We start from the raw sequence: 144179 nt of genomic DNA on the forward strand, positions 1-144179 counted from the left end.
ATAGGAGAAAAAGAAAACCTCTCCATGCCCCATGGGGACAGGAAAGACACTGGCTATGGGAGGTGGGAGGGTCCTTTTAAACCTCTTGTGCTTCCTGTCCCAATTAGGGCGTGGAGAGACAACCTCCTATGCTGTCGTGGAAGGGACTAGAGAAAAGCATTTTAAATATCATATGGGAAGACCTGTGTGGACTACCATAAACAATAAGAATGCAAAACCACTCAAATTGAACGCATAAAAACAGGAGAGCACAAAGTGGTTGAGATGCAAAGGTATGTATCAAAATTTAATAATACATGCGAATATAATGAAGCACATAAATGAAGTAGGGATAAAGAAGACAGAGGTTGCAAAGGGCACTATAAGAACAGGGGATATCACATGTCAACGAATAATCAGAAAGTCAGCTTATAAAGATAGAAACATATAGACCATGTGATTACCAGAGTAGTCGCTGGTGACACAGGGGTTAACATACAGCAAATGCCCAAATAGAGCAGTATACTATACAGAAAACATACCAATGCTGTATCAAAGTCAGCAGCGTAACATTAAAGTGCCAAGTGCAGGACTACAGGACCAGAAGTCCCCCCTATTTTACCATCTAGGGGGGACTTCTGGTCCTGCAGTCCTGCACTTGGCACTTTAATGTTACGCTGCTGACTTTGATACAGCATTGGTATGTTTTCTGTATTGTATACTGCTCTATTTGGGCATTTGCTGTATGTTAACCCCTGTGTCACCAGCGACTACTCTGGATAATCACATGGTCTATATGTTTCTATCTTTATAAGCTGACTTTCTGATTATTCGTTGACATGTGATATCCCCTGTTCTTATAGTGCCCTTTGCAACCTCTGTCTTCTTTATCCCTACTTCATTTATGTGCTTCATTATATTTGCATGTATTATTAAATTTTGATACATACCTTTGCATCTCAACCACTTTGTGCTCTCCTGTTTTTATGCTGAGGGAAAGATGTATATCAGAACATGGGAAAGCTGTATGCTGATGGAAAGATGTATAGCAGAGCTGGGGAAGGTGCGTGCTGAGAACAAGATGGATATCAGAATATAGGAAAGCTGAGTGCTGATAGAAAGAGGGATTTTAGATCATGGGAAACATGAGTTCAAAGGGAAAGAGCTGTCAGTTACACTATCTTCGTTGTCGGTGCCATTATCCTGTACCCCGAGTGTCTGTGTATGTTTGGGGGAGGGGGGCTCAGGTCCAAACTTTGCACCGGGGCTCATCAAACTCTAGTTATGTCACTGTTCATTGCATGTATTTCCTGTATCCATGTTTATCATGTGCATATAATCTGAATACGCTGTAATCCCCTTTCATTTAGATTGATTTCCTGCACTTCCAACATCCCAGTTTATGTAAGGGTACCGTCACACTTTAGCGACGCAGCAGCGATCCCACCAGCGATCTGACCTGGTCAGGATCGCTGCTGCGTCGCTACATGGTCGCTGGTGAGCTGTTAAACAGGCAGATCTCACCAGCGACCAGCCCCCAGCCAGCAGCAACGTGCAAGCGACGCTGCGCTTGCACGGAGCCGGCGTCTGGAAGCTGCGGACACTGGTAACTAAGGTAAACATCGGGTATGGCTACTCGATGTTTACCTTAGTTACCAGCGCACACCGCTTAGCTTGGCGTGGGCAGGGAGCAGGAGACGGCACTGGCAGCGTGAGAGCTGCGGAGGCTGGTAACGAAGGTAAATATCGGGTAACCACCTTGGTTACCCGATGTTTACCTTGGTTACAGCTTACCGCAGGCTGTCAGACGCCGGCTCCTGCTCCCTTCACATTCAGGATTGTTGCTCTCTCGCTGTCACACACAGCGATGTGTGCTTATCAGCGGGAGAGCAACAATAAAAAAACGAACCAGCACTGTGTGTAACGAGCAGCGATCTCACAGCAGGGGCCAGATCGCTGCTCAGTGTCACACACAGCGAGATCGCTAATGAGGTCACAAAAAACGTGACTCAGCAGCGATCTCGCTGTGTGTGAAGTACCCCTAATACTAGCTGTAGTACCCGGGCGTTGCCCGGGATAGTAACTGTCTCTCTGTCTCTCTCCCAGTCTCTGTCTGTGTGTCGCTGTCTGTCTCTCTGTCTCTTTCTTTGTCTATCTGTGTGTATGTCTCTGTCTGTTTCTATCTCTCTGTATTTGTATCAGTCTGTCTTCATCTCTGTATCTGTCTCTCTCTCTATCTCTGTGTCTGTCATTCTGTCTCTCTCTTTGCCCGGCTGTCTCTTTGCCCGGCTGTCTCTTTGCCCGGCTGTCTCTTTGCCCGGCTGTCTCTGTCTGTCTGTCTTTTTCTGTCGCTCTCTATCCGTCTCACCACTGACATCATATTACCTCACACATAAGCTTCTTATACTAACAGTTTATTTTGTTCCTATAGCAACCACTGACAATTGCTATTAATAGCCTGCTGCTCCCACCTCTATTTAGTTTAATGGAGGCAGGATTTTTGAAGAGTAACTGTAAAGTGCAGGGTTAAATTTTCCCGCCCAAACATAGTCTATGACGTTCCCTGAGTCACATGGCGTGTCTGTGCAAAATTTCGTTATTGTAAATGCGACGGTGCGGATTCCTGTAGCGGACATACATACATACACACATACATACACACATACACTCAGCTTTATATATTAGATATCAAGCTGAATGTGTGTTTGTGTGGTGTGTGTGCGTGCGTGCGTGCGTGTGTCCGGAATTGGCATCTGCACCGTTGCAGCTACAGCCACAAAATTTTGCACACTCACACTTCTGGACCCCGAGAGTGTCATAGGCTATGTTGTGACGCGAAATTTTAACCCCGTGCGTTCGAATTTACCAATCAATTTTGCCCCTATCTACATAATGGGGAAAAAGTGAAACGAAAAGTGTTGGAGGCAAATTGACAGCTGTCAGATGTGAACAAGTGGGGGCCTGGAAACAGACAGCCCTGGAAAGAGACAACCCTGGAAAGAGACAGACCTGGAAAGAGACAGACGGGCAAAGAGACAGATGGGCAAAGAGACAGCCCTGGAAAAAGACAGCCCTGGAAAGAGACAGACGGGCAAAGAGACAGCCCTGGAAAGAGACAGACCTGGAAAGAGACAGACCTGGAAAGAGACAGACCTGGAAAGAGACAGCCCTGGAAAGAAACAGCCCTGGAAAGACACAGACGGGCAAAGACACAGACGGGCAAAGAGACAGACGGGCAAAGAGACAGACGGGCAAAGAGACAGACGGGCAAAGAGACAGATGGGCAAAGAGACAGCCCTGGAAAGAGACAGCCCTGGAAAGAGACAGCCCTGGAAAGAGACAGACGGGCAAAGAGACAGCCCTGGAAAGAGACAGACCTGGAAAGAGACAGACCTGGAAAGAGACAGACCTGGAAAGAGACAGACCTGGAAAGAGATAGCCCTGGAAAGAGACAGCCCTGGAAAGAGACAGCCCTGGAAAGAGACAGACGGGCAAAGAGACAGACGGGTAAAGAGACAGACGGGCAAAGAGACAGATGGGCAGAGACAGATGGGCAAAGAGACAGATGGGCAAAGAGACACACCTGGAAAGAGACAGACCGGGAGAGAGACAGACCGGGAAAGAGACAGACCGGGAAAGAGACAGACCGGGAAAGAGACAGACCGGGAAAGAGATAGCCCTGGAAAGAGATAGCCCTGGAAAGAGATAGCCCTGGAAAGAGATAGCCCTGGAAAGAAACAGCCCTGGAAAGAGACAGACGGGCAAAGAGACAGACGGGCAAAGAGACAGACGGGCAAAGAGACAGATGGGCAAAGAGAGAGATGGGCAAAGAGACAGCCCTGGAAAAAGACAGCCCTGGAAAGAGACAGACGGGCAAAGAGACAGCCCTGGAAAGAGACAGACATGGAAAGAGACAGACCTGGAAAGAGACAGACCTGGAAAGAGACAGACCTGGAAAGAGACAGCCCTGGAAAGAAACAGCCCTGGAAAGACACAGACGGGCAAAGACACAGACGGGCAAAGAGACAGACGGGCAAAGAGACAGACGGGCAAAGAGACAGATGGGCAAAGAGACAGATGGGCAAAGAGACAGATGGGCAAAGAGACAGCCCTGGAAAGAGACAGACGGGCAAAGAGACAGCCCTGGAAAGAGACAGACCTGGAAAGAGACAGACCTGGAAAGAGACAGCCCTGGAAAGAGACAGACGGGCAAAGAGACAGACGGGTAAAGAGACAGACGGGCAAAGAGACAGACGGGCAAAGAGACAGATGGGCAAAGAGACAGATGGGCAAAGAGACAGATGGGCAAAGAGACACACCTGGAAAGAGACAGAGCGGGAGAGAGACAGACCGGGAAAGAGACAGACCGGGAAAGAGACAGACCGGGAAAGAGATAGCCCTGGAAAGAGATAGCCCTGGAAAGAGACAGCCCTGGAAAGAAACAGCCCTGGAAAGAGACAGACGGGCAAAGAGACAGACGGGCAAAGAGACAGACGGGCAAAGAGAGAGATGGGCAAAGAGACAGATGGGCAAAGAGACAGACGGGAAAAGAGACAGACGGGAAAAGAGACAGACCTGGAAAGAGACAGATGGGCAAAGAGACAGACCGGGAGAGAGACAGACCGGGAAAGAGACAGACCGGGAAAGAGACAGCCCTAGAAAGAGATGTGACGCCCTGGCCTATCAGGTCGTCACAAGGATGCCGTGCAATCTGCCCTTCTGCATGGTACCCGCTCCTCCTTGGTTTATGGGTCCTGTCAATTTGGTGTTGCTACCAACAGGTGTATCAAAATCCTGAGGAACACTCTGCACCAAACCCACCAACCACCCATTGGGCAGCCTGAGGAGAATAGGGCCACCCAGATGGAGGGATGGAAGAGGGAGGGCAGAGAGTCAGTTGTACAGTTGTAGAGTGGAAGTGGAGCAGTGAGCAGCGGTGACAGGACAGGTCATGCTGTGGAGCTGGGCTCCTGTACCCGTACCAGGTGCCAGACGTTGGTCTGGCCAGAAGGAGCTGGAACCCCGGTCGCAGGGGGTAGTGACAGGGGGCACGGTGTTGCTACAGTGCTACAGAGAGCAGGCCGGCTGCCTTGTGCTACAACCGGGCAGGGGCCAGGGCACGACAGGGTACGCGGACCCTAGGCTGGGAAGTAGCCTCACGTAGCCCAGTAATTTACCCAATGAAAACGAATCTTCAGAAACCATTCCCCACCCGCTCCAGAATCGGGGTACTAGCGCAACGAGGGGGATAGGACTTCCCATAACCGTCCAGAAAATCCCAAGCGTGAACCCTGAGAGCAGGCTCACCCTGCTAGCCACGCAGGTGAGCGGGACCCGAATCACTTCATGTGAGAGGCATCGACAAGTAGGACACAGTGCCAAGGGACAAGGCTTCAGACCAACCTGCAACACCAAAGGGCCACGGACCCAGCATACTCACCCAAGAGAGCAGGATACTCAAGAGTTTGGTTTACCTGGTGTCAGCGTCAGTGACTTTGAACTGTGTGAGTACCCGATATCCCTGTTCACCCGACGGGTCCCCGACTCCATCCATCACCAGGTCCCGGGACATCACTCACCCTGCCCACAGAGGAGTTAACATCTCGAGCTGCCACACACCATCGTCCCCGGGCTCCCCCCCAAACGGCAGCGGTGGTCCCTCACGTTACCACACACCGTGGGTGGCGTCACAAACATTATCCCATCCACCACCCAAAACAACAACATCCCCCTTTTTATTTCCGAGGTAGTAGCGCGACCCCGCCTTAGATCCAGAGACCCCTCGAGCCACTGCGGATCCGGGTCCGAGCAGCCCGTCGGCTGTCGCAGGGGCGGCACACTTACAGGAAAAACTTGGCGTCACGAACAGGATGCGAGCAGGACCCACTAACCTGGGTGACGTGCGCCTTGAGAAGTTAAAATCGCAGTCCAAAATTCCGTTTTCTGCGACGCCCGCCATTTTTCCGCACCAAAAATACCATCTTTTTGGAAAAGTGCGCAAAGCCGAAGCCCCGCCCTTCCTCTTTAGCCTGAGGCCGGAACCGGAAGTTCGCAGAGGGCCACAGCGCGCGAAAGAGTGCTGAGAGAAAACCGAGGGGGCGTGCCTGAATGTAGCGAAAGCGGAAAAAAGCAGGGACGCCAGGACTCTGCCATACTGTTCCTGGACAACGCAGAGGCAAGATGGCAGAGCGGAGCTGGTCACAGGAACGTGCTGTTCCCGGGACCGCGACCTGCATTGAAGAGACCGAGCAGCTGTGCAGGAGAATGCGGACGCAGTTCCTGTTCATACTGAATCACTGGAGGGAAGAGATGTGGAGTCTGGCGGTAGCGGTGCGAGACCGTGAGATCGAAATCCCACGTGAAGAAAGGGTAAGCGGTTACCCAGTCCCTGATGATTACCTTAATCCGACCATGGCGGCTGAGGGATCCGGTCCGCCCCCACTTGTGGCAACCACTCCACCATCACCTACCCCGTCCTCGGCGGACGCAGAGCTGCCATCACCCATCCCGGCAGCGGAACCTGCAGCCTTTTCATATGAACCTCCAGCAGCAGCCCTAAAGTCTCCTGTCGTCCCGGTCATGTCAACGGTCCCCTGGAGCCCGGCCAGATCAGACCTGGCAGCATCACCGGGCACGTCCTTAGAGGCGGAGCACCCGGGCCCTGCCACCCAGGCTGCGGAGCAGTCGGGCCCACTACTTCCAGCAGCGGGAGTGGAGCCTTTCAAGTTTCCGGTTCCACCACCGCGCGGCATCCCGACTGCTGTTGGGGCCGCCCGAGTCCATCTAAAGCCAAAGCCAGTTAGGGAGCTGAGGCCGGACGCCGACGCCCCCTACTGGGAGCAACACAGTCAGGAATTGCAGCAGGAGATGCCTACCAGAGAAAGGCGACGGCAGGAGCTAGCCGCTCGCAACAGAGTGGAGAAGGAGCAGGTGAGGAGCGCTGCTTCACATGTAAGAGGGCCGCGGTGCCGCGGTCTGGAGGATCGCTTTGACCCCGAACAGGGATGGGGTTTCATCCGTGAAGCAGGCCTCACAGCGGGGGTATTTGTGTCCCGGCGGGACATATCCCCACACCTTCCCTGGAAGCACCCTGCACGTAATCTGGAGCGTGAAGAAATGGTCACCTATATCCGACACTGCGGGGAACGGGGCTGGTACGCCCTAGAAGTGGCCAAGCACGTCATGTTTGAGCATCGTCCTCGAGCTCCCCCCCCAAACGGCAGCGGTGGTCCCTCATGTTACCACACACCGTGGGTGGCGTCATGAACATTATCCCATCCACCACCCAAAACAACAACATCCCCCTTTTTATTTCCGAGGTAGTCACACGACCCCGCCTCAGATCCAGAGACCCCTCAAGCCACTGCGGATCCGGGTCCGAGCAGCCCGTCGGCTGTCGCGGGGGCGGCACAGAGACAGCCCTGGAAAGAGACAGACCGGGAAGGAGACAGCTGGGCAAAAAGACAGCCGGGCAAAAAGACAGCCGGGCAAAGAGACAGCTGGGCAAAGAGACAGCCGGGCAAAGAGACAGCCGGACAAAGAGACAGCTGGGCAAAGAGACAGCCGGGCAAAGAGACAGCCGGGCAAAGAGACAGACGGGCAAAGAGACAGACGGGCAGACAGCCGGGGAAAGAGACAGAAAGACACACACATAGAGATAGAGACAGATACAGAGATGGAGACAGAGACTGATACAAATACAGACAGAGATAGACACAGACAGACAAGGAAAGAGACAGACAGCTACACACAGACAGTTACTATCCCGGGCAACGCCGGGTACTACAGCTAGTATAAAGCAATAAATGTAGCGTAAAGTCACCCCTGTGTCACCGCTGTGTTGCACTTCTGGCCTTCAGTTACAGGAACATGCACTTATATTGTACAAACGTTTGCTATTTATGTCCGCAGTGGAGAAGCCTCTGTCACCGTGATACTTCAGCTACGGACTGCTCAGGAAAATAATGACGCGGCGCCTTTAAGGAGATGTCAAGGCTGTCAACTTTTCCCTAGTTACTGGCCTGCAGGGCACACCCTCCTCATGGACACGCCCTCCTCATGGACACGCCCTCTCCTTGACAACATCTTCCTGATAGACGAGCTGCACACGCCCATGTTACGCCCTTTTCGCGCAGCTGTCCGCCCCTTTCAATTGGCGTCATGTTTCGTGTGGAGCTCTGATTGGCCACCTGTCTTTACTGTCGTGACTACTATTGGTTGGAGGTGGATCAGCTGGTGAAAAGGCGTGGTCACGGGCGAAATCTGGAAAGCAGGTTGTCTTGTTCTGCGGTTAGTGCTTTTACAGCTTTGCACTAGTGACCGGAGTCTCAGTCTGACGCCATTGTCAACACTCAACTGTCAGGTAATTAATTAGCTGTGTGTGTGGACAATGACTGCACCGTGTATAGCGCCATCACCAGACCGGGGCTGCACACACAATGCAGAATATAGAGCACGTACATTACACTCAGCCATTCCTAGCAGTGAAGGGTGATCAGGTGATGGATCAATCTCAGCGCAGCAGGGATCGGGGTGATCTGTCATCGGCACAGGCGATGCTCTCTCCTGCAGCTGTAGAAGGTGTGCGGCCGCCTCTGCCAGTCCTGGGAGTGGTGAATGATACAGATAGGACAATGACCTCGTACAGCGCTCCCAGGAGCAGAACCTGCTGAGTCATGGTGGTGTCAGGGCACCTTACAGAGAGAAGGCTTCTTCCAGGGAGAGAGGGCACGGGACCACCCTATAGGGTGGGGGCACCCTGCAGGGAGAAGGGGGCTCAGGGCACCCTGCAGGGAGAAGGGGGCTCAGGGCACCCTGCAGGGAGAAGGGGGCTCAGGGCACCCTGCAGGGAGAAGGGGGCTCAGGGCACCCTGCAGGGAGAAGGGGGCTCAGGGCACCCTGCAGGGAGAAGGGGGCTCAGGGCACCCTGCAGGGAGAGGATACCATTCAGAGAGAAGGGGGCTCAGGGCACCCTGCAGGGAGAGGATACCATTCAGGGAGAAGGGGGCTCAGGGCACCCTGCAGGGAGAGGATACCATTCAGGGAGAAGGGGGCTCAGGGCACCCTGCAGGGAGAGGATACCATTCAGGGAGAAGGGGGCTCAGGGCACCCTGCAGGGAGAGGATACCATTCAGGGAGAAGGGGGCTCAGGGCACCCTGCAGGGAGAGGATACCATTCAGGGAGAAGGGGGCTCAGGGCACCCTGCAGGGAGAGGATACCATTCAGGGAGAAGGGGGCTCAGAGCACCCTGCAGGGAGAGGATACCATTCAGGGAGAAGGGGGCTCAGGGCACCCTGCAGGGAGAGGATACCATTCAGGGAGAAGGGGGCTCAGGGCACCCTGCAGGGAGAGGATACCATTCAGGGAGAAGGGGGCTCAGGGCACCCTGCAGGGAGAGGATACCATTCAGGGAGAAGGGGGCTCAGAGCACCCTGCAGGGAGAGGATACCATTCAGGGAGAAGGGGGCTCAGGGCACCCTGCAGGGAGAGGATACCATTCAGGGAGAAGGGGGCTCAGGGCACCCTGCAGGGAGAGGATACCATTCAGGGAGAAGGGGGCTCAGGGCACCCTGCAGGGAGAGGATACCATTCAGGGAGAAGGGGGCTCAGGGCACCCTGCAGGGAGAGGATACCATTCAGGGAGAAGGGGGTACAGGGCACCCTGCAGGGAGAGGATACCATTCAGGGAGAAGGGGGTACAGGGCACCCTGCAGGGAGAGGATACCATTCAGGGAGAAGGGGGTACAGGGCACCCTGCAGGGAGAGGATACCATTCAGGGAGAAGGGGGCTCAGGGCACCCTGCAGGGAGAGGATACCATTCAGGGAGAAGGGGGCTCAGGGCACCCTGCAGGGAGAGGATACCATTCAGGGAGAAGGGGGTACAGGGCACCCTACAGGGAGAGGTCAGTGGCACAGTGAAGTGTTTTCTGTCCATTTCCTTCTTTCATGGCTGAAGCCCGGGCTAAGCTGTGACTGTTGCCGTGTTCTGTAGCTGGAAACCTTTGAACTCCTCTGGAAATCTGCGTAGGTTTTTGATGCTGTGTAAATAAACTTCCTTATGACAGTGCCATGTGATGTGTGGGGGCTCGGCCTAATAATAGAAGACCCTGATGTTGAATGCAGACAAATAATTGTGACATTATGGATTTCAGATAACCGCCCCTGTCAGCAGCCGTTCCTGTACTGTGTGTGATGGACCCTTTGGGACATGTTCACACCGTAGCCTGTATAAGGTCACATTCATAACCTTCCTCTGTTCCAATTGCGGCAGATCCATATTTGCCTAATACGTGCTGAGCAAAAATCTGTCTTTTTAATGCCCGAAAACTGGTGCGGACGCTGTGAATTCCCCCATCGTGATGGGACGCAAACAAGAATGCGGGAATCCAATCCACATTGTGAATGGGCTCTGAGTGCGTCACACCGGATATTGCCCAGTCACCCTACTGAGAGCCCGGCTACCAAGAGACAAGGAACTGTCTGCCGGCTTTGTCATTCAGGAGTGCATGGAGTGGCTATGGTGGCAGCTCACAGTTTGCTGACTTCTGGCTGTAAGCACGCCCCAGAACTTTCACTCACCGCTCTGCATATATACAAAGTTTGGACACGCCTGTAAAAATTACTGTTATTGTGAACAGTTAAGCAAGTTGAACATTAAATGAGCTCTAGAAGGTATAAAGTTGAAGATGACACATTTCCTTTGCATTTTAGGCAAAAAAAAGCATTTTCATCTTTTACATTTTTTTTTTTTTTAATTTAAAAAAGGATAATGGTCCAATGTAAAACTTTGGGCACCATGCATGGCTAATAGCTAGTAGAACCTCCTTTGGCAGGTATCACACCTTGTAAATGATTTTTGTAGCAGCCAAGAGCCTTTTGAAAAGTCTTCCAGTTCTGTGAGATTCCTGACTCGTCTTGCATTTACTGCTCTTTTGAGGTCTAGACACAGATTTTCAATGATGTTCAGATCAGGGGACTGTGAGGGCCATTGTAAAACTTTCAGCTTGCTCCTTTTTGAGGTAGTCTGTTGTAGATTTTGTTGTGTGATTAGGATCATTATCCATTTGTAGAAGCCATCTTCTTGTCAACTTCAGCTTTAATTCAGATGGTCTTATGTTTTCATCAAGAAATTATTGAAATTTCATTGATTCCATTCTTCCCTTCACCTGTGAAATATTGTCCGTGCCATTGTCTGCAACACAGCCTTAAAGCATGATTGTGTGGCGCCCTGGACTAGCCAGGTCGTCACAGGTACTGCAACACACACACCCCCACCCCTGGACAGGCACATCAGCCGCAAACAAAATCCTTGTTGCCTCCCTCCAGGGGCTGATGTCCACACCAGGTGGGGTGGAGCCAGGTGGTTGGCCCCACCCACTGAGGAGTTCACAGTCCTGGAGGTGGGAAAAGGAGCAGTCAGTGAAGATCAGTTTTAGGAAGTGGTAGTGGAGGAGCAAACTGACAGTGTCCGGGTGCATGGCCCGGGCACATACAGCAAGGTTGGCAGACGGTGGTGGCCGTCTGCAGGAGAGGCCGATCAACGCGGAACCATAGGACCGTGGTCGGGCGGTGGCCCGCCGGTACCGAATCGGGGAGCGAAGTGAAGCCAGCACACACAGGCAAGGCCTGCGGACCCCAACCAGGCTTGGAGCCGCCGTTAAAGGTCAAATCCGTCAGTGACCGGAACCCCAGGGGTTTCCTAGCAGCCAAGACCCGATTGAAGGGAACCGTCCAAACAGAAAAGGGAAATACAGCTACCGCCACAGCTAGAGTTCCCAGGGCCAGAGTCTGCGGGCAAAAGGGCTCCTCCGGCACCTATACGCTGGGGAGCGGGCTACCGGTGGGAAGCCATCGGAGCCGAACATACCGACAGGTGCAGGGAAAGACAGCCATCACCAACTGTCCGGGGAAAGCAACAGCAGCCGGCTGTGGGACCCGTCCATCCAGCCGTTTGGTTTACCAGAGACTGTGTATGCATCCGTTACTGAGTGAGTACACCAGTGCCATCCGGCACCGCGCCGCGCTGTCCCTGCGACCCTGCACCTCGCCAGCCCCGCCTTCCCGTCTCCTCACCGGGCCCCGGGACCACCAACCCCTACTCACGAAGGGGGAAAACATCCCAGCTGCTCCTTAACAACGCTCCCGGGATCCCCGTCACCAGCAGCGGTGGTGCCCACCTTCACCACAAACCGTGGGTGGCGTCACGAACCAAATCCCCAAACCAAACTACCCCCTTTCACTCACGGGCGAGGAGCGCCGCTCGAGTCCCCGGATCCGGCCCACCGCTTGAGCCACTGAGCAGCAGCAGCAGCCGGACCCGAGCGCCAGCGCACCCCCCGCTCGCGACAATTGCTTAATTGGTTGGCAATATTTTCTTTCCTGAAATTCTGTGCCCTTTTTTCTTTACAAAAGAGAGAGGGAGATGCGCTGAGTAGCACCCGGTGGTGAAGGGGATTATGGTAATGCCCGGAGGCTGCTCACCTCAAAAGGTTGTGTACCCGTGCACAACCCTGATTGTTGCAATAAAGGATCCACGGGGTCCCGCTGAAGCCTGGAGCTGTCTGAAATCCTGGGGAATAGAGTGGAGCAAAGCCTTCCGGGTTGGTCATGTGACCGCGAGCACCCGGAAGTACGTCACCGCAGGTCCTGTGCAGTCAGAGCAACCTGGTGTCACAGCAACCGTGGGTCCTGGTAAATGTTGTGGAGGCTCGCCGCTCCCAGAGCTGCTCCTGCCGTTAATCCCTCAAGGGGATGATGTATGTGAAGATATCAGATAGGAGTGCTAGGGAACAGGAAGACAGGGAGGATTTTAAAATTACAAACCTTTTATTTCTTAGAGGGTTTTTAAATGAAATAAAAGGTTTGTAATTTTAAAATCCTCCCTGTCCTCCTGCTCCCTAGCGCTCCTATCTGACCACAACTTGCACCCTCCCACACATTCCCCCGCACCCCGTACTCTGCCCACAACCTCCCCCTGCACTTCTCTGGGGTCTGTGACCTGGGGGAGGGGCCTTGCGGCGGCTGGCGTGGTGTCAGCGCCAGCACCGGGCCCCCTGCACAGGATCGTACATTCAAATGTACCGGCATCACAGATGCCGATATATTTGAAAGCCCTGATGAGAGGGAGCGCAGCGCTGCTTCACATCACTGCCCGTGCAGTCTGGGTCTGACATTTCAGGACAGCGGTGACGTCACTACTGTGCTGATATGTCCAGAGCACAGACAGCGTGGAGGAGCGGCGGGGACCGAGGACGGGTGAGTATACCCTACATGTGTTCCCTATGGGGTTAGGGGGGGTCGGTACAGAGCGCCGTGCGTGTGCGTGCGTGCGGTGCAGAGCCTGATGTGGGGTGCAGAGCCCTATGTGGGGCTGTTATTTGCAATGCTGTAGTGATAACAGGTGCTGGGGCAGAATACTGACAGGGAATGTATGTGCAGAGGGCGGGCAGGGTGCGAGGCTGGACACTGGGGTGGGGCTGGACACTGGGGCCGGGCGGTGCCAGCTGTGACTGAGAGGTGCGGCACAGGAAGTTATCATGTTTGCTTGAGCTGAATGTAAACAATGAGCTGCAGAGAATAAATGAATATTTCAAGAGGAACAAAAGTTAGAAAACAAAAAATAACAATGTAGGGGTGTTTTATATGACAATACAGCATAGATTAGCTTAACAAAAAATTTTGAGTTTGTCGGACAACTCCTTTAATGGTGAAAACGCAAGAGAGGTTTTCTTCTGATGACTCTTCCATGAAGGCCATGTCTGTGCAGGTGTCTCTGTTCTACTGTTCAATGTACCACAATTCCAGAGTCTTATAAATATTACCAAATGTCTTTTGCAGTTTAACAGGGGTTTTGATTTGCCTCTCCAGGAATACTATGAGCAGCTGTTGCAGAAATTTTGCTTGACCTCCACTGTTCCTGGTAACTGCCATTTCTTACATTTCGAACTGAAGAAAGAGCAAAGCATGTTCAAGTTGCCATCTTATAGCATTCTCCTGCCTTGTGGGCCTCCACCATTTTCAGAGTGCCAGGCAGCTGCTTAGAAAAACCCATGGCTGCTGTTTTTTGGCACAAGGTTAGATTAGGCTGGGTTTTTTTAAACATAAATTTTTATTGCAGTTTTCAGAATTATTACAATATGTCTAACATTTGAACAAGAATAAATTCACCTTACCAATTTACCCACCCTTGTCTTAACCCACCCTCTTTTATTCCCACTTTATCCCCCCCAACATTTTTAATACACTGAACACCAGGTATAAGTCGCAAAAGAACACACAGCTCCTCTATATTCTGATTCCCGTTTGAAGCCCTATTTCTCTGAAACCCTCGTCTCGCCCTACTGTCGTGTCTCTACTGCGTGTGTATTTTCAGCTTTCCCAATGTGCTTTGCAAGTCTCCCAGTAGATACCATTCCGTATTAGTGAAAGGAGATACCACTTTCCGTATTTCTGCAACTCCATACTGTTGTACTATAAATCTCTTCCATTTTTTAAAAAAGTTTCCCGTTAGTTCGTCCTTATTTTTTTCGGCTTCCAACTGTTCAATATTGAGCAGCTTTTTAATCTGATTGACCACCTCTTCCTCTGATGGAACAGATTCCTCGAGCCATCTGCGTAGTAGGGCCTTTTTCCCTATCATAGCAATTTTATGAAAGAGTCTTGGAATCGTGGTCCCCCGTGTATCTCCTCCTCCTTCCTTTTCTTTAGTCCTGTGGTGGAAAATCCATAACAATGGGTCTAGTTCCATTTTCACTTCCCATACTTTTTCTATAAGTGTCTTCATTTTTCCCCAAAATTTCTGACTTTCTGGGCACAGCCAAATCCCGTGGTATAAGTCCGTTTTCGGCTGTTTACATTTGGGGCAATGTTCTATTTTATTCATAGTCTGCTTGGTGGGGATGTTAAAACCATAAATTGCTCTGTGCATTAATCTAAACTGTGTGTCCCTCCAGCCCTCATTAATCACCTCCTTCCTCATCCTCATCCATCCCTGCCGTATCTTTTCCCCTGCCTCTGTATCTTTTAGTTGTTGTGCCCACGCTCCCCAGACCTGGTCCGAGTGCAGTGGTACCAGTGCTGTTCTCAGATCTTTGTACAGGGAGGAGATAGTAATCTCCTGTTTATCCTTCATTATAAATTGGTCCATTTCATTCATTACCTGTTCTTTTCTAACATCCCTCAATAGTCCCATTATTCCCTTTTCCACCTGTTTGTATTGTATGATTTGGAATGGGGAAAGCCCGTACCTGTTCACCATCTCCTAAAGGGTCAACCACCTATGTTCCGTTTCATGGAGCAGATCCTTCACCACACTGATCCCCTTATTTCTCCATTCTAGAAATAGTTTGTTTTCCTTCCCTGCTGGGAATTCCGGAAAATTCCAGATATTTAGGTATTTGGAGATTCGCCAGGACAGATTAAACTTTTTCCTCACTGCTTTCCACGCCATTATCGTATCCCTACATACCAGGGAGTGCTTAATTTTCCTCGGAATATTGGCCAATGACGTGTGTAATATTGCCCCCAAGTCCCATGGTCTACAGTACTCACTTTCCAATTTTATGTTAGAATAGCTATTTGTCTTCCTCAGCCAGTCTATTACGTGCCTCATCAAGCATGCAAGGTTGTAGCCTCTCACATTTGTCATCTTGATTCCTCCCTTTTCCAGTGGTAGCATTAGTTTTTCCGCCCTAATTCTTGGTCTTTTTCTCTTCCATAGGAAGCTTGTAAATGCTTTATTCAGTCTATTTACATCCGCATGCTTTAATAATATAGGGATAGCCTGCATCGGGTATAACAGCTTCGAGAAACTCATCATTTTTAAGAGGTGGTTTCTACCTAGCAGGGATATCGGCAGCCCCTCCCACATCTTTAGCTCTCGTTCTATTTTCTGTATCAGCGGTTTGAAGTTTAATTCATAAATGGAGGCAGGCTGGCGTCTCATCTGGATCCCCAGGTATTTAAGGTGAGTTTTTGCTATCGGTATCCCACATATGTTATTCTCTATTCCATAGGTTTTCAGGGATGACATGGTTCGCTCATTCAGAAACAGTATTTCACATTTTGTCTTGTTCAATTTAAAACCTGCCATAGACCCAAATCTCTCTATCTGTTGTATTATTTTTAAAAGGTCATCCTGTGGTCTATTCATGAATAATATGATATCGTCCGCGAATAGAGCTGAATGTACTTTTTCCGTTCCAATGTTAATGCCCTCAAAGCAGTCTCCTCCATTGATCAGTTTTGATAATGGCTCAATGGCTAGATTGAACAAGAGAGGAGACAGCGGGCACCCCTGTCTCGTCCCTTTGGTCAAAGAGAAGGGTCGTGACAAAAATCCGGGTGTCGCCACTCTTGCCTGAGGGTTTGCATATAGTATACCTATAAATGTTCTGAATGCTCCCCTGAAGCCCATATTATCTAGGACTGTTTCCAGCCATGGCCACTGCACATTATGAAACGCTTTTTCAGCATCCAACGTGATCATGGCTGGAAATTCCCCTCCTTGTAGATCCCTGTGTCTGATGGCGTCCATTACTATTATGGCCTTTCTTACGTTTGTCACGGCTGCTCTCCCCTTTACAAACCCCGATTGGGCGGGAGAAATTAGCCTTGGTAATACCTCTGCCAATCGATTGGCCATCAATTTGGCCACTAGTTTAAGGTCTTGGTTGATTAGTGAGATTGGTCTATAATTCGTTGGATTGTCCAAATTTTGGTCTCCTTTGGGTAAAAGTTTTATATATGCAGTGTTAAGGTGGCTAGACGTTCCCGTACCCCCTAACATTTTATTAAACATACGTGTCAGCGTTGGTGATATTTCCTCCTTTAGTACTTTATAGAATTCCCCATTGAACCCGTCAGGCCCCGGTGCTTTATGTATACTCAGTTCTCCTATTGTTGTTTGCACTTCCTCTATTGTGATGTCCGCGTTCAGTCTAGTCAGTTCGTCCTCGGTTATTTGTGTAAGTCCTAATGTCTTTAGCCACTCCCTCCCTCCTTCTCTATTTTCATCCCCTTTACTATATAGTTTGGCATAGTATTCCCCCAAGATCTGGTTGATCTCCTGCGGATTCGTCGATTTGGTCCCATCCTGTCTTGTCATACTAGCTATTAACGTCAACGGTCGTTTTCCCTTTGCCAGGTTAGCCAGCAGTTTACCTGCCTTATTGCCAAATTGGTGCAAGTCAACCTCCTGCTGGGACCTTACTAGTTCGTCTCTTTTTCGTACCCACATGTCAAACTCTTGTTTTGCTTCCTTCTACTCTTCTTTTGCTTTTTGGGATTTGTTTTCTAGGTACCTTGTGTATTTTTCTCTCAAACTAGTGCTTGCCTCCTGGTAATGTTTTTGCGTCTGTTTCCTGATTTTGGCTACATGCCCCATCAGTCTCCCCCTTTAATACTACTTTTGCTGTTTCCCAGAGTAGCATTGCCTCTTCCTCGTGCCCGCTGTTAGTGCCGCAATATTCCTCCCACCACTCCTTTTAATGTTTTAATAAAATCTTTATCTTTGAGTAAGAATGATGGAAATCTCCATATATAATCCGAGCCCCTCTGTATTCTGTCATTTAAGTCTAAGTGGTCGGATATAACCATGTTCTCTGTCTACATCCTTGACCCTGTGCCAGAGTCTTTGGTCTACTAACATAAAGTCAATCCTTGACCATGCTTCGTGTGGGTGTGAGTAGTGTGTAAATTCACGTTCATATGGGTGTTGCGTTCTCCAACTGTCCTGCAGATTTGTGTCTTCCAGTAATTTGGCCATCAAACCCTTTGTATTCCTACGCTGCCTACATTGTTCCTTGCCATACCTCCTATCCTCCTCTTTCGAAACTACTGCATTAAAATCTACCCCCACTATCTTATTTGGGTCTACATCCACTCCCAATTTGTTGGTAATAAAGTCAAAGAAGGCTTTTTGTTCGTTATTAGGGGCGTATATATTGTGTATGCTAAACTCTCCCTGCGGGCTAGTTAATTTGATATGTATGTACCTCCCACCATCATTACTGTCTTGGGACACTATTTCGTGAGTAAAGTGTTTGTTTATTAAGATCATTACCCCTGCCTTCCTTCCCTGGGATCCTGACCTGACTACCGCCCCACCCATAATTTTTGCATACGAAAAAAATCCCCTTTTTGCAGGTGGGTCTCCTGCAGTAGTGCGATATCTACCTTCAGTCTTTCAAGGTATCGTAATATCATCATGCGCTTATGTGGAGACTTCAAACCTTTTACGTTCCAAGTGACTAATTTAACCATTATCCCAACATCTCGGGACATTTATGTCGCTATATGTTCTAACTTGTGTGTGTCTTGGCGCCTTTCCCTGGTCTTTTCCCTGCCTTAACTCCGCTGCGTACTGATAACTATGTATTGCCTGGGCGCAACCTTGTGTCCCCTTCTTCGCATTAACTATAAACCTGTTGGCTACCCCCCCAACTGCCCTCAGTTTTCTTTCGGTGTTCTTATAGCGTTGCTTTCCCTGAACCCAACTATTCAACCTAAATCTATGGTCAACTGTCCCCCCCTTTACAATCAATCGTCTCGTCACTTCCATTTTTTCTGTGATGCTCCTGGCTCCGCAATCCCCTCTCAGCCTACTGATTCACATTTACATATAGCCTGTCCCCATTGTTCTGTTATCTAACACACCAGAGCAAGGCCTTCCTGGTCAATAGCCGTGCCAGCATACAATACCCCCTCCCTCATTGCCCATACCTATTATTTGTTACCTCTGGTCTCAATTTCACTTCACCTCCCATCAGCATAAGTGGCCTGGCTACCAGAAGAGCGATTTATCAGTAGAATACTAAAAAGAGAGAAACCTGGTCCCCCATAGATGTTAGGATCCCCTACACCCCCGATGGGGCAGGGCACCTTGAGGGTACATATAGATTGAAGAGGCGAGGGGAACTGAAGAGAAAAGAAAGGAAAAGCCTACAAGAAGGGGAGAAAAAAAGGAAGAGAAAGTAGGAAGTGGAAGAGGAAGTAGGAAGTGGAAAAGGAAGTGGAAGAGGAAGTGGAAAAGGAAGTGGAAAAGGAAGTGGAAGAGGAAGTTGAAAAGGAAGTGGAAGAGGAAGTAGGAAGTGGAAAAGGAAGTAGGAAAAGGAAGTGGAAGAGAAAAAGGAAGTGCAAGAGGAAATAGGAAGTGGAAGAGGAAATGAAAGAGGAAGTAGGAAGTGGAAGAGGAAATAGAAGAGGAAGTAGAAGTGGAAAAGGAAGTAAGAAGTGAAAGAGGAAGTGGAAGAGGAAGTGGAAGTAGGAGGTGGAAGAGGAAGTAGGAATTAGAATAGGAAGTGGAAAAAGAAGTAGGAAGAGGTAGATGGGATGGTAAAGGAAGTGTAAGAGAAGTGGAAGAGGCAGTATGAGGTGGAAGAGGAAGTAGGAAGCGAAAGAGGTAGTGAAAGGGGAAGCAGGAAGCGGAAGGGGAGGCGGAAGAGGAAGTAGGAAGCGGAAGCAGAAAGTAAAAATGCAATAATAAACAGTAGATGTTACTCATCCCCTGCATTCCGTCAGTCCCCTCTCTCTTGGGCCCCTCAGTTCAGTTCAAAAATATTGATTCTTCTCCCTGCAGCCTCACTCATGGCGCTCCCCTCTTCTGGCCTCCAGGCCAACGCGACGGCGACCTCCTTGCTTTTGGACCTCCTGCATGTATCTCCTTCCCCTCCATTCAGTCGTTCCGGCCTGATGTCCGGCTCTCCTCCTCTCTTCCTTGCCAAGTATGTTGCCTCTCCAGGAAGTCCTCCGTCTGGTTTCTGTTCTCCATCTTCTCCATCCATCTCTCCGCCTCACTCAAGTCTTTCGTCGCAAAAAGGGATCCATCACGTCTTGTTACTCTCAGTATTGCAGGATACAGCAGTTGGAATTTTATGCCTTTACGATACAGCGCGGTACAAATCTTACTAAAGGCTTTCCTTTTGCGTGTAACCTCTGCCGAGTAGTCACCGAAGATCAGCACCTTATGCCCTTGTAGAGACAGTGGGGTCCTCCTTCCTCTAAACGCTCGCAGTATCTCTTCTTTGTCTTTGTATTCCAAGTATTTTATTATCACTTGGCGCAGCCTGGCTGGTCCCGTCACTCCCGTGCTGTCTTCCTTCCCATTTGTTCCTCCTGTGCCTGGACGCTCTCTTACAGGGCCCACTCTGTGCGCTCTTTCCACCCTGCATTTGTGCGTTAGACCTAGTGCCTTGGGGAGCTCTGCTTCACATATGTTGTCCAATTGCCGCATGCTTATAGATTCCGGCAATCCCACCAGCCTTAAATTGCTTCTTCTGGAGCGGTTTTCCAGATCCTCTAGTTTGTCTCTCATGGCCTGGGATCCCTCCACCATCTCCTGCAGCTGCCCCTTTAATGCTGCCACCTCGTCCTCTGTGTCAGAGATTCTTTTCTCCATCTCTGACATCCTGGCTCCCTGCTGTGCGATCTGTTCCTTTTAAGGGTGCTAGCACTGCCCCCACCATAGCCTCTAGAGAGTCTTTGATCTTGTCTGTCAGGTGCACTGCCACTGCTCCAGCCAGACGGTCATAATCAATTTGCAGGCCTGGGAACTGCTCGTGCTGCTGGGCTGTCTGCTGCTGGGCTGTCTGCTGCTGGGCTGTCTGCTGCTGGGCTGTCTGCTGCTGGGCTGTCTGCTGCTGGGCTGTCTGCTGCTGGGCTGTCTGCTGCTGGGCTGTCTGCTGCTGGTGCTGCTGGACTGTCTGCTGCTGGTGCTGCTGGACTGTCTGCTGCTGGTGCTGCTGGACTGTCTGCTGCTGGTGCTGCTGAGCTGTCTGCTGCTGGTGCTGCTGAGCTGTCTGCTGCTGGTGCTGCTGAGCTGTCTGCTGCTGGTGTTGCTGGGCTGCCTGCTGTTCGGCTGCCTGCTGTTCGTGCTGCTCGGCTGCCTGCTGCTCGTGCTGCTGGGCTGTCAGCTGTACGTGTTGCCGAGCTCTTTGCTGCTCTCTCAGCTGCTCCCCCTCCTCCTCCATTCGTCCCCGCTCACCTCCCTGCACACCGCCGTGCCGCCATTTTGCGCTCCATGTGCACTGCTTTCTCTGCAGCACCCTGCTCCAGCTGTCTGCCACCGCTCTGGAGGAGGTACCGCTCCATGCACGGTCACCTCCCGCTCCTCGCCTCCCCTTCTCCGCCTCCTCCCCCGGCCGTGGGGCTCCTATAGTCGGTGTGTGGGGCTGAGGAACGTGCGGAGCTCTGTCTCCCGCGTCCTCACATCACAGCGCCGGAACCGGAAGTTTAGGCTGGGTTTTATAAAGCTGTGGTATTTGCACCACCTGACCTTTCCTTTTTTTTTTTTTTTTTTTTTTTTTTTTTAGTTTTAAATAGTAAAAGATGAATACATATATGTATTACAGTCATATGAAAAAGTTTGGACACCCCTATTAATGTTAATCTTTTTTCTTTATAACAATTTGGGTTTTTGCAAAAGCTATTTCAGTTTCATATATCTAATAACTGATGGACTGAGTAATATTTCTGGATTGAAATGAGGTTTATTGTACTAACAGAAAATGTGCAATCCGCATTTAAACAAAATTTGACCGGTGCAAAAGTATGGACACCTCAACAAAAAAGTGACATTAATATTTTGTAGATCCTCCTTTTGCAAAAATAACAGCTTCTAGTCGCTTCCTGTAGCTTTTAATGAGTTTTTGGATCCTGGATGAAGGTATATTTGACCATTCCTGTTTACAAAACAATTCCAGTTCAGTTAAGTTTGATGGTCGCCGAGCATGAACAGCCCGCTTCAAATCATCCCACACATTTTCAATGATATTCAGGTCTGGGGACTGGGATGGCCATTCCAGAACATTGTAATTGTTCCTCTGCATGAATGCCTGAGTAGATTTGGAGCGGTGTTTTGGATCATTGTCTTGCTGAAATATCCATCCCCTGCGTAACTTCAACTTCATCACTGATTCTTGCACATTATTGTTAAGAATCTGCTGATACTGAGTTGAATCCATGCGACCCTAAACTTTAACAAGATTCCCGTTGCCGGCATTGGCCAAACGGCCCCAAAGCATGAAGGAACCTCCACCAAATATTACTGTGGGTAGCAAGTGCCTTTTTGTATGACCAAACAACTCAATCTTTGTTTCATCAGTCCACAGGACCTTCTTCAAAATGTAACTGGCTTGTCCAAATGTGCTTTTTCATACCTCAGGCGACTCTGTTTGTGGCGTGCTTGCAGAAACGGCTTCTTTCGCATCACTCTCCCATACAGCTTCTTCTTCTTGTGCAACGTGCGCTGTATTGTTGACCGATGCACATTGACACCATCTGCAGCAAGATGAATCTGCAGGTCTTTGGAGGTGGTCTGTGGATTGTCCTTGATTGTTCTCACCATTCTTCTTCTCTGCCTTTCTGATATTTTTTTGGGCCTGCCACTTCTGGGCTTAACAAGAACTGTTAGAAAAACCACAAAGAACTATATCAAAAAAACACCAAAAAGGAGCCAAGACAAATGATATGTGCACACACAATGTGGTGAGCCTTCCTCATAAAGATGGCTGCAGCCGAGGTGCAAGATCCTGATGTCACAGCCACTCAACCTCCACACTAGGGGGGAGGGGCGGCTGCTTAGCATAAGACATGCACACTAATAAGGCTTGCACTGGGAGCCCATCATATAATGAGTGAAATGCACAGTGTCTGAACTGTGACCTATAAATGACGCCAGAAACCCAGGTCAGGCGGGCAAAACAGCACTATATAGGTGCATCTCGCACGGATACACGAGACGCACAGTGTCTGAATAATGGCCTATAAATGACGCACAACACCAGGTCCAGGTGGGTCAGTTAGCACTATGAGTACATAACACATGACAGGCTCACCATTTAACCACCTGAATTCTTAACAAGAACTGTACCTGTGTTTTTCCTTACTATGTTCCTCACAGTGGAAACTGACAGTTTAAATCTCTGAGACAACTTTTTGCATCCTTCCCCTGAACAACTATGTTGAATAATCTTTGTTTTCAGATCATTTGAGAGTTGTTTTAAGGAGCCCATGATTCCACTCTTCATAGGAGATTCAAATAGGAGATCAACTTGCAAGTGGCCACCTTAAAAACCTTTTTGTCATGATTGGATACTCCTGCCTATGAAGATCAAAGCTCAATGAGGTTACAAAACCAATTTAGTGCTTTAGTAAGTCAGTAAAAAGTAGTTAGGAGTGTTCAAATCAAGAAATTGATAAGGGTGCACATACTTTTGCATCTGTCAAATTTTGTTTAAATGCGGATTGCACATTTTCTGTTAGTACAATAAACCTCATTTCAATCCAGAAATATTACTGAGTCCATCAGTTATTAGATATATGAAAAAGAAATAGCTGCAAAAACCCAATTTGTTATCAAGAAAAAAGGTTAACATTAATAGGGGTGCCCAAACTTTTTCATATGACTGTATATATGTATGAATGTATGTGTATATATATATTATTTATATATATATATATATATATATATATAAGCAAGGATGGTTGACCTTAGGGAGATCAACATCCACCACCGCGGAGACACCATCACGTGTTTCTCAACGCAGTGATTCTGGAGCAGTTGAGAAACATGTGATGGTGTCTCCGCAGGCCTTCTTGCTTTGAATATTTCCCAGGGGGGCATTGCTCTAGAATCACTGCGTTGAGAAACACGTGATGGTGTCTCCGCGGTGGTGGATGTTGATCTCCCTAAGGTCAACCATCCTTGCTCACATAGTCTTTTACTAGGCAATGCTCCCACTAGCCAGATTCCTACTCCACACTGATGAGGGGCAAATACCCTGAAACAGCTGTCTGTGGATGGATACCATGTTTGGCATAGGTGGTCTCCTTGACTGGAGACTGCCCTTCCTGTGGTTGTTCCTTCCCGGTGAAAGACCTGGCTAGTTTCCTGCCAGCGTTGAGAAACATGTGATGGTGTTTCCGCAGGCCTTCTTGCTTTATATATATATATATATATATATATATATATATATATATATATATATATATATATATATATATATATATATATATATACACACATACATATATACTAGTATATACTAGAAGGTGGCCCAATTCTAACGCATCGGGTATTCTAGAATTTACGTATTGTGTAGGTAATGTATGATTTATGTTTTTATATATATAGATATAGATATAGATGTGTGTGGTTGCCAAGGGTTTGTGTAGGGCGCCGTAAATGTTATGAGTGTTGTCTGGGTGTGGGGGGTGTGTGAGAGCGCTGTTGTTTGTGTGTTGCGGTGTTAGTGGAGCGCTGTGTGTCTGCAGTGTTGTGTGTTGTACTGTGTGTGTGTGTGGGGTGCGTGTGTGTGTGTGTGTGTGGTGCGTGTGTGTGTGTGGGGTGCGTGTGTGTTTTTGGGGGGAGGTACCCGCCCCCGGCGAACATAACCTTGCGATGCTGGGATCGTGACGGAGCCGGTGTATGCTGGTAACCATGATACACATTGCGTAACTATAGGAAGCGCTTCCCTTAGTTACCCGATGTGTATCATGGTTACCATCGTACACCGGCTCCCGGTACACATGTGCAGGGAGCCGGCATACGCTGACGCCTCACCTGCTCAGTCCCCGGCACACGATGCCACGCTCGGACACGCCCCCGGCGGCCCCAGCATGGGGGATGGAGCACGATGGGGGGTGTGCAGCATGGAGATGGAGCATGGTGGGGGGGTGCGCAGCATGGGAGATGTAGCACGATGGGGGTGCGCAGCATGGGGGATGGAGCACGATGGGGGGTGCGCAGCATGGGGAATGGAGCACGATGGGGGGTGCGCATGTCGGATGGAGCACGATGGGGGGTGTGCAGCATGGGGGATGGAGCATGATGGGGGGTGCGCAGCATGGGGATGGAGCACGATGGGGGGTGCGCAGCATGTCGGATGGAGCACGATGCGGGGTGCGCAGCATGGGGGATGGAACACGATGGGAGGTGCGCAGCATGGGGTATGGAGCATGATGAGGGGTGCACACCTCCCCCCAAAAAACACACACACACACACACACACAACGCCGCACACACACAACACCCAACACACAAACACCGCGGCATATATAAATATACGCACATACCGCGCAACACACACACACTGCACAAAACATACCTCCCCCCAAAACACACACACGCACTCCACACCCACACAAACCGCGCAACACACACAGCACCACACACACAGAACGCTGCAGACACACAGCGCTCCACAAACAACGCAACACACACACAACGCAACACACATACAACACCGCTCTCACACCCCCACACCCAGAACATTTACAGCGCCCTACACAAACACTGGCAACTACACACAACAATATTATATATATATATATATATATATATATATATATATATATATATATATATATATATATATATATATATATATATATATATATATATATATATATATATATATATATATATATATATATATATATATATATATATAAAAACAAAAATCATACATTAACTACACAGTACGTAAAGTCTAGAATACCCGATGCGTTAGAATTGGGCCACCTTCTAGTGTATATGTGTGTATATATATATATATATATATATATATATATATATATATATATATATATATATATATATATTTTTTTTTTTTTTTTCCCCAAAATAGATAGGAAATGTGTCATCTTTAACTTTATCGCTTTTAGAGATCATTTAATCTTAAACTTGCTTAAGCAAGGGGGGCCCATGCCACTGTACGTATAGATAGACATAGGATACGCCAGCAAATTTTGTCCAGAACTTTAAACGCTTAAGAGATGACATAGTCTGACTTTACACGATTTTTATTCTCTTATTTGGACTTTTTAATGTAGTTTCAAATAAAGATGATTTTTTTTTTTTGCCATGCTGGATACACTTTTCATCACCTGAATAATGGTCAGGTGACTTCTAAAATCGGCGGCTTTGGAAAAACTTAGAGAACCTGTCACCCGCGGGGTGGTCCAATACGTTCTGGTCCGATGGGCATTGCTGACTAGGTCCGGCACCTTCTCTATCCTTGCGATCGTCGTCCTCCTTCTTGCTTTGTGTGTCCTCCATCATGTTCCTGCACACGCGCACTTCTCTGTGCCATGGCGAGAGCAGAGCAAGCAAACTATTGTAGTGCGCATGCGCTGCCGTTCTTTGACCTTTTCCCTTGCACTACAGTACTTTGTTCTGCCCTTAGCACGGCAGAGAGAAGTGCCAGAGCGCAATGGAGGACACTGTGAGGCTGACGTAGGACGCGTCATCCACATGAGACAGGAAGGAGGCCAGTGATCGTAAGGATAGAGGAAACGCCGGGTCAACATCAGCGACACCCATCGGACTGGACCGGATCGGACTGCCCCACAAGTGAGTAGGTGACTGGTTCCCTTTAAGGCTGTGTGTCCACAATGAGTTTTTGGCCCTGAGTGTTTTCGTTTTATCAAAAACAAAATGTCTTCCAGTTCCAGCAAAGTGGATGAGATTAATAGAAATCTCCTGCACACTTTTTTTTACTCAATGTTATCTGCGGTGTGGGTTTCAAATCCACAGCATGTCCATTTCTCCTGAGGGTACACTGAGTTTTCTGCAGATTTTCCCCATAGACTTGAGTTCAATGGGGAAAATCCACATGTAATAAACACACATTCATTTCCGTGGCGGAAACACATAAATGCATGTAATCCGCACATGACTATATAAATAGTTTTGTCACAGCCAAATACCAGGAAATATCAAAAAGAAAGCAGCTTTATTTAAAGCATGACACACCAACGAGACAAAACACAGCGTCAAAAACGTGCTATAAATGCACATAAAAACGCAAGTAACATAGTTTACATCCGATAGGAAATATACTGCAGATAATCTGCAACATCAAAAGCTCATTGTGGGGACAAAAAACGTGCAAAAGCCAGAACACGTGAACAGCGAGGGGTTTACACATTGCAAGTCACGTTTCGTCTTTTTAGCGGGTATTTGGGTTTGTTGTTTTTTTTTTAAGGCCTGTTACGGAGCAAATCCACATGGAAAGACGATGTGTGCAGATACCAGAAGGCCTAGAATGTGATCTTTGCTCTGTCGTTCTTGGATAGCTTACATGGATGAATAGACTAAAGTACAAGCCTGTTTCCAGATAACACAGTGACAAAGTGCGGCTTCATGAAGAATTACTTTGTCAAAGATATACAATGATTATGGTAATAGAGGCTTTACCTGATGATAGAGGAGAATTACTGCCGGATATTTCATTTCATAGCCAAACGTTTGGCCTGCTTAGGCTGGTTTCACATCAATGTTTTTTTGACACATGTTAAAAAAACGCAAATCGCACCTGAACGGATCCTGTTGATATAGCGTTGAACGCTTGCAAACGCAAGTGTTATTTACAGGATCCTTTTACTTGCAGTTTATGGGCGGGCATTGGAGTCATGTGATTGGGAGTCAGTGGAAGACGAATGATGAGAGAGAAAGAGAAAACGCTACAAGTAGTGCTTTTCAAGAAAGGTAAAAAAACGCAGAATAACGGATCCAGTATATGACGCATGCAAACACATCTTACCGTGATTCAATTGAAAATGCATTGGAATGACAACGCATTTGTCAAGGATCCAGTCACATGCGTTTTGCGTTTTTTTTTGCAGTCGGTCAAAAAACGCTGACGTGAAAGCAGCCTTATCAGTGTATGATGTTTGGAAAGCAAGAGCAACAAAATGATCTGCCATTACAGGCCATGTGTATGGTGGCACGAGGCATACCCAGGATCCTGAATGGCCATCTACCAAATTATGTAGCAATAAGAGGATGTACCCTGTTTCCCCAAAAATAAGACCTACCCCAAAAATAAGTAATTACCGTATTTTTCGCTTTATAAGACGCACCTGATTATAAGATGCACTCCCAAATTTCGTGAAGGAAAAGAGATTTTTTTTTTTTAATGTTAAATGGGGGTCCATTTTATAATGCCAGTGCCCCTCTAACAAATCATATAGGGTATATGTCCCTCATAGCCCCCCATCCTAAAATTAGCCCCCTTAATCTGGATATGGCCCGCTTATATTGAATATAGCCCCCTTGTGATGGCACACGTTCCCCTGTGCTTCCTATGGTCCCCTATGGATTGCATACATTCCCCTGTGCTGCCTATGGCCCCCTATGGATTACATACTTTCCCCTGTGCTGCCTATGGATTGCACACGTTCCCCTGTGCTGCCTATGGTCCCCTATGGATTGCACACGTTCCCCTGTGCTGCCTATGGTCCCCTATGGATTGCACACGTTCCCGTGTTGCCTATGGTCCCCTATGGATTGCATACGTTCCCCTGTGTTAGATAGCGCCCCCATGCTGCTGCTCATGGCCCCTATAGATCGCACAAGTCACCCTGTGTTAGATATCGCCCCCAGGCTGCTGCCCATAGTAAAATAAAAGACTCTTTCCTTACCTCCTCCAGCGCTGATCTCCCTCCTGTCTCCCTCCGTGCTTCTGTTCCTCCACTTCCTGGTTCTCGGCCGGTCATGTGATCGGCACAGCAGACTGAGATCTCTGCGTGCCTGATCACAGTGGAAGCAGGGACACGGGGAGAAACACTGGAGGAGGTAAGTTTAGGCTGGTTTCACACTACGTCTTTTTAACATCCGTTGAAAACGTTATTTTAGCGGAAGTACGGATCCAGTGCAAATGCGTTTTCATTTCAATGCATTTGCAATGGACTCGCGTTAACATCCGTTCACCTGCGTTTGCGTGCGTTATAGTGCGGATCCGGTGACTTGCAGTTTTTTAACATGTTTCAAAAACGCTACTTGTAGCGTTTTTGAGCTGCGTCAAAAATACTGCAAGTCACCGGATCCTGACTAAACAGCACGCGAACGCAGGTGAACGCTGGCGTGCTGATAGACAGGATCCTGCTTTTGTACTGAGCATGCCCAGAAAGTACTGAGCATGCCCAGAACCAGTCTCGCGTGATCTGTCTATCTCTCTACTCCCTCCCTCACCCTCTCTCTCTCTCTATCTATGTCTTTCCCCCTTCCTCCCCTTCCTCTCTCTCCCACCTGAGAGCTGCGGACACTCGTAACCAAGGTAAATATCGCGTAACCACTTCTTAGTTACCCGATGTTTACGTTGGTTACGTGTGCAGGCAGCCCTGCTCCTAGCAGCTGCAGACACTCGTAACCAAGATAAATATCGGGTATCCAAGGCCGATGTTTACCTTGGTTACCAGTGTCTGCAGCTGTCAGAAGCCGGCTCCCAGTCTAGTTCCCCTCACTCCCGATCACATGACTCCAATGCCCGCCCCTAAACATCCAGTGCAGGATCCTGCAAAATAACAGATGCGTTTGCATACGTTATTTGCTGTAAAAGCAGGATCCGTATTTCCGCTAAAATAACGTTTTCAACGGATGTTAAAAAGACGTAGTGTGAAACCAGCCTTAAAGCTTTTTTATTTTAGAATGAGCAGCAGCATGGGGGCCAAAGCTAATACAGGGGGGGGCATGTGCGATCACAGGGGGGCGCAGAGACATATAATATGCACCGCTCCCCCAGCCCGTCGCTGCGGTGCAGTTTCAGCACCACGGAGATGGACAGTGGCTGTGCATATTATATGAGCGGGAGCAGGAGATCTAACACTGCCGCCCACAGCGTTCACCTGCCCCCAGCAGCGCCCCCACCTCCCCTGGAACCTGCAGTGTATATATATGAATATATATATATATACCCCCCCCCCCCCCCGTATATTCGGCTTATAAGACGCACCCACTACTTTCCCCCAAAATTTGGGGGAACAAAAGTGCGTCTTATAAAGCAAAAAATACGGTAAATAATATTTATTTATATAGCACCAACATATTCTGCAGCACTTTACAATTCAGGGGGGCATGTACATACAATATGAGACATTACAGAATAACAAAATTCAGATACCAAGAGGAGTGAGAGCCCTGCTCATAAGCCAACTACGTACGGGTGTCCGCCTGCAGAAAACGCATATACCCGAAAATGGTGAAAATGGTGCAAGACACAGCACACGCTGACTCCGTCTGCTCGATTATAGTCAATGGCCCCGTCTATGGACGCGTCCGAAACACGTTTTATGGGGGGGGGGGGGTTTGGACAGATGCCCCGACGGGACTAGTGAACGTAGGTGAAAACGCAATGTGAAAGCTGCTAAGACTGTCTCCTTTTTGGAGAAACACGGTATATTGCTGCATAAAATAAGCAGGATTTTTTGAGGGGCTCGATGATCAATATTAGCCCGAGATTAGCAACTAACTACATAATGTCCCACCAAGGAATGACAGAAAAATTGAGACAGGACATGTATGGTACCTAGTTCCACAATATAATCTGAAATCCAGCGTACCGAATTCCTTCCATCAGGGGATAGGAGCCCTGTGCTCATTCCACCATGTAGTGATCCTAACCGTATCTGGTTGACCAGCTTTATTCCAATGTACGATGCCCAGTATAAATGAGTACACACCTTGGAGAAGTAAGATTTTATTCAATATCTCACTAAATGCAAGCACAATTTTCAATATTTTGGACAAGACTGACTTTTTTGTAGAACATTTTTTTTTCTTACACATAACATGAAAGCAAGGTTACTAATATAACTTTCATTCCCAAATCCTCAGTTTTATGCCTGTTTCAGACGTCACTGATTCTGGTACGAATATGCTAGTTTTTATATGTACCAGAATCACGGACATACGCAGTCCCATTAAAACCAATGCGCACACATCAGTGATTTTTCACAGACTGTATCTCCGTGCAGTGTACACGCATGTCCGTGTGCTCCGCACGGACACATGTCCGCTTTTTTTCTGGCATCATTGATGTCCCACGGACTACACTATGGTGTGATCCGTGAAACACGTACCAGAAAAACACGTACATTGAAAATAAAAAGCATTTTATACTCCCCTTCTCCATCGCTGCTTGTCTCCGGCCTCTGCTTCAGAGCCGGCTCATTACTGCATGCATATTCATTTATGCAGGAACAGCCAACCCTGAAGTAGCTGCAGCAGGGGCGGAAACCTAGCAGAGCAGAAGAGTTCAGCAAAACGGACAGTAGGAGCAGGGACAGGTGAGTTTATCTTTATGTGCAATAATGGAGTATGGATCATGGATAGAACTTGGACAACCCACGTGTGCCGTGAATCACGGCACACGGAGGGACATACAGTATGCGTTTTTAACACATCAGTGAAAAAGTCTGTTTTTCACTGACATGTGAAACAGGCCTTACTCCAAATTAGTTGTCAGGATTGGTAGGGGCCATGGCGGTCAGACCACCAGTTATCCCTATACTTAAGATGTGACAACTTTTGAAAATTGAGAACCAGACTTTAAGTCCTGGGATATTTCTTGCTCAGCTAAATGCCATAAATTAAGAAATACGCCACCCCCCCCCCCATTCATAATTTATGAAAGTGTGATAAAATAAGATTGTATGACTATTGATTATAAAACCAGTGATTGCCTGTTAATTCTCATGACTATGTGAAGAAAGGTAGTCCTCCATGGACAGCGGCCGGAGGCTCTTCTTTACTTCTTATTTATCCATATGCGAAAATTACTGTTGGCAAAAACTGCCGGTGACCAAACACTGAGGACCTTCGGACACTATTTTGCATAATTGACCAAATATCATGTTCACCTCTGAACCTGGCTTCTGTTCACACCAGTGCTGTATCTCGTGTCCAGACCCCACCGGTGCTTGTTTGATGTCATTAACTTGCATTGGGGTCCCACTGTGCTATGCAATGTTTCATTGGCAAAATTAAGGCTCAATGCAGTGGTACTATTTCCCTCAGATCGCTTCCAATCGACAATAAAAGCTGTGAATACAGGTGTAAACATTGCCCTATCTGCATCAATTATCTGATTTGAACAGGTGCACCAAATGCATTCATAATGACAAAGGACTTATAAACGCTATATCAGTGCTCCCAGTAGCCAAACGGCACCACGTGTTTTTAGTGGGATAACAAACCTGTAGCTATACCATGCTACCTTTAAGCTATGTGCGCACTAGAAAGTGCCTTTTTGTTAAGGAAAAACCGGACCCTCTTAAAGAATCCCACACCCGCGGTAAAAAAAAAAACCGTACCAAAACCGCAACGAAATCCGCATGCAGTTTTGCTGCGGATTTACAGCGGATTTTCTGCAAGTTGGTCCCCGCGGATTTTAACCATTATCTATGGCAAAAATCACAGGTACCTGCAGAAAAGAAGTGACATGCTCATTAATTCGGCAGTGGAAAATCTGCCGGTAAATCCGCGGGTATAAAAAAAAAACGCAGTGTGCGCACAGCATTTTTTTAAAACGCATAGGTTTTGCTGGGGAATTGACTGCAGCAATGTTAGACACATTTTCTGCATCAAATCCGCGGCAAATCTGCAGCGTGCACACATAGCCTTAAGGGTGCTTTACATGCTGCGACATCGCTACCGATATATCGTCAGGGTCACGTCGTTAGTGACGCATATCCAGCGCCAGTAGCGATATCGCAGCGTGTGACACCAAGGAGCGATGATCAACAATCGCAAAATCGTTCAAAAACGGTGATCGTTGACACGTCGCTCCTTTCATTAATATCGCTGCTGCCACAGGTACGATGAATAAGATCAAGGACAAAGGGAAAAATTGCAATATCATAGTAGTAATTTCATCTACTTCCCTTATGTATGGAAAAATAAGTGGAATAACTCCATCAACAGACTGCAAATAATGTATGAGTCCCAAAAGAACCACATACACATAGGAGTGTAAATTTCCAAAAATACATCAATTTTTATTAAAGATTTACATATACAAAAATCTAAAAACACATGATTCATTAATCGGAAGGTATAAGGAGGACCTCTACCAAACATCCACCCCCCACAAAAGTGGAGCAGTGTGTCTAGCTAGCATAGAAATATAGAACAAATAGTAGATTAAGCCCCATATCTTAGTTACAGCTCCCAGAGGTGTAAGCTGTCACTAGACATAATGTAGCTCCCAGCTACTGCAGGGAAAATGCTGTCTAAGGCTATGTGCACACGGTGCGTTTTTGCGCGTTTTTCGGGTGCGTTTTTGGCCTCAAAACTGCATGACTTTGCTTCCCCAGCAAAGTCTATGAGTTTTCATTTTTGCTGTCCCCACACAGCGTTTTTTTTCAGCTGCGTTTTTGTGGTGACCACAAAAACGCAGCATGTCAATTATTCCCGCGTTTTTCACTGCGCTTTTCGTCCATTGAGTTCAATGGGATGTTGAAAGACGCAATGAGAAACGCAAATAGCTGCGTTTTGGTGCGTTTCTAAGACCAAAAACGCAGCTATAAGCGCAGGAGGTGGGTAGTAAAGTGACGTGTACAGGAAGAGGATTCCTTCTGTCAGTATAGACAGAAGCATGAATCCTCCCGGTACCGTCACCGCTGCGTCCACCTCCCGTCCTGTGCATGTATGCTGCCGTGCGGCGCCATGTACAGGCAGGAGGTGGAAGCGGCTGCGAAAACAAAAGTTAACAGTAGAATAAAAAAAAAAAAGTTATACTCACCTGTCTGCAGACTCCCGGTGCCATGCCCGCTCCCATCTCCTCTCACGGTATCGCCGCTCCCGCTCAGGCTGTGTGCAGTCTCCCCGGGGCAGGACCTTGCTTGCAGGACCTGGCGATGGATCACCTGATGCAGTCACCTGACGCATCAGCTGATCGAGTCTCGGGCTGACGCGGGCGCCCGGCCGGTATCAGCGGATGCGTCAGGAGACTTCATCCCTGATTACCGGCAGCTGCTGCAGCGATCGGACGGGATCAGTCTCCCGCCCCATCGCTCCGGGAGCTGCCGGTAATTCAGCACATAAGTGAGTATTATTTTTTTTTTTTTTCTACTGATGCATCTGCTGATTGTATAATCGGCTTTTATACAATCAGCTGATGTGTGATGGGATTCACATCCTTTAACCTGACACATCATCTGATCCGATCAGATGATATTGGATCCTGATTGGACGGCGCGGGACCCTGACCCAGGATTACTGCGGAGGGGGGTTTATTTCAATAAAGATGGAGTCACTAATTGTGTTGTGTTTTATTTCTAATAAAAATATTTTTCTGTGTTGTGTTTTTTTTTTATCTTTACTAGAAATTCATGGTGGCCATGTCTAATATTGGCGTGACACCATGAATTTCGGGCTTAGGGCTAGCTGATAATATACAGCTAGCCCTAACTCCATTATTACCTGGCTAGCCACCCGGCATCAGGGCAGCCGGAAGAGTTGGATACAGCGCCAGAAGATGGCGCTTCTATGAAAGCGCCATTTTCTGGGGTGGCTGCGGGACTGCAATTCACAGCGGGGGTGCCCAGAAAGCATGGGCACCCTGCACTGTGGATTCCAATCCCCAGCTGCCTAGTTGTACCCGGCTGGACTCAAAAATGGGGCGAAGCTCACGTCATATTTTTTTTTTAAATTATTTCATGAAATTCATGAAATAATTTAAAAAAAAAAGGGCTTCCCTATATTTTTGGTTCCCAGCCGGGTACAAATAGGCAGGTTGGGGGCAGCCCGTACCTGCCTCCTGTACCCGGCTAGCATACAAAAATATGGCGAAGCCCACGTCATTTTTTTTTTTTTTTGGGGGGGCAGAGAAATCCTGCATACAGTCCTGGAAGGAGGATGCTGAGCCTTGTAGTTCGACAGCTGCTGTCTGCTCTCCTGCATACACTATTGGATGGAGGATGCTGAGCCTTGTAGTTCGACAGCTGCTGTCTGCTGTCCTGCATACACTATTGGATCAAGGATGCTGAGCCTTGTAGTTCTGCAGCTGTCTGCTCTTCTGCATACACTAGTGGAGAATGAAGAACACATTGAAGAAGGAAATGACATCAGACCTTTTTTTTTTTTTGTTCACTGATAAAAAACGCATAAGGACGCAGTGAGCAAAAACGCAGCAAAACGCAGCAAAAAAACGCACCAAATCGCGGCAAAACGCGTGCGTTTTTTGCCGCGTTTTTTCGACGCAGGTGCGTTTTTATGCGTTTTTAGCGGCCAAAAACGCACAAAAACGCAGCGTCAAAAAAACGCAGCGTGTGCACATAGCCTAACAGGATCAAACAATTAGCATAAGATAAGATTCACGGCTTACCCATAGAGTAAACAATAGTAGGAGCTCCTGACACAAAGCAGAGGGGGGAAGGAATGCAGCTCTCAACCCGGACGCGTGTCGCTTAATGCTTCTTCAGCAGGATGAAGGCAGGGGCGGAAGTGTGCTCATTCCCCAGATGTCCGTACTAAATACCCATGTGTCATCTAATTAAAGTGAGTCACAAAATCTGAGGGTACGCTTCCAACAAAGGGGTTATAGTAACCGCAATATAAAGAGGGGTTACCTGCGAGCCAGACACACTCCGGGAGAACAACTTTTGTATAGTGCAAGCAGTACAAAGAAAGATAAAAATAAAGGGAATGAGATTAGATACATTTCAACATTCAATTGCCAGTGGGACAAAATGAGAGAGTGCCTGAAAAGACACTGGGCGATCCTTAAGACAGATAGGACCCTGTCCCAAAGTGTCTCTGAGAATCCCTTGATGACACCTCGGCGAGGGAGAAATCTCAGGGACATTCTGGTTGACAGCCATTATGTGGCACCGGTGTCGAATCCATTCCTATTAAATGAACCAGTTAAGAGAAAGGGTTGCTTTGTATGCGGGGAGTGTCTGGCTTGTAGAGAACACAATCTTATTCCAGGATCTGATTTTCGATCGGCGAACGGCAGCATTTCAAAATCCAGAAATATATTACGTGTAAGGCTAGGTTCGCACACTGCGTCTTTTTGACGCTGCGTTTTTGTGCGTTTTTGGCCGCTAAAAACGCACAAAAACGCACCTGCGTCGAAAAAACGCATAAAAAACGCATGCGTTTTTGCCGCGATTTGGTGCGTTTTTGGCTGCGTTTTGCTGCGTTTTTGATCTCTGCGTTTTGCTGCGTTTTTCCAATGCATTGCAGGGGAGAAAAACGCAGAAAAACGCAGGAAAGAACTGACATGTCCATTTTTTTTTTTTAACTCAAAAACGCAGGTAAAAAAAACAATGTGTGCGGACAGCAAAAATGAAAACTCATAGACTTTGCTGGGGAAGCAAAGTCCTGCAGTTTTAAGGCCAAAAACGCACCCGAAAAACGCGCAAAAACGCCGCGAAAAATGCACTGTGCGCACATAGCCTAAGAGCTCTTTTGTCATATATCTGGCAACCTGTCCTTGTCCGAAGCTGTATGTTGGATTAACATCTAGGCAGCTTCGGACTAGGACGAGGGAACATGTTCGTGACATTCGTAATTCAAAACAGGTGGTTGATGATACGACCCTTAGGACAATCCCGAGGCATTTTAAGACCTTCTATGGTTGTGATGCCTCGGGGTTGAAACTTATGGGTATTGATGTGTTGCACTGTGGTATCAGAGGGGGTGACTGGAAGAAGCTATTGGCACAGGTTGAGTGCCGGTGGATAGTCACTTTGGGCACAATGGTGCCTAAGGGGCTAAATGAAAAACTTAGCTTTGCCCCCTTTTTATAGATGATCAGTGCAACACATTTTTAGGGTGTTTTTTATGGTGTTCTTTGATTCTTTTTTTAATTGTGTTTGTTTGTTCTCCTTATTTTAATAGTGATTTATTCATCTGATGAATTGGTACCCATGTGGCTTGTCATGATCGGTGGTTTTCTGCGGCGCATCGTGAAACTTGATCTCAATACACACCATCTGACCATTACTTTAACCCCTTCACGACCGCGGGCAGTAAAATTACGTCCTATTTTAACGTGACTTAACGACCAGGGACGTAATTTTACTGCCTAAACTTCATTTGATTGCCGTGGCCATAGCAACGGCTTTCAAATGATGTCCCCTGCTGTTTCTTACAGCAGGGGACCTTTGCTTGACCCCAGGGGGGGCGGCATCGCCACCCCCTATCGACGATCGATGTGATTGGCTGTTCAAATCTGAACCGCCAACCACATCGATCGCACTAATTTCGGCAAAAATAATGCCGGAATTAGTGCGATCCTGTGAGATCCAGCTATGAGATGCCGCAGCTGCAGCAGCATATCATAGGTGGACCTCAAACATGTCGCCCCCAGCCCCTGCAGCACTGATTGGAGCGATCGTGCTATGACGCGGAATCGCTCCAATCAGTGTGCAGTGGGGCGGTCTGATCTGCCGGTGGCCGCCCTCCCCAGGCCTGTGCTGGCCTGTGAGCCCTCCCCCAACATGTCTGCAGCGTGGAGTGGCTGGTACTTTTGGTACCACGCCACCGCTGCTGCTGCCGCCGCCTCTGATGTCTCCGCCGCTCCTGCTCCAATGGTAAGTATTCCGCTCCCTGCGCGCTCCCGTGAAGGCCCCTGCGCGCTCCCGTGAAGGCCCCTGCCCGTGCCCCCCCCCCCCCGATCTGCCCCCCTACGCCCCGATCTGCCCCCCTACGCCCCGATCTGCCCTCCGGCATCCCGATCTGCGACCACCGCTGCTGCTGAGGTCACCGCTGCTGCTGCAAAGTGAGTACTGTGCTCACTTTGCAGCCCGTGCGCGCTCCCGTGGTGCCCCTGCGCGCTGCCGTGAAGGCCCCTGCCCGTGCCCCCCCCCCGATCTGCCCCCCTACGCCCCGATCTGCCCCCCTCCCCCTCTGCTCTCAACCCCCCCTCTGCTCTCACCCCCCCCTCTGCTCTCACCCCCCCCCCTGCCCTCAACCCCCCCCCCCCTCTGCCCCTCTGCTCTCCCCCGACGTCCTCTTACCTGTCTTCACCGGCCTGATCACATCTGCGTCCATCGCTGGGTCCTTCCTGGGCATTCTGCTGATCTGCCTGCTGCTCCTGTAAAGCTGTCCATCTCTCTGCCATCTGTTCCTCTGCAGCTCTTCTGGTCAGTGATCCTCCTGCTAGTCCTCTGGGTACTGTGAGTATAACTTTTTTTTTTTTTTCCGTATCCCCTGTCCATTTTTACACCTCATCCGTCCGTGCGTCCCGCCAAGCGCTGATCAGGAATGCAGATAACGGATTGGCATCCCTGCTCAATTTTTGGCGTGACTTTTTTTTCCGTATCCCCGACGCTTTTTGTATCGCATCGGTCCGTGCGTCCCGCCAAGCGCTGATCAGGGATGCAGATAACGGATCGGCATCCCTGCTCAATTTTTGGCGTGACTTTTTTTTCCGTATTCACGACGCTTTTTGTATCGCATCCGTCCGTGCGTCCCGCCAAGCGCTGATCAGGGATGCACATAACGTATCTGCATCCATGGTCAATTTTTGGCGTGACTTTTTTTTTTTACGTATCCCCGACGCTTTTTTTTATCGCATCCGACCGTGCGTCCTGCAGCGGCCGATCAGTGCACCGCGTCTGTGCGTTTGAAAAGTCAAATGGCGCTCCTTCTCTTCTGAGCCCCGCCATGCGCTCAAACAATTACTTTCCACCACATGTGAGGTATCTGCGTACTCAGGAGAAATTGCACAATACGTTTTATGGTGCATTTTTTCCTGTTACCCTTGTGAAAAAAAAAGCTACCTAGTTGAAGCAACCGTTTTGTGGTAAAAAAAAAAATTTTTCTTTTCACGGCTCAACGCTATAAACTTCTGTGAAGCCCCCAGGTGTTCAAAGTGCTCACCAAACATCTAGAAAAATTATTTGAGGGCTCTAGTTTCCAAAATGGTGTCACTTGTGGGGGAGCTCCACTGTTTAGGCACCATAGGGGGCCTCCAAACGTGACATGGCGTCCGCTAATGATTCCAACCAATTTTGCTGTCAAATGGCGCTCCTTCTCTTCTGAGCCCCGCCATGCGCCCAAACAATTACTTTCCACCACATATGAGGTATCTGCGTACTCAGGAGAAAATGCACAATACATTTTATGGTGCATTTTTTCCTGATAGCCTTGTGAAAAAAAAGCTACCTAGTTGAAGCAACCGTTTTGTGGTAAAAAAAGTTTTTTTTTTTCTTTTCACGGCTCAACGCTATAAACTTTTGTGAAGCCCCCAGGGGTTCAAAGTGCTCACCAAACATCTAGAACAATTATTTGAGGGCTCTAGTTTCCAAAATGGGGTCACTTGTGGGGGAGCTCCATTGTTTAGGCACCTCAGGGGGTCTTCAAACCCGACATGGCGTCCGCTAACAGGTGCAGCTAATTTTGCACTCAAAAATTCAAATGGCGCTCCTTGCCTTCCGAGCACTGCTGTGTGTCCAAACATTTGATTTCCACCACATATGAGGTATCTGCGTACTCAGGAGAAAATGCACAATACATTTTATGGTGCATTTTTTCCTGTTACCCTTGTGAAAAAAAAGCTACCTAGTTGAAGCAACCGTTTTGTGGTAAAAAAATTTTTTTTTCTTTTCACGGCTCAACGCTATAAACTTTTGTGAAGCCCCCAGGGGTTCAAAGTGCTCACCAAACATCTAGAAAAATTATTTGAGGCCTCTAGTTTCCAAAATGGGGTCACTTGTGGGGGAGCTCCATTGTTTAGGCACCTCAGGGGGTCTTCAAACCCGACATGGCGTCCGCTAATGAGTGCAGCTAATTTTGCGTTCAAAAATTCAAATGGCGCTCCTTCCCTTTCGACCTCTGGCGTGCGCCCAAACAATTGATTTTTACCACATATGGGGTATCAGCGTACTCAGGAGAACATGCACAATAAATTGTAGGGTGCACTTTCTCTTTTCTCCCTTGTAAAAATGAAAATGTTATGGCTAAAGTAACATTTTTGTGTTTAAAAAGTAAAATTTTCATTTTTTCCTTCCACATTGCTTTGGTTCCTGTGAAGCACCTAAAGGGTTAATAAACTTATTGGATGTGGTTTTGAGCAGTGTGAGGGGTGTAGTTTTTAGAATGGGGTCACTTTTGGGTATTTTCTGTCACCTCGGCCTCTCAAAGTCACCTCAAATGTAATGTGGTCCCTAAAAAAATTATTTTGTAAATTTTGTTGGAAAAATGAGAATTTGCTGATGACCTTTGACCCCTTCTAACTTCCTAACGGAAAAAAAAATTGTTTCGAAAATTGCGCTGATGTAAAGTAGACAAGTGGGAAATGTTATTTAGTAACTATTTTGTGTGACATATCTCTCAGATTTATGGGCATAAATTTTCAAAGTTTGAAATTTGCGAAATTTTCAAAATTTTCGCCAAATTTCCTAAATTTTCACAAATAAACGCAAAACATATCGGCCTAAATTTACCACTGACATGAAGTACAATATGTCACGAAAAAACAATCTCAGAATCGCCAGGATCCGTTGAAGCGTTCCAGAGTTATAACCTGTCAAAGTGACACTGGTCAGAATTGCAAAAAATGGCCCGGTCATTAGGGTGTTTTAGTGGCCGGGGGTGAAGGGGTTAAAGTCTATCATGTGGAAAACGGCCCCTGGATTTGGAAGAGTCTGGGAACTGACCCTTATGGACTTACTGCTATAACCATGTACTGGTGGTTAATATGTGTACAATTGCCTGGGGGTGGTTGGGGGGGAGTGGGGTTTTCTATAGATTCATACATATAGACGAAGAAAAATGAATGCAGAGTCATTCTGTAATCCCTTTGTATTCCTAAACCCTGGTGAGAGACTAAAATAAAACCTAGGGCTGTTAATTGAGATGTATGTAACCTCCAGGCAATTGTAACAATGAAACATTGTATATATTATGTTGGGCTGTCTCTGGATGATAGCTATATCTGGGACTATTGAAGGATTAAACTGTATCATAAGGATTTAATTATGTCTTAAGTGATATTTCTATCTGATTGATGCGGTTCCATTAAGGTCCAGTCACACTAAGCAACTTACCAGCGATCCCAACAACGATAGGGATCGCTGGTAAGTTGCTAGGAGGTTGCTGGTGAGATGTCACACTGCGACGCTCCAGCGATCCCACCAGCAACCTGACCTGGCAGGGATCGCTGGAGCGTGGCTACACGAGTTGCTGGTGAGCTCACCAGCAACCAGTGACCAGCCCCCAGTCTCCTAGTTACAGCACACATCAGGTTAATTAACCCGATGTGTGCTGCAGCTAAATGTGCACAGAGCAGGGAGCAGCGCACACTGAGCGCTGGCTCCTTGCTCTCCTAGTTACAGCACACATCGGGTTAATTGCCTGATGTGTGCTGCAGCTAAATGTGCACAGAGCAGGGAGCAGCGCACACTGCTTAGTGCTGGCTCCTTGCTCTCCTAGTTACAGCACACATCGGGTTAATTACCTGATGTGTGCTGCAGCTACATGTGCACAGAGCAGGAGCCGGCACTGACAGTGAGAGTGGAGGAGGCTGGTATCAAAGGTAAATATCGGGTAACCAAGGACAGGGCCTCTTGGTTACCCGATGTTTACATTAGTTACCAGCCTCAGCAGAAGCCGGCTCCTGCTGCCTGCACATTTAGTTGTTGCTGTCTCGCTGTCACACACAGCGATCTGTGCTTCACAGCAGGACAGCAACAACTAAAAAATGGCCCAGGACATTCAGCAACAACCAACGACCTCACAGCAGGGGCCAGGTTGTTGCTGGATGTCACACACAGCAACATCGCTAGCAACGTCACAAAAGTTGTTCGTTACCAGCGATGTTGCTAGCGATGTTGCTTAGTGTGACGGGGCCTTTACAGTGTGTATGTGGTAGGACTGTAAATTTGCATTCTTGATACTATCTCTATGCTATGTACATGGTTTATAATCTGTTGATTAATGTAGATTGGGCGTTCTGAATATAGGTGTGATGTGATCTTGTTTTTCATGAGCCCCTGTTTACCTCCTGGTGATGTGTGCGTCTCTGGGCGCGCGCTCTCTGATAGTCCCTAGGTGATGAGACACTTCACGGCCTCCGTTGATCCAGTGCACATGCTCGGTGACGTCAGTGGGAGATTTCTCCCTGAGTCTGCGTGCTGGAGTAGGAATGCTGTGGCTTGTTCCACACAAACACCTGGGGCCGTTCACTGTGTGCGCCCCATGCTGACACGCACATATCACCTGATGTTTAATTAGATGACACATGGGTATTTAGTACGGACATCTGGGGAATGAGCACACTTCCGCCCCTGCCTTCATCCTGCTGAAGAAGCATTAAGCGACACGCGTCCGGGTTGAGAGCTGCATTCCTTCCCCCCTCTGCTTTGTGTCAGGAGCTCCTACTATTGTTTACTCTATGGGTAAGCCGTGAATCTTATCTTATACTAATTGTTTGATCCTGTTAGACAGCATTTTCCCTGCAGTAGCTGGGAGCTACATTATGTCTAGTGACAGCTTACACCTCTGGGAGCTGTAACATAAGGTCCAGTCACACATAACGAGATCGTGAACGAGATCGCTACTACGTCACACTTTCTGGATCGTTTATGAGTCGTTGTTGAAATCGCATGTTGGGTGTCACACATAACGAGTTTATGAACGAGCATGCGTCCCGTATAACGATCTTTCAAATCGCTGGGACCCTGTCACACAGCTACTATGTTAACGATTCCAATCCCATTAGGGGCGTAGTAAAATGCAGTGAGTCACGTAGGCGTGCATTTGTGTCGCCTTTTCTGCTTTCATTGGCGGCCAATACTGCGTTCTGATTGGGCGGCCGGGCGGGCGTCGCTTTTTCCACCCCCTCCGCTCTGATTGATAAGGACCCTGTCATGTTAACGATTCCAATCCCATTATGCAGTGAGTCACGTAGGCGTGCATTTGCGTCGCCTTTTCCATACCCCCCTCCGCTTTCTTTGGCGGCCAATACTGTGTTCTGATTGGGCGGACGGGCGGGCGTCGCCTTTTCCACCCCCTCCGCTCTGATTGATAAGGACCCTGTCACACAGCTACTATGTTAACGATTCCAATCCCATTATGCAGTGAGTCACATTTGCGTCGCCTTTTCCATATCCCCCTCCGCTTTCATTGGCGACCAATACTGCGTTCTGATTGGGCATACAGGGGTCGTATCTAGCGGTTAAATTTTGGATCGCGTCCACCCTTTGTCACTTCTTTTGCGCTTTGCTTTGAGATAGAACCTGCGTCTCCACCCTGATTCCTTCGTCCATTGTACCCGGTCGCTTTGTTGGTGTGTTTTTCGGATCGAAGCCGCAGTTGCACCTGGAGTATCCTTGCAGTGCTCTCGAGTGTCGGTGAGATCGTATTTGCGATTCCGCTTGGATTCTACATTGATATACACTTCTTTGAAAAGGTAGGTCTTTTTTCTTGTTGGGGGGGGTGGGCTTTTTTTTGAATAATGTTCTTCCTGTTAAGATATATGTTAATATTTATTATGTGAGTTGATTGCTGTAAGATATATGTTAATATTTATTATGTGAGTTAATTAAAGTTGCTGGCTTTTATCTGTGTGTGTATAATGCCTTTTAAAGAGGGGTCTCTCCATAGTGCTGTTTGTAATGTGTCCTATCCTAGCATTGCTGGCTCTTTTGTCTCTCATTAAATAAAATATAGAAATGTGGCACTCCTTCTGTAGTCGCTGGTGCTTGGATAGGGTCCCACCCCAGATCAAAAAATGAAAAAAATCCAGCACTCAAAGCATTTAACTGAAATTGTTTTATATTTTATTCATGGATCTCTGTAATTATTAAAGACGTTTCGGTCATCCGACCTTCATCAGTTTACACAGAAAAGGTTCTGTAGAAATATATGAAAAAGCTGGACCAGAGGAAAAAGCTGCCCGTCCCGGTCTGCAGTCAATGTCACATACTGTCTACAGAACCTTTTCTGTGTAAACTGATGAAGGTCGGATGACCGAAATGTCTTTAATAATTACACAGATCCATGAATAAAATATAAAACAATTTCAGTTGAATGTTTTGAGTGCTGGATTTTTTTCATCTTTTGTCTCTCAGCTACAGCCGCCATTTTGTGTTTCTGCCACACAAAGGGGGCGGCCATTTTAGTCTCTGCCACACCATAACCAAAAATTGTGATCGGTTTATTGCAACTTCTTTTATGTTTACATATAAATTTTTCATTCTTTATTTCAGATGGCTTATTATAACAAAGAAGACTTTGTGCGTGAGCTGCTGGATTTGTATAAATCACTGCCCTGCTTGTGGAGAATCAAATCCACAGAATATTCAGACAGACTAAAAAAACAAGCCGCCTATGCCCAACTGGTGGAGCTTTTTAAAAAACACAGTGGAGGCGAGGCGGTGGATGTCAAAGTAGTAAAAAAGAAGATACAAGGCTTGAGGACTGTATATAAGAAAGAAGCAAATAAGGTGGACAAATCAAAAAAGTCAGGGTCCGGCACTGACCAGGTATATGTTTCTCCCTTGTGGTATTTCAATCTCCTGGAATTCACAAGGGACCAGGAGCTACCACGAATGATGGAAAGCTCCTACCAAAGAAACGTAGACCTGGAAGCAGACATTGAAAACGATGACATCCCGATCGATGACAACACCTCCGCTGTTGTAGATGTAAGTACCTTATTTGCTTCACGTTACATAGTATTCAAACTTTTTATGTACATGCCATTGAGGAACACAAAATAGTAACTTATTGTTACCATGATTTATTGTGCAGTTTGGAAATGTTATCCCTTCCAGTTCAGATAAGTACACTCCAATACAATTTTGTCACACTTTAATTAAATTTACTAACTATTAATGTATGACTTTTAATTAACATTTATTTTTCTGTTCCCGCAGAACCCTCAGACAGATATGGTGAGGCCCCAATTGAATGAGAACCCCACCACATCGAGCGAGCCTATTGTGGAGGATAATGAGGCACCTGCACCCTCAGGTGAAATGCGGCGAAGACAGTTACGCAAAAAGAAGGCCAACACCCCTGTGACATCGGCTGAATTTTATTCTTTGGCAACCCAACTGCTATCACAGCCAAAAAGCACCCCAGTGGATAGCTTTGCCGCATTTGCATCGGACAGACTCTGCAAATGGGATTCCACACAGAGGGAGCAAGCCGAAAGACTGATGTTGGAAGTCCTAAGAAAGGCAGGCCGAGGAGAACTTGATGACAATGACACGATATGCAAGTTAAACCAGCCCCATCATTCTTCGACATGGATTCCTCGCCAGCCCCTGCAAAGTACACCAAACAGGATGCATCCACCACGCTTGCAGCTTGACCACCCCCCACATAACCCCCCCCACAGTTTCCCCCCCAACATTATCCCAGGTATTCAAATGATTCATTTTTAAGCCAACTGTCATCTCCCACCCGGCCTGAATATGTCAACCAATATGAAGACGGCCACTAAATTTTGTTATTGTTGTTGTTTTGTTATTTGAGATTAATTTTAATTGATTGTTATATTTTCATTGTAATAATAAATTTATGTTGGTTCAATCTTGCTGCCTGCGTTACTTAATTCAGCATATGGTTGTGATGCCCTGGCAAAACACGGTAGTTACAGAGATTGTACCATACTCCACCCTCATTGGCATACCACCACACAACCCACACACTCATGTACAGCAAACAACCAGTAAAGCCTAGTCACCCCCTCGTGGATAATGGGATTGGTGCATCTATACAGATGCCTACATGTAATATGATGTTTGTGAGTGGTGATAGCTGTTAACTTGCTTTATGCAATGAGACATACCAAACAGCAGATATCAATTTCAAATTTTTTATAACACATGTATACAATAACAAACAAAAAAAAAAAAAAACGTTAGTTGCTGCTGCCCTCCCCTTGACCAGCCACATAACGGGCCAGCAGCGCCGCATGCCGCTCCACTCTGGCCATCAGCCTCCTGTGGGCCGACATAATCCTTCTTTGTGAGGACATGATTTCGGCCAAAGTGGGTATGCCTATGGAGGGAATGGTAAAATTAATAAATCATAATTTTTATTTCTGCTTATTATTACAAAGTAGGAGATTCATGACTTACGGTTATCCCCCTCGTCCGATACAGACTCGCTTATGGAGCCTGGACTAGCATCTATGATAACAAAAAACACTTTATAGTACTCAACAGCTTTTTGTTTTGTACTTTATATGGCGTTAATGTTATATTAAAAAATTACCGGGGGGCGATCCGGCCGGTGGCCCCTGTGGGTGGTACTCCTCCTCCTCTGGTGGCTGTAGATCCACCGGAGGCTCGGGCACATGCTCTCCCTCCTCTGCGGCCCCTGGCTCCTCTGGGGGTTCTTAAGAAAATATAAAGTTTAATATGGTTGCGTTATGATACATATAGGACTGTGGGGGGTACATTGAAATATATGGCGGACTACGTAGCCTACCTTATACAAGGACTATGGGGGTGAATTTGAACACATTGTGGACTATGTGGTGCAGTATAATATATGGAGAACTCTGGGGTGAATGAAACTTCATGGAGAACTCTAGGAAATTCATTACAGTTCATGGAGGACTATGGGATGCATTCTAATATCTGAAGGGTTATGTGGAACCCTTTATACTATATGGAAGGCTATGTGGGGGCCAATATTGTATTTGGAGAACTAGATATGAGGGGGGACAAAAATACAAGCAGGAGATGGAATTTTTTTGTGCTGAGGGAAAAAGACCCACTACCCACAGCACCCGGCTTTGCCATGCTCTCTCTGATATGGGAAAAGCTGGGTGGTGAGGGAATGATGTTTTGCCAAGCATGGCGAAGCTGGGTGCCAAGGACAAGAGGTATATCATAACATATGAAAACTGTGTGCTGATAGAGGGTTGTCAGTTCATGGGAAATCTTGGTGTAGAGAGCCTACTGTCTGCGTAATTTCCCTGTGTCCCGAGTGTCAGTGTAATTAGCCCGTACCACAAGTGTCGGTGTATCTATCGATCTATGCAATAGATCTCTATATATATATCTATTACATATTATATATATATATATAATCTATCTATCGATCTATTACATAGATCGATATATTATATAAATACTTTTAATGATTTAAAAGAAAACAAAAAAAATATATATATATATATATATATATATATATATATATATATATATAATAAATATATATACATTAAAATATATATATTTATTATTTAAATATTATCTGAATATATTTATTTTTATAATTATATATATATATATATAATTAATATATTATATATTTTTATAATTATATATAGATATATATTATTTATATATATATATTATATGTATATATTTATTTTTATTATTATATATATCTAAATATATTTTTAGAATTTTATCTATATATCTATATATATAATATATATATATATATATATATTTTATATGTATTATATATATATAATCTATCGATCTATAAAATAGATTATATATATATAATTTTAATTAAGTAAAAGGATATATATATATCATAAATATATACATTTAAATCTATATATTTATTATTTATTATATATGTATATTTTCTTAGATTTATATTTATATATAATTAATATGAATTATATATATATTTAATTTAAAAATATATATATAGATATATATATTATTTATATATGTATTATATATTTATATATTTATTTTTATAATATATATATATATATATATATATATATAGATATATATATATAGAGAGAGAGATAGATAGATAGATAGATATATATATATATATATATATATATATATATATATATATATATATATATATATATATATATATATATATATATATAATATATATATATAAATAGATATATATTTAAGAACACCATTATACGTTGCCAAGGCACACTCATCTGCGCCTACCTTGGTTTTGTAACTCTGCTTGTATGGCAGAGATCCGGGCACTGGAGCGGTACCGCAGATCCGCTAATTTTTTGCGGATCTGGGCGCAGGTGCGCTCCAAATGAAATCTCCTCCTCAACCCACGTTGGATCCTGCGCAATACCGCTTTCTTATGGAGAAGTGGATGCTCTTGCGCCTCACGGCAATCATAATCGCGAGCATCCACTTCTCTAATTAGGTACCGGACCTCCGCCTCTCCCCAAGCTGTTGCCCTCCTGCGTGCCGCCATTGTTCGCTGGTGTGTCTACGTAGCAAACGCAGTTGCGTCACCCGCGGTAACGCCTCTTCACATCTGATTCGACGGATAGCGTCACGTGAACGCTAGCTCCAATCAGATTGGGGTGGACGTTGTTGATCCTGCTCCAGCCAATGGCCGCCGATATTACATCTTCGGCCATGGCTGGATTGTTGATTTGTGAAATATTACAAATGCTATGTTTGAAGGTGAAAGTGCGACGCACTTTTAACAAATCAGAATGATCTTTGCTGCAGAAATGAGATCGCGCCATGACGCAAATGCTGTGTCAAGGGGTCGTGGTATCACACACTGCGAGCGCACATACAATTATAAAAAATCGTCGTTTGAAGGTTTCGGGGACGCACAAACGTCCCCGTTTAAAAACCCCAAATGAAAATATATAAGGCTTCATATTCATAATTTGTGTGTTTTTTTTTATTGCATTGGTACATGGAAATCAAAATTGTACAAGAGCCCTAAATGATGTATTCATCATACAGCTGGACGCCAAATTGAGGAAGTAAATAAACCTTTGCAGGGTTTTACCTAAAGAAAAGCAATGTTGAAGTTAAAAGTGAACATTTTACTTTTAAACCCAAAAAACAAATTTTAGTCGTACCATTGAGCATTTCTACTATGGTATCAAGATAAAATTCACCATAAAATATATTGTGCAATTTCTTCTTAGTGCACCCATATGTAATATGTGGTTGAAATCAACTGGTTTGGCACATATTTTGGCACGCTGTTGTTCGCTACGCTCACTCTCAATGTGCGATCCGGAGCAGGAGGCCCAATGATAGCGGTGATGACACCCGGTGCCGGGCCGGACTAGTCTGGGGGTCGTAAGTGGTTGCCGGAGTCATGGCTTCAGTGGGGGTGATTGTAGTTTATAATCCGCCGCTGCTGTATGGGGCCTCCGGGGGTGATGTAACGGCAGCAATGGTGGTACTGCTCCCCACAGTAGCCCTTAATTGTGAATGAATGACAAACAAATCTTGTGGAAAGTTAAAACAACTGTTTATTAAAGTAATCATTTTGCAAAAATGACATTTTAGTATAAATGTGATGAACATAACAATACAAGTAACCATATATTTTAAAATTAGTATAAATGTGATGAACATAATACAAGTAACCATATATTTTAAAATTAAGAAGGGAAGTTTCTAAAACAAATCAATACAATAAAATAAAACTCAACATAATAAATGTGCTCAATACAAGTCTATCTAATGCTGCCACGTAATTGCACCAGGACCATTAAAATATTGGCAGTACTTTTCTCGACAGGCCTTCGCATCATCGGTATTTCTGCCGGGCGCCAATGGTTGAAGTCCTGCGATTGCGGGATCTTCAGAATGCCATTCGCCAAGCACCACTTCGCCATTTAAGTCATCAGAGTCTACAAAGCCTGTTGGACAGTACGTAATAGCATCTCGCCGTCGAAGAAAGTTGTGAAGGGCGCAACAGGCCAAAACAACTGCGTCTATTGATGGTAGACTCAGGTTAATTGGTGTGTGGAAAACGCGGAAGCGATTTGCCATTATCCCAAAGGCATTTTCCACAACCCTGCGTGCCCTTGATAATCTGTAATTGAACCTTTGTCTTTCCGCCGTTAGACTTTTCTGTGGGAATGGTTTCATGAGATTGGGATGAAGTGGGAAGGCTTCATCGCCCACAAATACAAAGTTAAGGTTTGCGGTAGTGTCAGAGTTGGGGGGCAAATGCAGTTCACCATTTTGCAAACGTTCACCAAAGCCTGTGTGTTCTAAAACCCCACCGTCAGAAACCCGGCCATTCATGCCAACATCAACAGCAATAAATTCGTAATTGGCATTCACAAGGGCCATTAGGATGATGCTGAAATAGCCCTTATAGTTATAAAAATAGGAGCCGCTGTTCAGTGGTTGAGTGATCCGCACATGTTTCCCGTCCAAAGCACCACCACAGTTTGGGAACTGCCAAAGGTGTTCAAAATCGGTGGCAATCTTCTGCCATTCCTCCACAGTTTTGGGGAACTCAATGTAGTTACGCAGACTGTGGAAAATTGCTCTACATGTCTCCGGAATAAGAACGCTGAGCAGGGACCTTGAAATTGCAGAAGAAAAATGTAAGTCTTGCAGGGAGCGTCCGGTGGCCAGGAAACGCAGCGTGACTGCCAATCTTTCATCTGCCGGGATGGCAGCACGCATCGCTGTATTCTTGCGCTGAATAATTGGCGTAACTCTTTCGAGTAAAAGGCTAAATGATTCTTCTGACATCCGCAGAAAATTGCAGAAATCCTGAGGATTATTTTCCTGCAGCTCTCTTAGCAGTTGCATGTGGGAGTATTTGTACCTCTTCTGCAGCCACTCTCTGGTCCACATGCGGCGCTTTCGTTTGGAACGCCTCTGTTCCACTTCACGTAGCCGACCGGCCTCAAACATCAATGCAGCACCCAGCACAACACGCTGCATGTCGTTCATGTTGTCCACACTGCAAAAAAACATGTAAAGATGAGAAAAGTTGCTATAAACCAATCACATTTTTTGTGGGGGTGTAAAAGAGACACTAAAATGGCCGCCCCCATAGAAGTGCACCACTTCTAACTGTGTCAGAGAAACAAATGGCGGCTGTAACTGTGTCAGAGAAACAAAATGGCGGCTGTAACTGTGTCAGAGAAACAAAATGGCGGCTGTAACTGTGTCAGAGAAACAAAATGGCGGCTGTAACTGTGTCAGAGAAACAAAATGGCGGCTGTAACTGTGTCAGAGAAACAAAATGGCGGCTGTAGCAGAGAGACAAAATAACCAGCAATACTAGATAAGGACACATAAAAGGACGATGGACGCACAAAAGGCAATATGTATACAGATAACAACCAACCACTTTCATGATCCGCAAAAATAATTACTATCTATAAACACAAATACTTTCCATACTATAACAAAAACATGGAACAAGTAACATAGACTTTACGAAAATGACTTACCACGTCCAGAAAATGCAGCCGTCTATGCTATCTATTAATAATCGCAGTTTCGATCCTCACAGCGACACGCTCGGGAACGAATGAGGGATATACAAGTGCAGATGCGGCTTTGATTCGAAAACCAAGCAAGCGGGAACAAAGCACGAATGAATCTGTAATACAGCGACACGCTCGGGAACGAATGAGGGAAGATGCAGCTTTGATCCGAAAACCAAGCAAGCGGGAACAAAGCACGAATGAATCTGGGTGTAGTCACAGGTTTGCTCCTAGAAGACTCAAAAGGGAACAAAGCATGAAGCGATACCCAATCAGAGCGCAATAGTGTTCTCATTGCTAACCAATCGTTGCAGAGAGGGGGCGCGGAAATGGCGACGTAACTACACACTATTGTTCTCAGCGCCAACCAATGGGCGCAGAAGGGGCGTGGAAACGGGGACGCAACAACACGCCTTCGTGCATCTCATCTAGGTCGTCAACGAAATCGTAAATAGGGTGTCAAACAAACAGATTCATGCAGCCCAGCAGGACTCCAACGAGCCAAAAATGGCCCAAGCTGTTCAGCATCGATCAGCGATTTCGCAGCAGGGGGTGAATCGTTGGTACGTGTCAAACATGACGAGATCGCAATTGAAGTCGTTCTTGCGTCACAGAAACTGTGACGTAGTAACGATCTCGTGGTACGATCTCGTTATGTGTGAAGTGGCCTTAAGATATGGGGCTTAATCTACTATTTGTCCTATATTTCTATGCTAGCTAGACACACTGCTCCACTTTTGTGGGGGGTGGATGTTTGGTAGAGGTCCTCCTTATACCTTCCGATTAATGAATCATGTGTTTTTAGATTTTTGTATATGTAAATCTTTAATAAAAATTGATGTATTTTTGGAAATTTACACTCCTATGTGTATGTGGTTCTTTTGGGACTCATACATTATTTGCTGCCACAGGTACGATGTTGTTCGACGTTCCTGCGGCATCACACATCGCTATGTGTGACACCGCAGGAATGACAAACATCTCCTCCTTACCTGCGTCCACCGGCAATGTGGAAGGAAGGAGGTGGGCGGGATGTTACGTCCCGCTCATCTCCACCCCTCCGCTTCTATTGGCCGGCCGCTTAGTGACGTCGCTATGACGCCGAACGCACCTCCCCCTTGAAGGAGGGATTGTTTGGAGTGCACTGCGACATCGCTGTCAAGGTATTTGCATGTGACGCTGCCGTAGCGATAATGTTCGCTACGGCAGCGAGCACCAAATGTCGCACGAATGACGGGGGCCATCGCTAGCGATGTCGCAGCGTGTACAGCACCCTTAACTTAGGGCGGCTTTGCACACTACAACATCGCAGGTGCGATGTCGGTGGGGTCAAATCGAAAGTGACGCACATCCGGCGTCACTTGCGATGTCATAGTGTGTAAAACCTTTTTGATACGATGAACGAGCGCAAAAGCGTTGTTATCGTATCTGTGTGTAGCCTCCAACATTTCCATAATGCCGGTGCAGCGACAGGTAAGATGTTGTTCCTGCGGCTGCACACATCGCTGTGTGTAAAGCCGCAGGAGCGAGGAACATCTCCTACCTGCCTCCCGGCTGCAATGAGAATGAGGAGGTGGGTGGGATGTTTACATCCTGCTCATCTCCGCCCCTCCGCTGCTATTGGCCGCCTGCCGTCGCTGTGACGCCACACGACCCACCCCCATAGGAAGGAGGCGGGTCGCCGGCCAGAGCGACGGTCGCAGGGCAGGTGAGTGCATGTGAAGCTGGCATAGCGATAATATTCGCTACGCCAGCTATCACAAGATATCGTACCTGCGACGGGGGCGGGGACTATCACACTCTGCATCGCAGCATCGGCTTGCGATGTCGTAATGTGCAAATCCCGCCTTAGGGTTCAGCTACATGTTAGGTTTACAGATCTGCTTTAAAGGAACAATAAATCTAAAAATGATTTAATGGAGCAACAAATTTTACTTGACCCACTTTTTTTTTAATGATCCTAAAAAAAAAGTCTTGCTGAAATGCTGCAGAGAACACTGGTCATTTCTGGGGATCAGTTCCAGTTTTGGCTGGAGACAGAGTGAAGCCATATTTTGTCCTCTCGGAGTCACGTTGCAGACGGCAGGGAGACTTCTGCTGCAGCCAGTTGTCTTACAGCCACAGGACAATGAGGAGTAGGTGAGCATGGCCGAGCTCCTGAGACATGTATGTGGATTCCTTCATATATTTCTCTTCATCAGTAATATGAGACAGAATAACACTGCAGTTATTGTTTAGCTGGCCACACATTTTGTGTAGAGTAGCCAACCTCTTGCAACTGATGTCAGTCAAGGTTGATAAGGATCGGGTTAATGGGATCCTTTTCTTTTTGGCAGCGGCTTATTCCACTCTTCCAGCGAAGGTTGGTGTCACATCAATACAGTGGTCTCCGGCGAGCACTACTTTGAGGTTCCGGTCAGAATCCCTGAAAACCTGTATTTTGATGGGATCCATGACTGTCATTCACGTGAAGGAAGCCGATGGACATGGACTGTCTGGCCGCCGTAGATATGCAAAAAAACTAAGGCATGCTGTTTTTATGCATGTCTGAAAAAGAAAAGTGCTGCCAGGACGGAGGTCAGACATTGTACCCAGTGACTTCGTTGGCTTCATTCAAGTGTATGGCTCAATCTGAAATACCGTACATTTTATTATGGGATTCCTACAGAAAGCCTAATGTGCTTGCCAGAGAGCACTGTATTAATGTGACCCTAGAGCTGGGTGTGCATGTGTATGAAGGAGGTGGGAGAGACCTGCCAGCAACTAGGTAATTTGTACGGCAACGTTGCATTTGTTAGGTTGACCAAACGGTCACAACTTTTGCCAGTGATGACCTAATGCAGAGGGAGTCCCGGTAACCTGCTTCCTCAGCTCTAGCGAGATACAGGCACGCGCTGATATCTACACAGAAGCAAGAGATGTGCGCTCCAAAAAGAACTGTATTGGTTTGTTTACATACAAGGCTATACAAAATTAACTAGGGCGTAACTATGTAACGTGCAAATTCATTAGTCTATATTCGTCACAAGCGTGAATTACATGTTCCCATAACATAAATTTTATTCTCACAGCAGCAACAGTCGGAGGAGTTTTTCTCTCTCTCTTAAGACAAAACATTTTGAGTCCTTGAAGCTTTCCCAAAGTCTATTACATAAACATGTCTGGTTGTGCTCTTTGCAAAAGGAGAATGAATTTCTATGATTTTTCATAACCAGTAAAAAGTTAACTCTTTCCTCACAATCCCCCCTTTTGGCGTGAGTGATGGACGGGGGCCCATCGAGAAGCTGTAAAAGCAGACTAGCCACTAGATACTATCCGAACCGCGGGTTGCTCAGGGAGTGTCGTCCACATCCATCATCCAGAAAACTGCCTGCAAGCCTCCCGACAGGGGTGGTGGCATGATACGCCAAGGTGATTTCTAGAGGAAAGAGTAGAAAAGAAAAAAAGCATATTAGTGATTTCATAGGGGTGCTGAATAATCATTGTATTTGCATTTCCTCAAGCAGCGGGAAAACAAAGCCATTAGCAACTTAAACACTACATAGGCAACTAATAAACATAGTAACACTTGGAATACTGATTGCAGTATCCCCATTAACCATCCTCCTATTCCCTTAAACCAGTTTGCAGAGTTGAACATTGAAAAGGTATTGCTCCACCAAGCATCTGAGCTTCTGAGTACCTCCTCATCATGTTTTTTCCTCAGCTTTTGTATCTCAGTTAAACTGGTTTGGGCTTTTAAGGTTCCTTTTGGATCTCTGTAGTGACAACAGCTGGGGCCTATTATTTGGCACATCCCCCCTTGGGCCGCAGTTAGGTAATCCACTGGTTGGTTACAATGATTAGTTGTCTCTGTATGGCTCTGTAATTTACTGCTTGGAGAACCTCAAAAATTTGATCATCAAGATAGTCGGTGCTGTCCACCAACTTATCATATATCTGCATTATCATGGGATAGAGAAAAAGGGAACTGAAAAATTTGTTGACATGGCTCATTTGAACGACATGGGGTCGGCCACTAGGCCTGTCTTTGTCTGCCGCTCTCTTTACTAGTAGGTGGAGAGGCATTTTCCCTGCCGGTATATCAGTAGTATTGATAATGAAGGTGGCAGGGGTCAAACAGGCCAAGGTGCAGGTGCCATTTACTCCTACTGGTAGCCATTTGTAGGCATTGTAACCACAAACCCAGTAGGTTTGCGGTGGGAGATCCCAGATGGTAGAATGTTGTAATATGAGTCTATGTACTATATCTATAAAGGCCGATATGTTTCTGAACATACACCATCCGGGAAGTTGGCCTAGGGGACTACAATACCCTGCGGACTGTTCACCACAGGTTTCTCGGCCAGCCACATATGGGTCTGAATCATTGCGCCATAAATTTCTGGGTTGGGAGTAACAAGTATCATTTGTGCCTTTTGGAAACAATGAATTGTATACCCACCCATGGTCATGCAGATGTCTCTCTAACAGCAAGGGTTTAAATGCAACTGTACTGTCAGAGGTTCGCCCAAAACTTATTTTGATTCCTTCTGTTGGAATCTTGCCCATCGTAGGTGTTTTTGTGTAATTACGGGGTACCCAGCTGCTTCCTTCAAAGGCTGAATATTGCTGGGTTCCGGGAAGGCCGGTAGTAAGGTTGCCTTGCCACCCGGGGAAATCTGCCCATCTTACTATTGGTATGGGCACACTAGTGTTCCACAGTTTGATACTTGGTGTCATTGACTGATAGTCTATTGTAACAGCCTCCCCATTGGAACACTTCGTTTATTGGGACTGGTATAGCTAAGTAAGGCATGGAGGAGGCTGTTACAGGTGCTTGTGTATATATCCAGCAGTCTGTGATCTCAAGTTTTTCAGCCAACACTTCATGGTGGGTCTCAAATGAATTCTGCCGTGGTGTAGAAGGCTCCAAAAAGGAAGTACACATAGAAATACTTATCAGCAGTATTAGGCCTTCTTGCAGTGGCTGGCATGGACCTATGTTGATCTCCCCTCAAGTTTGACAAAGGTTGGAGTGGTCAGCTGGACAGTCAAAGGCCCTTCGAATCGTGGCTCAAGGGTCTTTCTCACGTGCTTCTTTAGGTAGAACCGGTCACCAGGCTTTAGGGAGTGGGTTCCTGGAACGGCATCAGGGTAAGGTAGAGAAGAATAGACCCTTTGGTGGGTCTCAGCCTCTTCTGCAGGGAAACAACATAAGACGTTAGGTTATCACATTGCAGGTGTAACTCCTGCGGGAAGTAGCATTCTAATCTGGGTGCACTACCAAAGAGTATCTCAAAGGATGAGAGCCTGTGCTTTCCCTGCGGAGTGGTCCTTATGGAGTAAAGAGCTATGGGGAGACATTCTGTCCATGGTCTACCAGTCTCCTCCACTGCCTTGGCTAGTTTAACTTTAGAGTTCCATTTACCCTTTCCACTTTCCCTGATGACTGTGGTTGGTAAGGCGTGTGTAAGGCTGACTGCATGCCTAACAGGGCACAAGTGTTCTGGAAAATTTGTCCAGTAAAATGGGTACCTCGGTCTGACTCTGACTTCAGGGAGTCCAAACCGGGGTACCAGCTCACATGCCAGTTTTTTTTCTGTGATTCTGGCCGTGGCTGAGCTGACAGGGTAGGCCTCTGGCCATCCTGAAAAGAGGTCTACACAGACAAGTACAAACTCGTAGATGCCATGTTTTGGCAGCTGAATATAGTCTATTTGTACTCTTTGAAATGGGGCAGACGTCTTTGTGTCTTTGCGGGGTTTTAGTTAGCTGGCCTGGATTATGCTGTTGACAGATGTGACAAGCTTTTATTCTCTGGGCGGCGTATTGTCTGAAGCCGGGGGCTACCCAATGAGGTTGCATCTGGTTCATGATTGAATTTGTGCTACTGTGCGTAGGGTAGTGGAGTATTTGGAAAATGGCAGGGGACCAACTGCGTGGCAGGACGGAAAGTCCATTTAGGCGCCAAATCCCCTCCACCTTTTCTGCCCCCTTGGCCCGCCATCCGGCCTTTTTTTCCTCAGAGGCGTTTTCCTGTGTCTCAGAGAGGTTCTGCATTTCTTCCTCCGTCGTTGACACTGTTTCCGTCTCCTTCAAAGGGAGTAAGGCTGCTTGTTTTGCTGTTTGGTCGGCCAAGTGATTTCCCCTTGCCTCGGATGTTTGAGCCTTGGTGTGGGCAGCAACCTTTATGATTGCCAGCTGCTTTGGTATCAAGGCTACTTCCATTAGTTTCTTCACTGAAGCTGCATGCCTGATGGGATTTCCTGCCGCTGTGAGGAATCCTCTAGTCTGCCAGATAGTGCCAAAATCGTGCACAATGCCGTGTGCATAGGCTGAGTCCGTGTAGATCTTCGCTGTCCGTTCTTCCAGAAACTCAATTGCCCAGATGAGGGCGAGAAGTTCCGCTTCTTGGGCAGATATGCACAGAGGTAGCGGTTGTTTGGCCAAGACTGCATATAGAGTTACTACCGCAAATCCGGTGTGGAACTTGCCTGTGTCATCGGCATATCTGCTTCCATCCACAAAAAGTTCGAAGTCTGGATTTGTAAGCGGTGTTGCCTGAATATTGTGCAGGGGCTTTGCCCCATGTTCGATGAGTTCCCGAGAATCATGATCAAATGGTGCGGTCTCTTCCTCTGCCCCCCCCCCCCTCTAAACTTGTGAAGATCAGCAGATCAGCGAGGTTTAGACTTGTAACTCGAGCAAATGAGATGTTTGGGGGTAGCAACAGCGTGCACTGAAGTCTGACTTGTCTTGCCATGGAGAGATGTTTCAACTGCACTTGATTGAGAACAGCATAGATGTTATGGCTGGTAAGGGTGGTGGTCAGGAAATCGAGTGAGATTTCAGATGCTTTCTGCAGTATGTTTGAAACTGCTGTAACAGCACGGACACAGGTTGGTGCTGCTTTGGTGACGTTGTCGAGTTGAGAGGAGTAGTACCCAATTATGTGATGTTTGTCCGTCTTCTGGGTGAGTACTCCTACAGCAAATCCTTGAAGCTCTGCTACAAACAGAAGGTGAGATTATACTTTGGTAGTGCCAGAGCAGGTGCATCAATCACTAGTTCCTTGAGCTGTTGAATGCTTTGTCAAGCTTCTTCTGTAAGGCAGAAAGGAACATTCTTCGTGCAATCATACAACGGTTGCATGAGTAGTGACGCATTAGGAATCCATTGTCTGCAGAATATTAGTCCTAAAAATCCTCTGAGTTGCTTGAGATTCCTGGGAATGCTTGCTTTTCTAATCACTTCTTGTCTGTCCGGGCTGAGGTGTTTTTTGTCCCGCAGAGAGACAGTGACCCAGGAAAGTGACCCTTGTTTTGCAGAATTGTAATTTGTCTCTGCTTGCTTTGCATCTAGATTCTGCTAGAAAGATAAGAAGGCTTATTGAAGCCGTTTTACATTCTTCTTCACTAGGGCAGCACAGTAGTAAATTATCCACGTACTGGAGGAGGACACAGCGTTCAGGAGGCTGCCAGCCTTGAAGGACACTACTTATAGCCTGTGTATATAGTGTAGGGGAATGTTGCATCCCTTGAGGCATCCTGGTCCACATGTATTGATTTTGCTTGTGTGTGAATGTAAAGAGGTCTTGACATGCTGGGACCAGTGGTACTGAGAAAAAAAGCATTAGCAAGGTTATGACCGTATAATGGATAGATGTAGCCGGTACATGTGTGAGCCGTGTATGTGGATTAGGAACAACAGGAGTGAGAGGCTCCAGTATTGAGTTCACTGCCCTCAAATCGTGTACCATCCGGTACGTGACTGGGTCACCTTTCTTCACTTGTTTCTTCTTGACAGGAAACAGTGGAGTGTTGTAAGGAGACTTAATAGTTTTGAGAGCTCCCAACTTCAACAGTTCTTTTATTTGGTGATCCAGAGCAGCTTCCTGTTGAGAATTAAGAGGATATTGTCTCAGCTGTGGTGGTGTAATTCCAGGTTTGACTGAAACTTTTACGGGGGGCACGGGTAGTGTGGGTAGACCAGAATTTTGCAGGAACTTGTAGAAGTACTGGATCCATGTTTGCTTCCTGTGTGACATCAGATTCTGGTTGATCTTCATTTGAAGAGTGCATACATCTGCTCCCACTAGGGCATCTCCACACAGAAGGGACACTAAGAATTTGGACACGAACATGTGTGGTCCCAGTTTCACCTTCAGTGGATGGGTTATTGGGATTATCTGGGCTTGTCCATCAAAACCGGACACTATAGTAGCTTCGGATGAGATGGAGCCTTCAGGCACCAGGTTCCTGGGGAGTATGGAGCGTGAGGCTCCTGAGTCCACCAGAGCCCTTGTTTCCTTGCTGCCAATTTGGAGGGGGACGTGTATAAATAGACCTCTGGCATCCCTATCCCGTGCTGCCGCAAGTCAGGTAGTCATTTCTTCCTGACTCCCGGGCTGGTTTTGAGTGTCCCTCTCCTTTTTTCTACAGTCTTTGATCACATGTCCTTTGATTCCACAATAGTAGCATGTCGGTGCCTTCTTTCTTGCACATTCTGGCTGACCGTCCACTGCTGCTATGACAACTTTCTTGTTGATCCTTTTATCCTTTGCGTCGGTTTCTAAGCCACTTGCTTTGTTGACTAGGAGATCAATGTCTTCCATGATTCTCCATTCGGGGCAGCATGCTTTCAATCTATCTGCCAGAGGTGCATGTATTCCATCCATGAAGGGCCTTACCATCAGGCGACGTATTGTGCCTTCTTGTAAGTCAAACCCTTCATCTGCGAATGACTGCATTAATCTTTAGTAAAATGAGCTGACATTCTCCACAGGACCTTGATGCACTTGTCCCATTGTGCCCTTAGTTCGTTGCTCCTGGGCGCAGAAGAGATTGAGTCTTGTCATGAAGTCTTGGCCAGATTCCACAGTACGGGTATCAGCTGGAACATGTCCTGTCAGATGGGCAGTGAGTTTGGCATACATCTCAGGGGACATTTTAACTCTACATAAGCCATCCATGTCCAACCAAGTGCTTCTGTAGGAGACCTGTATTTGGTTCAGGTAACGTGAAAAACTGACTGGGTTTCTAGTCGGGTCTGGAGCATTTTGCAGGAAAGCCATCTGCTCGGCTGGAGTCCAGGGTACGTAGTCTTCATACGTACGAGGAACTGCATCTGTGGGAGCATCTGGGTTTTGTGGATTAACAGGTGGTCTTATTAGGACTCTTCTTTCCACTACGGGATAAGGAGGCACTGGTGCTGTGGCTTGTGGCTTGTGCTGTGGGACTCCACAGGCTAGGCATGTTGCACTCCAGTCCAGATTTTGTTGGCCACAGTTTGTGGAGGTCCATCCCGGCGGTCCTGCTATTTTTGGAGTTGTTGCAGGAGTAGTTGACAGGTACGGAGGAGGCTGGTGATCCTCATTAGCCTTCTTCCCAGTTTCTTCCCATGTATCTGATTCTTCATGATATATCCAACCTTGATCGTGGGTTGTCTTAGCCATGTCAGAAAGAGTTCTAACAAGTTCAGTCCATGATTTATCTGCTATTACTCCTGCTCTAGTATCTCTTATTTTGTCCCATTTGTTGGGGTCCAATTGATCCTTCCCCTTCAATCCAAATGTCTTAAAAACTTCCTTGGACTGACTGGCTGTTTTTTTGCCATGATAACACGTAATGAGATGTTGCAGGGTGCATCCAGCTCTTCTGTGCCTTGATATTCCTTGCCCCATTCTTCGTCTATCTTCTTCAGCTTTTAGACTCTTGAACGTCCCTTGGACCAGACCTACCTTATCCTGGAAGTACCCAGAGACTAACTCCTTATCTGTATTCCTACCTAAGGCCGGAGTCACACTTGCTAGTGCCTCGCATGTAACTCGCGCGAGTCTCTCATTGAATCACCCGGCATGGCCGCACACTATGCATACAGGAGCGTCTGAGCTGCATAGAGATGCATGCAACCGACCCGCTCCTGTCAGGGGAGTGTGCGGCAAAGCCGGGTTCTACCATGAGAGACTCGCATGAGTTACACGCGAGGCACTAGCAAGTGTGATTCTGGCCTAAGGTGAGGTCTAGAACCACCTATCCTGGAAGTACGCAGAGACTGACTCTTGATCTGTATTCCTACTGAAAGGTGGTGTCCTAACTTTGTTCAGCAGGGGCTGAGTATGTTGAATGGTGGTGGGTTACCCTTCTTGTACCAAAAGTACACTCTATATCCGATAGCAATGGCAAACAGGGCTCCTACAACTAACACTAGGGCAGTGAATATCACATCCATTAGACAGGGCAGACACACTGTTCCCTTAGCAACACTCACTGATGTGAGGGCCAATGGAGTTGGTTATCTGGTTCGCCCCAAGGTGGTTTTAGCACTGGCACTGGTCCCACTGCACTCGCCCGTAACCCGAAAGTGTCCGGTCTGGCCCTGGGCGCACAGTTTTAGCCTGGAGGAACCAGATGTTACCAACTCCTCTGATCTTGGACGGACAACAAAGGCAAAGCACAGAGAAACAGACAAGGACACAGAAAATATCTGCTGGCAAAAGTTCTCTCAGAGTTCAGTAGTGACCCGCCAATTACCCAGTATCTACTCAATGTCCCTCTTGCACGTTGAGGAGGGGGAAGAGCAGAGATGGGGAGCAGAAACAAGAGCAGAAAGCGTTCAACTCTTACCTGGCCAGGTATTTCTGGTCCCCACGTCTGGTCACCTCCTCCTCGGGATGGCAAGATGGTCCACCGGGTCCTGGGATAAACACGGGTCCCTATTTTTGGGCGCCAGAAATGTTAGGTTGACCAAACGGTCACAACTTTTGCCAGTGATGACCTAATGCAGAGGGAGTCCCGGTAACCCCCCCCCCCCCCCCCCCCTGCTTCCTCAGCTCTAGCGAGATACAGGCATGCACTGATATCCACACAGAAGCAAGAGATGTGCGCTCCAAAAAGAACTGTATTGGTTTGTTTACATACAAGGTTATACAAAATTAACTAGGGCAAAACTATGTAACATGCATATTCATTAGTCTAGATTCGTCACAAGCGTGAATTACATGTTCCCATAACATAAATTTTATTCTCACAGCAGCAACAGTCGGAGGTGTTTTTCTCTCTCTCTTAAGACAAAACATTTTGAGTCCTTGAAGCTTTCCCAAAGTCTGTTACGTAAACATGTCTGGTTGTGCTCTTTGCAAAAGGAGAATGAATTTCTATGATTTTTCATAACCAGTGAAAAGTTAACTCTTTCCTCATACATTACATTGGGAAGGATCATTATATGTAAATGGCCTTGATCAGTGTGTCTGCTAAGAGGACTATTTTTTACGTTACCCGTTAGAAAATGCAGGAATCGTTACTCCATTTATATAATCAGGGGAATGTAACTCTTGCATTCTTATTTCTGCACTTGTAAAGATCACGTGGGCCAAGTATCACTTTTGTGACCCCAAATACTAGTGAAACGTGTTCCACGGGGTGTGTACACCATGGTAATCTCTCTGGACCCTTCCCTCTATGGCCTTACATTGTAATATAGTACAGGAACCCTGACATTTAGTATACGTAAGGGAGGAGGCAGTCCATGGTACAAAAGTGAACTTAGTTCTACTGATTAACTTGAGATTACTAATCTATCGAGAATAGCCGGTACAAGATTTGGCATATTAAATGTGTGTTGTACAGAGGAATATCCTTGATGGTTGCATGTGGCAGCACATTTCTTATTTGGTCTTTATCAGGTACATGAACCGGCTATGTCCCCCGTCTTTGATGTTCACGTACACTCCTTGACAGAAGTTCTGTCGCTTATCCATGTTATGTAAATAAAAGCTTATTACCTGACTTTAAATTCATCCATTGGTTTTATAAATTACTCTTTTGAAAGCTGAAACCCCCCCAAATCTGATTTAGGTTATAAAAGTAAAGTTGCTGCAAAGCTGAAATATTGATCATTTAATGAACACAGAAAGGTCAGATTTTGGCAAGACAAAGGTTTTGTCGCCCACAGAAAGTAATGTGAAATTCAAACAAATAATTAACTTCTAATACAAAGATATGTTGCATAACATTGGTGAATGAAGTGGTGCTATTAGAGCCATATTTAATATTTTGTGTGACTTCCATGAGTTTGAAGAACTGCATCCATGCGGTTCAACAATGATTCATACAATTTATTGATGAAGTCATCAGGAATAGCAAAGCATGCAGTCTTACATGCCTCCCAGAGTTCATCTAGATTCTTTGGTTTTGCCTTCCAAGCTTCCTCTTTCATCTTACCCCAAACATGCTCAATGATGTTCATGTCTGGTGACTGGGCTGGCCAGTCCTTGAGCACCTTGATCTTCTTTGCCAGGAGGAACTTTGTTGTAGAGATAGATGTATGAGATGCAGCACCATTCTGCTGCAGAATTTGACCCCTTTTATGATTGGGAATTTAAGAGGTAGCTAATACGTCTTAATATTTTAGGCTATTGATATTGCCTTCCACCTTGCAAATGTTTCGCACACCCCCATACTGAATGTAACCCCAGACCATGATCTTTCCACCACCAAACAACTGTTTTCTGGGTGTATTTTGGATCCATACGGGCTCCAGTAGGTCTCCTGCAGTATTTGCAGCTGCTGTGGTGTAATTCAACTGAAGATTCGTCAAAGAAATCCACTTTCTGCCTCTTTTCCAGCATCTATCTGTTTAGCAGGCTGTGGGACTTGGCAAATGCCACACGTTTTTTTAATTGCCTTTTGTTTAGTGCTGGCTTCTGGGCACTGATTCAACCATGAAGGCCATTTCGTGACAGAATCCTACAAACTGTTCTAGTTGACACATGGACTTGAGGTGACCAGGCCTTTTGGAGCTCTGCTGCAGTGGAAGAGGGGCTGGCTTTGGATTTTCTAACCAACAAAACGTTCCTCCTGAGCAGTTGTCTTGCGGGGTCTGCCGGACCGGGGCTTGTCAACAACATCTCCAGTCAATTCAAATCTTTAATTCTTTGTACTTGACGCTGTAGTGGATCTGGTCTTCAGCCTCTTGATAAACAAGGCTTTGGTCGCAGTGTGGATTTTCGGCATGTTGTCAAAGGTCAAGCTGCAGTTCAAGTGAAGGTCTGGGGTGCTGGGTTTCTTTTTATACACACCCACTAATTAAGCAATCATTGAGGCTGCTTTCACACATCCGGCTTGAGCTCTGCGGCTCAATCCGGCTGTGCAAGCTATGCAACGGATGCGGTGAAAACACCGCATCCTTTGCATAAGTTTTTCCTTTGCGGCCAGTCCGGTTTTTGCCGCTTGCGGCATGCTACCGAGCATGCGCAGTGGCAAAAACCGCATGCGGCGGCCGGATGCGGTTATTGCCGCATCGCGCCGCATCCGGCCGCCATAGGCATGCATTGAAAAATGGGCCGCATCGGCCGAATGCAACGCGATGCAGTTTTTTTTGCCGCATGAAAAAACGTGCCAGGCAACGTTCCATCCGGCCGCCGCATCGGCTAAATCTGCCGCATGCGGCAAAAACCGAACTGAATGCAAGGCCATGCGGCACAATGCGGCACTAATTAAAGTCTATGCAGGAAAATCGCAACCGGCAGCAAAAAAAAAACGGTTGCGATTTTCCTGCAAAGTGCCGGTTTGTGCCGCATTGCAGAAACCGGAGGTGTGAAAGCAGCCTTAGTGAGCACAGGTGAGAAAGGAAACTAGGATTGGGTGCATTATATGACAAGGCGTCAAAATTTTGTCTTGCCAAAATCTGACCTTTCTGTGTTCGTTAAATGATCAATATTTCAGCTTTGCAGCAACTTTATTTTCATAACCTAAACCAAATTTGGGAGGGTTTCAGCTTTCAAAAGAGTATATGAAACCAATGGATGAATTTAAAGTCAGGTTATAAGCTTTTATTTACATAACATGGATAAGCGACAGAACGTCTGTCAGGGAGTGAATGTCCTCCTGCTTGCAGCACACATTCATTGTACTATCTATGCCCAAGCTTAGCGTTCTAGACCTCTTTTCCTTAAGATTACAGTCCAGCTTACACGTAGCCTCTGTCCCCAATGCCTGCCATCTCGGGGTCTCGGGCTCCCCTTCTGGACCTTCAGCTCCATACCACTGGGATTGCTATTTTCTCCTATTTTCCTGTTTCTCATATGACTTTCAGAAGGAGATTTTTTTTTCTACCATGTTCTACTATGTGTCATCATATACAGTCTCCTCCATATTAGTTTGGACTATTTGTTTTTCCTCTCCAGCATGTCAAAGAAAATCCCCGGAGGCTCCGTTGTGGAGATGCAAGGAGATGAGATGACCCGTGTAATTTGGGATCTGATTAAGGAGAAGCTTATTCTTCCTTATGTGGAGTTGGATTTGCACAGGTAATTTGTTCATCATTTAACTATATAAAGTTGTAGCCATTCTTGGCAGGGCTGTGTAAGGCTATGTGCGCACACTGAGTATATGGTGCAGAAATCTTCTGCATTTTCTGGCAGAATAAAAACGAGGTGCGTTGTTTTGGACATGCGTTTTTCATAATGAAGTCAATGGGTGGAAGGGCTGAAAAACACAGGCAAAAACGCACCAATAATTGACATGCTGCAGATTATTTTCAAGGAAAAATATAATTTGCAAGGAAAAAATAAGCAACTTGCACAAGGGTACTGCAGAATTCTCATTGACTTTGCTGGCATAAAGATAGGCATGCAGATTTGTGACAACTGCACCAAAACAACGCTGTGTGCACGCAGCCTTAAATAGTCCAGTTGATTGTATACCCAGACAACATACGTCTAGCATTAATATGCAGTTGTATTGTAAAACTAGTCAAAACAGTTGGGTTCTTAATTTGTTGTGGCCAAACAGATGCTAAAAAGACAGGTTGTGGTTTTTTGGGGGTTTTTTTTTTGCACAATTTTAAAGCATTTGAACATCTTGGAGTGTAACCTTCAGAACTTTTCTTAAAAGAACATTCTCAAGTTTGGAAATTATTTCCTATCCATAGACGCTCCATTCATTCTTAATGGAAACGCTGGAGATTATGAAGTGCTGCACTCGGCTGATCTTCAGCACTCCCGTAAGAATTAATAATTGAGTGACTGTGTGTGATCAACCACCACTCCATTAACGTGGGATTCTTCAGAGCCCCGATTCTCAGGATCAGGGGGATCCCAGTGATTGGAAAGTTATGCCCTCTGCAGTGGATAGGGGATAACTTCCAAACTTGAAAACTCACTTTCAATTCATATCCCAGCCATGAACAACAGATGCGTTGTGAATTGACCCTACTTGTAATACTTGCAGGCAGGGGCGGACTGGGCTGTCTGGGGCCCACCAGGAGAATTGACTCCAGGGGCCCACCCTACAGCTAAATATAAACACCCATTAGCGTTATCCCTATTATTGTGTTGCTTTGACTGTATACACAGACGGCTCCTGCACATCTATATTGTGCACCATATCTGGGATGTACAATTATAGTCGTTTGTAGTAATGGGGTCTTTGGTGAAAACAAGTTATCACCGATCCACAGGGTAGGTTGGTGATAACTTATTGATCGGTGGAACCAGACCAGTGGAAACTGCAGCGATCGGAAGATTGGGGAACTTTTTGCAGCAGGTGGGGTGTGTGACCGCAGCTCCATTCATCCTCTGTGGGGTGGGATGTGTGACCGCAGCTCCATTTATCCTCTGTGGGGTGGGATGTGTGACCGCAGCTCCATTCATCCTCTGTGGGGTGGGATGTGTGACCGCAGCTCCATTCATCCTCTGTGGGGTGGGGTGTGTGACCGCAGCTCCATTCATCCTCTGTGGAGCAGCCAGATAATAACAAGCCCAGTGCTCGCAGCCACTGAGGGAATGAATGGATCAGGGGTCGAGTCGGACATGAGCTCCAGTGTAATGGGGGATAAAAGTTGCACGATCGGTGCAGGTCCCAGCAATCGGTCCACACAGATGAATAAGTTAACACTTATCTTTAGGCCACGTTCACACACTTTTTCTCTGATTTTACTGTTCCTGGTTTTGGCTTCAAATACTGAGGTAAAAAACTCACTGAATACTCAGTGTGTGCACGTGGCCTTAGTAAAGGTGATTACTTGTTTTCACTGGAGAATCTCTGTGTGCATATTTACTGAAGTATAATAGTCGCAGGACAGGGAGGGGAGGGGTTAAATGTTTAAGTATTTAATTTCTACTGGAAATAATCTCCCCCTTTATAGAGAGAAAAAGTGACCTCCATACACAACACAATCCACTATACCAAAACCAATAATACCATATACAAGGGTGAAATACCGCCACACCGCGACCAGACAACATATTACCACCACATAGTGACCAAATACAACCACATACAAGGGATAAATACCGCCACACAGTGATCAGACAACATATTACCACCAAACAGTGACCAAATAGTCACATACAAGGGAGAAATACCACCACACCGTGACCAGACCACATATTACCACCAAACAGTGAACAAATACAGTCACATACAAGGGAGGAATACCACCACACCGTGACCAGACCACAAAGTGACCGAATAATACCACATACAAGGGAGAAATACCGTGACACTATGACCAGATAACATACTACCAACACATAGTGATCAAAAGCAACCACATACCAGAGAGTAATACCACCACATCAAAATTAGACCACACAGTAACCGAATATTACCACATACAAGGGAGAAATACCGCAACACTATAACCACACCACATAATGACCGACTATAACTACATACAAGAAAGTAATACCGCCACACCATAATCAGACCACATAGTGACCGAATATAACCACATACAAGGGAGAAATACCGTGACTGACTTACCAGTGACGTCTCTAGCTGACTTTATTCATCTTCGCTTTTTCTCTTCATCCGGCGCTGACCGTCATCACTTCTTCCTGCCATGACGCGACTCTGCAGAAAATAACAGTCACCTATAGCCGATCACTCCCAGAGCACATTCCTCACTATTTCCCCAATTTCTACACCACGTCAGACTCTTGTTCCCCCATTGGAGACAGTATCCTCAAAATTAACTTATATTTCGTCAGTAATAATGTCCCCTAATTTGTCCCTACAGTAATTATGCCCCAAGTGCCCCCATAAACCAGTCATGTATGTCCCTCATTCTGGCCCCATATAGTAATTATGTCCCTCATCCTGGCTCCTTTTATTTAATAATGTCTGGGGAAACAAGTGGAATGAGAAGGGGTTCTTAATTGCGTCCTGCACAAAATATCACCCCACAATCCTGCGCTCCAAAATAGCCCCACAAAGTGCCCCTTTCCAAAATGTCCCCCCAAAAATTGCCCTTTCTATATTATCTCCCCCAACTACATCCCTATATAAATCTCCCCCTCCTCATTATACTATGCTGCCTTCCAAAATCTTTGATGCCTCATAATGTCCCCCATTGCCCTATAATGTTCCAATTTCTTTCATAACGTCCCCCACAGACCTATAATGCCCCAATTTGCTTCATAATGGCCCCCATTACCCTATAATGTCCCCCACTGCCTTATGTCCTCCACTGCCTTATAATGTCCCCTGCTGCCCTATGATGTCCCCCACTGCCCTATAATGTCCCCCACTGGCCTATTATGTTCCCCACTGCTCTATAGTGTCCCCCACTGCCCTATAATGTCCCCCACTGCCCTATAATGTCCCCCACTGCCCTATTATGTCCCCCACTGACCCATAATATGCTCCATAAAGTCCCCCACCGCTTCTTAATGCCACTTGTAAAATAGCACTGCTCCTCCCCCACCCGCAGCCCCTCATATAAAAGTACATCTTCGGCTCCTCTGGAGCGCTTACCTGTGCCTGCGCGTCCTCCTTTTCATTCCTGCAGCTGCGGCCCCGGTGATGATGATGTCGGTGCAGGACTGAGGCGCGCTCCTCTGCAGCCCTGGCGATGATGGTACGTTGCGGGGCTGAGCAGAGCTGCTCTCCCTCCTGTCAGCGACCGCACTGTACAAATGTATTACGCACCTGAAAGACGCGCATACATCTGAATACTGGCGCGGTCGGTGCAGGCCTGGGGACTCCCGCAGTGCACCGCTAGAACCTTTGGTGAGTCACATGACACATGTGATGTCACTAAAGGTCCTGCAACTGCGAAAACTTCAGTGATCATACAGAACTTGTACGATCACTGAAGTTTACGATTGAAAGGCTGGGTGCCGGGGCGCGCACACACACACACACACACACACACACACACACACACTACAATACATCCCCCCCATCACCCACTACATACACACACACACAAATACCATGCACCCCCCATTACCATCTCCCCACGCACACAATACAATGCACCCCCCATCACCCCCTCCAAACACACACACACAATACGCAATACAATGCACCCCCCCATCACCCTCCTACACACACACAATACAATGCACCCCCATCACCCCCTACACACACACACACACACACACACACACTACAATACATCCCCCCATCACCCACTACATACACACACACACAAATACCATGCACCCCCCATTACCATCTCCCCACGCACACAATACAATGCACCCCCCATCACCCCCTCCAAACACACACACACAATACGCAATACAATGCACCCCCCCCATCACCCTCCTACACACACACAATACAATGCACCCCCATCACCCCCTACACACACACACACACACACACACACTACAATACATCCCCCCATCACCCACTACATACACACACACACACAAATACCATGCACCCCCCATTACCATCTCCCCACGCACACAATACAATGCACCCCCCATCACCCCCTCCAAACACACACACACACAATACAATGCACCCCCCCATCACCCCCCTACACACACACAATACAATGCACCCCCCATCACCCCCTACACACACACACACACACTACAATGCACCCCACATCACCCCCCCCCACACACACACACACACACACACACTACAATGCACCCCACATCACCCCCTACACACACACACACACACACACACACAATACAATGTACCCCTATCACCCCCTACACACACAATGCACTCCTCCATCACCCCCTCCATACATACATACACACACACACACACACACACACACACACACACACACAATACAATGCATCCCCCATCACACCCTACACACACACACACACACAATACAATGCATCACACCCTACACACACACACACAATGCACCCCTCCATCACCCCCTACATACATACATACACACACACACACACAATACAATACAATGCATCCCCATCACCCTCTACATACACACACACACACACACAATGCATCACCCCTACACACACACACACACACACACACACACACACAATACAATGCAGCCCCCCATCAATCCCTACACACACAATGCACCCCCCATCACTCCCTACACACAATACAATGCACCCCACATCACCCCCTACACACACACACACACACACACATCACCCCCTACACACACACACACACACACACACACACACTACAATGCACCCCACATCACCCCCTACACACACACACACACTACAATGCACCCCACATCACCCCCTACACACACACACACACACACACACACACACACAATACAATGCACCCTCATCACCCCCTACACACACACACACACACACACAATACAATGCACCCCCCCATCACCCCCTACACACACACACAATGCACCCCCATTACTCCCTACACACACACACACAATGCACCCTCCATCACCCCCTACACACACAATGCACCCCTATTACTCCCTACACACACACACACACACACACACACACACCGTCCATCAGCCCCTACACACACACACACACAATACATCCCCCCCCATCACCCACTACATACACACACAATACCATGCACCCCCCATTACCATCTCCCCACGCACACAATAAAATCACCCCCTCCAAACACACACACACACACAATACAATGCACCCCATCACCCCCCCCCCACACACACACACACACACACACACACACACAATACAATGTACCCCTATCACCCCCTACACACACAATGCACCCCTCCATCACCCCCTACATACATACATACACACACACACACACACACACACACACACACAATACAATACAATGCATCCCCATCACACCCTCTATACACACACGCACACAATGCACCCCCCATCACCCTCTACATACACACACACACACACACACACAATGCATCACCCCTACACACACACACACACACACACAATACAATGCACCCTCCATCACCCCCTACACACACAATGCAGCCCCCCATCAATCCCTACACACACAATGCACCCCCATCACTCCCTACACACAATACAATGCACCCCCATCACCCCCTACACACACAATGCAGCCCCCATCACCCCCTACACACACACAATGCAGCCCCCCATCACCCCCTACACACACAATGCGGCTCCCATCACCCCCTACACACACAATGCAGCCCCCCATCACCCCCTACGCACACAATGCACCCCCCATCACCCCCTACACACACACAATGCAGCCCCCCATCACCCCCTACACACACAATGCACCCCCCCATCACTCCCTAGACACACACACACACACACACACACACACACTACAATGTACCCCCCATCACTCCCCACACACACACAATACAGTGCACCCTCCATTACCCCTCCCCCACATACAATACAATGCACCCTCCATTACCCCCTCCCCAGACATCACCCCCTGCAGACACAAATTACACTACCCCATCACTGCACACTCCTGCCTCCCCCCCCTCCATCGGAATACAGCACTCCCCCTCTGCCTGTCACAAAGCTGTGTTTCTTCACAAATGTCCCCCGTTATGTGCCCTCAGCCCCTCCCCACACATCTCCATTAATTACACCTGTCTCTTCGGCTCCTCCATGGAGCGCTTACCGCTGCCTGATGAGTCCAGTGTGGCGCCCGCAGCACTGTGATGACGTCAGCAATGTGCTGATCTCATCACGATGCTGCATGTCGGGGGCGGGGCCCTGCCCCGGCGCGCTGTTCAAATGTATTTACGTCTGAAAGACGCAAATACATTTGAATAGGAAGAAGCTGCGTTCACCGGCACCGGCGCGCTCCTCTGCACTGTGTGCATGTCGGGCACACAGCAGGGCCGGAATAGCACAGCGCGCTGCCTCCTGCTCCTGCTAGTGTGCCCGACATGCAAACACTTATGAGGAATGCGCCGGTGGCTGCAGATACAAGCAGGTGACTGGTAAGAAGAAGAACCCCCCCCCCCCCCCCGCACATACCCCCGGGGCCCCTGCTCGCTCCCCTGGGCCCCCGCACACACCCCCGGGCCCCGCACACGCCTCCGCACCCCTCCCCCGGGGCCCCTGCTTGCTCCCCTGGGCCCCCGCACACACCCCCCCACCTTCTTCACTCACGCGCGTCGCGCTGCTGCTCCTGCAGCCTGGCCTGGGGCAACGCTCACTCTGAGACTGCCTCCTCCTGCAGTGTCGCTGGCTGCGCAGATGAGTCAGAGCCACGCGGCACCGACAGTGACAGCACGCAGAGCAGGGAGATCGCTCTCCCTGCTTGCCGCTGCAGAGGGAATGGGATTGTCACTAATCATATCGGCAATGTGCCGATATGATTAGTGAAATTACCGACCGGGGGGGGGGGGCCTCTCACACATATCCATAGGAGCCCAGGGAGGGTAGGGGGGCGGGGCCTAGGGGGCGTGGCCATCAATAGCAGGGGCCCACCGGGGGTTCTCCCGACCTCCTGGTGGGCCAGTCCGCCCCTGCTTGCAGGTACGTCCAAATGTGAGAACCTCTGATGTGGATGTTGTTGTGGATCTGTAGTAGAGCCTATGGGGGTGTTCAATGTGGAATAGGCAGCTACTTAAAGGGGTTGTCCGACATTAGCTTAACAAAAATGTTTGAGTTTATCTGTGCTGTATTGTCATATAAATCACACCTACATTGTTATTTTTTGTTTTCTAACTTTTGTTCCTCTTGAATTATACCTTTATTCTCTGCAGCTTCTTGTTTACATTCAGCTCTAGCAAACTGACCACTTCCTGTGCAAAACCTCCCAGTCACAGCTGTCACCGCCCAGCCTCAGTGTCCAGCCCCACCCCAGTGTCCAGCCGCACCCTCTGCCCGCCCCCTGCACACATTCCCTGTCAGTATATTCTTCCCCAGCACCTGACCTGGTATCACTACAGCATTGCAAATAACAGCCCCACATCAGACTCTGCACCGTACACGCACACACATGGCTCTGCACACGCACACATATGGCTCTGTACCTCACACGCACACATATGGCTCTGCACCGTACACGCACACACATGGCTCTGCACCGTACACGCACACACATGGCTCTGCACCGTACACGCACATACATGGCTCTGCACCGTACACGCACACACATGGCTCTGCACCGTACACGCACACACATGGCTCTGCACCGTAAACGCACACACATGGCTCTGCACCGTAAACGCGCACACACATGGCTCTGCACCGTAAACGCGCACACACATGGCTCTGCACCGTAAACGCGCACACACATGGCTCTGCACCGTAAACGCACACACATGGCTCTGCACCGTAAACGCACACACATGGCTCTGCACACGCACACATATGGCTCTGTACCACACACATATGGCTCTGTACCGCACACGCACACATATGGCTCTGCACCGTACACGCACACACATGGCTCTGCACCGTACACGCACACACATGGCTCTGCACCGTACACGCACACACATGACTCTGCACCGCACACGCACACACATGACTCTGCACCGCACACGCACACACATGACTCTGCACCGCACACGCACACACATGACTCTGCACCGCACACGCACACACATGGCTCTGCACCGTACACGCACACACATGGCTCTGCACCGTACACGCACACACATGGCTCTGCACCGTACACGCACACACATGGCTCTGCACCGTAAACGCACACACATGGCTCTGCACCGTAAACGCACACACATGGCTCTGCACCGTAAACGCACACACATGGCTCTGCACACGCACACATATGGCTCTGTACCGCACACATATGGCTCTGTACCGCACACGCACACATATGGCTCTGCACCGTACACGCACACATGGCTCTGCACCGTACACGCACACACATGGCTCTGCACCGTAAACGCACACACATGGCTCTGCACCGTAAACGCACACACATGGCTCTGCACCGTACACGCACACACATGGCTCTGCACCGTACACGCACACACATGGCTCTGCACCGTACACACACACACATGGCTCTGCACCGTAAACGCACACACATGGCTCTGCACCGTAAACGCACACACATGGCTCTACACCGTAAACGCACACACATGGCTCTGCACCGTAAATGCACACACATGGCTCTGCACCGTAAACGCACACACATGGCTCTGCACCGCACACACATGGCTCTGCACCGCACACACATGGCTCTGCACCGCACACACATGGCTCTGCACCGCACACACATGGCTCTGCACCGTACACGCACACAGATGGCTCTGCACCGTAAACGCGCACACACATGGCTCTGCACCGTAAACGCACACACATGGCTCTGCACCGTAAACGCACACACATGGCTCTGCACACGCACACATATGGCTCTGTACCGCACACATATGGCTCTGTACCGCACACGCACACATATGGCTCTGCACCGTACACGCACACACATGGCTCTGCACACGCACACACATGGCTCTGCACCGTACACACATGGCTCTGCACCGTACACGCACACACATGGCTCTGCACCGTACACGCACACACATGGCTTTGCACACGCACACATATGGCTCTGTACCGCACACGCACACACATGGCTCTGCACCGTACACGCACACACATGGCTCTGCACCGTACACGCACACACATGGCTCTGCACCGTAAACGCACACACATGGCTCTGCACCGTACACGCACACACATGGCTTTGCACACGCACACATATGGCTCTGTACCGCACACGCACACACATGGCTCTGCACCGTACACGCACACACATGGCTCTGCACCGTACACGCACACACATGGCTCTGCACCGTAAACGCACACACATGGCTCTGCACCGTACACGCACACACATGGCTCTGCACCGTACACGCACACACATGGCTCTGCACCGTACACGCACACACATGGCTCTGCACCGTACACGCACACACATGGCTCTGCACCGTAAACGCACACACATGGCTCTGCACCGTACACGCACACATGACTCTGCACCGCACACACATGGCTCTGCACCGTACACGCACACACATGGCTCTGCACCGTACACGCACACACATGACTCTGCACCGCACACACATGACTCTGCACCGCACACACACACACACACACATGGCTCTGCACCGTACACGCACACACATGGCTCTGCACCGTACACGCACACACATGGCTCTGCACCGTACACGCACACACATGGCTCTGCACCGTACACGCACACACATGGCTCTGCACCGTACACGCACACACATGGCTCTGCACCGTAAACGCACACACATGGCTCTGCACCGTAAACGCACACACATGGCTCTGCACACGCACACATATGGCTCTGTACCGCACACATATGGCTCTGTACCGCACACGCACACATATGGCTCTGCACCGTACACGCACACACATGGCTCTGCACCGTACACGCACACACATGGCTCTGCACCGTAAACGCGCACACATGGCTCTGCACCGTACACGCACACACATGGCTCTGCACCGTACACGCACACACATGACTCTGCACCGCACACGCACACACATGGCTCTGCACCGTACACGCACACACATGACTCTGCACCGCACACGCACACACATGGCTCTGCACCGTACACGCACACACATGGCTCTGCACCGTAAACGCACACACATGGCTCTGCACCGTAAACGCACACACATGGCTCTGCACCGCACACACATGGCTCTGCACCGCACACACATGGCTCTGCACCGCACACACATGGCTCTGCACCGCACACACATGGCTCTGCACCGTACACGCACACACATGGCTCTGCACCGTAAATGCACACACATGGCTCTGCACCGTACACGCACACACATGGCTCTGCACCGTACACGCACACACATGGCTCTGCACCGTACACGCACACACATGGCTCTGCACCGTACACGCACACACATGGCTCTGCACACGCACACATATGGCTCTGCCAGCCCCCCCATCCCCATCCCCATAGGGAACACATGTGGAGTACATACTCACCTGTCCTCGGTCCCCGCCGCTCCTGCGCTGTCTGTGCTCTGTTCAGCACAGTAGTGACGTCACCGCTGTGCTGCAGATTGCACAGACAGCCGGAGGGACAGTGATGAGAAGCAGCGCTGCGCTGCTTCTCATCAGCACTTTCAAATGTACCGGCATCGGTGATCTGTGATGCCGGTACATTTGAATGTGCGATCCTGGGCAGGGGGCCCGGTGCTGGAGCTGACACCACGGCAGCTGCCGCCAGGCCCCGCCCCCAGGTCACGGACCCCCACAGCAGTGCAGGGGGAGGTTACTGGAGGTGCGGGGGAATGTGTGGGAGGGTGCAGGGAAGGGGGCGGTGACTCCTCGCACTGTAGACACCCAGCAGGGAGGTGACATGCTGCTCCACATTTGCATGTCAACATGGCCCTGCCCATGTAGACGTGCAAAGACCGGAAGCAGCAAAATCGCGGCAGGAGCGGTCACATGACCGCTCTGAGCCGGGGGAGAGGGGCTGACAGCAGGGCAGGTAAGTGGTCTCTATCTACTTACCTGCCCCAATGTAGCCCAATAGGGAAATAAAAAAAAAAAGTCAAAGAAGCCGGATAACCCCTTTAATGCAGTGGTTAAATCTGCTATGAAGGTAAACATTTCATGCACGGCACAAAAAAATACTGGTGGACACAGGAATGACTGTAATAGGTCGTGGATGATCCACCTGCAAGTCTAGACAGAAAATGCACGTGTGACCAGTAAGAGTAAGGCTATGTGCACACGTTGCGTATTTACATGAAGTTACGCTGCGATCTGCACCGCAGCGTAACTACATGCGTCCTGCGTCCCCAGCATAATCTATGAAGATTATGCAGGAGACGTGCACACGTGGCGTATTAGAGCGCAGCGCTTCGGCTGCTGCCCGAAGCGCGCATTCTAAGAAGTGACATGTCACTTCTTTTCTGCGCTCTGCATGCAGTGCCCGCTCTGTCTATGGGAGGGGCTGCAGTCAGAGCGCATGGAATCTGCTTTTTTTTTTTTTTTTCTTTTTTTCATTACGGACTCTTTCTGCAGCGATTTGAAGCGCACGTGTGCTGTTCAAATCGCTGCAGAAATTTCTGCAGGGACAGAGCGCAACGTGCACACATAGCCTCATAATGCCACACAGTATTACCCTGTCTGCTATACTAAGTAACATCGACTGGAATAAGAGTATATATTGTATTATAATGGAAACTGAGAGGTTCACCATCATCCATTGAAACATGGGTAAGTGGTTTATTTCAGCTCCGTGTAAAGCAATACACCATGTATTGGCACACAAGCTTTTCAGCACTTCAGAATGGCCTCCCTTCAGGCCTATACATGGTGTATGGCCTGTCATGGAGCCCAAATAAACTGCTCCCCTGACTTTGTATGGATGCTGGCGAACTTCTCTCTTTTCTCGTTTGATAATCCTGGCTTTGGGGACGAGGAGTGTTTGCACCTACATCCTGGCACATACTCCCGACATGATGGTGTGGTATGAAGAAACATCCAGCTTCCGCCATCCAAATAAAATAGTGGCTTTATTGGAAGATCTATGCCATGAAGAGGGATCATAAGTGAGCTGAATCGAGTACATATCTATGTTGTGTGTCTTGTTCATATTTTTTGTGGAGTATCCAATAAAGCATCTATTATTTTATTTGGATCATGGGGTAGATCATTCTCCATTCTCCTCTCATTACACACAAATCGTGTGGTAACTGAGCTGGACGTTTCTTTACTATTGTATTTGTGGTATAGTATTGAATATTATGGCTGCCCTTAGGCCATGTGCACACTCTGAGTATTTGGTGAATTTAATTACCTTTAGTATTTGTAGCCAAAACCAGGATTGGAAAAGTATAATAGAAACACGAGCACCACTTCAGTATTTATCACCTACTCCTGGGTTGGTAAAAAAAACAAACAACAAATACTGAGGTAAAAATGTCACCAAGTACTCAGTGTGCACGTGGCCGTACTGATCTAAATTTTCATAGCAACCATAGTTATTTGCAGGGCTGTGGAGTCGGAGTCGTGGAGTCTGAGTCGGTATAAAATGGACTGACTCAGACTTCTAAAATATATAATAAATTGGGTACAGTAGTTCAATGCAGAATGTGCTGAATATTTTTTCATAGGAATTTGGGAAAGTTATGAAATGTCCTATAAATGGCTGTTCTATTCCTGATCTAAGGCTACATTCACACAGTGTTTTTGCTGCGTTTTTTGAGGATACGTTTGTCAGCTGTAAAAGATCAGCTTTTTAAAAAAACATATCACCTGAAAGGTTGTTGAGCTCATAACAAATGCTTTCAATAGCAAAAGCAGATTAGAAAAATGCCACACAAACTGACATGCTCATTCTTTGTGAGGATCTGTTTTTGAGCACAAAAACGGATTCTCACAAAACGCTGTGTCTGAATGTCCTATCTTGAAACCCATTGCCTTTGCTGGGATGCCCAGAGTCACTGCATTTCACTGAATTATTTTGCCATCAATGTTCGATATGTTTGTGACAAGAAAGAAATTGTTAGCAAGACACTGGCAGTAAAAGATACTAAAGCTCATCACACCAGCCAGTTTCTCCAGGCCTTAGTGGAAAAAGTTCTGCAAGATTACAAACTCAAAAAAGAACAGGTTCTTGCTATTGTAGCGGACAATGCTTCAAACATGATAAATACAATTAAACTGATGAATTAGAGTTATGAACAACATCTAGAAGAAAATTTAGGATTCAGTATGTTTGAGATGGAAGGCCACAGTGCTGTTCATGTAACTGAGGAACAAACAGATATTACAACAGAAGAACAGCAAAATGATACTTTAGGATTAGATGATCTTGTTGAAGCTGCTTCAAAACACTTTCATATTCATCACATGCACTGTGTTGTGCACACGCTACAGCTGGCAATAAGAGAGAGTCTGCATGAGGGACCCCGATTTCACACATCCGGCTTTTGCCGGTTTGGCGGATGCGGCGCACTCCAGTACAGTGTATACGATACAGTGGCAGAGCGACAAACACCGGTCACATGCTGTCATGTGACCCGGAAGTTGTGGCGCTGCCACTGTACTGTATCGTACTGTACTGGCGTGTGTCGTATCCGCCAAACTGGCGAAAAGCCGGATGTGTGAAACTGGGCAGACATGCTGGAAATCTGATTGGAAAAGTGAGGAAATTGGTTATTGCCACTAGAACGCCTACAATTGATTCCATCTTGAAGAGACGTGCTGGGAAAGGGTCAATTGTTGATCAAGCCACTCGGTGAGGCAGTACTTATTTAATGACTGAGCGATTGCTTGAACTAAAATCATTTCTTATAGATATGGTAAACTCTCAAGTAACCTTAAATGAAAGTCAATGGACACAGGTGGCTGAATTGAAGGAATTGCTTAATCACCCATTTACAGTGACTAAAAAATTACAAGCTGAGGATTTAACTCCTGGCATTTTCATAAGGGAGTGGAAGAACTTGCTATTTTGCCTGTCCCAAAGAGGATGTTTAATCCCAGATGGCATTTCTGCTTCAATGAAACGTAGAGACACAGCTATTGGAAAATAAAATTCTTCTGGCGGCTGTTTATGTGGACCCAAGTCATCGTATACTGCTTGATGATCAACAGCTTACTAAAGGAAAAGAAGCTTTGAGTGAGGTAGCAGTTAGGATGAGCGGCTACAGGACTGCCAGGCGGAAGAGGACTTGGGGCCTGACAGTGCTACTGCTGCCATATATTCATCCTCCTCAGATGAGGAGTTTATCTTTGACAAGTATTTGGATGACATGGAGCAGGCAAAGCGTTGCTGCAAGGAAAAAGATTTCACTCCGTCTTTTATAGCAGATTGACCAGATTTCAGTAAAAGGTTTCACTTGCTCTCAAAGAAATAGAAAAATTCAACCATTCATCAAAAGTGACTGTGCATGAGGCAATTTCTTTATACCTGGAAATTGTTAGAGATGTTGCCCATGTGGTTACGGCTTTGCCTCCAACCCAAGTTAGTGTTGAGAGGTTGTTCTTTAGCCTTAAAAGTATTAGGTCAGATTTGAGGTCATCTGCGAAGGAGGATCTGATGGAGGCAATTCTATTTCTTATAACAAATTCATAGACTGCACAAATGTTATTTAGTATGTTTTTGTTGAAAACTGTTTTTTTTTTGCCACTTATATATAACACTATGTAATACACTATGTAAGTGGCAAAAACCAGTTTTCAACAAAAACATACTAAATAATAACATTTAGTATATTGCTTATATTTAAGTGAAAAATGTATTGTAGTGCAATGTGAACATCAGACATTTAATCATTTTTATGATACAATAATCAAGATACCGTATTTTTCGGACCATAAGACGCACCCTGGTTTTGGAGGAGGAAAATAGGAAAATAAAATTTTAAGCAAAAAATGTGGTCATGACACACTGTTATGGGGCGAGGATCTTCTGCTGACACTGTTATGGGGGTAATGTCCCCAAATTCTCTGCTAAGGTACCCCATCCTGGTAATGATCCTCCTGCCTTGTATATGTACCCCATCCTGGTATATGCCCTTATCCTGCTATATACTGCCATCCTGCTATATGCCCCCATCCTGATATAAAAAAAATAAATAAAATAAATAAATCTTTATTTTTATATAGCGCTAACATATTCTGCAGCGCTTTATATACATCAGGAACACTGTACCCATTGGGGCTCACAATCTAAAGTCCCTATCTGTATGTCTTTGGAGTGTAGGAGGAAACTCGAGTACCCAGAGGAAACCCACGCAAACACGGGGAGAACATACAAACTCCTTGCAGATGGTGTCCTTGGTGGGATTTGAACCCAGGACCCCAGCGCTGCAAGACTGCAGTGCTAACCACTGAGCCACCATGCCGCCCTTATATACTGCCATCCTGGTATATATTCCCATCCTGCTATATATTCTCATCCTGCTATATACACCCATCCATCCATCCTGCTATATACCCCATCCACCCTGCTATATACACCCACCCTGCTATATACATCCACCCTGCTATATACACCCACCCTGCTATATACACCCACCCTGCTATATACACCCACCCTGCTATATACACCCATCCTGCTATATACACCCATCCTGCTATATACACCCATCCTGATAAATAACCCCATCCTGGTATATGGCATGTATTCTGTATCACACACACACACACAAAAAAACAAACGTTTATACTCACCTTTTCTCGCTCCATGCAGCAGCTCTCCTCCCCCTGTCTGCGGCGGCAGCAGCGCCGCTGGAGTGTGGAGCCGTCACCGGTCACTTCCCTGCAGCATGGCGATGCCCTCCTGTCTGTGCCGGTCAGCTTACCTGCGTGACTAGCGGCGCGCACAGCGATTACATCATCTCTGTGCTCACCGCTCGCTACACAGATCAGCTGACCAGCACAGACAGGAGGACATCGCGAAGCTGCAGGGGAACGGTGAGTATGTATACTGATTCACTGCCCCCCGCGCTGATGATGATGCACGGGGAGCAGTGAATACAGCCGCACATGATCACTGCAGGCTGTAGTTGCCAGGGGTGATCACGGCCGGCTGTTTAATATGCGTGCACCCCGCCGCCCATCATCCCGCCCACCTGTCAGCGCTAGCTTCAGCGCTGAGAGATGATGGGCGGGAGGATGGCCGTGCATATGTAATGAGCGGGCCCACGTGGTCACGGCAGGCACTGCCACAGCCTGCTCGTGCCCCCGATGACCCGCTCCACCGCAACACCCTCATTCCCGGCCGCAGCACTATAGTCAGACCATAAGACGCACCCCCCACTTTCCCCCAACATTTGGGGGGAAAAAAGTGCGTCTTATGGTCCGAAAAATACGGTATTTAGATGGAACCTAAAATATATTTATTGAAATACAACTTTAGAACACACAACTGTAATAAATTGTAAATATGTAATACAATATGTAATATACAGTAATTACATATATATTACACATTTACAATTTATTACAGTTTTGTGTGTTCTAAAGTTGTATTCCAATAAATATATTTTAAGTTCTATCTAAATATCTTGATTATTGTATCATAAAAATGATTAAATGTCTGATATTCACATTGTACTACAATACATTTTTCACTTAACGTTAAGCAATATGTCGGAGTCGGTGCAAGGGAAATTGAAGAGTCTGAGTCGAAGGTTTGGCTTACCGACTCCACAGCCCTGGTTATTTGATTGTGAATCTGATGCCTAAACTTGTTTTCTCTCATCAGGTGTCTAATGTACTGAAGATGCCAATATCAGATTCAGTGATCTAATGGCTATCCTCTTTTTATCATGTGTCCCTGCAGGTCATTACTGCCAAGCCCCTTATTTTCATGAACCACACAGTCTTTTATAACAAATGCTATTAATAGTTCTCCCACAAACATGTTTCACTGTGCTATCAATGTCTTCAGGGGTTTTGGGCAAAGGCATAACTTACCAATAAGATAGAGCCTTTAGACCTGAGTTGTAATGTCTTTGGATCATTTATTCCATTCCTTCCGTTAGATATGATGATGCTGCTTTGCCCTTTATTTTGGGATGATTGGCAGGTCCACAAGCCAATGTGGTGATGGGCTGCACCAATCACTGTGTCAGAGCCGCGCTGCGCTGCTCCCTCACTGGCATCTCCGTTCTGCTTGCACAGCTGCAATTGAGAAATCCCTGCACGTCTGGGACGGATTTTCCTTAACCCATTATTACAATGAAATGCATTCCAGACCAATACATATTAGTTTTATACGTTCCAATTATTGGTCTGTACAAAGACACATTATTTCTTCGTAATGACCCAGGATTTATCTCATTCACTAGCTGCTAATTATACGTGAGCTAATCTAGTGAAAGGAAACCTGTCTCGAGCCAGTAACACTCCATCCAACGATGGCCTGCTCTTTCTACTCCCTTTAAAATCAGAATTTGCTGAGGTGCACTCACTTACCCCTTAGGGCAGACCTGGGCAAGGGGCGGCCCGCGATCCGGCCCGCCTACTGTCTGTGACCGGCCCGCCTGTCTTGCTGAGAGTTGGAGGCGTGCCTCAGCCCCGCTCTCACTGCCGGGAGCTATGTAGCCTACAGTGCAGTGATAAGCAGCTGCCACGCCTCCACTCTCCCGGTTACGCCCCCTCTTGCTGCCAGTCATGCCCCCTCTGGATGCTGATCACACTTTCTGGATGCCTTCTATGGCATTTATGCTGCTAGCCACGTCCCCTTTTGCTGTCATCCACGCCCCCTCAATGCTGGACACGCACTCCTCGGATGCCTCCCTTGTCCCCTTTTCCTGCTCTTTCGAGGCTGGCCACACCCCCTTTGCCTGCCACTTCTAGCCAGGGATCCTCACATGACCGGCTTATCTCCACAGTGGCCACTTCAAAAACGTTTGTTCTACAAATTGAGCTAATGTGCACCAGTAGCAGCAGGGAGAGTGCAAAGTGGCTTCAGGAGGGGGGAGCAGGGGAGCAGCACTTGTGTCTTCTCAGGTCCCCACTGTGCCTGCAATAGAAGAAGCAGACACACAGGGGACTCAGAGAAGGCAGCCAGAAGAGCACTCAGGCTCTGCTGCTGCAGTGCTGCCTGCCTGTGCCCTCAGGGTCCCCAGGGCCAATATGCATGCCCCGCTGGCCACCACTGTCAGTATGCATGCCCCGCTGGCCACCACTGTCAGTATGCATGCCACGCTGGCCACCACTGTCAGTATGCATGCCCCGCTGGCCACCACTGTCAGTATGTATGCTGGTGGCCAGTATGTATGCTCCACAGGCCACCAGGGCCAGTATGTATGCTCCACAGGCCTCAGTAATGTGTATGCCACTTACTGACCCCAGTAATGTGTATGCCCCCCCACTGATCCCAGTAATGTGTATGCTCCCCCACCGACCCCAGTAATATCTATGCTCCCCCACTGACCCCAATAATTTCTTTCCCCCACTGACCCCAGTAATGTGTATGCCCCCCACTGATCCCAGTAATGCCTATGCTCCCCCACTGACCCCAATAATGTCTTTCCCCCACTGACCCCAGTAATGTGTATGCCCCCCCACTGATCCCAGTAATGTCTATGCCCCCCCACTGATCCCAGTAATGTCTATTCCCCCACTGATCCCAGTAATGTCTATTCCCCCCCACTGACCCCAGTAATGCCTATGATCCCCCACTGACCCCAATAATGTCCATTTCCCCCACTGACCCCAGTAATGTGTATGCCCCCCCACTGATCCCAGTAATGTGCATGCCCCCCCCCTGATCCCAGTAATGTGTATGCTCCCCCACTGATCCCAGTAATGTCTATGCCCCCCCACTGATCCCAGTAATGCCTATGCTCCCCCACTGACCCCAGTAATGCCTATGCTCCCCCACTGACCCCAGTAATGCCTATGCTCCCCCACTGACCCCAGTAATGCCTATGCTCCCCCACTGACCCCAGTAATGCCTATGCTCCCCCACTGACCCCAGTAATGCCTATGCTCCCCCACTGACCCCAGTAATGCCTATGCTCCCCCACTGACCCCAGTAATGCCTATGCTCCCCCACTGACCCCAGTAATGCCTATGCTCCCCCACTGACCCCAGTAATGCCTATGCTCCCCCACTGACCCCAGTAATGCCTATGCTCCCCCACTGACCCCAGTAATGCCTATGCTCCCCCACTGACCCCAGTAATGCCTATGCTCCCCCACTGACCCCAGTAATGCCTATGCTCCCCCACTGACCCCAATAATGTCCATTTCCCCCACTGACCCCAGTAATGCGTATGCCCCCCACTGATCCCAGTAATGCCTATGCTCCCCCACTGACCCCAATAATGTCTTTCCCCCACTGATCCCAGTAATGTGTATGCCCCCCACTGATCCCAGTAATGTGTATGCTCCCCCACTGATCCCAGTAATGTGTATGCTCCCCCACTGATCCCAGTAATGTGTATGCTCCCCCACTGACCCCAGTAATGCGTATGCCCCCCACTGATCCCAGTAATGCCTATGCTCCCCCACTGACCCCAATAATGTCTTTCCCCCACTGATCCCAGTAATGTGTATGCCCCCCACTGATCCCAGTAATGTGTATGCTCCCCCACTGATCCCAGTAATGTGTATGCTCCCCCACTGATCCCAGTAATGTGTATGCTCCCCCACTGATCCCAGTAATGTGTATGCTCCCCCACTGATCCCAGTAATATGTATGCTCCCCCACTGATCCCAGTAATGTGCATGCTCCCCCACTGATCCCAGTAATGTGTATGCTCCCCCACTGATCCCAGTAATGTCTATGCTCCCCCACTGATCCCAGTAATGTCTATGCTCACCCTCCACTGATCCCACTAATGTGTATGCTCCTCCCATTGATCCCAGTAATGTGTATGCTCCCCCACTGACCCCAGTAATGTCTATGCCCCCACATTTTCATTGAATCTTTGTATTGTTTAACTTACTGTTTGGGATAGCATATATACTATATACAGTATTTGAGAGAGGGGAGCCAGCACGATCTGAAAATGGCATGCATCATATAAAAAGTGCAAATTCACAGATTTATTCCAACTGTACTGTAATATAAATGAGATTTTTAGCAAATAATTGATCAATTCTTTGAGCCACCCCTGCCAACGTCACGGCAAATCTCAATAGGTGGGTCCTACTCTATATTCTGTATTTCATGTGCCATGCGGCCTCCTAGATAAAGTTAAAAGCAGAACCATAATGGAGCACACATACCTGTAACTTGTATATATAACCGCTTCTATGTTGCAAAAGAGGCAATTGTGGATAGAGGCCAGCCCAGGTCCCAGCATGTGGAGCAAGCTCTATACATACCAGGACTATATCAGAACTGACCCTCCCAGTGCCAGAGAGCAACCATTGATAAAGGCGGACCAGATCCAAGTATGGTGCTTAATTAGCAATGCCTGTGGAAAGGGTGAGGCAACTGAATGTGTACAGCTACCAACAGGAGGAATATATTGCAAACCAAGATCAGGCGTGCATAGCATGGTGGTGACCAGCCACCAGACATTTGTAGCATAACTACAACCAAACAGAGAGAGAGGGGAGCCAGCACGATCTGAAAATGGCATGCATCATATAAAAAGTGCAAATTCACAGATTTATTCCAACTGTACTGTGAATTTTCACTTTTTATATGATGCATGCCAATTTCAGATCGTGCTGGCTCCTTTTTCTCTGTTATGACTGTAGTTATGCTACAATTTCTGGTGACTGACCATCACCATACCATGCACGCCTGATTTTGGTTTGCAATGTATTCCTCCTGTTGGTAGTTGTTCAGATTCAGTTACCTCACCCCTTTCCACAGGCAATGCTAATTAAGCACCATTCTTGGATCTGGTCCGCCTTTATCAATGGTTGCAGTCTGGCACTGGGAGGGTCAGTTCTGATATAGTCCTGGTATGTGTAGAGCTTGCTCCACATGCTGGGACCTGGGCTGGTCTCTATCCACAATTGCCTTTTTTGCAACATGGAAGCGGCTATATACAGGTTACAGGTATGTGTGCTCCATTATGGTTCTGCTTTTAACTTTATCTAGGAGGCTGCATGGCACATGAAATACAGAATATAGAGTAGGACCCCCCTATTGAGATTTGCCGAGACGTTGGCAGGGGTGGCTCAAAAAATTGATCAATTATTTGCTAAAAATCTCATTTTTTTTATTATAGTACAGTTGGAATAAATCTGTGAATTTTCACTTTTTATATGATGCATGCCAATTTCAGATCGTGCTGGCTCCTTTTTTTCTATATACAGTATTTGGTAGAACTGAGCTAATTATATTAGTCCGGCCCTCTAAAAGCATCCCAATTTCTCATGCGGCCCCATGGGAAAATTAATTGCCCATCCCTGCCTTAGGGTGCACTCACCCCTGAGGGTGCACTCAAACGACCTTATATTACTTCACAGAAAGCGCGACCTGCGGTCCCTTGACCTGGACAACAAGCCACGTAGGCATAGATGAGGCTGTGAGGTCAGCACATTGCTTACTCGGCAAACCTTTCCTCTAGTCTCTGATTTGTCATTGAGGCGGTTTGTTTTATCGGGTAGATACTTTGAACAGATGAAGGAACCAGCTTTTCTTCTACAAGTATTGCATTCACTAACAGCCACCGCTTTAACTGTTTTGGATCTAGGGAAAGGTTCATGGGGTTGGGCCAATTCCCTCAATCTTCTGGCGTATGATTATTAATACATGTTTATTCTTCATTATGCAGAAACTAGTCTCAGAAACACAACGTAGCTGCAAGAAGATATACATTCAAATCCATAATATCTGTAGGCATATGGGTTTATTGGTGCAAATATACGACCCGTGTGGGAGGCTGTTATGTCAGCCCCGAACTCCGACTATTTATATAATTGTCAGCTTGGTGAATCTTAAAGGGATTGTCATGATTCCTCCTGTGCGTCTTGGACACAAAGGTGACTGTTTTCACTATATATTCTGGGTATGTTGAGCTATATATTCTGGGTATGCTGATTGACCGCTCAGTTGTCCAACCTAGTGCAGGGCTAGTGATGTGTTCAGTGACAGCTGAGCCATCCAATCTGAGACTGGGAGATTCTGGGTTTTCCAGATGTGCCCTGTTTGGTTTGATTGCCCTGCTATTTAACTGAGCCGTGAGTCCCAGAACACTGCCAGTCTAAGGGTATGTGCGCACGTTGCTTTTTACCTGCTTTTTTGCTGCTTTTTCTTCTGCGCTGTTTAATGCCAAAATGGTTGTGTTCTTCTATTCAAGCAAAGTCTATGGGAATTTGGGTTTCTTGTTCACACTATGTTGTTCAAAATGCTGCCTTTTTGTGGCAGAACTTTGGTCAAAAACTCAGCTTTTCAAAGAAGCAACATGTCAATTGTTTTTGCCATTTGGGTTTTGCACTGCAAAGCTGAGTTTTTGACCAAAGTTCTGCCACAAAAAGGCAGCATTTTGAACAACATAGTGTGAACAAGAAACCCAAATTCCCATAGACTTTGCTTGAATAGAAGAACACATCCATTTTGGCATTAAACAGCGCAGAAGAAAAAGCAGCAAAAAAGCAGGTAAAAAGCAGGTAAAAAGCAACGTGCGCACATACCCTCAGTCTGCTGCTCAGTTGTGCTAGTTGAACTCTTGTATCGCTGCCTGATCATTGACTTTGTTTGATTATCCTTGCGCCTTGTCCCTCCTTTCTGATCCGCAACCCATCAGTTATTCTAAATCCTGACCGTGACCTGACTACGCCTCTGCCTATCCCCTTAATCTTGATGAGCTCTCCTGGTACCTGGAACGTTTGACTATCCTGTCTCACGGTTTGTCCGTGTCATGACTGATGGCTATTGTGCACCTTACAGCTATTTTTAGCTCCTCATCTGTCCCTGACGCTTCATTCTCTGAAATATGTCATCGGGGGTGGTGATGGAAGCAGTGTAAGTGACACCAGCACTGCCCCCTAGTGACTATTTGTTTCAAGTCAGTGACAGATGTTATAACTGCAGAAAAAAAAGACATGGACCACACATCCAAAAATCATACATTGATCTATTGTTACTAAGAAAAATTTACAAAAGTGAACATAGAATTCTTAGTTTAACATCCTGACCAGACTGCATGAAGCCCACTAAAAAAACACCAAAAAGCAGCCAAGACAAATGATATGTGCACACACAATGTGGTGAGCCTTCCTCATAAAGATGGCTGTGAGCCTGTCATGTGTTATGTACTCATAGTGCTAACTGACCCGCCTGGACCTGGTGTTGTGCGTCATTTATAGGCCATTATTCAGACACTGTGCTTCTCGTGTATCCATGCGAGATGCACCTATATAGTAAATGGTGAGCCTGTCATGTGTTATCTACTCATAGTGCTAACTGACCCGCCTGGACCTGGTGTTGTGCGTCATTTATAGGCCATTATTCAGACACTGTGCGCCTCGTGTATCCGTGCGAGATGCACCTATATAGTGCTGTTTTGCCCGCCTGACCTGGGTTTCTGGCGTCATTTATAGGTCACAGTTCAGACACTGTGCATTTCACTCATTATATGATGGGCTCCCAGTGCAAGCCTTATTAGTGTGCATGTCTTATGCTAAGCAGCCGCCCCTCCCCCCTAGTGTGGAGGTTGAGTGGCTGTGACATCAGCATCTTGCACCTTGGCTGCAGCCATCTTTATGAGGAAGGCTCACCACATTCTGTGTATGCACATATCATTTGTCTTGGCTCCTTTTTGGTGTTTTTTTTTATATAGTTCTTTGTGGTTTTTCTGCATGAAGCCCACTACCATGACACGGTGAACGTCTCAGTGGGCCCCTGACCTAAAAAGTGCGACACCATATGCCAACCACCGCCGAGGCAATGGTGGGACTAGAAGGGGATATTACCTATTGCCCCACAACACCCATGCAGCAAGGAAAAGCTCCCTGGCTCAGAGCTACACCACCCCACAGTAACAGGATCATTGTTACAACAAGTGAAAGGAGCTGAAAAACTCTCCTTCCATGTTTTCTCAGAATGTGAGCTGAGAGCAAAAAGTGAAGTCCTTCTTGCAGTCTTCTGCTAATCAAAAATACCTGGTTCAAATTGGGGACAGTGCTGGTCCAAGTAATGATAAAAGTTATGGAATGGTGCTGCTGTCAATCACACTGCTTCTATGGCCGGCATCACACAGCGTATAGCATCGAATGCGAGAGACTTATGATCCAATGTGAGAATCGGATCACGGGACAGATGCATCTTTCCTTCTCCGTTGCCTGTCTCAGCGTATATTGGCTGCACTGGGATGTCATCATCAGTGCAGTCTGTTTCACACGCACCCTTAGACATCCCATAGAGTCGCTGCTAATCGGCATAATGAAAAAACGCTGATCGGCACTGCCCCATAGTATGACATTGGCGCGAGTGCTATCAAATTAAACATCGGATAGCAATCTTCTGACACGCCCTACCCAGAGCTGGGGTTACTCAGAACCGGGCCGGACTAGTCCGGGGATGTCAGCCGTGGTGGGGTTCGGCTCTGTGACCCTGGCCGTGTCTTTTAAATAAAGGAGATGATGATTATATTTACAGTGGAATAAAGTTTGTGACGCCACCTGTGGTTTTGCGGCTATGTGGGCCGCCGCTGCGCTGCGTGTTTCCCGGGGCAGGTGGTGATGGCGCAGCTGGGGTATTATTGCTCCCCACAGGTGAAGCGGGACCCTTGGAAAAGATCGAGATTTCACACACAGGGAGACAGCTTACCACACAAGTCTTGAGATCTGTCTCTTCAAGGCCACTGAGATGTGGCTCCCCATGTTCAGGCAAACAGTCTATAGTAGTGATGTGTCGGTCACGAACGATCCGACACAAAGATCCGGCTCCCTGCTGTGAACGATAGGAGCTGGATCACCAAAGTGAGCCACTAAAATTGCTAAACAGCTCTTTTCGCCGCTGAAACCACGCCCACCCATGGCTAAACCCCGCCCACTCAGCAATCTAATTGTTCCCTTGTAAGTGGGGCGGGGTTTAGCCACGGGTGGGCGTGGTTTCAGTGGCGTTACTGTAATCTTAAATATGTGTTCACCGGGGGTGAACACATATTTAATAAGGAGCCGAGAACGATCCGAATGAGCCGGCTTTTTGGTGAGCGGCACGCACGCACGCACGCACGCGCGCGCCGTCCGGGTGGTCAGGTGGCAGTTGGGATTTCCATATCTGAGAGTTATGAGGCCTCCTTATTGCTGTGTGTCTGTTTTTAAGTCCTCGGCTGTTTCAAACCTGGCCCTCACCTCTCTTGTGTCTCTCACTTGTATAGCAGGCATAATGAACCGTTCTGCTGGGTACCACTAACTCTGCTGCGGTCCCTGGCTCTGTTGATGGCTGTGCTTCTGTGCTGGGAGACTGAAGTCCCCCTCGCCTTCCGGACTTTTCTGCTGGGCCTGACTAAACCTGTGCAGACTCGGACTCCGGTGTCCAGGTTGATTCTTCTGGGGTGTACCGAACTGGTTCCTTAACCCCTTCTCTATCTCGCCTTGCTTCTGACCCTCACTCAGGATTCCTCTCACTGCCAGGCTATTTCCCCTGGTATTGGCCCAAAACAGCACAATTTTCAGGTTGCTTCCTCTGTCAGTCCTGCACTGGACCCGACCGGTTTTAACTGCCTCTCTCTGCTCCCAGCAGCTGAATTTCTAGGAGACTTCAATGGACATCAGCCAGTACGCCTGACGTCAGTTAAGTAGAGCTTCCCCTTCAGGCCTGGGGTGGAAGTGTTGTATGTGCGTACTTCCAATGTGGAAATCCCTTACTGCACCAGCCAGATATTATTGTGGCTACTGTAACGTTGCGCCCTGCAACGTGGGGGTTTCACTCGCTTGCAGCGGTGTGAGGTAGCTTCAGCAACACATGTACACAGTCTCTTCATAGAAATTCTGGCAGTTTATTAAAAACACTCAGCATAAACTGCCCTCAAACATAAACAATAAGTCCATAATGGAAGTTTAGCAACTTCCCCACTCTCTGGCTCCTGCCAGCGTACAACTCTAGCCAAGGTTCCTTCCAGCACCCAGGGCCCTCTGCAGACCCCTGTCTGTCTCTCCTCCTGGAGAGATTCGGCCCTACAGCCCTGGCCTGGCTGCACTCACCTCAGACTCTATATCAGAGCCTTGTGATCAGCCTCCATGCAGGCTGAAACACCCAGAGCTCCTGGCTCTGCTCTAACTTGTTTCCAGTCCACACACTGGACATCTAGAGCCAGCCTCTCTCTAGACTGCCCTAGACACACTTCTCCCAGGTTCAGAGACAGGATTGCTTTAACCCATGGAGCCACACCCACAGGTGGTAAGGCGTGTGTAATCAGCATCACACACCCTTCCATGGCTCTACATGTAATGCAATCCTGTGGAACCACAGGTCCCAGCCAGCTTCACATTGCAGAGCACCCATGCTTCTGCAAAACATACCGGCCCTTTGTAATACAGCCGGTTGATACCTCACATACCCTCCCCCTCTGTTCAAACCCGTAGGGGAGAACACTTGCCAACGACCTGGGGCCGCGAGACAGGGCATCCCCGTTGCCATGCCCCACCAGTTGAGAGGGCCGTCCAAGAGCAGTAGTCCCTGAGGCATCGCCCGACACTGTCACCAAACCCTGTCTGGTCAACCTAGGGTTAAAGGACGTCCCATTTCCAGACCGTTCTCTCCCTGACCCCCTCCCAGGGTCACCGTAGTAGAGAGACATGTCCCCAGTCAAACCTACAGTCTTGTCCGAACCTAGGCTTTCTTGAGTACCCCCAAGGCTACTGTCGGGAACTCTAAGCTCATAGCGGCCACTATCTACAGTACATCGTAGGTTACCACTCTGTCGGCGATTCCTTTTATCGCGCGTCTGAACTACTGGACCGACACGCCATCTTCCACTTCTTTCCCCTGAACAACGGGTGGAAGACGGCTGCTGTCCCCCACACAGTTGGCGAAGCTGCTCCTTAATTTTCAGGTTTTCTTGCCACAACCGCTCCATGTCACGTACATGGTGTACCCGATATTCAATAAGGCTTCGAATGTTTCCAAGACTCTCTACAGTCCCGACACAGACGAACGGAACCATACCAGCTTCCCTGGGTATCTTGCTCTCATTAGCAGCAGGGATTCTTAATCTCACCAATCCTGATTTATTCACCATCTCTTGCATGACTCGTCCGGTTTTTCCAATGACTCTCCCCACCAGAGCCCGGGGTACTTGGACAATATCTTCCGCCAGACTCTGATTTTTCCTTTTATACGCTAGCTGTCTAGTGGCTTCTTCCTTTTGCAGTTGGACCTGCCACTTCATACGAACACATCTGAAGTGCATGTCCTTTAGAATAGCCACCCGCTGCCCAGTAATTTCACTGGTGGACAATATCACTAACTGTTCAGCCCCTGGGGTACAGTAGACCTCACACGCTTCCACAGCTCTCTTAAATTCGTCATGCATGCACTCGGTGGCACACGCTTCTCTTAAGTCCTTAGGTATATCCACCATGCACTTGACTACAGAAGTCTCATTCATCCCTGCCACATGCTTGTCAAGTTTAGCTTCCAAAGTCAGCTCTCTTTGGGCCTCCCCTGCTTCAACATGTTTGGTCAGGATTGACACTCGCTGCTCCATCTGCTCCAAGGCTCCCTGGGACTTGGACTGGTACTCTGCCAAGCGACTTCGGAGCTCAGCCACTTCTTTCTCCAGCTCCCTTACTCGACTCTCAGTAGCCTGCCTAAGAAGTATCTCTTGTTGCAGATGGTCTTTGCTCATCCTCTTGAATGAGTCTTCACTTGCGGACCTCTCTGGTCTACGACACACTATTTCTGAGGCTTCTTCCATCTCAGCTTCAGAACGTTTGGGTTTCTTACACTCCTTACCCAGGACCTTCTCTATATCCTCCATCGTAGTTTTACCAAGCAGGTCAGGCAGGCTCCCAGTCCTGGATGAGACCTCATGTCCAGACTTCACCTCTTCCTCAGAGGCTCTTTCCGCTTTTACAGCACCTGCTGTGTCTTGGGACTTCACTGCATTCCCTCCAACTTCCACTTGGGTCTCTGCAGTGTCACCCTCTGCCTTCTCTTGGGCATTTACAGCATCGCCTTCTACCAGGGTGTTACGCCCTTCAGCACGGTACTCTGTTCTTCTTAGAACCTTGGCACCATTTTCAACATTCATCACTTCACCACTGGGTAGCTTACCAGTCTGCTCACCATGACCTTTGTGGATTTGTACTCCACCAACACTGCCCTGGATTCCTTCTCCTATATTGTTCTGTAGGATGTCATCTCGTACAGCGCTATCATCCAACAGACTTCCAGCTTCATGCATGGAAATTATAGGAGACACCGCCATTACGTCTTTGGTCGGTTCCTCCCCTGCAATTTCACCCTGCTGGTTTCTGTCGTGACAATGTGTCAGTTCAGTCTTTGATTCCTCTTTCTTTTGCAGGATATCACTGTCTGACTCTTCCGTAGCAGGTGTTACTAGCACCATGTTTTCATTAACCAGGCATATCACTTTCTCTGCACCCTCAGACGGCCTACACTGTGCCCCCTCTCGGCGCTTATTACGTCTTCGGCGTCGGGAGGAAGTTTTGCCCTTCTCGCCCATCTGTACCACACTGTACTCGTTTGTCACCTTACTAGAGTCAGTGTCTTTACTGGAGTCATAATCACTCCCCCTGGCATCCTGGACTATCATGTCCCCACTTAACCAGATATCTGCCTCCCTTTCTGGAGCTACCCCGTTTTTAACGGTCACACTATCGGTTATTCCCTTAGTCCTTATGACACTAAGTTGGGTCCGTCCATCATTTTCTTTGGTCACCCCTAACTTAGGACAGTCAATTTTAGGAGGTGCTATCTCCTCCTTACCACACATAACTGCACAACAAGGACCCCTTTTCACCTCCCAATGTGGTGGGGTTTCCTTTGGGCTGTTCCGGCTCTTACACAAGCAACCGTATACGTCCCCCTGCTTCCACAAGTGCACAAATAATTTAGAGTCCCAACCTATAATAATTGGGTGCAGTAAATCTGAGACTACTCCAACATCATGAGAACCACTGTCCCAGGCTGTCTTAATGACCACGCTGGAGACCGGGTATTCTGTCTCAATACTGTGGGTGCAGCCGACGTGGATCTTCCTTCCAGGAATCAAGTGGACATCAGAGGTGGCCCTCACCAGGGTCACCAAGCTCCTTGAGTCTACGACTCCTGTTACAGATTCCCCATCCACTTCCACGGAACACAGACGTGGCTTCTCGTCGGATGGGTGGTCTATATTGCAAACAGGACACTTGTGGCATGAACACTGTTGTCCCTGGCAACAGTCCATCTGCGCCACTTCACCCTTGGATTTGGGATGCTCCGCACCCTTTTGGGGGACCACCGCTTTCTGGGACTCCATCCTCTTATAGGCAACCACCCCTTTATGGGACTCCACCCCCTTATGGGCAACCACCCCTTTATGGGCAACCACCCCCTTATGGGCAACCACCCCCTTATGGGCAACTATTCCCTTCTGGGACTCCGCCCCCTTTTGCGGTTTCCATGCAATGTCCTTAGCCCCCAGTTCACACCGTTTGCCCTTGTCTCCCTGGGCACCCAGTGTCCATACTGGCCCCCGAAGGGAACGCTCAAACTGGTCCATGGCTGCGACATCGCTACACACTGACAGCTCCTGCTGTCCCTGGACCAGGAACTGGTACAGCTCCTCCACAACGTCCGCAGGGACCATTCCCTCTTTTTGGCTTTTAGCCCCCACTGCTGTCACTGGACCTCCAGGCACATGCTGTTGGTGCTGCTGGCTCTGCAGCAGCTGGTTCAGGAGCTCCTCCATGCTGTAACGAAAAAGAGGCACAGGAGGGGCGCTCCAATGGGTAATACCCGGTGGTCAAAGACAGGGGGGGGGGGTTAGATAACCACTAACCTTTCCAGGTTGTACCGCCCGTACAACCTGGGTCTCCAGCCTGTGGTGTATCACTGCTCACCAAGCAGGTCCTCGCAATTCCGGCCGGCCTGGAATCCTCCAGTCACTGGTCTCTCGCCACGGCAGACCCACTGATTCACCGCCAGCAGCTGGAGCACGCTGTCCCTGTTCGTGGACCCGCCGATCCACCGCCAGCTGCTTGAGTGCGCAGACAATTTTCGTGGACCCGCCGATCCACCGTAAACCGCTTCAAAAAATTTTTCGTGGACCCGCCGATCCACAGCAAGCAGTCCGTATCCACAGGAATATGTCCTATGCCGTTGCCCCTAGCAACCAGACCGCATGCCCACATTCTCCACCATATGTAACGTTGCGCCCTGCAACGTGGGGGTTTCACTCGCTTGCAGCGGTGTGAGGTAGCTTCAGCAACACATGTACACAGTCTCTTCATAGAAATTCTGGCAGTTTATTAAAAACACTCAGCATAAACTGCCCTCAAACATAAACAATAAGTCCATAATGGAAGTTTAGCAACTTCCCCACTCTCTGGCTCCTGCCAGCGTACAACTCTAGCCAAGGTTCCTTCCAGCACCCAGGGCCCTCTGCAGACCCCTGTCTGTCTCTCCTCCTGGAGAGATTCGGCCCTACAGCCCTGGCCTGGCTGCACTCACCTCAGACTCTATATCAGAGCCTTGTGATCAGCCTCCATGCAGGCTGAAACACCCAGAGCTCCTGGCTCTGCTCTAACTTGTTTCCAGTCCACACACTGGACATCTAGAGCCAGCCTCTCTCTAGACTGCCCTAGACACACTTCTCCCAGGTTCAGAGACAGGATTGCTTTAACCCATGGAGCCACACCCACAGGTGGTAAGGCGTGTGTAATCAGCATCACACACCCTTCCATGGCTCTACATGTAATGCAATCCTGTGGAACCACAGGTCCCAGCCAGCTTCACATTGCAGAGCACCCATGCTTCTGCAAAACATACCGGCCCTTTGTAATACAGCCGGTTGATACCTCACACTACATAACGGCAGGATGCCACATTTCCATGTTATACAGTGGTGTGAGTGAGCTCTATCACTTCCCCTGATTGTGTCATCACAACGGACGAGCTGATAGCGATAAAAATTGTGTGTTAGTGGGGACAGAAAATGAGGGATGGCATGGACGGAAAAAGTGAAGCAGTGTTGATGGACTCTGCGGTTGCTTCTTTCTGCCTCTATCGCCACAATTGATTCTGAACATCATTAGAAGATGCAGGTGACTGATTTGGCTAGTGACAGCAGCGTTATGGACGTCCCTGAAATAAAATGTTTCGGTAAAAAAGAAAAATAAGTTCATACAGGGATGATCTGTATAGGGAGAATAGTAGAGACTGTTATACTAAAGTAAATTGCAAATGTTATTAAGGCTTAAAAATCGATTTATATAAAAGGGCATTTTTAGTTATTGGACACCCTCTTTAATCTGGAGTGTGCGCTGGGATGTTGGTGCTAATTCTTGAGCTGTTTTTCCTTTTTTTTCTCTCCCCCCCCCCCCCCCTCGAAAAAAATGAAGTTATGAAAGAAAAACTGGGAGGTACCAGGGACTTTTTCCTCATTGAAATGATAGTTATTCCGGTCTGTAGACTATAGTAGGTGATACATTGATACTAGCTGTATCCATTCAGTACATGCACTTTTCACACCTTTCCTTGTTTTTTCTGCTGTCTAACTATACACAGATGATAAAGTTTAGCTGAAGGGGATATCTGAGTTCATTAAAAACCATGCCACAAGCAGCAAAACTGCTAAGATAAAAAAAAAAGTCTGATATACTCCACCTTTTCATCCCAGCCATGCCAGCTCTGCATCCCTTATTCTCCCCTCTGATCTTCTGCTCGGATATACTCCACCATTTGATCCCAGCCATACCAGCTCTGCATCCCTTATTCTCCTCACTGGTCTTTTGTTTCCATCAGCTGCCGCTGTCACTGCATATTACCCGATGTGACCATTGCAGCCAATCAGTGGCCTCAGAGGTATCTGACACAAGACTTCTGAGGCCAGTGACCGGCTGCAGCCGTTACATGGACTGTGACGGCTGCATCCAATATAAGCATAAAACTGGCTGGATGAATTTTGAGATGAGGAGTGAGTACAGCAGACCGTAAAAGGCTGGGCAAATCTTAATTACTGATTTTAGCTGTATAGCTGTCCGTGGGCTGATGTTTGATTAACTTGGACACCCTCTTTTACATGATATTGGTAAACGGCAAGACTCCATTATCGCCAGTATGTTTTTGACCACGGAGATAATGAATGTCAGGTAGTGAGAACTCTTACTCCCAATAGGCACCAGCTGACCGTGCCTAATGTCTTGTATACACTGATGTAAAGGAGGCCCATTTAGACTGTTCAGTGAATGTGACCGAGCGTTCATAGGATCGGTTGTTTTATGATCACAGTCTAAAAGTGGTGGCTGCCAATCACCCGATGGCCAAGCATAATTTGTTCATCTGCTGAAATTTATCTTTTTATCTTTTGGTTTGTACTAGATATATTGTTCTTGGCAGGACATAGTCCTGTACAAAGCGGATCGTTCTCACTTATTACAGATTGTTCAGAGCCCACCCAATGCCGGAACCAGTCTATTAAACCGCTGCCGACCGCAAAGCATTTTGCCAGTCGGCAGTTGTTTCCCACTATTCACTGCGCAGTGTAAATGCACTTTGTGTTTGTCCACGTAAAGGAACTGTACCATTATGCGTATACAGTGAGTAACATTGACCCCATGCACATACAATGGATCTCTGCTGATTTTTATAATTATTTCCTCTTATGCTCTGTTTTTACTTGTAAAATATAAAGCTCCTTGAAGATATTGTAATGTTTGGAGATTCTATTATGGGGCAGAGAATTCATTATCACATCCATTATCCTAACTTCTCTGTCTTCGTAGCTATGATCTTGGTATGGAGAATCGGGATTTAACGGATGACAAGGTCACAATTGAAGCAGCCGAAGCAATTAAAAAATACAATGTTGGAATCAAGTGTGCCACCATTACACCCGATGAGAAGAGAGTGGAAGAATTTAAATTGAAGCAAATGTGGAAGTCCCCAAATGGAACCATCCGAAATATTCTGGGAGGCACTGTATTTAGAGAGGCCATCATCTGCAAGAACATCCCCCGGCTCGTCTCTGGATGGGTCAAGCCCATAATTATTGGGCGTCACGCTTATGGGGATCAGGTGAGGCTGCATGTTTTGTAGTTGAAGGGCGCTAGTCGCTGAGCCGCAGGTAGCACACTGCTAAATGCTGAGCAGCACTTGCTAATCGTGTCAAGTTCTAGTGCAGGCTGGCAGGAGTAATATATAGGAGCTACCTGCTAGGAAGCGTTTCATATCGCCTATAGACGCTGTATGATTGGTAGAACGTGTTCACTAGAATCCATCTAAAGAGTTGTAGATGAGCTATAACTTTCATAAGGCCTTCTCCGTACCGGTCTCTCTTCTAATGGTCCACAAAACCGCTAGTTTATTTTTTTTTTCTACCTTTCTTCAAGATGGGTCTTCTGTTCACTAGGCCCCACGTCATCGCACAGGGCGCATTACATAGCATTAACACACACACTGCCCATGTGACAGCAGGGGCCTAGTGAGTGGAAGACCCAGCCGGCAGGAAGATGAGTCAATCGGATGACCAATGGCGGTAGGACAGGGAGTGCTCAGAATAGGTATAAATATATTTTTTTCTTCTCTTTAACCCCTCTCTGGCCTTTCAGGAATCACTTGAAGTAATTTTTTATTTTTTCAATTCACTAGTCTCTACTTACAGTGTAAAGAATAAAATGCAAATAGTGTTATGTAATTTTTCACGTGACATTTTCTTATGTTCGCTTTATTATTATTTGTCTTAATTCCAGTACAGAGCCACTGACTTTGTCGTCCCTGGGCCCGGCATGGTAGAATTATCATTCACTCCTAAAAATGGTGGTGAACAAATAAAATATGTTGTACACAATTTTGAAGGTTAGTTTTCACTTATTGTGGGACCAAACTATAAGCGGGCTTTTTTATCCTATACAAGCTGTGAAGCATGTAGACACCACTACAAGCCAAACAAAGGCGTATTTACACTAAACATGATTCTCCTCTGATTACAGTAACTTTAGTGTCATGTAGAGTTGAGCATAGCCATTCAATACAAAATGGGTTGTATACAATTTTTAGACTTTCGCTGAACCCAGCAAACATTTTTTGTATCACTTTGCGTGAATTTTCCTATTTCCTAAATGGCTGCCACTATTGTTCATATTGCGGAAGATTACATCAGCTAGTGGACTTCCCAGAATACCTTGCAGGTGTCACATCACATGGTATCGCACAGCTAATCAGGAGACACTATTATAGCCTGTATGAAAGCAGAGACAGGGAATGCAGCAGCCATTTTGTGGTGAATTTAGCTAATGAGAGGACTTCATATGTAATAACTTAGCTATAGGAAGTAAAAGCCATAAAACACTGCTAAATTGTACAGATATTGTGAGACAGCAGAACAGTGAGGAAGATTAATGTATGAAGTAAAGAGAATAGTCATACAGGTTTTTAAGGGCAGCTAGAGGCTTTGGAGTACTTTCAATTTGCTGCAAATGTCCCAAATAGGGCAAATTCACATTTCAAAAGACTTCCTCACCTCTAGGGACAAGACGCTAAAGCTATGTTCACAAGGTCACAGCTTTGACATCTAGGTTTTATTACTTACATTGCCTAAAGTGCTTTTTGTCTAAACTCATCACTGAAAGAAATGTCTACCCCCGTTGCGTGACTGCACTAGGGCTGGCCCCCGTTATGTGACTGCACTAGGGCTGGCCCCCGTTGTGTGACTGCACTAGGGTTGGCCCCTGTTGTGTGACTGCACTAGGGCTGGTCCCCGTTGTGTGACTACACTAGGGCTGGCCCCCGTTGTGTGACTGCACTAGGGCTGGCCCCCGTTGTGTGACTGCACTAGGGCTGGCCCCCGTTGTGTGACTGCACTAGGGCTGGCCCCCGTTGTGTGACTGCACTAGGGCTGGCCCCCGTTGTGTGACTGCACTAGGGCTGGCCCCCGTTGTGTGACTGCACTAGGGCTGGCTCCCATTGTGTCACTGCACTAGGGCTGGCCCCCGTTGTGTCACTGCACTAGGGCTGGCCCCTGTGTATGAAACTGTCAGGACACTTTTTCTCATCAGTTTTTCTTGTTCTGCAGACTGCGGAGGTGTTGCCCTTGGCATGTATAACACTGACCAATCCATTAGAGATTTTGCCCACAGCTCCTTCCAGATGGCATTAGTTAAAAGTTGGCCTCTCTATATGAGCACCAAAAACACTATCCTCAAGCGATATGATGGACGTTTCAAGGACATTTTCCAGGAAATCTATGAGAAGTATGTATTCTTTTCACCCAATATCCTACTAGACTTTCATGTGATGAAAGTGCCAATTGCTGACTGTATTAAAATCTGACCCCCCAGTTATGAATGAGAACTCACATTCTGCAGTACTAAATGGCTATGTGAATAAGAGAAACCCTGCGTTCAGGATGCACATATGTGCCAGGTATTGACCGGTGGCTCCGATCGCAAATACCAGCATTATGCAATACATGAGACAGGGATCCACAATTCTGATCACATGGTTGGATATTTCATCACAGATATAAGTAATGTTTTCTTTTTTCCACTGATTTTGCACAGCATAGTTGAGGCTTGGTTCCATTAAATGACTGTGCTACTACTATTGTAATCCTTAGCGTTTCAGATACAGATGTATAGGACACCGTGCGGAGGACTGTCTGCCACCGGAGCGTTACTGACGCTGTAAAGGCAAGGACTTTACTAATGAACTAGACAACCATTTCAGAAAGGTGAACCCCAAACGCTTGTAGCAATGTAAGATAATAATGAAATGAGTACCATTTTGTTTATTTGACATATAGCATGCGCTTGGTGTCCTCTTTTCTGAAAGTGGAAAGCCTTGTTAAGCTCTTGTCACAATATAACATACATGTACCTGATGGTGGGGGTTCTCATATGTGGAGGGGGCTCAGTTGTGGCAGATATCAGGTATATTAGATAGCTGGCATGTGTCTCTAACAGCCATGGCAGGAGGTGAGCTCCAATCACGATTGTTAACCACTTAAATGCTGCTGTCATTCTCTGATGGCGCTTACTCACTCCCATCGGTGCCCTGTACAGGTGAATAATTAACTGATCAGTGAACGCTGTAAAAAGGAAAAAAAAAAATCAAAACACCAGAAATGTGGTTTTTTTTTTTTATTTTTTCTGTCAACCCTCCTTTTTTAAAAAAAATATGTACGGTAATAAAAATGGATGAAAACCTCGTATGTAACCCAAAATGGTGTCAATAAAATATCAGTTTATCATCCAGCTCAATTAAAGAAAATATAAAAATGTTACACATCTCGGAAAGTGGTGTGAAAAGCAAAAAAAATTTTTTTTACCAAACTTCAGGAATTTTTTTCATCAATGAAATGAAAACAAAAAATCTAGACAAGTTTTGTGTCACCGTAATTGTACTGACCGGGAGCATCATGATTTGGTGTAATTGTTTTCCACAATTTTTGTAAAAACCAAAATGGAAAAAACCCACAATTTTAAATTTTACAATTTCACCACATTTCCTCCTTTTCTGACTGTTTTCCAGAACATTGTATGGTGCAATCAATGGTGTCATTCAAAAATACAACTCTTCCTGCAATAAACAAGCCCTCATACAAATACATGAAGGGAAAAATAAAAAAAAAAGTGATAACAATTAGAAGAAGGGGAGGAAAAAAGGACAAAACCCCAAATTATCTGCAGAGGGAAAGGGTTAAAACATATTGCAAGTACTGCACAATATAACTTTTCATTTTTAACTGAAGGCACAATGTAATAATCACTAATTCCAATACTAAGATGAACTGCTGATTATTGGGATGCGACCCCCTTCATACATGTGCGATCATTCCCCTGCGCTTTCCTGGCCCGGTGGTGATTGGCGTTCACATGGCTGACGCTCTTCTGTATGACATAACTGCCATGTACAAGGTGTCGAAGGGATACTAACAACACATGATACTTCTGATTGTACAGTCACCCAGTGTTTCCAAGCTGAATCTGGTGGCTGACATGTATAATATGGGGCATTTCACATGTTATTCGTTTACCTACAGACAATACAAATCCCAGTTTGAAGAGAAAAAGATTTGGTATGAGCACAGGCTTATAGATGATATGGTGGCTCAAGCGATGAAATCTGAAGGCGGCTTTATCTGGGCCTGTAAGAACTATGATGGAGATGTGCAGTCAGATTCAGTCGCTCAAGGTAAGGAATAAAACCGCAACAGAAACGCTGTTATTGGCGGTCTATCAATGTTTGTTATGAAACTTTGCGATCACCAATCTGGGGCTGAAATTTTATTTATGAAACCAGTTTATAGCCTCACTGGTGATTGTACTAGATATTTCAGTACCAAACCTTTGCAGAAGGAACCATAATGCCCCTAGAAAGGTTCCAACTTCAGGCTTGAACTTCATTCCGGTTTGTTTGATCTCTGCATGCAAAGTGGGATCCCACCACCCGCCACAGCTGCTCGAACAATGAAATGGCAAAATCTTGTTGTCCCTTGAAAAAAATTACATTTTAATCAATAGATCTTGGAATAATAAACTGTTACATAATTAGAAGAAAAAAGGGATCCTGTGCTGGAATCATCTAAGGTACCGCTGGTTTGTATCTGGAATGTCTGTATGTGAGCATGCAGGAACATGGTTGGCACACACCCAGGGCTGGCTCCAGGTTTTTGTGGGCCCTGGGCGAAAAGTCTCAGTGGGCCCCTTCCACACATAGACATGCAAAGATACATAAACATACAGGCATACGTACACATGTATATTTAAAGAGAAATTCACAAAAACATATATATAAACATACATAAATCTAGACACAGTCATATACACTGACATACATTGATATACACATCATACATGCACACACAGACACATTAGAGATATTTCTAATATTGGGAAGCCGGCAACAGCCTCATTCACCTCCCTGCTTGTGTCCATCCAGCTCCTCCTGGGCATGTGTCTGTGCCACGCTGATTGGTGGCTGCCACTAACAGACATGGCCGCACATAGAGAACACTAACACTGCTGTATATACATCACAAGAGAGGCTGGGGACATACACATTACTGAGGAAAGGTATACGGCTCTAGAGGGGGGCAGTGGCTCTGAGGTGGGGGGACAAACAGCTCTGAGGTGGGGGGGTTACATGCAGCTCTGGGGGTATACAGCTCTGGGGTGGGGGGGACCTACAACTCCTGGGGTATAGTAGTATGCAGCCCCCATATTCCTCCATATAGTGTTATGAAGCCCCCATAGTCCTCCATATAGTATTATGTAGACCCATGTAGCATTATGCAGACCCCATATGGCACTATGCAACCTCCATATAACATTAAACAGTCATCATATAGCACCATGCAGACCCATATAGCATTAGTCACCTTCATGTAGTATACAGCCCTATATAGCATAGTGCTGAGCCAGATAGCATTAGGCACCTTCATGTAGTATACAGCCCTATATAGCACAGTGCAGACCCAGATAGCATTAGGCACCTTCATGTAGCATACAGCCCTATACAGCATAGTGCAGAGCCAGATAGCATTAGGCACCTTCATGTAGTATATAGCCCTCGTGGTCGTCTGGCCACAGTGACTAGTACATATTCGCTTCTCCTCGTTCCCCCGCTGCTCCGGTATCCTTGGCACATCCACTGCTGTCGCTCGCTCTGACCTCACTGCAGGCGCGCAGTGATGACGTCACTGCACTCCGCTGCCGAGCTGTCAGAGCGCCGACACTCCAGACACAGCGGGGAGAATGATGAGAGAAGGAACGCGCTGCTCCGTCTCTCATCATTGCTTTCAATTGTATCGGCAACTGCGATGCTGAAAGAATTGAAAGCGCGATCCTCGGCAGGGGGGAGGCCGGTGACAGCGTGGCCACCGGGCCCCCGAGTAGTCGTACGCCACTCCTGCCACCGCGAGTGGGCCCCCCGGCAGCCCAGGGCCCCGGCATTTGACCGGATGCTGACGCCGGCCCTGCACACACCACACCTCACCTCCTGGGCCGGGGAGGAAGCTTGCTGACCACACAGCAAGGGCTATCAGTTGCTACTTTTTGTAAAGTAACACAATTCCCTGTATGGCAGAAATGCCTGCTCCTGTGATAAGCGACAAGTAAATATGTTACCTCACAGAAAGAAGCAGCTGCAAGCTGCTTCATTGGGGATAATCTATTAATTTCGCTTCATGTTTCCGATCCTTTTAAGCTGTTATCGAATGGTAACTGCTGTACTGATGTTACTTGATAACATATTAGTAAAGTACATGATAACGCTGGGTTAGTGGAAAGATTTTTCTTTTTTACTGTGAGAGGGGCTGCTGAGGGTTGCGGGATCCCGCTCTGCGTGTCAGAATCCCATCAACCTGGCGGTTCGGGACTGTTTGCTACAAAGTTGGGCACTTTTGGGGGACATTAGGCCTCCTTCTGCAAAGTTTTGGTATTAGATTATGTTTTTGAAAAATCACCAGACTGGGGCCACTCACTGTTTTATTAATAAATAAAGCATCCCCAGACAGGAGAGGGGCTCTATGTAATGGCAATTTTTGTAACTGCAGCACTAATTTCCCTGCACAGCTTCTACTTCAGTATGCTGGCGTTCCTCTCTAACTCCTTTTGCTCTTTGTGGTTGTATGTTCTTGCAGCAAAAGTTGCTTAGAAGAAGACAATAGAGGGCAGTAAGCTGTGCTTGGGCTGTGCCAGGCTTGGGCCCCAACATATGCCTTCACATGGATGATTGGATTCTGCCTTTTCTTGTGAAGTGAACATACATTTCAAAGTGTTGGCCACTATAAGCTTTACTTTAAAAGTTGTGTTGTGTAAATGATTTTGTAATTTTCTAATATCTAAGTATTACATACTCTTCTACACTTTTAGTAGTTTTTCCTCACAATTTGACCAGCACTTCTGTCCTTACAATGGCTATTGGTGGAGGATCTTGGGACCAAACCTCCTCCAATAGAAAAATATGACACTGATGGACTTGTTTGGGTATATGACCCTCCATAAACTTCCATTCTGTGGACAGAGGAGCTGTAAAGTCTGTGACTAAGGACAGCACCGAAGTAAGTGCACTTGAACGTGTATTGTGTATATATTGGGGATATGGTTTTGTGAAGTAAGAAGCTTTCCAAGCCGTAGTCCGGATTAAAAGCTATGTATAGATTTTATTCCAGCAGAGTTAAAATTATATTCCCGGTACAGCCAAAAAATGTAATTGTTACCTATGCATTTCAGACTAAAACGCCGTTCTTATCATTATCGATAAATAAGTTTTAGGCTATGTGCGCACGTTGCGTATTTGCATGCAGTTACGCTGCGTATTGCACTGCAGCGTAACTGCATGCGTCCTGCGTCCCCAGCACAATCTATGAAGATTGTGCAGGAGACGTGCGCACGTGGCGTATTAGAACGCAGCGATTCGGCTGCTGCCCGAAGCGTGCGTTCTAAGAAGTGACATGTCACTCTTGTGCACTTTGCATGCTGTCTATAGGGAGCGGCAGCATGCAGAGCGCATGAATTCTGCAGGCATCAGGCGCTTCAGAACACACAGCTTTTCAGCTGCGCTCTGCAGCGGACCTTTTTTGTGCGGTGCAGAGCGCACACGTGCGCACATAGCCTTAGTCTGAAACACATAGGAAAAATTAACATATTTTTGGATGTACCAGGAATGTAATTAATACTCTGCTGCAATAAAGCTGATGCATAGTCTGTAATCCAGAATACGGCTTGCAAGCTTCTCACTTCAGATTGTTCCCCACATTGGGCTGGAGTGTTCCATTTTTTTTCTCCATGCTGTGGATTGTTGGAGCATTAGGGCTGCTTCTCACTTGCGAGTTTCTCGCAGTAGAGCAATGCGAGAAAAACTCGCATTGGAATCGGACACATGTTAGTGAATGATTCAGCTCTCATCTGCGATTTTTTTTCTCAGTCCAAATCGGACCGAGAAAAAAATCGCAGCATGCTGCTTTTTTGCGAGTTTCTACTGCGAGTTTCTCCAATGCAAGTCTATGGGAGCGTGTAAAAAATCGGATGTCACGGGACGGCACTCACACCATCTTAGTGACATCCGATTTTCTAAATACATTTCTCGCATGTTTCCTAAAACACTGGAAACGAGCGATGTCTCCCAATGTCTGTCAATCACTATTCCCTGTCAGTCGGTCTCTCCCTCTCGGTCTCTATTCTCTCTCTGTCGGTCCGTCACTATCTCTGTCCCTCTCTCACAGTCTGTCAGTCAGTTTCCACCCCTCTCTCATACTCACCGTTCCCCGATCCCCCGGTGCGGCGCTGCACGGCTTTCTCACTGCTCCGGCGGCTTTTACTATTTTGAAAAAGCCGGCCGCTCATTAAAGAATCTCGTATTCCCTGCTTTCCCCGCCCACAGGCGCCTATGATTGGTTGCAGTGAGACACGCCCCCACGCTGAGTGACAGGTGTCTCACTGCACCCAATCACAGCAGCCGGTGGGCGGGTCTATACTGTGCAGTGAAATAAATAAATAAATAATTAAAAAAAAATGGTGTGCGGTCCCCCCCAATTTTAATACCAGCCAGATAAAGCCATACGGCTGAAGGCTGGTATTCTCAGGATGGGGAGCTCCACGTTATGGGGAGCCCCCCACCCTAACAATATCAGCCAACAGCCGCCCAGAATTGCCGCATACATTATATGCGACAGTTCTGGGACTGTACCCGGCTCTTCCCGATTTACCCTGGTGCGTTGGCAAATCGGGGTAATAAGGAGTTATTGGCAGCCCATAGCTGCCAATAAGTCCTAGATTAATCATGTCAGGCGTCTATGAGACACCCTCCATGATTAATCTGTAAGTTACAGTAAATAAACACACACACATGAAAAAATCCTTTATTGGAAATAAAAAACACAAACACATTCCCTCATTACCAATTTATTAACCCCGACAAACCCTCCATGTCCGGCGTACTCCATGGACCTCCAGCGTCGCTTCCAGCATGAAGGTGACAGGAGCTGCAGCAGACACCGCCGCTCCGGTCACCTCCAAGCAGCAACTGAGGTGAGTAGCGCGATCGCCTGAGCTGTCACTGAGGTTACCCGCTGTCACTGGATCCAGCGGTGACAGCGGGTAACCTCAGTGACACCTCAGCAGATCGCGCTACTCACCTCAGTTGCTGCTTGGAGGTGACCGGAGCGGCGGTGTCTTCTGCAGCTCCTGTCACCTTCATGCTGGAAGCGACGCTGGAGGTCCGTGGAGTACGCCGGACATGGAGGGTTTGTCGGGGTTAATAAATTGGTAATGAGGGAATGTGTTTGTGTTTTTTATTTCCAATAAAGGATTTTTTCATGTGTGTGTGTTTATTTACTGTAACTTACAGATTAATCATGGAGGGTGTCTCATAGACGCCTGACATGATTAATCTAGGACGTATTGGCAGCTATGGGCTGCCAATAACTCCTTATTACCCCGATTTGCCAACGCACCAGGGTAAATCGGGAAGAGCCGGGTACAGTCCCAGAACTGTCGCATATAATGTATGCGGCAATTCTGGGCGGCTGTTGGCTGATATTGTTAGGGTGGGGGGCTCCCCATAACGTGGAGCTCCCCATCCTGAGAATACCAGCCTTCAGCCGTATGGCTTTATCTGGCTGGTATTAAAATTGGGGGGGACCGCACGCCATTTTTTTTAATTATTTATTTATTTATTTCACTGCACAGTATAGACCCGCCCACCGGCTGCTGTGATTGGGTGCAGTGAGACACCTGTCACTCAGCGTGGGGGCGTGTCTCACTGCAACCAATCATAGGCGCCTGTGGGCGGGGAAAGCAGGGAATACGAGATTCTTTAATGAGCGGCCGGCTTTTTCAAAATAGTAAAAGCCGCCGGAGCAGTGAGAAAGCCGTGCAGCGCCGCGCCGGGGATCGGTGAGTATGAGAGAGGGCTGCTAACTTCAGTCACTCGGGGGATTAGTGGTCACCGGTGAGTCCTTCACTGGTGACCGCTAATCAGGACGCGGCACAGACAGAGCCGCAGCATCACAATGAAGTCGGGTGAAGTTCACCCGAGTTCATTCTGACAGTGCGGCTCTGTCTGTGTCTGCTGTCATCTGCCATTCAGCTCTGCTACATGGCTGTCTGTGTCTGCTGTCAGCGGCCATGTAGCAGCGCTGAATGGCAGATGACATAGTAAAAAATACGCATTACACACGCATTACACACGCTAGTAAAATCTCAGAAATAGCATCGCACTTGCGTTGCACTCGCACCTAACGTGAACTAAAATCAGCCGAGTTTTTTTCAGCCCAGTCGGACCGATTTTACTTGCATAGATGTGTTTCCACCCTTAAGGTGAGCTGGTCTGCACATGTATCTTGTATTCTCCTCCTTCCTCACTGCTCAGCTCTCCTATGCTCAAGATGGCAGCTAATGTAGGAGGGTGTGACCAGACCTGTCCATCTACCCATTATACAACCGTTGTCCCATGAGCATTTTGCCATTTTGAGAACAGAAGAGCTGTGTCATGAGGAAGGAGAACCTGTGAAAAGAAATATACTCGTAATAGCCCCCCACACATCTTTTACAGTAGAGATATAGTAACCATGTACTTTAAGTAAACTATGACCATCAACACATTATGATGATCCTACACATTAATCTTGTAGTTGACTGGGAAAGGGAATCCTGTTTGAAAAAGTACAGACACAATCCTGTCCTCGTGAATTCGGAAATGGCTCAGCATTGTAGAATAATAACCTCCTATAAAAATGCACATCAGTCGTGAGTGAAAAATTGAGAGGTATTTGTGTTGGCGCAGGCTATGGATCCCTGGGGATGATGACCAGTGTTCTGATATGTCCGGACGGCAAGACTGTGGAAGCAGAAGCAGCACATGGCACTGTGACCCGCCACTACAGGATGCACCAGAAGGGCCAGGAGACCTCTACTAATCCTATCGGTGAGAGGAATGTAAAATCTCATATGGATGCTCGTAGTGTATGGGGTATAATGGTACACAAGTATATTGTATTCATCTGTAGTCTACAGGAATGTCAAACTCATTTTCACAGAGTGCCACATCGGCATTATGGCTGCTTTCAAAGGGTAATTGTGCTTGTAAGAGCTCATGCAGATCTCAATGCAACATGGTACGAGCATGTACTGAAATGCACAAGCTGTCCAGGGGCCATAAGAGAGCTGTGCCTGGGTAGAAGGGCTATACAAGAGCTATCCTCCTGGGTACGAAGGCTATACCATTGTCTCATGGTTAGAGGACACTGACAAGTCGGCCATGTTCTATATAACATTTATCACGATCCAAGAAGGCTCCTGTAACCATTATCCAGTAGAGTTTACGGTTAACCAAGTCATTGCTGATAAGGTCTTTACCAGGCTTTGTCAGCCTTAAAAATACTCAGATTAATTTTTGTGGCTATCTAGAATTCATCACCCCAAAACAAATTGTGTAGAGTAACATTAGAGATGATAAAGATTAGGGAGTGTACAGAAGCTTACCTAATGGAACAGGGCTATTCCCACCTTTACAGATGGTGATTACCGTATCATGCTTGTAAAGACAGGCTCTTTTGCAATTTACTATTTTATTAAAATTGACAGCTATTCTTGAGATAAACATTTTTTTTTCTTCTTTTGTTTATAGCTCGTTACCTAGGAGACCGACCACTGCTGCTGTCTAGCTTGTAAGCACTGCACTGAAGCTGGACAGGATTAGGGGGTATTGGTGCCCTCTATCCTGCACAGCTCCAAAAACAGTGCTTACAAACTCAATAGAAAAAGACTTGTAAGCATCATGCATGTTCTGCTGTCCAGCAGCGGCAACAAGCTATAAACAAAAGAAAAGGGTTAATATTTCAAGAACAGCTGACAACTTTAATAAGCAGTAAATTCTAAAATCGTTTGTATTTCCAGGCGTAATCTGACAACCATCTATGACGATGGGAATGACCCTTTAAGGGGCTGGTGAAAAATAAAATATTCTAGGTTTTTCATTAATAGACAATAATTAATCTGGATGTAAATAATTACAAAAAGTTTGGAAAATGTAATCCTAAGTGAACTTTTAAAATATACAGGCGATTATGCCTGTAGTAGACGGGTCAGTGAGATGCCTTCAGTAGCCATAGCGATTGAAATTGGTGGATGGTCTATAACATTCAGCTGTCGGTGTAACGCTTCTCTTCTGAGTTCAGTAATGTGTGGTGTACCCAGGGGTGCCTTTTGGATCTTCTTTTGTCAGCACATGGGGTCAGCTTTATTCCTTCCCGTGGACTCCTGCATTCATTATGATAAATCGGCCCCAGTCTCATGGTTCTGCGTTTCGTATAGTCGTCTTTGAATGTTATCCTGCCTTCATATAACAATTGAGTGGCTGTGGGACAGACCCAGCCAGAGTCCCCTTCATTTCTCAGCACACCACATACAGTCATGGCCAAAAGTTTTGAGAATGACACCAAAATTTATATTTTCACATGATCTGTTGCCCTCTCAGTTTTAATTGTGTTTGTCTGATGTTTACATCACATACAGAAATATAATTGCAATCATATTAGGAGTACCAAAATGTTATATTGACAGAATGAGTTAATGCAGCAAGTCAATATTTGCAGTGTTGACCCTTCTTTTCAGGACCTCTGCAATTCTCCCTGGCATGCTCTCAATCAACTTCTGAACCAAATCCTGACTGATAGCTGTCCATTCTTGCATAAGCAATGGTTGCATTTTGCCAGAATGTGTTGGTTTTTGTTTGTCCACCCGTCTCTTGATGATTGCCCACAAGTTCTCAATGGGATTAAGATCTGGGGAGTTTCCAGGCCATGGACCCAAAATCTCTATGTTTTGTTCCATGAGCCAATTAGTGATCACCTTTGCTTTATGGCAAGGTGCTCCATCATGCTGGAAAAGGCATTGTTGGGCGCCAAACTGCTCTTGGACAGTTGGGAGAAGTTGCTCTTGGAGGACATTCTGGTACCATTCTTTATTCATGGCTGTGTTTTTAGGCAAGACTGTGAGTGAGCTGATTCCCTTGGCTGAGAAGCAACCCCACACATGAATAGTTTCAGGATGCTTAACAGTTGGCATGAGACAAGACTGGTGGTAGCGCTCCCCTCTTCTTCTCCTAATAAGCTGTTTTCCAGATGTCCCAAACAATCGAAAAGGGGATTCATCTGAGAAAATGACTTTACCCTAGTCCTCAGCAGTCCACTCCCTGTACCTTTTGCAGAATATCAGTCGGTCCCTGGTGTTTTTTCTGGAGAGAAGTGGCTTTTTTGCTGCCCTCCTTGAAACCAGGCCTTGCTCAAAGAGTCTCCGCCTCACAGTGCGTGCAGAAGCACTCACACCAGCCTGCTGCCATTGCTGAGCTAGCTCTGCACTGCTGGTAGTCCGATCCCGCAGCCGAAACAGTTTTAAGATACGGTCCTAGTGTTTGCTGGTCCTTCTTGGGCACCCTGGAGCCTTTTTGGCAACAATGGAAGCTCTCTCCTTGAAGTTCTTGATGGTGCGATAGATTGTTGACTGAGGTGCAATCTTTGTAACTGCGATACTCTTCCGTTAGGCCATTTTTGTGCAGAGCAATGATGGCTGCACGTGTTTCTTTAGAGATAACCATGGTTAACTGAAGAGAAACAATGATACCAAGCACCAGCCTCTTTTTAAAGTGTCCAGTGGTGTCAGTCTTACTTAATCATGACTGATTGCCAGCCCTGTCCTCATCAACACCCACACCTGTGTTAATGGAACAATCACTAAAACAATGTTAGCTGCTCCTTTTAAGGCAGGAATGCAATGCTGTTGAAATGTGTTTTGGGGGTTAGGCTATGTGCGCACGTGTGTGTAATTCATGCAGTTACGCTGCGCTACAAAGCTTGTAACTGCATGCATCCTGCGTCCCCTGCACAGTCTATGGAGATTGTGCAGGGGCCGTGCGCACGTGGCGTCTTAGAGCGCAGCGCTTCGGCTGCTGCCCGAAGCGCTGCGTTCAAGAAGTGACATGTCACTTCTTCCGTGCACTTTGCCGGCAGCTCCTGCTCTGTCTATGGCAGGAGCTGCAGGCAGAGCGCATGGAATCGGCTTTGTTTTTTCTATGGACATTTTCTGCAGCGATTTGAAGCGCACGTGTGCTTTTCAGATCGCTGCAGAAATTTCTGCAGGGCTAGTACGCAACGTGCGCACATAGCCTTAAAGTTTATTTTCTTATCCAATATTGACTTTGCAAGTAATTGCTGTTAAGCTGATCACTCTTTATGACATTCTGGAGTATATGCAAATTGCCATTAGAAAAACTTAAGCAGTAGACTTTGTAAAAATTAATATTTGTAGCATTCTCAAAACTTTTGGCCATGACTGTAGTATTCTGGATGTTTTTTTGATGTTTTTCTTTTTTTCTAGCTTCCATTTTTGCCTGGACCCGAGGTCTTGAACACAGAGCTAAGCTGGATAATAACTCTGAACTGAGAAACTTTGCTGTGGCCTTAGAAGAAGTCTGCATTGAGACAATAGAAGCCGGCTTCATGACCAAAGATCTTGCTGCTTGTATTAAAAGTCTCCCCAAGTAAGTGTCCTGTACCTCAGGGGATGTCTTTACTCAGAGGTGGATCCTTCTGTTAGGACACTAACCCCTCCTGTTTTCGTTTCAGTGTGCAGCGATCGGATTATCTGAATACCTTTGAATTTCTGGACAAACTGGCTGAGAACCTACAGCTGAAACTTTCTGCTCAACCTAAGCTGTAGTTATGCTTCTTAGAAGATAAATCTCAGGGTGATCTCTTCACTGGTAGTTTACAGCATTCAGCAGGACAGATTTACTTCGAGTGCAAAGCATCGGTTCTCCTCGTCTGTTCACACAAATTTTTGTTTCTTTTTTTTGGCTTGTCTATACTTCTTTAATTCCACTGTGAAGTCTTTGGATTTCTGTAACAAGTGTTGTGTAGCGATATAACTAAAACAGCTGTTAATATGCCCCCTCCCACCTCAAGTGTCTATAGCCCACAAGCTAAGCTCTAAAGCCTGTTCCTTTGCATTAGCCCTTAATGCACTTTACGGGTAAAAAAATGTCAGGATTTGAAACTGAATTTACATTTCACTATATACTTTGATGGAATATCTGACCACAGAGTTGTTTTGGGCCCAAATTAGATCCAGCAAGATGTCTTTTATATTTCTCATTGAGCCAAAACCAAATATGGATTGAAAACCAATGTGCAGTGGAGTTTCTACCCCTTCCCTCTCCCAAAATAATAAGCGTGTGAAATTTATTCTTCAAGGGTTTGTCTCACCAGCAAAGTCCATTTTAATCAATAGATCTTGGAAGAAGAAGAATTTCCTCAATTGGATGTTTAAGAAGGGAATTTTGTTACTTACCGTAAATTCCTTTTCTTCTAGCTCTTATTGGGAGACCCAGACGATTGGGGTATAGCTACTGCCCTCTGGAGGCCACACAAAGCACTACATTAAAAGTGCAAGGCCCCTCCCACTCTGGCTATACCCCCCCGTGGTATCACGGGTTCTCCAGTTTTAGTGCCAAAGCAAGAAGGAGGAAGCCAATAACTGGTTTAAACAAATTAACTCCGAATAACATCGGAGAACTGAAAAACCGTTCAACATGAACAACATGTGTACCCGCAAACAACAAAAAAACATCCCGAAGGACAACAGGGCGGGTGCTGGGTCTCCCAATAAGAGCTAGAAGAAAAGGAATTTACGGTAAGTAACAAAATTCCCTTCTTCTTCAGCGCTCTATTGGGAGACCCAGACGATTGGGACGTCCAAAAGCTGTCCCTGGGTGGGTAAATAAATACCTCATGTTAGAGCTGCAAAACAGCCCTCCCCTATGGGGGTGTCACTGCCGCCTGCAGGACTCTTCTACCTAAGCTGGCATCCGCCGAAGCATAGGTATGCACCTGATAATGCTTGGTGAAAGTGTGCAGACTGGACCAGGTTGCTGCCTGGCACACCTGTTGAGCCGAAGCCTGGTGACGTAATGCCCAGGACGCACCCACGGCTCTGGTGGAGTGGGCTTTTAGCCCTGAAGGAACCGGAAGCCCCGCAGAACGGTAGGCCTCTAGAATTGGTTCTTTGATCCATCGAGCCAGGGTGGCTTTAGAAGCCTGCAACCCCTTGCGCGGACCAGCGACAAGGACGAAAAGTGCATCGGCACGGCGTATGGGCGCCGTGCGGGAAATGTAGATTCTGAGTGCTCTCACCAGATCTAGCAAACGTAAGGCCTTTTCATACCGGTGAACCGGATGAGGGCAAAAAGAAGGCAAGGAAATATCCTGATTAAGATGAAAAGAGGATACGACCTTAGGGAGAAACTCCGGAATGGGGCGCAGCACAACCTTGTCCTGGTGGAACACCAGGAAGGGAGCCTTAGATGACAGAGCTGCCAGCTCAGACACTCGCCGAAGCGATGTGATTGCAACAAGAAACGCCACTTTCTGCGACAGCCGAGAAAAGGAAACTTCCTTCAGAGGCTCGAAGGGCGGCTTCTGGAGAGCAACTAGTACCCTGTTCAGATCCCATGGATCTAACGGTCGCTTGTACGGGGGCACAATATGACAGACCCCCTGCAGGAACGTGCGCACCTTAGGAAGACGTGCTAGACGCTTCTGAAAAAACACGGATAGTGCCGAAACTTGCCCTTTAAGGGAGCTGAGCGACAAGCCCTTTTCTAACCCCGATTGCAGGAAGGAAAGAAACTTGGGCAATGCAAATGGCCAGGGAGACACTCCCTGAGCAGAGCACCAGGACAAGAAAATCTTCCACGTTCTGTGGTAGATCTTAGCCGAATTTGACTTTCTAGCTTGTCTCATTGTGGCAATGACTCCCTGAGATAATCCAGCAGATGCTAGGATCCAGGACTCAATGGCCACACAGTCAGGTTCAGGGCCGCAGAATTCTGATGGAAAAACGGCCCTTGGGACAGTAAGTCTGGTCGGTCTGGCAGTGACCACGGTCGACCGATCGTGAGATGCCACAGATCCGGATACCACGACCTCCTCGGCCAGTCTGGAGCGACGAGTATGACGCGGCTGCACTCGGATCTGATCTTGCGTAGCACTCTGGGCAAGAGCGCCAGAGGTGGAAACACGTATGGGAGCTGAAACTGCGACCAATCTTGAACCAAGGCGTCTGCCGCCAGAGCTCTTTGATCGCGCGACCTCGCCATGAATGCCGGGACCTTGTTGTTGTGCCGGGACGCCATTAGGTCGACGTCCGGCACTCCCCAGCGGCGACAGATTTCCTGAAACACGTCCGGGTGAAGGGACCATTCCCCTGCGTCCATGCCCTGGCGACTGAGGAAGTCTGCTTCCCAGTTTTCTACGCCTGGGATGTGAACCGCGGATATGGTGGATGCTCTGTCCTCCACCCACATTAGAATGCGCCGGACTTCTTGGAATGCTTGCCGACTGCGCGTCCCTCCTTGGTGGTTGATGTATGCCACCGCTGTGGAGTTGTCCGATTGGATTCGGATCTGCTTTCCTTCCAGCCACTGTTGGAAGGCCAGTAGAGCAAGATACACTGCTCTGATCTCCAGAACATTGATCTGAAGGGTGGACTCCTGCGGAGTCCACGTCCCCTGAGCCCTGTGGTGGAGAAATACTGCTCCCCACCCTGACAGACTCGCATCTGTCGTGACTACTGCCCAGGATGGGGGCAGGAAGGATCTTCCCTGAGACAATGATGCGGGAAGGAGCCACCATTGTAGAGAGTCTTTGGCCGTCTGTGAAAGCGAGACTTTCCTGTCCAGGGACGTTGACTTCCCGTCCCATTGGCGGAGAATGTCCCATTGAAGTGGGCGCAGATGAAACTGCGCAAAGGGAACTGCTTCCATGGCTGCCACCATCTTCCCTAGGAAATGCATGAGGCGCCGCAAGGGATGCAACTGGCCCTGCAGGAGAGATTGCACCCCTGTCTGTAGTGACCGCTGCTTGTCCAGCGGAAGCTTCACTATCGCTGCTAGAGTATGAAACTCCATGCCAAGATACGTTAGTGACTGAGTCGGTGATAGGATCGACTTTGGAAAGTTGATGATCCATCCGAAAGACTGTAGAGTCTCCAGCGTAGCATTCAGGCTGAGTTGGCATGCCTCCTGAGAGGGAGCTTTGACCAATAAATCGTCTAGGTAAGGGATCACCGAGTGTCCCTGAGAGTGCAAGACTGCTACCACCGCCGCCATGACCTTGGTGAAGACCCGTGGGGCTGTCGCCAGACCAAATGGAAGAGCTACGAACTGAAAATGGTCGTCTCCTATCACAAAACGTAGAAAACGTTGATGTTCTGTAGCAATTGGCACGTGGAGATAAGCATCTCTGATGTCTATTGAGGCAAGGAAGTCTCCTCTGGACATTGAGGCAATGACAGAGCGGAGGGTTTCCATCCGGAACCTCCTGGCGTGCACATGCTTGTTGAGCCGTTTTAGGTCCAGAACAGGACGGAACGAGCCGTCCTTTTTTGGAACCACAAAGAGATTGGAGTAAAACCCTTGCCCTTGTTCCTGAGGAGGGACTGGGATCACCACTCCTTCCGCTCTTAGGGAGTCCACCGCCTGCAGCAGAGCATCTGCTCGGTCTGGCCGTGGGGAGGTTCTGAAGAACCGAGCTGGAGGACGAGAATTGAACTCGATTCTGTACCCGCGAGACAAAATGTCCGTCACCCACCGGTCTTTGACCTGTGACATCCAAATGCCGGAAAAGCGGGAGAGCCTGCCCCCGACCGGCGATGCGGAGGGGGGGGGCTGGAAGTCATGAGGTAGCCGCTTTGGAAGCGGTACCTCCATTTGCTTTCTTGGGGCGTGTGTGAGTCCGCCACGAATCTGAGTTTCTTTGCGTCCTCTGAGTCCCTTTGGACGAGGTAAATGGTGTCTTGCCCGAACCTCGAAAGGACTGAAACCTCTGCTGCCACTTTTTCTGCTGAGGTTTGGGTGTTCTGGGTTGTGGTAAAGAGGAGTCTTTACCCTTGGACTGCTTAATGATGTCAGCCAATGGCTCGCCAAACAGTCTCTCTCTAGACAAAGGCAAACTGGTTAAACATTTTTTGGAACCAGCATCCGCTTTCCAGTCCTTTAACCACAAGGCTCTGCGCAAAACTACCGAATTGGCGGACGCCATTGAGGTGCGACTGGTAGATTCTAGGACCGCATTGATAGCGTAAGACGCAAACGCCGACATCTGCGTGGTAAGGTGCGCCACTTGCGGCACTGCTGGATGCATGATAGCATCCACCTTTGCTAAGCCAGCTGAAATAGCCTGGAGTGCCCAGACGGCTGCGAATGCCGGAGCAAACGACGCGCCTATAGCTTCATAGACAGATTTTAACCAAAGGTCCATCTGTCTGTCATTGGCATCTTTAAGTGAAGCGCCATCCTCCACTGCAACTATGGATCTAGCTGCAAGTTTGGAAATCGGGGGGTCCACCTTTGGACACTGTGTCCAGCGCTTGACCACCTCAGGGGGGAAAGGGAAACGCGTATCTTTAGATCGTTTAGAAAAACGCCTTTCCGGGTGAGCGTCGTGCTTCTGGATTGATTCTCTGAAGTCAGAGTGATCTAACAAAGCACTCAATTTACGCTTGGGATAAAGGAAACGAAACTTTTCCTGCTCCGCAGCCGCCTCTTCTGCTGAAGGGGCTGGGGGAGAAATATCCAACAGCCTATTGATGGCTGAGATAAGGTCGTCTACCATGGCGTCCCCATCCGGGGTATCCAGGTTGAGAGGGGTTCCAGGAATGGATTCCTGATCACTCTCATCAGACACATCACAGGGAGACTGATTGCGCTGAGACCCTGAGCAGTGTGAAGACGTCGAGGGTCTTTCCCAGCGAGCTCGCTTAGGGTGGCTGGGGCCATCATCTGAGTCATAATCCTCGGCCTGTGAAGCCGGGGACCCCCCTATGGGCTGGATACATTCCAAGTAAGGGGGACCTGAGGACAGAGGCCTCGCCGTGCCCAGAGACTGAGCCCCATGCATAGATTGCAAGGTCTCAAGGATTTTTGCCATAGATACAGACATATTATCTGCAAAAACTGCAAAGTCCGTCCCTGTCACCGGGGCAGAACTTACAAGCGTCTCAGCCTGGGTCACTACCTCTCCTGACTCCGGCTGGCGAAGCAGTACCGGGTCGGAGCATTGCACACAATGGGGGTCATCAGAGCCTGCTGGTAGATTAGCCCCACATGCAGCACACGCAGTATACACAGCCCTTTTTGCCTTGGCCGCCTTGCGTTTTGAGGATGACATGTTGCTGCTTCCACAGAGCGATCTGGGATATGCAGCCAGAAGCGCACCTCACAGTGCAAGAAATACAATATCTATATAACTGTATCCAGTACACTGATACACAGTGAGGCACTAGAGGGACCAGCACAGAAAAAAACGCTTACCGCCCGCTTAAAAAGCGGGTGTGTGGTCGCCAGATAGCCCCTAGTCCAGGTCTCCCAGAGCCTTGCGTCCTTCCTCCAGCCAGGCATGCATGTAATGGCTGCCGGCGTCTCGAGAGAGGAAGGGGGGCGGGCCCTGGGCGTTCCTGGCCAAGAGCGGGAAGCCTGCTTCCCTCTGTGCATAGTGTGAGGGCTGGAGCATGTAAATCAGGCTCCAGCCCTCGTCGCTGCTTGCGAACAGCGTCTCTCCCCTACCCTGAATGACAGGGTGGGGGCGGGAACGAAACGGAGCTGCCGGCGTCCTAGGCCCAAAAAGCCGGGGACTAAAGTTATAACCGCCGCCGCCGTAAAAGCGCGGACGGCGGATCCCCGGCGCACCACAAGTCACAGCAGCGCCGCCCGGTCCAGAGGGGGTCGGCGCTGCGTTCCCATACACAAAAAATCCCCCAGTAATCTGTAGGGACACTAACTCCAACATTGCGGTCCCCGGCGCACTACAACACCCAGCCAGCCCGGAGTGTGTCTGTGCCTGCCGGGGACACAGAGTACCTGTAAGATGCAGGGCCCTGTCCCTGATCGTACTCCTGCTCCGAATCCATCAGGTTCTAATGGGTCTGTGGATGGAGCCCGGCATCAGAGCTGAGAGGCCGGCAGGATCCCACTTCCACAGAGCCCTACCAGGGGATGTGGAAGGAAAACAGCATGTGGGGCTCCAGCCCCTGTACCAGCAATAGGTACCTCAACCTTACAACACCATCCAGGGGTGAGAAGGGAGCATGCTGGGGACACTATATGTGTCCTCTTTTCTTCCATCCGAAACCGTCAGCAGCTACTGCTGACTAAAATCTGTGGAGCTATGCATGGAATGTCTGACCTCCTTCGCACACAAAGCTAAAACTGGAGAACCCGTGATACCACGGGGGGGTATAGCCAGAGTGGGAGGGGCCTTGCACTTTTAATGTAGTGCTTTGTGTGGCCTCCAGAGGGCAGTAGCTATACCCCAATCGTCTGGGTCTCCCAATAGAGCGCTGAAGAAAACAATTCTTCCTATGCTGAGATAATCTTATAAATGTGCCCCTGCTATGTACTGTGTAATGGCCATGTCTGACCGTACAGGAATATCATCTGATCATACATCTCCTGGGCAGGGTGAGAATGCAAAAGGCAGTATAGCAAAGGATCAAAGTGGCTTCTTTCCCTTGCCCAGGAGCTTTGTTAGCACAATTCCTGCCCAGGAGCTGTGGTATGATCAGACCATGTCCCTTTACGGTCAGACACAGCCATTACACAGTAAATAGCACACTTATCAGATTATCTCGGCATAGGAACATTGTTTCTGAATACATCTAATTGTGGAGCATATTATTCCAAACTCTATTGATTAAAATGCACTTTATGGGGAAATTTCTTTAAGGGTGAGTTCTGTCAATGCAGAAAATTCACAGTAACTGTACTAGCTAAAGGGTACAAGAATTTAATAATTGCTGTATGTTAGGTAAATTTTCTGTGCATCATTGCCCTGTATTGTGGACTTTAAATTCTACACCATCTGAAGTCTTTCTGTAGAATGAGTTGCAGATTTCACACTTTCCTTTGTGTGAAATTCTGTGCATGTCATACATTATGTCCCTACATAAGCGGCCATCCTATTAATTATTCCTGGTCCTATACCTCAGTCATACTGAAATGCTCTGCCTCAACTTGTTATGGTACAATAGCCTGGGGGCAGTACTACACTATTGGAAATAAATATACAATTCTACTCTATATTGCACTTATTGTGAGATGAACGTATGAAAATTAGAGGTGATAACAGTTGACTGAATATCACATAATGCAGGCAGAATCCTGGCCGCTATGTGAATCTTGATGTCCTGCATCACTAGTAATGTGTGGAGCAATAGATGCAAATAACAGAAATATATCACGTTACACTACACGTCATCTACAACACTAATACACTGATCCAACATTACAGCTCATGGGTTTTTGGCCTCCTTCAGATGTTGATTTTTCTAAAATGAAGGAAAAAAAAAAAAAACAGTGTCCAGTTTGTTGAAGTGTCTACTTATAACAAATGGCTAAACTTCTCCTATCATGTTAAAAACAAACAGCACACAGATGTTATTGGGTGCTGTCAGTATGTGGAAAAAAAATATAAAATAAACTTGTATGTAGTGGCGTAACGTGAACTTCATGGGCCCCAATTATCACAAGTCTTTAATGGTATTGGTCTTGTTATATAGGCCAAAAGGACTTTTGGTGTCTCCTAGCCTCCAGGGCCTGCATCTCTTGTACTTGCACCCCTGCTTGAATGGGTAATTTTGTTCTGTGACTTAGAAAGAAAAAGGCCATTTTTGAGCCTTCTGTGGACCACTTGGTCTTCCAGAACACATGTGAACAGCCCCATAAACTCTAATGGGCACATCTGGCTATGTGTGGAAAGCACGTACATAACTCGGACAGTTAATCTTCCAGAAGCATGCGAAGTGTGCAGAATTATTGGTAAACTTTGGAAATCCATGAAAATGGTGAGGGCTATGAACCAGCTTACACAATAAGCGGTACTACCACGTATGTCATACCTAACAGTGTAGGCTTTGGGTATGTACAGATGTTAAGTATCTGTTGCAGAAACTTCTGTACCTCTTAGCAGGAACATTGCAGTGGCAAAAATGAAAGTCTCTGCTGCCGATTTCTTCCATTCATTACTATTGGTAAAAAGTGCTGCAAGAAAGGACATGCTGCAGATTTATTTCTGCACTGAGAAAATGATCAGAGCGTTACACTTCAGGATTCTCATTGACTTTCTTGGCATCAGGATTTGCGACAAATTTGCACTCAAACACCCAAAAATGCAACATTGGCACACGGCCTTTATCTGTCCATACAAGAATAAATGTTTGGAATGGGATATTATGAGCTTTTATTCCAAATGACCAATCATTCACAATGACCAACGACGGTATGATATGCTAAAAGTGGAATCTGTCAAATTGGAAGATTTTCAGCCATTGTTGCATGATTGGCAGAATGTGGCCACTCATTTGCCAGTGTCCATAAGCCACCAGATATATATTTAAGATCCCCCCTAATCTGCCAGTTTGGTCCATCAATTTAAAGGGTTATTCCCATCTCCAAGATCCTATCCCAATATGTAGTAGATATTGGCAATGTAGTAAAGTTCTCCTGATTAGCTAGGTCTCCTCATGTGCAGGACATTGCAGCGTAGCTATGCATGGTTACAACCACAATCAACTAACGGTCACTACATGGAGGGGACGTAACCATGGATACTTAGGCTGAAATACTTTGCACATTAGGTAGGAGACACAGCTATATCAGAACTATACTACATTTCTAATTGAGTTTTTTGCTAATATAACTATATTGGGAAAGGAGCTTGGAGATGGGAATAACCCTTTAATGGCTGGATTCCTCTGTCAGATTTTGATGGTTTTGCTTTCATTTCAACATAGTTCAAGCTGTTTATAAACAAACTTTACTCATGTCAGGTTTTGTTTTGTTTTTTTTTTTTACAGAAAAAAAAAATTGGGATATTTTTAATAAATTAGATTCCTAGTACAATGTTGCCTTATTAAAATTGATGTGGTGGTCTATACAAGGTGGGTGGGAGGAACAATCGTGTCTTTAACCAACTTTTTTTGCTAGTCTGTAATGTTTGAGAACCGCACAGGTCAGCGTAATTTGTAGTTCATGTAATATGGGTGGATGGATCTGGATCTATTGTATAAAAACCCCGCTGAGGACATTTTGTATCACTCATTCTGTACTCTTTGTATACACATGAAAATAATTGCTCAAAAAAACGAACTGAATTTGGGCAGTTTACACTTTGCTGCTGGACACTGACTTCAATAATATAGGGTTTTTTTGTCTCCATTTAATATAAGTGACAGCGGTGCTCATCACCCCATTAAAGTGTACTTAGAATTGAGATGGCTTTTTTTCAGAACTCCCATTTACAGGTACAGAGTTAAAAACCCAACAAGCCATGGCTAAAAATAAATAAATAAATAAAACCACCACTAAAATGTGATTGTGTTCCTAAAGCCACTTACTTCATTTGTCCCCTATACGGACACTTGTGTGACAGTCTACAGCTGCCTCTGACAGCTCTCCTGTTTCTATACAAACAAGATCTTCTATATGGTCAGAAAATGGCATTATGACTGTGTAGAAGACTAGACGAATAGATTCTTTATTAATCTGGTACAAGACAATGGTAAACCGGTGAACTAACATTTAGTTGGCCACAATTGGCCGGAAAGGAAACAATTATACACATTCTACTAAATATGCCAGAGTAAACCTGTAGAATGAATGTGCTGCTATATGCTAATGCTCGGCCAGTAATGCCATACATCCTAGTTTCAGCTGAAAATTGCAAAGGTAACATTTTTGGCAGACAGTGCTGAGCCATCAAAGACGGAGCAGAATAGTAGATTAAATTTGGGTTGTCTGGTACTTTATAGGGTTTATCTGGGACTTAGTACTTAGCCCAATATGCAAAATAACAACAAGCCTACCTGCTCTGAGCCGGCAGAAATCACCACCACGGCCGCTCTTGCTAGAAATTTCTAAACATCTACCCAACATCAGGACCGAATGATGAGATACGGTGCTGCAACCCCACCCATCTGGCATTAATTACCTATCCTTAGGGTAGGCCATGAATATTAAAATACCGGACAACTCCTTTAATACGGCCAGCTTACAGCATGTAATAACGCATGCTTTTCAGGCAAAAAGTAGATTCAAATTTTAAAAACATTACTTGTGTCTTGCTAGATCTAATTGTAGTTATGGCATCAAAAACGGCATGTGTGGCTATCACCTTAATGTGCCAAAACAAACAGCATTATATCAGATGACCATAAAATACAAAACAGTTTATTTATAAAAACACTTCCAACTGACTTCAATAAACAGTTTCTTAAGAACATATGTATATATTATACAAATACCAGAATGTATAACATGGAACCAATTATAATGCACTAATGAAATGCTAATGATTGAAAATAGTGGTATATTTTATTAACAAAATAATATATCAGCAGAATATTTACATTCTGACAAACAGAAGCTGAACAGAACAAAACTAGGTAAGATTACACAATTTCCTTGTGGACTTGTAGGAGAATACGGCTGTTAGCCCACTGTCAGGCGTCTCCCGTTCCACTTTCTTCATGCATGACTTTATCCCGCGTCCCTGCTTGTTTCCCCTTTTTTCTAACAGGTGGAGGAGGAAGCAATGTGGTGTCTATAAAGCTGTTGTCCCGTCTCAGTTTTCTGAAAGTACACACATGGCTTTAGACATTATGACATTTACGACATTATTGACATTGATACTCCTTTTTCTTTTCAAACAATGACCATTGTTTTTTTTTTATCAGCTTACTTTGACAAACTGGGCTCCTTGTAGTTTACAGGATTGCGTATTCTCCTAACATGACCTTGAGATTCTTCTGAACAAGACTGTTTAGTGGAGCCACGACTTTTGTTTGTAAGATCCTGAAAAGGTTTAATATCTGTAGAGAATAGACAATGATTATTGTTTGTACGTATCCGCAGACCCAAAACATGCTTAGAAGTCCCCAATTCTAGATACAGCGTAAAATAACGACAACCCAGAGCACATTACCTTCCTGATCAGAAAAAAAAAAAAGGATTCTATTGGGAAAGCAAACGAAGGGAATTTTGTTTACTTACCGTAAATTCCTTTTCTTCTAGCTCCTATTGGGAGACCCAGACAATTGGGTGTATAGCTTCTGCCTCCGGAGGCCACACAAAGTATTACACTTTAAAAGTGTAACCCCTCCCCTCTGCCTATACACCCTCCCGTGCATCACGGGCTCCTCAGTTTTGGTGCAAAAGCAGGAAGGAGGAAAAACTTATCAATTGGTCTAAGGTAAATTCAATCCGAAGGATGTTCGGAGAACTGAACCATGAACCAAAAGAACAATTCAACATGAACAACATGTGTACACAAAAGAACAACCAGCCCGAAGGGCACAGGGGCGGGTGCTGGGTCTCCCAATAGGAGCTAGAAGAAAAGGAATTTACGGTAAGTAAACAAAATTCCCTTCTTTGTCGCTCCATTGGGAGACCCAGACAATTGGGACGTCCAAAAGCAGTCCCTGGGTGGGTAAAAGAATACCTTGATAAAAAAAGAGCCGAAACGGCCCCCTCTTACAGGTGTGCAACCGCCGCCTGAAGGACTCGCCTACCTAGACTGGCGTCTGCCGAAGCATAGGTATGCACCTGATAGTGTTTCGTGAAAATGTGCAGACTAGACCAGGTAGCTGCCTGACACACCTGCTGAGTCGTAGCCCGGTGCCGCAATGCCCAGGACGCACCCACGGCTCTGGTAGAATGGGCTTTCAGCCCTGAAGGAAGCGGAAGCCCAGAAGAACGGTAGGCTTCAAGAATCGGTTCCTTGATCCACCGAGCCAAGGTTGACTTGGAAGCCTGCGAACCCTTACGCTGGCCAGCGACAAGGACAAAGAGCGCATCTGAACGACGCAGGGGCGCCGTGCGAGACACGTAGAACCGGAGTGCTCTCACCAGATCCAAAAAGTGCAAATCCTTTTCACATTGGTGAATTGGATTAGGGCAAAATGAAGGCAAGGAGATATCCTGATTGAGATGAAAAGGGGATACTACCTTAGGGAGAAATTCCGGGACAGGACGCAGAACCACCTTAATCTGGTGAAAAACCAGGAAAGGGGCTTTGCATGACAGCGCTGCAAGCTCCGACACTCTTCGGAGTGATGTAACTGCCACTAGAAATGCCACCTTCTGCGAAAGACGTGATAAGGAGACATCCCGCAGCGGCTCGAAAGGTGGTTTCTGAAGAGCCGTTAGCACCCTGTTAAGGTCCCAGGGTTCCAGCGGACGCTTGTAAAGGTGGGACTATGTGGCAAACTCCCTGCAGGAACGTGCGGACCTGCGGAAGCCTGGCCAGGCGCTTTTGAAAAAATACGGAGAGCGCCGAAACTTGTCCCTTGAGAGAGCCGAGTGACAAACCCTTGTCCATTCCGGATTGAAGGAGAAAGAAAAGTGGGTAAGGCAAACGGCCAGGGAGAAAAACCATTATCAGAGCACCAGGATAAGAAGATCCGCCAAGATCTGTAATAGATCTTGGCGGACGTTGGTTTCCTGGCCTGTCTCATAGTGGCAATTACATCCTGAGATAATCCTGAAGACGCTAGGAGCCAGGACTCAATGGCCACACAGTCAGGTTGAGGGCCACAGAATTCAGATGGAAAAACGGCCCTTGTGACAGCAAGTCTGGGCGGTCTGGAAGCGCCCACGGTTGACCCACCGTGAGATGCCACAGATCCGGGTACCACGATCGCCTCGGCCAATCTGGAGCGACGAGAATGGCGCGACGACAGTCTGACCTGATCTTGCGTAACACTCTGGGCAGCATTGCCAGAAGAGGAAATACATAAGGCAGTCGAAACTGCGACCAATCCTGAACTAATGTGTCCGCCGCCAGAGCTCTGTGATCCTGAGACCGTGCCATGAAGGCCGGGACCTTGTTGTTGTGTCGTGACGCCATGAGATCGACGTCCGGCGTTCCCCAGCGGCGACAGATCTCTCGAAACACGTCTGGGTGAAGAGACCATTCCCCCGCGTCCATGCCCTGACTGAGGAAATCTGCTTCCCAGTTTTCTACGCCCGGGATGTACACTGCGGAGATCGTGGAGGCTGTGGCTTCCACCCACTGCAGAATCCGCCTGACTTCCTGGAAGGCCTGACGACTGCGCGTGCCGCCCTGATGGTTGATGTATGCGACGGCAGTGGCGTTGTCCGACTGTATACGGATCTGTCTGCCCTCCAGCCACCGATGGAAGGCCAATAAGGCTAGATACACCGCCCTTATCTCCAGATCATTGATCTGAAGGGAGGACTCTACCGGAGTCCAGGTTCCCTGAGCCCTGTGGTGGAGGAAAACCGCTCCCCACCCTGACAGGCTCGCGTCCGTGGTGAGCACAGCCCAGGTTGGGGGTAGGAAGGATCTTCCTTGCGATAGAGAATTGGGACGGAGCCACCACTGAAGAGACGTCTTGGTTGCAAGGGACAGAGAGACGTTCCTGTCGAGGGAAGACGACCTCCTGTCCCATTTGCGGAGAATGTCCCATTGGAGTGGCCGCAGATGGAATTGCGCGAACGGCACTGCCTCCATCGCTGCCACCATCTTCCCCAGGAAGTGCATGAGGTGCCTCAAGGGGTATGACCGACCCCGAAGAAGAGATTGTACCCCTGCCTGCAGGGACAGCCGTTTGTCCAGCGGTAGCTTGACTACCACTGACTGTATGAAACTCCATCCCGAGGTAAGTCAGTGATTGGGTCGGTGTCAACTGGGATTTTGGGAAGTTGATTATCCACCCGAACTGCTGGAGAGTCGCCAGAGCGACTGTAAGGCTGTGTTGACACGCCACCCGAGAAGGTGCCCTGACTAGGAGATCGTCTAAGTAGGGAATCACCGAGTGGCCCTGAGAGTGTAGGACCGCCACAACGGATGCCATGACTTTGGTGAACACCCGTGGGGCTGTCGCAAGGCCGAAAGGCAATGCCACGAACTGAAGGTGCTCGTCCCCGATGGCGAAACGCAAGAAGCGTTGATGTTCGGGTGCGATCGGCACATGGAGACAAGCATCCTTGATGTCGATCGATGCTAGGAAGTCTCCTTGTGACATCGAGGCGATGACCGAGCGGAGAGATTCCATCCGAAACCGTCTGGTGCTCACATGTCTGTTGAGCAGTTTGAGGTCCAGAACGGGACGGAATGATCCGTCCTTCTTTGGCACCACGAACAAGTTGGAGTAAAAGCCGCGACCATGTTCCTGAGGGGGAACAGGGATCACAACTCCCTCTGTCTTCAGAGTGACCACTGCCTGAAAAAGTGCGTCGGCCCGAGCGGGGTGCGGAGAGGTTCTGAAGAAACGAGTCTGAGGACGAGAGCTGAAGTCTATCCTGTAACCGTGAGACAGAATGTCTCTCACCCATCGGTCTTGAACATGTGGCCACCAGGCGTCGCAAAAGCGGGAGAGCCTGCCACCGACCGAGGATGCGGTTCGGGGATGCCGAGAGTCATGAGGAGGCCGCCTTGGAGGCAGCGCCTCCGGCGGCCTTTTGGGGGCGTGACTTAGACCGCCACGCATAGGAGTTCCTCTGGCCTTTCTCCGGCCTGCTGGACGAAGAGGATTGGGGCTTGGCGGAGGGACGAAAGGACCGAAACCTCGATTGAATTTTCCGTTGCTGAGGTCTCTTAGGTTTGGACTGGGGTAAGGAGGAGTCCTTTCCCTTGGATTCCTTAATAATCTCATCCAATCGTTCGCCAAACAATCGGTCGCCAGAAAACTGCAAACCGGTTAAGAACCTCTTGGAGGCAGAGTCTGCCTTCCATTCGCGCAGCCACATGGCCCTGCGGACTGCCACAGAATTAGCGGATGCCACCGCTGTACGGCTAGCAGAATCTAGGACTGCGTTCATGGCATAGGAAGAAAAAGCTGACGCTTGAGAAGTCAGAGACGCAACCTGCGGAGCAGAATTACGTGTGACTGCATTAATCTCAGCCAGACAAGCTGAGATAGCTTGTAGTGCCCACACGGCTGCAAAGGCCGGGGCAAAAGACGCGCCCGTGGCTTCATAGATGGATTTCACCAGGAGCTCTATCTGCCTGTCAGTGGCATCCTTTAGCGATGAGCCATCTGCCACCGATACCACAGATCTAGCCGCCAATCTAGAGACTGGAGGATCCACCTTGGGACACTGAGCCCAACCCTTAACAACGTCAGAGGGGAAGGGGTAACGTGTGTCAGTAAGGCGCTTAGTAAAGCGCTTGTCCGGAACCGCTCTGGGCTTCTGGACAGCATCTCTGAAGTTAGTGATCGAAAAACGCACTCCGTGTACGTTTGGGGAACCGAAACTGGTGTTTCTCCTGCTGAGAAGCCGACTCTACAGGTGGAGGCGGGGGAGACAGATCTAACACCTGGTTAATGGATGAGATAAGATCATTTACTAAGGCGTCCCCTTCAGGTGTATCAAGATTGAGGGCAACGTCAGGTTCAGAGCCCTGAGCTGCGACGTCCGCCTCGTCCTCCAGAGAGTCCTCGAGCTGGGAACCCGAGCAGCGTGAAGAAGTCGGGGAAGATTCCCAGCGAGCCCGCTTAGTCGGTCTGGGACTGAGGTCCGGGCAGGAGTCCTCCGCGTGGGACCTAGGGCCCAACCTGGGAGCGCGCTGCGGCGCGGACCGAGAGGGGCCTGGAGGAGACGAGCTAACGGGGACCGGGGCCTGTGTAAGGACCGGTCTGGACTGCAAAGCTTCTAGCAGCTTGGCAGACCATTTGTCCATAGACTGAGCCATGGATTGTGAAAGTGACTCAGAGTTTCTCAGCAAACGCAGCAAACTCTGTCCCTGCCGCCTGGACAGGGGAAGCAGGGGGGGTCTACGTGAGCCGAGGGGCCCACTAGTGACCGAGGCTCCGGCTGAGCAAGCGAAACAGGGGTCGAGCATTGCTCAAAGTGAGGGTAGGTGGAACCCGCAGGTAACATAGCCGCACAAGAGGTACAGGTCGCAAAAAAACCCTGTGCCTTAGCACCTTTGCTCCTTGTGGACGACATGCTGTTGTCTCCTAGGAGAGTGATCACTGAGGGTATATGGGAAGGGGTATACAGCCCGACCGAACAGAAATATGTATATAAATACGTATCTATTCCGGCACCCTGGAGGGGACCAGCACCGGGTGACCGGTGTGGCTTACCGACCGCTAAAAAGCGGAGAGTGTGTCCTCCAGATTCCCTGCCTTAGGTCTCCCAGAGCTGCAGCTCTTCTCTGATAATCCTCCACCGGCAGAATGCCAAAAACATGGCTGCCGGAGCTCTCAGGGGAGGAGTGGAGCCGTGGGCGGTGCTAGAAAAGTGCGGGAATCTGGGGTCCCCACAGTGATCAGTGAGGGGGGAGGAAACATACAGGATGCTCCGGCCCTCACAGCCGACGTCAGGCCGGCCGTCCCGCCCTTACCCCTGACAGGCAGGCCCGGGGGCGGGATTTTTGCTACTAGGCTGCGATGAAGCCGGGGACTAAATTTAAGACCGCGGCCGACAAGCAGGCGCGGTCGGCGCGGAAGTCCGCCGGTCTTCACAAATCAGCAGCTGCTGCAGCGTCCGGGAAGAAGGCGCTCCATGCACAGTCCCCATGGGGACACAGAGTACCTTATCGATGCAGGGCCCGGTCCCTGAGGATGAATCGACTCCTGTCCAGCAGATTCCCACAGGGGCTGCGGAGGGAGCCCGGTCCCAGTGAATGGATGACCGGTCAGGATCCTACTTCTCCCAGAGTCACTAAGGGATGGTGAAGGAAAACGGCATGAGGCTCCGGCCTTTGTACCCGCAATGGGTACCTCAACCTTAACAGCACCGCCGACATAGTGGGGTGAGAAGGGAACATGCCGGGGACCCAGTGGGGGTCCTCTTTTCTTCCAACCGATATAACTAATCTGAGATGCATGAGTGGATGTGTGCCTCCTTCCACACAAAGCATAAAACTGAGGAGCCTGTGATGCACGGGAGGGTGTATAGGCAGAGGGGAGGGGTTACACTTTTAAAGTGTAATACTTTGTGTGGCCTCCGGAGGCAGAAGCTATACACCCAATTGTCTGGGTCTCCCAATGGAGCGACAAAGAAAAGAAATATTTATTCTACAGAGCAACTGAGAAGCCCTGAATCCCATACACCCGGTGTGCTGTATCCTGGTCCACTAATGGATATCTCCAAAGACATTAGAACCATCTTTAACCCATCAATACAGCAATTTTCAGTCTGTGACATTCAGATGTAACAGAGGCAGTAGCTTGGTTTATTTCTTTTTAACCTGTTCCCTGCCAGTTTCCACCTCCTGCTGTAATAACATGCCTACATGAGGACACATCAGCTGGAGCCAATGGGGAGTAGCAGTCACATATTTCTGTCAGAACATCATGGCTGCAGCATGAAGTAGAGACTGGTGGGGACCAGGCAGCACCAGAACCTCTAGTCTGCCACATGCCAGACCACTTGTTTGTGAGCTAAAAACACTATGAAACTACAATAAAGAAATGAACTAATACAAACTCGTGTAGACACAGAAGATTTACACGACAATGTAGTACCTATTTCATGGTGTCTCATACCTTGGCCCATACACTGCTGATTCATCTCCATTTCTGTTTTGTTTGTGTCATTTTGATGGCCGTTGTCATTTTCATCTTGAACAGAGTTATTGTTTGGAACAGGCAGAGGCTCCTTATTACATTCCTCGGGCACCGGGAGCTCAGGAGCCGGAATACTTTTTGACATGTCAATTGATAAATTACTTTCAGGATCGGTGGCTGATGGAAATTCTGCAAAACTGTTGCACATTGTGTTATCAAGAATGGACTCACTAACCATATCAAGCATAAGAGAGTCATTCTTGTATACCATGTCAGCGACCTTGCCAGCCTTACCACTCTGACCAGACGTTCTATTCATAAAGCTTTCCCGAACAAGTGGAGCTTTACCAGTTAAATCATTTTGTTTACTAGACAAAATATAAGTCTTCCTTTTGTCTGGCTCAGAAAAGAGTCCTGATGTTGTCTTCTTCCCTGAACATCTGGAGACAGGTCGTTTCTTGTGATCATGAAGAGCTTCAGTGTCAGAGATGGGATTACTCTGCTCCACTTCACAATCGGATTTTTTAGTTTCAGATGGGTTTTTCATCTTGTGAGGGACATCTTTAGGGGCAGAAGCGTCCACAGAAGGTGGTAGCTCTACAAGAATGTCATTCCCTCCTATTACAGCTGAGGAGTTTAATGTAACAGTGACCAGGGGGCTTGGTTCAGCAATCAAATACGTTTCTCTCATATAATTAAGTTCATGAATTTTGGCCATTATATCAGCTGCGGATGGATGATCTTTTGGTGCACTTACAACATAGGTCTCCCTTCGTAATTTTGGCTCTAGATTTTTAACATTATTACTCAGCAAAGTATTGATTTTCTTGCCACTGTCTATTTGTTCATTGGCTCTGGTTACATTTTCGTCTGTTTGTTCTTGTTTCATTAATTTCTTGTTCTTTTCCTTTTTACTGGAACGTTTTGTTTTTGAGGCTTCTTTAATGTTTTTGGATTTTGTCTTCTTGGGTGCCATATCAGCATTGACACCAGATTCTGTGCAATTTTCTTTTAGAGTTAATGTCAGTTCAGACTTTTCACCATCCAATACCTGGTCATCTGGAATTATTTGGGTTCTGCTTCCCAAAACAGGTGCTGCAGGGCACTCAGACCTTGCAGGGTCAGCATCTAGAGAATAAAATCTTTCAACGCCAGGCCCCGATAAAACACATCTTAAAGGATTATAACGTCCAGCACTTGCTGAATTCTCATTGGACTTGGCAGTATTCCCCTTTTCGTTGCTGCTGGACAAGTCAATATCTTCTTGGTCAACAGGAGACAAATGTTTCTTGGTTTTTTCTCGAACTGACCTCACTCTTCTTAATGTCTTTTTCACGGGTAGGCAGGATTTGTTTTTGGAAGCTTGGGTCTTCTTTTTAGGCAACACTGCAATTATTGACGCTGACTCACTTGTAGTCATTTCCATATCGGCTTCATACACGGTTTTCTCTTGCCCCGGATATGAAGTCTGAAGATCACTTTCCTCAATCGGTACAACCTCCAGTTGATTTTCACTTTGTATTGGTTGTTCTTTAAGTAAAGCTTGGTTGAGGCATTTGTCCACATCACTGTTTTGAGGAGACTCCAATTTTTCAGACAGTAAAGAGCAATGTGAGGTTCTTGACACAAAAGGGACGGCTAATATAGGGCGCTCTGCTCCAAAGTCTCTCTCTCCCAATTCTGGAGGAAGGATAACCGTATTTATCTCCCATTGTGTGCTAGGACAGCTATCCCTGCTTGTGCCCAAAGAGCCCCGGATACTCTCATTTTTAGACAACCTGAAAGAATGAGATACCGTTGACCTTTTCCGCCTTCTCGTGACAAATCCACCACTTAGTGCATTTCTGTTTCTAGGGAAAGAGACTTCATCCAGTGGCAATATGGGATCACTGACTTTCTCGGTGGAGAGAGATTGCCGTCTTCTGTCCTCGATGCATAATGAAAGAGGTTCTGAAAATACAAAAACAAATTTAGTCTGAGCAACATCAGGCATGTCCTAGGAGGGCCCCACCCCCACTCTGATTCATTAATGTGAAATTGTTAACACCCCTTTGATGGATTCATAAGAGCACGTTCCCACAATGAGTTTTTGATTTTGAAGCATATGTGCACCTATTCACTAATCTAGGTTACTGGCATTTTTCCTTTACATGTATAATAGTATTTTTGACGTGATTTTGGTCTTTTTTTTGTCATGTTTTGAATAAAGAGGTTTTGTTTTTGATACTTCTCAGTATTTGGCTTTGACAAAACTGTATTGATACAGTCATGTGTGAATTGCATGCATTTTTAGTGTTCCCACAGCAAAAATCCATATGCAGATTTTCCAGATGTAATGCGATTCTATGGGGGAAATCTGTACATAAAACTGCCCCTCCCGGGGGAGGGGGGGGGACAAAACAAAAAAGGCACAATGGGCATGAGATTTCTACAATTCCGCATCCACTCTGGTGGACAGTGAAATTGAGCAGCACCAAAAAAAAAATATTAACTTATGAGTAAGGCTATGTGCGCACGTTGCGTATTTTCATGCAGTTACGCTGCGATCTGCATGCGTCCTGCGTCCCCTGCACAATCTATGAAGATTGTGCATAATCCATGCCCACGTTGCGTATTAGAACGCAGCTTTTCGGCTGCTGCCAAATCGCTGCGTTCTAAAAAGCAACATGTCACTTCTTTTGTGCGTACTGGTTGTAATGTCGGTCTCTCTCTGTCTGTCTATCGGTCTGTGTCTCCCTGTCGGTCTCTCTCTCTCTGTCGGTCTATCCCTCTCCCCCTCTCTCATACTCAACGATCACTGACCGATTACCGGCGCGGCATGGCTGTCACACTGCTCCGGCGGCTTCTCCTGCTTTTGAAAATGCTGGCCGCCCATTATTCAATCTCTTATTCCCTGCTTCCCCCGCCCACCGGCGCCTATGATTGGTTGCAGTCAGACACGTCCCCATGCTGCGTGACAGCTGTCTCACTACAACCAATCACAGCCACTGGTGGGCGGGTCTATGTAGTGCAGTAAAATAAATAAATAAAAAAAAAAATGACGTGCGGTCCCCCTAATTTTGAAACCAGCCAGGGTAAAGCCACACGACTGAAGGCTGGTATTTTCAGGATGGGGAGCCCCCCAGCCTAAAAATTGCAGGCGTCTATGAGACACCCCCAATGATTAACCTGGTGAAAGTAAATAAACACATACACCCGAAAAATCCTTTATTTGAAATAAAAGACAAAAAAACACCCTCTTTCACCACTTTATTAAAATCCCCAAACACCCCTCCAGGTCCGACGTAATCCATGAGGTCCCGCAACGCATCCAGCTCTGCTACATGAAGCCGACCGGAGCGGGTGTACAACACCGCTGCTCCTGTCCACTCCATGTAGAAACTGAAGTGAGTCGCACTGTTTTGCTATATTTTTAGCACTAAGGTTCAGATACGGCTTTAAAGAAGGCAATTAAGTAATTTTATTATAAAGGTTAATATAAAATACAAACTTAAAGGAAAAGTATGATATTGCGTACACTTTTGTATAATCAACATACAAAGGTTAAGTACAGTTAAATACTTACAATCACCAAGGAGCTTTGAACATCATCTGCCTGGAACATTAAAGCTGGTGTCACACTTAGCGACAGCGACAACGACGTCGCTGTTACGTCACCATTTTCGGTGACGTAACAGCGACCTTGTAAGTCGCTGTTATGATCGCTGCTTAGCTGTCAAACACAGCAGAAGCAGCGATCATAACGTCGCTGTGCTACATGTGCAGAGAGCAGGGAGCCGCGCTTAGCGCTGGCTCCTTGCTCTCCTAGGTACAGTACACATCGGGTTAATTAACCCGATGTGTGCTGCAGCTACATGTCACAGTGCAGAGAGCAAGGAGCCGCGCGCACTGCTTAGCGCTGGCTCCTTGCTCTCCTTGCTACAGTATACATCGGGTTAATTACCCGATGTGTACTGCAGCCACATGTCACAGTGCAGGAGCCGGCACTGGCAGCAAGAGCGGAGGCTGGTAACCAGCGTAAACATCGGGTAACCAGGGAAAGGTCTTCCCTTGGTTACCCGATGTTTACGCTGGTTACAGCTTACCGCAGCTGCCAGTGCCGGCTCCTGATCGCTTCATTTCGTCGCTCTCTCGCTGTCACACACAGCGATGTGTGTGTCACAGCGGGAGAGTGACGAGCAAAAAATGAAGCTGGACATTCAGCAACGACCGGCGACCTCACAGCAGGGGCCAGGTCGTTGCTGGATGTCACACACAGCGACAGCGACGGGACGTCGCTGCAACGTCACAGAAAATGGTGACGTAGCAGCGACGTCGTTGTCGTCGTCGTTATGTGTGACACCAGCTTTAGAATCAGAAGCACACCAAGGACAGAGAACTCCTGGAAAACCCCAACACTGACCGGACGTCTCGGTACAGGTAAGGGGTGCTTCACACACAGCGAGATCGCTGCCGAGATCGCTGCTGAGTCACGCTTTTTGTGACGCAGCAGTGACCTCATTAGCGATCTCGCTGTGTGTGACACTGAGCAGCGATCTGGCCCCTGCTGCGAGATCGCTGCTCGTTACACACAGCCCTGGTTCGTTTTCTTCAAAGCCGCTCTCCTGCTGTGACACACAGATCGCTGTGTGTGACAGCAAGAGAGCGACAAATGAAGCGAGCAGGGAGCAGGAGCCGGCGTCTGACAGCTGAGGTAAGCTGTATCCAAGATAAACATCGGGTAACCAAGGTGGTTACCCGATATTTACCTTAGTTACCAGCCTCTGCAGCTCTCACGCTGCCTGTGCTGCCGGCTCCGGCTCTCTGCACATGTAGCTGCTGTACACATCGGGTTAATTAACCCGATGTGTACAGCAGCTAGGAGAGCAAGGAGCCAGCGCTCAGTGTGCGCGGCTCCCTGCTCTCTGCACATGTAGCTGCATTACACATCGGGTTAATTAACCCGATGTGTACTGTAGCTAGGAGAGCAAGGAGCCAGCGCTCAGTGTGCGCGGCTCCCTGCTCCCTGCTCACACTGGTAACTAATGTAAACATCGGGTAACCATACCCGATGTTTACCTTAGTTACCAGTCTCCGCAGCTTCCAGACGGCGGCTCCGTGCAAGCGCAGCGTCGCTTGCACGTCGCTGCTGGCTGGGGGCTGTTCACTGGTCGCTGGTGAGATCTGCCTGTTTGACAGCTCACCAGCGACCATGTAGCGATGCAGCAGCGATCCTGACCAGGTCAGATCGCTGGTCGGATCGCTGCTGCATCGCTAAGTGTGAAGGGACCCTTACACGAGCTTCTGTCTGTGCTATACTTCTCTGATCTTAAATAAAGGTTTGTACAATAATTACAAACCTTAAAGTTAATGTGTTGTAGTCTTATTGATCCATGCCCTTTGATGGCCAATCTTTGGGCATAGATGAACTAGAGATACACCACACATCAGACAATGGGGTAATAAACCCACAGACATTCAAATCTCCCAAGAATACACATCAGGTATTTGAGCTAGGTAAATGGATATATTGTCTGTCTGTGTATATAGCAAACACATAAAACATCAGATTGTTGAACTAAATCAATCAGAGTTTCTATTTCAATGGATAGCAAACACACAAAACCATCAGATATTTGATGTAAATAAATCATAAGGTTTCTGTTACAATGGTATATTGTCTGTCTGTATATTCAAGACAAACACACAGAAATCCTTAAGTATATACAAGATTTTGTAACCAAGTACACTTTGTCTGATTAATCAATATGTTATAGTTTAACATAATGTATAGACTCAAAAAATAGCCATTTTTATATTTGCAATACAACTGTCAGCGGGGACGTCTCTCAGGTTACCCGCGGCCACAGGTCTCGGGTGGAGGACTCGAGCTATTGGAGCACTTTCACTCATCCGCTGTCGGGCCGCATTTTTTCTATACGAGGTTTTTTCACCTGTGAATCCTCTTTTGTGGTTTATCTAATTAAATGCCCGTGCGGTCTCGGATATGTTGGGGAAACCACCCAGCATATCCGAGACCGCATAAGTAAACATAAATCTACTATACGGTGCAAACAAATCCTTCTACCAATCCCATATCATTTTATTACACATGGTCACACCATTGCCCAACTCAAGTATCAGGTACTAGAACACGTTCCTCCCTCTAGAAGAGGTGGCAACCGTATACGTGTCCTCAAGGAGAGGGAATCTTATTGGATTTTCACCTTGAATACATTGGAACCCAAGGGTCTGAATAGAGAACATGATATGTGTATATGATTGTGATTTGTCTCATTTCAGTGTCGCTCTGATGATACTTCATATTTGGTTTATGGTGACCCCTTTGTCCTCATTTCAATATTCTTATATGATGTCTCCTCATATTCTTGTATACTGTAAGGTATTGCTCTATTACCTGCCGTTTACTCTTTTGTGAAACTTCAGTATAAGAACCATTATAAGGAGTAGTATTGACATGACTTTTAATTGGTTTTTAATATACCTCTATTTTTTCCTTTTGTTTTAGGCTCCCTCCACCTGATCCCTCACCCTCTGGCACCATCATCGGTTTTCCCTCACCTGGTAATCATGTCACCCGGCACTTTATAGGCATTGTATACCTTTTTCCCTCACACTGATATAAGCCATACACTATGACCTGTGTTCTGTGCCCGGCTCGGGCGTTGTGCTAATAGCCAGGCGCAGCGCTCGATCTGCGTGCAATCCACAGGCCTGTTCACTGCCATTCCACACCCATTATGTCATACACACGCCTCTTTAGGTTTCCACGCCCTTCTACCATCTCCTCTGTTTGCTGCCTGGTGGTTCGCCCCCTGCGCATGCGCGGTGCTGGTGACGGTACTGCGCATGCGCGGCGTGCGCTCCACGGGCGACACGCTGCGTTCCACGTCCAGGAAGTGGGACTGATGGTGCTTATCAGTATGCAATATATAAGGCTGCCCTGCCATAGTAGGTTGCGCACTGTCCAGGGGCCTATACCCAATGCCAGCACATTACAGGTATGTGTTATACTACGGTTCACTCTGATTGGCACTTTATAATATTTCCACTGATTCCGATCTATGCTTCCTCCCAGATTTTCTCCCCCTTACTCCAACTGGGAACTTATTGCATGTTGTTTCATATACCTCAGGTATGTGTTTCTACTAGTTCTCTTTTACCTACACTTCCTTTACATTGAGTTACACTCTTTATATGGTCTTTCACAGAATTTAAAGGGACATGCGCACCTTTTTTCCCTATGAAAATAGTACCTAATATCTAATGTCTGATAACGTTGAAATAAGGTAATATGGAGATTTCATCCTTAGTATCCCTTGATCATTGTATCTTATACTGATGTTACAATCTCATATATGTTCCTGTTCTTGCATATCTGTCATCTCTAGCATTTAGATTGTTGGAGGCAACTGAGAATCTCTCAGTGAGGGACTCAGAATAATCCAAACCTTTGCTTCTATGGTCACTGTCCAGGTAGTGTGCTTCTCTTGGTCAAAACTATTTTATGCTTTCTTTACACACCCTAATTATGATGTTATCATTGATTTTCATTCAGAAACAACCTTTGATACATGTCATTTCAAGTCCTGTGGTCATTACCACCCTTTTCATTGTCGACTGACTTATACATGAGGTACATACATATTTTTTGTAACCATCCTGTGGATACGTTATGTAATGAAAAGATATTGTCCCTGGATGACTGTTTCACGTGGTTTTCTTTTGTATTTTATACTTAGGATCACAATTTTTTTTATTCCACTATACTTATTGGCGATGACCATTTATCATTGAACGTGTACCCTCGCATTGTTGATATAGGTGGGTGCTTGCTGTACTCGTATTATTATCATTATGCATTCTCTCAGCCGGATAGGTTTCTGTATATCTTATGTATTTTTCCTTTTTTGCATATCCTCATGTTTATCATGTGCAGTGCATGACTAGATTTATGATGCATGTTGTGTATGAAATCACATTAATCGATGTTATACCTTGTATTAATTTCTTTTTTCTGTACATATTTCCTGTGATTATAGATAAATTGATCCTTGATAACGACCATTATTGTACGGTCGAAACGTTGGATGAATTATCGTCAACTTTGTGCACGAATAAACTGATTTAGCATTCAAAGAATTGTTCCACATGTCCTGAATTTTTCCAGTGTGCCAGAATTATTACTATTTTGATTGTATATTCAAGACAAACACACAGAAATCCTTAAATATATAGAAGATTTTGTAACCAAGTACACTTTGTCTGATTAATCAATATGTTATAGTTTAACATAATGTATAGACTCAAAAAATAGCCATTTTTATATTTGCAATACAACTGTCAGCGGGGACGTCTCTCAGGTTACCCGCGGCCACAGGTCTCGGGTGGAGGACTCGAGCTGGCCGCAGGTAACCTGAGTGAATGCACCGGTGATCGCGCGGCTCACTGCAGTCACTCAGATTTGCGGTCACAGGTGAGTCCTTCACCTGTGACCACAAATCAAGCCGCGGCACACACACAGAGCCACGCGATCACAATGAAGTCGGGTGAAGTTTATCAGAGTTCATTCTGATCGCGCGGCTGTCTCCCGCTGCCAGCCATGTGCTCTTTTTGACATTCCAGTCCCAGTCGGCTCTGCTGCAACTCTATAGGGATGAAGCAGAGCCGAGTGGGACCGCACTGTCAAAAATATGCGCTCTGGATGCTTTTCCCATGGCAGCGAACATCCAGAACGCATGAATTCTGCAGGAATGTGCGCACATTGCGTTCTGCCGAATGCGTCTCAAAACGCAACTTTTCGGCTGCGTTCTGGGACTCACATGCAGTGACTATTTACGCTGCGTAATAGAACTCAACGTGCGCACATAGCCATACAGTTAACGCTCTTCACAAAATCTAATCTTGTACTTTTGGATTTTGATCCAGATTAGCAACAGAAATACCGCAAATACTTTATTTCCACTGCATATTTACTGAAAATGACCATCAAAATACAAAATCTCTCGCCCCTACAGTGGAATTGTGAGATTAATAAAATTATGGCTTGTGTGACACCACCCTTAAAGAAGCTATTTTGCCTTCATCACTATCAACACTGAATATTTGAAAGATGCTATTATTCCTGATATTTTCCTTTAAAGGTTTGTGTGGCATCTGATCTGCAAGGCATCAGACGGTCACGACTAGGGACAATTCAGTGTAGCTGCAGGCTGCCATTTTTAGACTTGGAGGCCCAATAACTATGGCCCTCCCCAGCCTGAGAATACCAGCTTCATTATGGCTTGGTATCAAAACTGAATGGGGAGGGGAGGGCATGGCACATGTCGTTTTGCTCATATTTTTATTTAAAAAAAAAAAAAAAAAGCCGCATAGGGTCCCCTTATTTTGATACACAGCCAAGATAAGCAGACAGCTGGAGGCTACAGCCTGTACCCATATGCTAGTATGATAGTATCAATGGGGGGGACCCTACGATATTTATTTTTTAAGAAACTATAAGGATGCAGAAAAGCGCGTATGATACCAACCAATTGTAGACATTGTGACAGAATAAGGGCACGGTCTGACTGCAACCAATCACAGATGAAGGGACTAACTATGGGTGGAGGAAGCAGTGAATTTGTACGAGGATTAATGAACAGACACATAAGCAGTGTTATAGCAGCACAAGAGACTAAGTATAAGGGCACTTTTCCACTTTCGTACTGCTTCCGATGCAGGAGCATATATGCTAATGACCCACGGCTGCGGTGTCAGCCGAGGGTCATGTGGCTGTGTCACAGGAGCGGAGAAGATGGAGGGAGCACTTTCTCCCCATCTCCGCATGCACCGCACTGCAGTTGCATAACATGCGAGTGCAGTGCGATTTTACACACGTCAGCCGAGACTCTGTGCAAATTGAAGCATGCTGTGATAGCATCGAGAGCCCGATTCGTGTGGAGAAAAAAAACCCCAAACAAACGGGACAGAGGAAACGGTCTCATTGTTTTAACACTGGTGCGAGTGCAATCAATGTGATTTTTTATCAGATCGCACTCGCACCAGGAAATCGCAGATGGAAAAGCGCCCTAACTGTCCTGCTTTAATCCCCCCTAGCCCTTTCTACATTTCATTTTACAGTGCAACGTTCAAGTCCCAATAGACATTATATATATATATATATATATATATATACACATATATACACATATATACACACACACACACACACACACACACACACACACATATACATACATAGTGTGTATATATATATATTTATTGTGTGTGTGTGTATATATAGTTGTGTGTGTTACACATATATACAAACATATATGCATATATACACACACAACATGCATATATACATACATACAGATATATATATATATATATATAAAATCTAAAATCTATCTATCTATCTATCTATCTATCTATCTATCTATCTATCTATCTATCTATCTATCTATCTATCTATCTATCTATCTATCTATCTATATATATATATATATATATATATATATATATATATATATATTATTATATAACTAGAAGGTGGCCCGATTCTACGCATCGGGTATTCTAGAATTTACGTATTGTGTAGTTAATGTATGATTTTTGTTATATATTATATATATATAGATAGATATATATATATATATGTTGTTGTGTGTAGTTACCAAGTGTTTGTGTAGGCGCTGTACATGTTCTGGGTGTTGTCTGGGTGTGGCGGGGGTGAGAGCGGTGTTGTATGTGTGTTGCGTTGTTTGTGGAGCGCTGTGTGTCTGTAGCGTTGTGTGTGTGTGTGTTGCGCGGTTTGTGTGGGTGTGGTGTGTTTTTGGGGGAGGTATGTTTTGTGCAATGTGTGTGTGTTGCGTGGTAAGTGCGTATATTTATGTATGCTGCGGTGTTTGTGTGTTGGGTGTTGTGTGTGTGCAGCGTTGTCTGTGTGTGTGGGTGTCTGTGTAGGGTGGTGTTTGTGGTTCCCAGTGTGTGTGTGGTGTGGTGTGTTGTGTGTGTGTGTGTTGGGGGGAGGTGTGCACCTCCCATCGTGCTCCATCCCCCATGCTGCGCACCCCCCATCGTGCTCCATCCGCCATGCTGCGCACCCATCGTGCTCCATCCGCCATGCTGCGCACTCCCAAACGTGCTCCATCCGCCATGCTGCGCACTCCCACACGTGGTCCATCCGCCATGCTGCGCACTCCCAAACGTGCTCCATCCGCCATGCTGCGCACTCCCAAACGTGCTCCATCCGCCATGCTGCGCACTCCCAAACGTGGTCCATCCCCCATGCTGCGCACTCCCAAACGTGGTCCATCCCCCATGCTGCGCACTTCCCCATCGTGCTCCATCCCCCATGCTGCACCAGCATCAGCCTCTGTGCCCCCAGCATCAGCCTCTGTGCCCCCAGCATCAGCCTCTGTGCCCCCAGCATCAGCCTCTGTGCCCCCAGCATCAGCCTCTGTGCCCCCAGCATCAGCCTCTGTGCCCCCAGCATCAGCCTCTGTGCCCCCAGCATCAGCCTCTGTGCCCCCAGCATCAGCCTCTGTGCCCCCAGCATCAGCCTCTGTGCCCCCAGCATCAGCCTCTGTGCCCCCAGCATCAGCCTCTGTGCCCCCAGCATCAGCCTCTGTGCCCCCAGCATCAGCCTCTGTGCCCCCAGCATCAGCCTCTGTGCCCCCAGCATCAGCCTCTGTGCCCCCAGCATCAGCCTCTCTCCTCCCAGCATCAGCCTCTCTCCTCCCAGCATCAGCCTCTCTCCTCCCAGCATCAGCCTCTCTCCTCCCAGCATCAGCCTCTCTCCTCCCAGCATCAACCTCTCTCCTCCCAGCATCAGCCTCTCTCCTCCCAGCATCAGCCTCTCTCCTCCCAGCATCAGCCTCTCTCCTCCCAGCATCAGCCTCTCTCCTCCCAGCATCAGCCTCTCTCCTCCCAGCATCAGCCTCTCTCCTCCCAGCATCAGCCTCTCTCCTCCCAGCATCAGCCTCTCTCCTCCCAGCATCAGCCTCTCTCCTCCCAGCATCAGCCTCTCTCCTCCCAGCATCAGCCTCTCTCCTCCCAGCATCAGCCTCTCTCCTCCCAGCATCAGCCTCTCTCCTCCCAGCATCAGCCTCTCTCCTCCCAGCATCAGCCTCTCTCCTCCTAGCATCAGCCTCTCTCCTCCTAGCATCAGCCTCTCTCCTCCCAGCATCAGCCTCTCTCCTCCCAGCATCAGCCTCTCTCCTCCCAGCATCAGCCTCTCTCCTCCCAGCATCAGCCTCTCTCCTCCCAGCATCAGCCTCTCTCCTCCCAGCATCAGCCTCTCTCCTCCCAGCATCAGCCTCTCTCCTCCCAGTATCAGCCTCTCCTCTCTGTCCCCAGCATCAGCCTCTCTCCTCCCAGCCTTCCCCAGCATCAGCCTCTCTCCTCCCACCCTCCCCCAGCATCAGCCTCCCCCTCCCAGCCTCCCCCAGCATCAGCCTCCCCCTCCCAGCATCAGCCTCTCTCCTTCCAGCCTCCCCCAGCATCAGCCTCCCCCAGCATCAGCCTCCCCCAGCATCAGCCTCTCTCCTCCCAGCATCAGCCTCTCTCCTCCCAGCCTCCCTCCTCCCAGCCTCCCCCAGCATCAGCCTCTCCTTCCAGCCTCCCCCAGCATCAGCCTCTCTCCTCCCAGCCTCCCCCAGCATCAGCCTCTCTCCTCCCAGCCTCCCTCTTCCCAGCCTCCCCCAGCATCAGCCTCTCTCCTCCCAGCCTCCCCCAGCATCAGCCTCCCCCAGCAGCAGCCTCTCTCCTCCCAGCCTCCCCCAGCATCAGCCTCTCTCCTTCCAGCCTCCCCCAGCATCAGCCTCCCCCTCCCAGCCTTCCCCAGGATCAGCCTCTCTCCTCCCAGCCTCCCTCAGCATCAGCCTCCCCCAGGATCAGCCTCTCTCCTCCAAGCCTCTCTCCTCCCAGCCTCCCTCAGCATCAGCCTTCCCCTCCCAG

The 144179-nt window shown here is 47.4% G+C and overlaps 2 protein-coding genes across 3 annotated transcripts in view; one reads left to right on the plus strand and one right to left on the minus strand.

Moving 5' to 3' along the window:
• The first annotated feature begins 8220 nt into the window (after positions 1-8220).
• Positions 8221-121189, plus strand: IDH1 (isocitrate dehydrogenase (NADP(+)) 1). Of its 2 annotated transcripts, none has more exons than XM_075317794.1 (9): positions 8221-8341; positions 65067-65189; positions 98427-98718; positions 99393-99498; positions 100715-100892; positions 102683-102834; positions 109429-109569; positions 113019-113181; positions 113267-121189. In XM_075317794.1, the coding sequence occupies exons 2-9, from the start codon at positions 65068-65070 to the stop codon at positions 113358-113360; spliced, it is 1248 nt and encodes a 415-aa protein (XP_075173909.1). In that variant the 5' UTR covers positions 8221-8341; position 65067; the 3' UTR covers positions 113361-121189. The 2 variants fall into 2 exon arrangements, with proteins under 2 accessions (XP_075173909.1, XP_075173910.1); XM_075317795.1 differs by lacking the exon at positions 8221-8341 and adding an exon at positions 41864-42110.
• Positions 121190-123218: 2029 nt separating this feature from the next.
• SGO2 (shugoshin 2) overlaps positions 123219-144179 on the minus strand; it is a 170526-nt gene continuing 149565 nt past the window's right edge. The window contains exons 7-9 of the mRNA XM_075317793.1: positions 131214-133184; positions 124433-124562; positions 123219-124323 (exon numbers count right to left, since the gene is read on the minus strand). Coding sequence (XP_075173908.1) covers positions 124194-124323; positions 124433-124562; positions 131214-133184 — 2231 coding nt within the window. The 3' untranslated portion in view covers positions 123219-124193. The remainder of the gene's footprint in view (positions 124324-124432; positions 124563-131213; positions 133185-144179) is intronic.

The sequence above is a fragment of the Anomaloglossus baeobatrachus genome, chromosome 7 (genome assembly GCF_048569485.1).
Source record: "Anomaloglossus baeobatrachus isolate aAnoBae1 chromosome 7, aAnoBae1.hap1, whole genome shotgun sequence".
In the NCBI taxonomy this organism is placed as follows: Eukaryota; Metazoa; Chordata; class Amphibia; order Anura; family Aromobatidae; genus Anomaloglossus; species Anomaloglossus baeobatrachus.

Bases quoted from the DNA above. Each gene is read 5' to 3' on its own strand.
- IDH1 (XM_075317794.1), top strand. From the start codon at position 65,068: ATGTCAAAGAAAATCCCCGGAGGCTCCGTTGTGGAGATGCAAGGAGAT. The intron at 109,570-113,018 runs GTGAGAGGAATG...CTTTTTTTCTAG, and splicing joins GACCTCTACTAATCCTATCG to CTTCCATTTTTGCCTGGACC. The intron at 113,182-113,266 runs GTAAGTGTCCTG...TTTTCGTTTCAG, and splicing joins TGTATTAAAAGTCTCCCCAA to TGTGCAGCGATCGGATTATC.